The sequence below is a fragment of the Cnephaeus nilssonii genome (genome assembly GCF_951640355.1).
Source record: "Cnephaeus nilssonii genome assembly, chromosome: 9".
NCBI lineage: Eukaryota > Metazoa > Chordata > Mammalia > Chiroptera > Vespertilionidae > Cnephaeus > Cnephaeus nilssonii.
The window spans coordinates 12,263,850-12,408,028 of record NC_137080.1 but is presented as its reverse complement, the minus strand read 5'-3'; the positions used below and the strand labels follow the sequence as shown (position 1 = coordinate 12,408,028).

At 38.3% G+C, this 144,179-nt stretch overlaps 2 protein-coding genes across 2 annotated transcripts; one reads left to right on the top strand and one right to left on the bottom strand.

Annotated features, from left to right (window-relative positions):
• The first annotated feature begins 54,739 nt into the window (after positions 1-54,739).
• On the top strand, positions 54,740-139,437 carry CEP85L (centrosomal protein 85L). The gene is made up of 13 exons (XM_079781490.1): positions 54,740-55,152; positions 66,609-66,770; positions 81,347-82,134; positions 109,083-109,204; positions 110,514-110,631; positions 116,502-116,681; positions 121,315-121,467; positions 123,429-123,583; positions 127,738-127,855; positions 128,350-128,400; positions 129,238-129,345; positions 131,181-131,412; positions 134,764-139,437. Exons 1-13 carry the CDS (start codon positions 55,080-55,082, stop codon positions 134,925-134,927), a joined length of 2,424 nt encoding a protein of 807 aa, XP_079637616.1. The 5' UTR covers positions 54,740-55,079; the 3' UTR covers positions 134,928-139,437.
• Positions 85,677-96,829, bottom strand: PLN (phospholamban). Its single transcript, XM_079781491.1, has 2 exons — positions 96,715-96,829; positions 85,677-88,246 (listed from the first exon to the last, which is right to left on the bottom strand). The coding sequence occupies exon 2, from the start codon at positions 88,155-88,157 to the stop codon at positions 87,999-88,001; it is 159 nt and encodes a 52-aa protein (XP_079637617.1). The 5' UTR covers positions 88,158-88,246; positions 96,715-96,829; the 3' UTR covers positions 85,677-87,998.
• Positions 139,438-144,179: the final 4,742 nt, after the last annotated feature.

Genomic DNA, 144,179 nt, shown 5'->3' with positions numbered 1-144,179 from the left:
GGTGGTGGGATAAACAGGCATCCAACGTAAAGAGCAACAGGCGCTGCTGCTGGAGGGGGCTCCTGAGGTCCTCCGCCCAGATCAGGCTCAGAGCCAGGGCTATTAAAGGAAGCTTCCATCGGGCTTCTGCATGGAGAAGCTGGGTCAACCGCCACCAAGCCCCACTGAGGAGCACGCCAGGTCGCTTCTTCCCTTGGAGTCCAGTCTCAGGGAGGGACGTTCCCTCCTTTCTGCATGCTGGACCTCATTCCCACACCAGGATGACTGACAGTGGGGATAGCCATGTCCTTCAAAAGACTGGGCTTTCTCCAGAGTCCAGGCAAAGCACTCAAGTGGCTGGGTATATGTTTCACAGTCTTAAATGTCACCATGTGTAGGACACCAGTTGTGAAACCTGGAGGGGCCCAGCCTGGCCCGAGCCTGGCCCACTCCTCCTGGTCTGCCTGAGCTCTCAGCGGACTGTGCAGGAACGATCAGGATGCTTCTCCCCCTGCTGTGACTCAGGTTCACAGCCTCCTGGGTACATATTGGACATGAAGACACACAAATAACTGCAAGAAACTATAAGAATCGTCAAGGACAGTCCAATCTCTATCCTAAATTTCCTAACACCCTACTTTAACTTGGTAAAGTAAAGCAACTTAATGTACCCTTCGTTTTTATTACTATGCAGAATATTTAACATCTCGTGTTGCAATTTCTTCATTTTAATGATAATTTAATGTCCTCTTCAAAACATGGGTGGATTTTTTTTTCTCCACGTGATGGTTGGTTTTATGTGTCAACTCTACTAGGCTAAGGGATGCCCAGATAGCTGGTAAAACATTATTTCTGAGTGTGTCTGAGAGAGTGTCTCCAGGAGGGATCAGCATTTGAATCAGTAACTGAAGAAAGAGCATTATCCTCCCCAATGTGGCTGAGGAAGATTGAATTCAGCCTCTCTCTGCTCGAGCTGAGGCAGCCATGTCCTCCTGCCCTCGGACAGGCATTGGACCCTGGGGTTCCTGCTTCTCAGGCCTTTGGACTCAGATCAGGAATGACACCATCAGTCTCTGGATTCACACTGAATTGCATAGCGGTTTTCCTGGTTCTCCAGTTTGCAGATAGCAGATGGTGGGACTTCTTGGCTTCTATAGTCCTATGAGCCAATTGCAATCATAAATCTCATCTAAATTATATTTCTATATATATCCTGTCGGTTCTGTTTCTCTGGAGAATCCTGACTCATACATTCCATATTTGTAATAAATAAATGGCCCATTCTACTAATTCTTTTCCATGGATGGAAAAGCGTTACATAGACAGATAATTGCTAGCAGCTTTAATAGCTTTAATTAGTGTTCCTCCAACTTTCAAGAATAAATTAAAACCTGTCTTTGGGTGATGATCACACAGTACAATATACAGATGATGTATTATAGAATTGCTCACTTGAAACTCATGTAATGTTTTAAACAATGCCACCCCAATAAATTTAATTAGAAAACCTCTGTCTCTACCATAATCCAACAGCTATCCATCCATTCATTCAACAAATATTTTTAAAAACCTACTACGTGCCCAGCACTGCTTTAGGCACTGGGCATGCAGCGATGAACAAAGCAAAATCCCTGCTCTCAGGGTGTTCTGTGTTTCATTCTGATGAGGGGAAGCAGTGAATAAACAAATAACACTAGAATGTATCAACTGATGATATGTGTTTAAAAGGAATAAAGAGTACAGTAAGGGATAAAGAATGGCAGTGGGGGATATTTTCAGAAGGGTAAAAAGGGAAGGCTTTTCTGATAAGGATGCACTCCAGTAGAGTCCCGAATCAAGGGAAGGGGTATGACAGAAACTGCTAATAACACTCCAGTATCCTTTATCCTCTTATTGACCTTAATAACAGAACCTTCAGAGTCTTCGCTAAGCAAATAAATGGTGTTTGTACTGACTACATTTCCCAGCTTTCCTTGCAAACTATGTGTGCCAGCGACTAATTTTTAGCCAATTGGACATGAGCAGAAGGGATGTGTGCAACTTCTGGGTCATGTCCTTAAGGACACTTACCTTTCCCTGCAAACTGTGAGATGGTGACGATGGAGCATCCTCGGAGGCCACATTGTGAGATGCAGAGCTGCCCTGTCATCCCTGCACCTTCACATGAGAAAGAAAATTCTGTTCTGAATTAAGTAACTGTGTTTTGCTGTAGTAGCTTAGCTTGTAGCTCAGCTGATTCAAAGAACAAGCTGTGTGGATATCTAGGGAGGCCCTTCCTAAGTAGAGGGGATCGTGTCTGAAAAGGCTATAATGTAGGAACATACTAGAAATGTTCGAGGAACAACGGAGATGTCAGTCAGGTTGGAGTAGAGTAGTAGGAGATGAGATTAAAAAAAAAAAAAAAAACTATCAGAGGACAGTTCCTGGAACACTTTGGGACCTTCATTTAGGGCTTGGGATTTGACTCTTGTGAACTGTGGATGTCCTGTTGGAGCAAAGGAGTGACATTATGTGACTTCTGTTTTAAAAATATCATTCTCGCATAGAACAAGCAGGCAAGGGTAGAAATGCAGAAAGACTACTTTGGAGGTTATCGCAATAGTCCAGGCAAGATATCATGGGAACTTGTTCTCCAGTGCTAATGGTGAACACGCTTACAGTGTCTTTCTAAAGTAGAGATGCTTGGCCTGGCCAGTGTACCTCACCAGTTGAGTGTCGACTTAGGAACCAAGAGGCCACCAGTTCGATTCCTGGTCAGGGCACATGTCCAGGTGGTGGGCTCAGTCCTCAGTGATGTTTCTCTCTCAATTGATGTTTCAAGCTCCCTTCCTCTCTCTCTAAAAAAAAAAAAAATCAATATTTAAAAAAATAAAATAGAGATGCTTGGATATGCTGATGGATTGTAAATGAGAGAAAGAGAGAAGTAAGGGTGATGAGTATAGAAGGAAAGGGGATTGGCATGGGAATTAGAAAATTATAGGTGAAAATCTGGGGGTAGGGAAGAAAGTGGGACTTACATTTTCTTTGCTCATGAGCTTCATATGACCATCTTCTCTCCACATAATTTTAATTAATTTTATTTAAGTGTCTACCAATCAAACTCTACAGAATAAATACACCCCCTACCTCTCCTCTGCATGATATTCCAGTGTGTCTTCCTGTCCTTATTCTAAGCATTAATACACCCATTCATCCACTTGGGGATATATTCCGTGTCAGCAGAAGATAGTGATCTCTGAGTGACATGCCTTGATGATCTTCTCTCTTGAAAGCACTCAGGGAAAGAGAAAAATGAGAACAGGGATATAGAATCCATATTGAAGATATGCACTGTAATTGGAGAAATGATGGGAGGTTGCAATACTGATGAAGGTCAGGAAGGAGGAGAGATCTCAACCCTGGGACTGTGAGAAACAGTGAAAATAGAGCCGTGGGAGGCAAAGAGCAGGCATCAGTGGTATCAGAGACTGCAGGGAACCAGGGGAGAGGGCAGGATGGTGACGGTTCATGCTGGGGCAGAGCAAGCAGCAGTCGAAGTGGTGCAATCTGTAGGTGTCCGGTAAGTCGCTAGAAGGAAGTAATCTTGAAAAAGTCGCCCCAAGGGAACTGTCATACTTTTAAAGATCAGATAATATATTAGATTTAGACTCCTATAGGAAAACATGGAAAATGTTAGCCTAATCCTCTGTCCAAGGCTGTACAAATAACTTGGTGTAACAAGCCCTTCTTCATTTCCAGAGGGGAAATTATTCAAAATTATTCATGACAATCTCAAGCCATTTAGGGTCACCCAAACTCCAGGGATGGCTTTTATTTTTTATTTTCTCAGAGGATGCTTCCAGGATGGACAGTCATTGAACCTGGAGCAGGATATTCTTGAAGCCACTCCAGAAATTGCAAAATACCCAGCACTGTACTAGGCATTATAAAGCAAACAAGGAGGGAAATATGTTTTAAACCAAGTGAGTGACAGGTTGAAAGCATGTTTACTCAAGAGGTGCCTTCTTAATTACAATTTCCAATTGTATTTATAGCTAACAATCAAATTTGACATAAAAATTTATATGACTAAAATCTCAGCAATGTTTATCTATAAGTTTCTATTTGACCAGGTTTCTAGGAAATATGATCAAATATGATCAAACATAGGAAATATGATCAAAATGTTCATATTTTATAAGTTCCAAAACCATAGCAAAATCGTCTGTTTCTCTGTATTTAACTGTCCATTAACAAAATAAAAAATACAGAAGTCAAAGTGGTTGCTTCAAAATATAAGTGCACCTGCTATTGACTTTATGTCATTGCCATCTTCTTCTCCACCACCACCACCATCATTATCATTACCACTACCCACAATCGGTAAACACTTACAAAGTGTCCACAATGTTTAAGGTAATGAACTGGGAAGAGGAAAATCAAAGGACTGTAAGGCATAGTTACTTCTTTCAAAGAGCTTAGGATTCAGTTGGAGACAGAAGACACAACAGAAAAGTAAAGGACAGCTAGGTTATGCTGCCAAATAACCTCCATGTTTTGGAGGATTATAACCACAGAGGTTACTTCTCACTCCTCCTACGTGATCACCACAGATTGATATGGGAGTTTTGCCCATTATGGTCACTCATGAACCCAGGCTCATGAGGGCTCTCCACTGACATTTACTTTTACAGTCATTGAAGCAGGAGAAAGGGAAGGTGATGGATCACCCAATGGTTATTAGAGATTCCTCCTTAGATGTTACTCTTGTCACTTTTGCTTATATGTCTTTTCTAAAGCAAGTGCATCTCCACACCTAAGTTCAAAGGAATGGGAAAATGTGATTTTACCACATGTTATGAGAGGAACTATAAATATTTGGTGGACAACACAAACGTCGAACACAAAATACAGGGTGGGCAAAAGTAGGAGTACAGCTGTGAGCGTGCAAAACACGGAGCTTATTCTTGTATTATTATTTATTAATGATAGTATTATTTTCTATAGGAACAACTGGAAACCAATTTTACCCCACTCTGTATACATATTAAGAATCATATGGATTGAGTCCACATGGTGTAGAAGTTTAGAGGGGAGAGCGAGCAATACCATCTGGGATATTAATTAACTCACACACTCATTTATTAATCTTTTATTTAATGTACATTTATAGAGCATTTTCTAGCACCAGGTACTCTTCTAAGCCATGGTCACACAGCATTAAACAAAACTGGCAAATCTCTGTCTTCCTAAAGATTATCCTCTAGTATGGGAAGACTTGAGCTAGGGCTTGAAGGATGAGAGGATTTAGAAAATTATATAAGGAGGAACATTTTAAGCATAGGGATTAGAGTTTGTTTCACATGAAACCAGAAAAGCACTAGGAGTAAAAGAGTGGCAAAATTACTTTATGAATATAATTTAACTTCTATGTAATTAAGGGACATTTATAGATACCATAATCCATAGTTAAAAAAAGAAATTGTTTGAATAACATAGAATTACCATGGATGTTTTAAATTAATAATTAAAATTAATTAAATGGAATATTTTTGATCACTATTATTAATAGATTATATGTGAAATACAATGGTTTAGCTATGTTTCATTGGCAATTTGCTTTTTAACATGTTTTCATTTTCTAGAAATGTTTTGTTAGTGGGATAAGCTGAGTAATGATTATTATAATTATGATCCCTCCCACATTTCTAAGGATTTAGTCATCCTTTAAAGACCCTCAGAAACCTTAAACGTTTTTGAATTTTTGCATACCTACAGAATATGTTATCATCTTAGAAAAAAAAAAGTACTGGAATTATGAAGGAGGTTAAAGTAGGTAAAAACAAACTTAGAGCTGCTAAAATCATGAAAACAAGATAAAATACATATTTTGAGACCTTTAGTTCATTTTTTACCTAGTAGCTGTTTTGAGGCCCTCACTAAATTCTAGACTTAGGTAGATGAAGAACTTTGTTGTTAAAAATACCATCAAGCTACAAATGAATGAACACAAAGAGGTAATATCAACTGAAATGAACAATCTTCTTTTGTGGGAGAGGATATCAAGATTTTCACTTGTAAACATTTTTAGAGGATGAAAGCTTCTAAATGATTTATGGGAACAAAGATGCCATCTCACGACTGTTAGCATGACTACTATAAAAAAATACAAATAAAGAAAAACAAGTGTTGAAGAATTGGAATGCTGTATGCTGTTGTTGGGAATGTAGATTGGTGTAGCCGCTATGGAAAATGGTATGGCAATTTCTCAAAACATTTAAAGGAGGATTACCCACGTGACCCAACAATTTCATTTGGGGTATACTCAAGAAAGTGGAGCAGGGACCGAAAAGCTATTTGTACACCCATGTTCATATCAGCACTATTCACAATCGCCAAATGGCAGAAGCATCCTAAGTGTCCATCAAAAAATGGATGGACTAAACAAAGTGTGATATATTCATACAATGGACTATTATTCAACCTTTAAAAAAGAAAAAGGAAATTTTGACACATAAATGAACCTTGAAGACATTATGTTAAGTGAAATAAGCCAGTCACAAAAAGACAAATACTGTATGATTCCACTTACATGAGGCACATAGAATACTTAAATTCATAGATACAGAAAGTAGAAGAGTGGTGTTCAGGGCCTGGAGGGAGCAGGGGAAGAGTTTGTTGTTTAATGGGTACAGAATTTCAGGTTTGCAAGAGGAAAATAGGTCTGGAGATGGATGGTGGTGATGGCTGCACAACAGTGTGAAGGCACTTAATGCCACTAAGCTGTACACTTAAAACGGTAATTGTGAAGATGGTAAATTTTATGTTGTGTGTCTTTCATGGCAATAAAAGATAATTAAAATATCTATAACAAATAAAAACCACAAAAAAGAAACTTTTGAACTTTCAGGCTTTGTAAACAGCAGCCATTAATTTTGTCTTCAGTTTGAGGCATCTCATTCTGTATTTTGCTGAGAGAGTGATTCCCTAATGTGATGCTTACACATTCCCCACCGTCCAACCTTCATGGCTCTGCCTGCTGCTACATTCCCTGAGTTCCTCTCCTAATTAAAATTGCAGTCTGGTAAGATTTTCTGGCTCCTAAAGTGTGATCTATCAATGGTTGACATATCTTGGGATATGGCCAGGCATAACCCCGTTAACTGCAGCAGGACAGGCAGCCTGGGAGGGGCTGGAGAAACAAGCACCCAGAACAGGTGCCAAGAAAAACATGCAGAATAGGTAGTGGGGCAGGAATGAGCATCGGGATGGCCCATCATCACAAGGTTGCGGGGTGTCCCAACATGGAATCCTGGCAGGTGGTGACCTTCTGAGATCGAACAAGAACGTAGCCAGGCAGAAGTGACTGGGAAGGTTGTTAGCTGTTCATTGTTGAGATTATTCCCAGAAGGGAGATTGACAAAACTATGGCAGAGCCTTGAGCCTCAAGAGAGTAGAAAATAAGCAGGATAAAAAGGCAAAATTTGCAGCACTCAGTTATCAGATCTTACCACAGAGGTGGTCCAGAAAGTGTGACTAAGCTTAACTCCTAGGATGTGGGGCAAAGTTTACATTTCTTTCGCATAAAATCAGGATTGGCTAGAGGCTGAGCAGGGCATGGCTTAGGGCCATGAGGAACATCAGCTAGCCAACTAGTCAACGAGGACTAGTAAAAATAACTTAGTGAGTGAGTAAAGAAATAAATAAAATTGAATTATTCATTCTAGAGATACAGAGCTTTGGGAGTTGTTAGTATTCTAAGCAGCTTCTCAAATACAAGGAGACTTTTTTTAAGGATCTAGCATCCTGAAGATCACAAAGCATGTCAGAATTTATAAAGCCACAACACAAAGAATATGTTGAGTTAGAGGCACTCTAAGCTCTGTGTCTGGGCTAGAAGGAAAAGAAATTGGCAAAACATTTACTCCTAATATTCCTCTGGTATAATCAATGACTGCTCTATGCTCCTGTCTGATTTAGAAGGATCCTAAGTAGAGAGTAATTGTTAATTCTAGTGAGCAGACTCACAATCAGAAACGGAATTTTGTATGTTTAATACATTGTAATTTTGTAATCTCTCTCTCTCTCTCTCTCTCTCTCTCTCTCTCTCTCTCTCTCTCTCGTCCAGTTGGGAGTATCACAAAGCCTTGGGCTTCACAGCAGACAGAAAGCAGCTCTAAACAAAGAAATCCGTCCCTCATCCTTTCGTAGCTTTGGTTAAGTGCCTGCTTGGGATGCCGTAGTCAGAGCCTCCAAAGTGGGCAGTGCTGGCTGGTATTTTATTGAGGAGGAAACTGATTTGGAGTCTAAGTGATGTTCCCAAGCCCTCTGGTCCAGGCAGTGGCCAGAGGGTAACCGTGAAAGGATGAAGGAGAATTAGAAAGTCCAGGCCCAGCCCGATGGGAGCTGGCAACAGCAGTCATCGCTGTGTCGCAAGAAGCCCTTCTCTCCGCCATCTGCGCTAGGAAATCTCTGCTCTGGAACTGTAGTTGTGGCGGGGGAGGGGGGTCCCCCAGTTTAGTCAGCGAAGTCTTTGTTCTTAAAAAATTAGGTAAAATCATAATTTGCAGGACGACAGAGTTGCATGAGCTTTTCTGATATGTATGAATAAAACACACACAAAAAAACAGCCCTCTGGGAACCTCACTTTCCTCAGCATCACAGTTACCCACTCTGTCTTCCAGCGTTCAGCCCAGCACCCGGTCTCAGTGGCTCAGCAGGTTGGCAGGCTGCACATAACTGTTCGAGGCCAGACAATGCCGAGAGCCAGGGTCAGCCTTGGAAGAAGAAAGTGGGTAAATAAACCCAGAACTCAGAGAAGCTCTAATTCATAATTGACCAAGAATATATCTGTATTAGTTTCTTCTGCTGCTGTAATATATTAGCTCAAACTCGGTGGCCTAAAACAACACACATCTATTATTCTTAAACCCCTAGAGATCATAAGTCTGAAATGAGCTAAAATCAAGGTGCTGGCAGAATTGCTTTCCTTTCTGGAGCATCTGGAGAAGGATCCATTTTCTTGCTTTTTCCACCTTGCCCGCATTCATTGGCTTGTGGCCCCTCCCTTCTTCTCAGCCAACAATGGCTGGTGGAGTCTTTCTTGCCTGCTGTCCACCTTAACCATTAGAGCTCTTAGCATATTAATCAAAGTTGTTTTAAATTTCTGGTCTCATCATTCCAGCATCCCTGCCATGTCTGGTTTTGATGCTTGCTCAGTCCCTGAAAATAGTGCTTTTTGTCATTTTTCCTTGATGGCCAGACATGATGTTTTGGATAAAAGGAACTTCTGTAGATGGTCCTTTAGTCTCCTATCCCGTCTCGCTTGACTCCAGGAGAATTTACATTTCGTTACGTTTGGAGAGAAATGGATTTCTCATCATAGACAGGTAGTGCGTGTTTCAGAAACTGAAGGAAAAGGCCTCTTCCCCAGGGCCAGTGGACAGTGCTCCTAAGTCTCAATCCGTTAATGACAATAATGAGTCTTGAGGTCAGTTTAGTGAGTGAGGAACAGTGGGGCAGGGGCTGGGGGGAGGGAAGAAGGATAAAGGAAGAAAAGAAGAAAGGAAGGAAGAAAGGAAGAAAAAATGAATAGACTGGAATAGGAAATACCAGGGTGCCTCCCATGTTCTAAGGATAAGGATGGTTTCAGTTGTATCTCTGGCCTGTGGCGTTGGATGTATTTTCACAGGAAGCAGTCTGAGCTCTCTTCTAGGTGCTCCTGGGTAAGCCCGGGGTTATTTGCACGGAGTGGCTTCCCCTGCAGAAGAGTCGCCCCTAATCCTCACCGAGACAAGTGCCTCTGCTTATCTGTGCAGAAGCTTTCCCAGGGACTTTAGGGAGCGAAGGAGGCACCAAGAATGGGAATGTGGAGGAAGGGGATTGGAAGAGGCAGAGATGGGCACTCAAGGGGGAAACGAGAAAGTGGAGGGACACTGAGAATATTAACCCTGTTGGACAAGAACAAAAAGGCTGGACTCACAAGAAATCAGCCAGGAGGATAAGCCCAGGGGCTTCCCTGATGCTTTCCCGGGTGAAAGAACAAAGAGAAAACCCAGAAAGCAAAAGCAAAACCAGGCTGCGCTCAGTGCTTCCTCTTTCTGCAGCCTCTGCGCCAGACCTCCGGCAGCTCCCGCCACGGCGGGCACAGGGCACCTGCACCTCAGCTGGACGCGGGGCCTGCTGGTGTCTATGTGTTGTGACCTTCAGCTGTCCTTGTAGGTTGAAATCTGAGTGGGAGGAAGCGAAAGTGACGGGGGACCTGGTCTGAGTGACGGGCAGGGAGGTGGAATGACAGCCCCCTGGGTGGTTTCTGTTTCATGCTTGCTGAGAACCCAACGTCCTTGACCCAGACTATCAACTCATCACAAATGCAGGGGCTACAGGTACTGAGCGCTACTAAATGTGGACCGGGTACCTTTAATCCGGTTACATAAAGGATAAAGCTGGGGCTCGGAGGGGTGTAAGGAATTGTGCAGGCTTAGTAAGCAGCGGGACTGTCACTCCTGCCACCCTCTGACCGCCACGACAGGGACTCTGCCCTTCAGAACAACCTTTTCCAGGAGGCTGGCCCACGCCTATCGCACAGGAAAAGTGTACCAGCCTATTATGCCCTCGCCTCCCACCAAGTCCCTCCTTGGACAAGTGGCTCTTGGAGGGTCGAGAGGGTAGGTTACTTCTGGAGGGAGAGTGGGAAGCCCAAGAAACAGGTCTTTATTTTTCCCATCAGAATGGGCATGGCGGGCAGGCGAAGGCAGCCCTCTCTTCCCAATATCTCCTTTCTTATCCTAAATACTGAATGCTTCAAAAGAAAAACATTATTGTCAATTCGCTCCTATACCAAAATTTACAAGCACCTGGCAAAGTATTACATTCACATCCATTTTATGGTCCCCTGATGTAAATACAATGTCAGTGTACCAGTCACCACCGATGCTCCTCCTAGTTTTGTTTTCTATTTCTTTTTCTCTTTATGTCCTCAGGTACCCAGTCCTGCCCGGGCGCTGAGCAATAGCCAGAAGATTCTAACTGAGCGTGGCAATGGGCCTACAAGCTCTGGAAAAGACGGCCGCTCTCTGGAGTCCTGCTCACCTGCCTGGTGAAAGGTCCTTAAGAAGAGAATGTCTAGAGAGGTAGGGACAAGGGAGGGGGCGGGGGGCTTGCCGACTTCTGGAGGGGTCTGGTGACACCAGGAGTTTGTGAACTCTTTCAGATGTCTCTCCCCGTGGCACATGCTCGCTGGGTAAGATTGTGTCATCTGCTCCCACTTAGGAGGAAACATTAGCTTAAGCAAAATTAACAGAAGTCTTTCCTTCAGGACTTAGTGACTTTAATAAACAAACAGGCATTCTGAGTCCTGGAGTATAATAAAGTGAGGGGTGGGGTCTGGCTTTGGGGGTGCAGAAGCTCTTGTTGGTGGCCCTTTTAAGAAAAGGAGCAGTAGGGGTGGGCCAGATCCCATGAAGCTCGTTATATGGGTCTCAGAGTGGCCCGGGGAATTGTGGTCCAAGCAACACAAAAGCCACGAATAGACGTTAGGTAGAGAGCATTGGGGAGACCCATACAGACAGAGCTTATGCCTCCTTAGCTCATGGTCCACCCACCTCCGTATCCTGTCTTTTCTGAACATTTTTATCCCTTCTCTTTGTGGTGTGGGGCAGCGTCCAAGGGACCATGCTTCAAAAAAACACTCTTCAGAAACTCTGACCGCGTTTAAATGCGAAGTCTTCAGGGTCTTTGGCAGCTAACCCGGCTCTGCGGGGAGGTGCCTGGGCACGTGCTACTGTCCAAGCTTAGGCCCTTCCTTAGCACTGCTTCCCTTATCCAAACAGAGCGGGGGCCTGGGCCTGAACTTCTCTGACACATAATGATAAAGAAAGGAAAGTCGCCTGGGCCGTGCTGGGGGCTTCAGGGCATTTGCTATTTTTGTTGCTATTTGATTCATCCTGGACCCTGGCACAGGCCCAGGCCTCCCAGAAGGTGGGCAGGAAGTGATACCCTCCCAAGAGACTGAGCCGCCGCCCGGGGGCAGCTTGGCCCCAGAGCAGTAAACTGCAAAGCCACTCCGCGGGCAGTTCCATTTGTTCTGCTGGCTTTACACAAGCTGCGCGTTTCCGATTCATGTGACACAAGCCAGAGTGTGACAACTGCCAAGGATGAAGGTGGGCTGCGCCGGTAAGCAAACACGGCTGGTGTGTTTCTGATGACAATAACAGCGCCACTCTCTCGGGTGTGAACTCATCATGGTTGCTTATCCAGAGCATGTGCTGATTCTGAAAGCTCATGTTAACACCCGTTTTAGCTCTAATTTGATTCAATAGCAGAACAAGTGCCAATAAAATGTGAGATGACTGGCCTGAAAGTGGAGCACGGAGGACTTAGATCAGCTCTGAAGATTTGCTAAGAGGGACAGGTACTAAACACTAAAATAGGTTATTAAGGGAAGTTATGGAATCAGTTTCCCTGGAGATTCTTAAAATAAGACAATGTCTATTCTATGGAAGGAGGTTGCAGGATCCTGACACAAAGAAGTTTGTTTAGTTTGGCTGTAGAGATTTTCTAACTAAAGTCATAGAGACTCTGCTCAAGGTATCTCATACCCATGTGGCATTTGATTCCTTAATGCCTTGCTTGATGATGCTATTTCTGTCGGTGAGTTAGAAATTTCATTTTAGGTCAGCCTAGCCAGGTGTGAACTTATTATCAGCTCCGCAGTACCTGCTCACCACTGTGGTGATTATAAAAATAAGGCAATTATCATTGTTGGCGTTACTACTATTATAATTACTACTGCTACCTGGCATTTTTGAGCACTCACTATGTATTAGGCATGGTGTTAGCTCTTTACACACGTTACCTATTTCCCCTCATAACATTTAAATGAGTGTCATTTGATCACTTTCACAGATGTGTAAGCTGAGCCTTGGAGAGGCTAAGTCGCCTGCTGATCATACAGCAGGACTGAGACCCAGGTCTGTCTGACTCTAATGCCTGTGCTTTAATGTACCTCAAGGCGTGGCTCATGTTTTCAAAACCATATCGGATCACAATGCTGGCTCTTACGTACAGTCTCATTTGGCAGCTACGCTTTTCCGTTGGTGCTGAGAATATGCTGGGTTCGCTTTTGGACTTGCCTTCATTTCCACAGACACTTCAGAGGTTCACAGAGAATGACATGGTTTTTTATCAGTCCCTGAAATTTAACTGAGATGAGAAAGACCTTCATGACTATTGACGATTTAATATGTTGGGGTTCTCATTAGGAAAAGAAAAGTTTTGCTGCTAAAAAATGTTTGAAAATGGAATCCATTCATTTGGGAATACATTCTCAAAGTCCTTTGAAAACCCATTGAGGTCTTGTTTTGAGGGGGGGAAAATACCTGATGATTATTCAAAACCAAACCTGGTAAATTGGGAGAATAATCAATCCAGTTGTGAAGAACAAGGTGTGAGTGATAAAATTAACAAAATCAAATTTTCTTATGTAAGATTGTGAGATAGACAATGATTAGGTACATCCTGTATTTCCATCACAACACACTTTGGCCCCAACCCTGATGTCCATTAGGGAGCCTGCACAGGGACCTAGTAATGGCTCACCTATTCAATGACTTGTGTCCAGGAAAGGGCCAAAATGATGATCTAAGGGAAATGCATTAATTTAGCAGCTGGTGAACTTTGGAGCAAGACAGATGGTGGAGGTAATGATCTTGCAGGAACTCTTTCCCTTCTCAGCAAGATTGCCAAAAATGTGCTCCTCTGCTATTTTATCAACTGAGGAGAAAATAAGATGTAGGTCAGTGATGAGCATGACCTTCATAAATTTTTATGCATGTTTAAATGGGGGAAAATTAATTACATAATGATAAAACAGTAAAATATTCTTTTGTTAAGACTTCTGAATTTATTCTATTTAAAGTTTTGATTCTGTTTCTGGTATAGTTGGTTGTTTGCCACCTACAGCTAAATGTAGCCAAAATCAGACTTATCTTCTGTCCCTGCCCTTCTTACAAACCCTCATCAGATCTGAAGGTTCCTGTTGTTATCAAAGGCTCCATTCTCCTGCCAGCCTTTTATGTTCCTAACTTTGTCAAACCTTTTCCTTCTATTACTTAGTCCAGAAAAACAGCAATCCCATGATTCCTTGCTCTACAGAGCTTCTCATAGCCATACATTCTCTTTATTCTCATTGGTGCAGGCTGGATTGGACCTCAGCATCATATGTAGACAATGGGAATAGCTTTTTCTTCTCCCACCTTGAGTTCCTTCCTTATTCAAACCATCCCGACCAGCAACAAGCATTCTTTTCATGACTGGCCTGACAAAACTCACTGTCTTGTATGCTGTTGCTGTGGCATCAAACTTTTATTGTCCCTTCCTTTGACCACTTTCCACCTCTGAGGCATCCACAGACCATTCGGCCTGGCACCTTCCACCAAGTAATGCCACTTCATCCCTTTCCAACACTGTTCAAGATTGTAGTTTGTCATGAGGTTTTCCAGAGTATATGAGGTTCCCATGTTTCGTTACCACAACTCTCAACATCCTTTTATTCCTTAGGCACTGAATTATCAATACAACTAAAGGTAGAAATTAAAAATTTACATGCAATTGTGTTTGCATTTCTACCCTCTCCATAAATTGCTCAAGCTTCTTTTGTGCAGGAGTCGATCTCAATTTTCTTTTTTTTGTCACTCTCATTTTTCATGCCACACCCAGGCCTTGGGCAGTCCCCCCACACAAGGCAGGTTTCCATTAGTCCCATCCCATACCAGGGTCATCTTTAAAAATTCCACATTGAAAAAACAACAACTTTGAAGTCAGAAAGTCCTTCCCTGTTCTATGTAACCAAACCTCTCTTGCCAGATTTAACCGCCCACTGAACAACTTGATCTCCTTTGCTGAGCATTTTCTTCACAAGGAAATCATTGATTCTAAAGGCCGAGTTTAAAGATAATTCTTTCTTTGTACTAAATCTTATTTATTTAATGTTGTGTGGCAAAGGAGGATTTGAGATTTTTAGAAAGCAGTTTCTGCCTAGATAAACAAGTTGTTAAACAATCAACCTGGAGTTAAGATGCCTACTAAGCTATTCGGCTAGGATATGTTTATTTTTTAAGTACCAGAATTTGATAAGTAGATTAATGTGTATTATTTTATCCTCACAATATTCTTTGAGATAGATTTTGTTATTCTTATTATAGGAACTGAAACTGAAGCTCAGCACAGTTAAACTACACATTCAAGGTAACAAAGCTACAAGTGGTAGTAAAGTAGGACTGTCCTTAACCAATTTAACCCTTTCTTACCATCTACACCCTGCACTCTCCTAATCCAGAGCTGTTCTATGCTAAGGGCCGATGGTTAGCACTGAGCCTCTTAATGAGGAAGAGGCAAAGGACCACATTTGCATGGTTGACGATTGGTGGTGAGGCGAACAGACTCAGGGGAACGTGCCAGGTTGTTCAGATATTACATTTCTGTATACATTTGGAACTATTTCTGGGCAATAATTCAGTTCCATTTTTTTAAATCTGTTTCTTTATGGGTTAGTTCCACACTCTTAGTTATTGAAGCTTTATATTTCAGTATCTGATAGGACTAGTCCTTTCCCTACTACATTCTTCTACATTTTTCTTCTTGTTTTACAATCAGTTTATCTAGTTCAAAACATCATCATGAAAGTGCTGGGATCTTTTTGGTGTCAAATTTACAGATTAAATTAGGGAGAGTTGACATCTTGAATATATTTTGTGTCTTCCCAGCACAGAACATAGTAGGTTTTTTTCATCTGCACCAGTGTTCTCTTGTGTCTCCCAATAGTAGTGTTTTTACTAGATTATACAGGTACATCTCTTTTTTTCTATTTAAAGATAATCTCCCCCCTCAGTTCAGTCTCTGTGTTTCAATGTTGCTTTCTTTTCCTCTCTCTCTCTCTCTCTCTCTCTCTCTCTCTCTCTCTCTCTCTCTTTCTCTCTGACTTTCACACAGCACACATGGGCACATATAGTAACTTCTTCATTCACAGGGTCCTCAGGGCATTTGAAAGAAATTAAACAAAAAAGTCCTGACTTTTGCCTGGCTGGTGTGGCTCGGTGGTTGAGCATCGACCTATCCACCAGGAGGTCACAGTTCGATTCCTGGTCAGAACACATGCCCGGGTTGTGGCCTCAATCCCCACTGGAGGGTGTGCAGGAGGCAGCCAATCATTGATTCTCTGTCATCATTGATGCTTCTATCCCTCTCTCCTTCTCCCTTTCTCTCTGAAATCAATAATATATATAAAGCCCAGGACCTTCTGTAACAGGTAGTACACAATGTGTTCTTTCTGCCTGGAAGAGCATGGTTATCATGGACTTTATGATGGAGGGACTTCGATCTGTTTTGTTCACTGTAGTTTTCCAAGTGCCTAGAATAGTACTCAGCACATAGTGTTGAGTACTATTCTCAATAACTATTTACTGAGTGAATAAGTGAAAAATCTAAAACACGCATCCCCAACTCCTATTGGAACACGTAAGGCCGTTGGTTTGTTTTGCCATCAGGTGAAACTAACTAGGTATTTTGTTGTAGAAAGTCTGTTGAGCAGAGAAGCAATGATAGACTATAATTATCTTCCTGTGCGTGCCATACTGACCTATCTCTCTATTCGAGTATTAACAATAAACTCCCAAAGCTCTATTGAAAATAAATAACCATATTCCTTTTTTTGCTTCTTATTAGCCAAATCCTTGAAATTCACACTTGCACAATGATGGCTCTAACATGCGTCCTGACAGATGGATACTCATGAGCTGTCATAGGCCTATGGAGAAAATCCTGTCAATGTGTGAGTTAGTCGGCAATGAACGATCATCATTTTTGAACCACGTTATAAAGCAAGGCACCAGCTCCCCACCGCTCGAGCGTTTCCCAGCCGCGTGCAGGAAACACAGCCACATTGTGGTTTTACACGGGGAGCTCAGGTTGCCTCTTATGAATATGCATGATGAGGCTGGATCTTGCTGTGGCCACGGGAGTTTTCTTGAGCTTAACGTCACCCCCACAAACCCCATTTCCTGCCTATCATTTGAAGACGTTCTTTGAGGAGGTTTGAAAAAGTGAGTTGCTTCTCCAATTTTACTGTTTTGTTTCTCTTCAAGATGACAAACTGCACCCCCATTTCTTCTCATGCACTGTGAGTCATTTGCTAATCTTATTTTATAGAGAATATTTTCTACATCTTACTCAGAGGGAGACGGGGAAGTTCAAGGAAAACACCTTCTGGAAAGAGGAAAAGTGCTCCGGTCTGGATGGGTGTGTTGGTGCCATTGCTGGGGTCCCCAGAGGCAGTGTTGCCACGGGGGAATAAGCAGATGGCAAATGGTCCTCGCAAAGCAGCCTTTACACTGGGCTTTCTTTGTTGTAGAATCGCCTGTTATTCTGCTCTGTCTGTGAGCTCCACGCACTCCTGAGAATGCAAAACACAAGTTGGAAGCTCCTCCCCAATATTCACAGAGCAGGTCCCTGGATCTGAAGAGCACTTGGCCAGTTGGGAGCTCGCACGCACACTTGCTAATTGTTATTGCGTGTTGCCCCTGCGAGAGGAAGTGGGGGAGGGGAGAGCTCCTCCGAAGCCAAGAGGCAGCCCTCCAGGAGCCCACGTGGTGAACAGCATGTGCTGGGAAATGCCAGCATGTGTTGCTCCTCAACTTGGCACGCAGACTCAACCCCGGTTTGACCAAATTGACAAAGCAGACAGGGAGCAGTGGGGGCGTTTTCCCTGGACAAAGAGTAATGGGCGAGGAAGTGGCCAGGGGAGGTTGCTATGCAGTTGTTTTGCTGTTGATATGGGAGCCATGCCAGGGAGCACTCAGACTCTGGGAACATTTTCGTTATTCCATGGAGGTCCCAGCCTTTCCATAGAGAGCCCGCGCTAATGCCTTTTCCTTGGAGGACAATAGTTGGGGAGAGAGTGTGCCCCCTTTCCGGATGAGCTGCTCTGGTTTCTCCACAGTCTGGCAGTCCCCTCCTGAGATCTGCTACTCACATCCTCTTGGTCGTCAAAGATGATGAGTTTCTAAAGAGCTATCTGTTGTGTTTGCTTGTTTTTAATATTAGGCATCCCTTTCCTATATAGCATTCATGCTTTTAAAATTGCTCAGCACTGTTTTGGCATTTGAAGTTCATGATTTAAGAGCTGATGATTTTGCCTCGTTGTTAAGTGATGAAATAACAGGGTCAAAGTGAGGTTAGCAGGATTTAGAATTGCCATGTGACAGGAGTCTTTCCTTCTCCTAAAAAGTGGTGTGGGAAAAGAATGGAAGGAAGGAAGGAAGGAAGGAAAGAACGAGGGAGGGAGAGAGGAAAGGAGAAAGAGTCTACTCAAGGAAGGGTTGACTAGGTGAGATGAGTGACTAAATCCCAGTATATCTGGGCTAAACTTTCTTACGTGCTCTTCTCGTGTTTTACTTGATTGGTTCAACAGATACCTTTCAAGAGTGTGCTCTGTACCAGGCATAGGAACAAAAGAGCATTTTTGGCTACTGTTTAATAATACAGTCTTTTGATTCTATCCCCAAAATGTAAATCCTTTTTACATTGTGCATCTCATATTCTGTCTCCACTGCCAGTAGAACAATTCGATTACCTGTGACTTGTATCAACATGATTTTGTTTCATGGCAAGTTTATGGGTTGTGTTTTCCCTATGACCAGTTATCTTACTCTCTTAAGCTGTCCTGGACCACAGAACCTTATTCAAAACCTTAGAAACTTGCTGTATGTCCCAAAGTCATGCAAATTTACTTTTCAGTGAAGTTTTGGCCACCCTCCATTCCAGGCCCCAGGCCGGATTGCTTCCGTAGCACCTCTCTCAGGAGCTCCCACTGCTTGTGTCCGTCTCCCTCATTGGCTGTGAATGCCCTGAGGGCGGGGCCTGTGTCTGTTCATTTCTAAAGTGATGGCAACATGATTAGCACTTAACAAATATTTGCAGGAAGAGATGAATGCTGCCCAAAACATCTTTGTTTATATATTCTGAACTTTTGGCTTTTTATTTTTATGGAATTGGATTCTAGGAGTGGGTTTGTTGGTAAAAGTCTACATATGTTTTTAATATTAATAGATGTTACTAGATGGCTTTCCAAAAAATAAGCTAAAGCAACTTTCTCCCATATTTTCACCAGTAATAGGTTTTACTGATCTTTAAAATATTTGCCAGTGTATAGGTATAAAGTGATATGCCATTGTTTCATTTTCATTTTCCTGGCAATTAATCAGTTTGAATATGTTTATGTGTTTGATGGTGATTTAGCTTTGTTGTCATGTTAACATTTTGTTCATTTTGACACATAAAAGTTTGCGTTTATTTCAATATATATGTAAAAACAAAAAGTATAAAGTCCTTTTTTACCTAAAAATTCCAATTCCGGTATGTATACTATGGAAACATTTGGAGGATATGTAGGCAAAACTACATGAATATGCATCCCATTAGACCATTGTTTATGGTAACAATAAAATGAAGTTTATTGGCAAGAAAGTAGTTTAATAAATTATGGTGCTTCCTTATTGTGGAAAAGAATGAGGAGTTAAAAAGAATGAGGTAGAATCTATTTGCATAGTTCTATCCAAAATTACATGTGCGTAATTGTAGAAGAAACTGACTTTCTCTTAGGAACTATCAGAAATGAGTATTTGACTCATACTGCAACAAGCATATAGCAATGATAAAAGCTAGGTCAAATTCCAAAAGATACACTAAGTATTTATAATGTGGGAAATATTTGACTATTTCAAGGTGGGAAAGAAAGATAAAAATATATAAAACCCAATGAGTCAGTTCCCCAGGGGTTCAATTAGTTCTGAAGTGACTAACAAGAGGCACGATTTATTACCTATCAATCATATATTGCCATATGTTATGACTTTCTATCTTATTTTGAACATGTTTCACAAACCCTGATATGATAACTAAGGGTAGTTTACATAAGCTGTGTTTGTAGTAAAAACATCAGAGTCCTTATCTATCTTTACAGATCTTGTCTGTTTCCTTATCCTATATAATAAAACCCTAATATGCAAATAGACCGAATGGTGGAATGACTGACAGAACAACCAGTTGCTATGATGTGCACTGACCCCTGAGAGGGAGGCAACCAGCAGCGGTGGCGGGGCGGGGGGGGGGGGGGCAGGGCTGGCCAGCGGGTGGTGCCAGGCTGCCAGCCAAGGTGGGTGTCAGCAGGGGCCTCCCAATTGCCCACCCACTGGTCGCCCCACAGATCAGTCCTGATCACCAGCCAGGCTTAGGGACCCTACCCCATATATTAGGAACAGTCTCTTAGATTTAAAAATTAAAACCTGGCAAGGCTACTCTAACACTGAAAAAACAGGATGATGCAGCGATGACATGCATGGACTCTGGCTTGCACATTTTGTGGTCAGCCCTGATTCTGACACTACAACTGTGTGACAAAGCCAATTACTTAACTTCTCTCTGCTTCAGTTTTTCCACCCATAGGATGGGGGAAATGGTAATATTGCCTCAGAAGAATCATGTTATGTACCACTTTTTATAATCAGGGCAAAAAAAAATGTAGCTGCCCATACAACAGCAAGATGCCTTTTACTTGTATGAAAAGTATGGTCACTGGTGCATGCAGTGTCCTGGATTGAGACAGATGTCCGACTGCCGGTCCTAAACCGGCAGTCAGATATCCCCCAAGGGGTCCCAGATTGTGAGAGGGCACAGGCTGGGCTGAGGAACCCCCCCCTCCCCCAGTTCACACATTTCGTGCACCAGGACTCTAGTTTAGACATAAGTTGTGACAAAAGCATGTAACAAAATTTAATTTTACTTGAGATTATCATCTCAACCTGATGAGTCAGCAAATAAATTCTTTGTTTTGTTTTCTGGATCATTAATGGTTTCTATCATTTAGCTTTCTTATCAGCTTATAGAAAGTAGCTTAAGTTCAGGTCCAAATGATTTGCTTCATAGAGAATGAAGTTAATTCCTATTTAAGGGAAGACACTTCTTTCTAATGTTTACCTTTCCCCTGCTCAGAACAACATTTGACTAGCAGTTTTCACCGCTTAGAAGTGTATGCATATGCCTGCAAACTACTTCTTGTTGTAAACCCATAGAAAGGGGCACTGTATGAACACACATCAAGCTCTTAACAGGACTTACTTGCAGGGACAGGAAATGGGGTAGGGCAAGGCGTGTTGGGAGAGTTCACTCTTATTCTGAATACTTCTATGATGTGTGAATTTTTAAAAAATGAGAACATTTTCATAGTTTGTACTTATGTAATATTAAAAATGAAAAGAGAAAATAAGTAGTAGTGAGCAAAAATTAATATTTCATGTATCTCTTGGGACAATATATAAGGAGAGTACAACTTTTTGGAGTGAGGATACCCTTTCATTGTTGAATAATTTTCTGGACAGTCATATGATAGGAGTTGCACATTATATAGCATTGGTTTAGAAAACAAACAGCAAAAGGCACTAAGAAACCATTAATTCTTTTATTATCTTGTTCATAGTGTTTCTCTCTAGTATCTCAGCTCCCTTGCCCTTCATGAGCATGGTAAAACCCCAGCCTTGAATGACTTCACATTCATGTTTTCTCTGTCTGCACCCAGGCTATCGAGGTCTCCTAGAGAAACAACACGATTTGACCATGTGTGCTAGTCCAACTCCATGTGTTCCCATCAACCCTCCTGTGTTTCCCAAGCCATTTTGACGCCCACTCACCATAGTAAATATTTCATCCCCTCACTATTCTTCTAAAAAATTAGCCTCCAAATAATTCACTTCTCTTAAGTTTATTTAATTTCAGTTTCTAGGCTAGATTTTTAGCTCTCTGAGGAGTGAGACCTCTTTATCTCCTAGAACCCAATATGCTGCTAGAGTGAGCATCTAACAAATATTTAGGGAATGAGTAAATACATGAATGAATGAATGAATGAATGATGCTTTATAACAGCAAGTAGATTCAGAGGAATATGGCAGCTTTGAGGGACCCATGCTTGATGACATGGAGCTGAAATGGCACTTATGGCAGAATGTGCTATTTCTCCAGAAGGCCTCAGTAGCATGGGTGCAGACAGGGAAAACATGAAGATAAACCCATTCAATGTTGGGGATTTGCCAGGCTACTGAGAAGAAAGGGCTTGAAATACTAGCACTAGAGAGAGTAGTCAAAGTGATGGATCATGGGATCTCAGCTGGTTAGGGAAGGAATGAAGAAAGGAGGAGACTAAAGGGAAAGAATAGGACAGAGCCCATGAAGGGAAAATTCTTATGGGGTGTGTGCAAGGTAGGTAAATGACACCTGGAAGAGGAGGGCATTATGGTTGGAGAGAAGAGTTTTCACCTAAAGGTTTCAGAGGTGAAGCAGTCCCAGGTGATGGGTTGAAGTTGTGACTGAGGAGGTTGTACTGGCTGAATGTAAAGGGGTCATTAGTTTTGAAACTTCAAGGAAGATGAGAGACCTTAGGGCACTGAATATATCACCACATAGAGGTTCCCAGTGGAAAGTAAGTTGGTTTTTGGGAAGACTGCCACAATTTTCAGTGATAGAAGGAACTGTGAGACTAGATCACACTGATAAGGAGGGATGAAAAGGGATAATTGAATTAAACATATAGAGATGTGAAGAAAAGAAGTAATATGACATAGGTGGTGTTGACCGATACCTCAAGTTTGAGAGAAGAGAATTAAAAGAGAAATGAATACAGAAGGTTACTGACTGAAATTTTTGTATAATTCTCTGTTGTTTAAAGTAAGCAGTACCATAAAAAAAGTTCCAGGACCTTCAAATACATATTTCATTAATTGAGATCATGATAAAAACTGCAATATTAAAATTTTATCAACCTCTCAGAAGACCTAACATCTCAAAAGAGCTTGATTCCAGAAGGAAAATTGTACTAGCTTGCCAATTAGTTTCCAGTTCTGGTCAGGCATTCTTAGAATACCTTGGAGTGGGTTTTAGTCTCATAGGAATTCCACTTTCAGAATATCAGCAGGTCCTGACAAGTAAGGCTCTTGAAGTTTTTCTCTACTCAAATGCTCAGTCTGCGAATCAGGAGAGTGACAGAAAGACATAAACTTCATTTCTAGTCATTTGATTGTTGATGAAATTGGACTTTAATACAAAGAAAACTGTGTTCCCCTCTGTAGAAAATGAAACTAAAAACAACTCCCTGGTCAGGGTATCTGAGTTCTGTGATTACATTTAAGGCAATTTATGGAGTAGACACTACATGCAGGATTTGAGTCCTTACTTCACAGTCAGCAGTACCCGAGGAGCAGGGACACACACCTGGTGAAGGGCTATGGTAGTATAAACAAAGCAAGCCCCAATGCCCCCAGTTAGCTCAGTGCTGATTGTGGCACAGAGCTGAGAGCATCCACGTGGGGCAGGGTTACCAGGGAAGGCCTCCTAGGCATTGCATCAATGCACAAGGAGAGGGAAAGAATTCACACCAGGGAGGGAAATTATTTCTGGCATTGCAAGGGTGAAAGGAGATGTCTTCAAGGTCCTGGTATCTCTGCTACTCTGTCCTAGCGTGTGGACATATGGAGTCAGTATCGCCATTAAACTATTAAAATGTGCCGGAAGACTTGGAATCTCTTAAGAGCATGTTGTGAGAAGGGCTGACACAACTCCAGTTGTGCTTTTGGTCCAAGTGCCCTGTCAGATCGATGTCTGGAAAAGGGTTGAGATTTGGAAAATGGCACAATGAGTTCTTGTATTGCTTTTATCCTTTATTTTGTGTGAACCATGCTCAACATGCCATTAGTGGCTTCATCACAACTCAACAAGATAAAGGTTTGTAAGAGGGACTTGCTAGCTCTCTTGATCCCTAATGGAAACCTCTTAAAACTTGGATTTGCTTCAGGGGCTAGGCAGAAAGAAGCCCTTGATGAGCCCATGCCATGCCTTGTAGCTAAACTTTAATCATTCTTCCTTTTGTTGTTCCTTTAGCAGAAAGCATATCCCTTCCTCCTGTCTGTAAATGGTTTCAGCTCAAAGGGATGTTTTGTGCTTTTTTAGTGTTTTCTCACAGCCTAGGGCAAATTATCAGCTAAAACAAGAAGCCAACATCTAATAAGAGGAGGCAGGGTGCGGGAGGGTGTGCACCCCCTTGGAATGAAGAGAACACAGAAGCGCCCTTCATTTCCTTTAGAGACCATTTGACCTATGAGCTTATAAAAGCAGCAGAAGAAATGAGCAGAGAGTGGAAAAGGGTGTATGTGGGTGATGTTGTTACTTAGCAACAGAGAAGCTTCCGGCTGATGTTCTGAATTGAACAAAGGCTAACAGCTAGGGCAGCATGGAATAAATGAATGGGGAAAAATGAAATGGAGGAAAGCAGATAAAAACAAAACAGTAAAGGAAAAGCATGAAAATGAATATGGTAGTACTTTATGCATAAAAGTCATTTGGGAAAAAAAAAAGCAAGGGAAAGAAAGGTGAAACGAGCCAGAAGCATAAGAGCATCTGCAGTGGAAGTTGCCAGGTAACTGGTGGAATAAATGAATGTAGTGAACTCTCAGCTTAAAGTGCAACTTTTTCTGGTGTTTGAGGTCATACCAGGGTGGACTTGAGGCAGGTGCCTGGAATGAACTCCAAGCCACTGGAGTCTGACTGGGCCACTCAGAAGATTAGCCAAAGAACATATATGCATAACCCATAGATACAGGCAATGGTGTGGTGTTGGCCAGAGGAAAGAGGTGTGGGTGGTGGGGGAGGCTAGGTGGGAGCAGGCAAAGTGTGTGGGGGGGTGGCGGTGGTGTGGAAATGGGGACATCTGTAATAGAGTCAATAATAAAAATAAAGTTTAAAAAAGAAAGATGAGCCAGAGGTAAGGATGCGTAAATGTTTTCTATAACATGATAAGTATGAACCCTTAAAATGACCCTAATAGCATAGAGGTTTTAAACCACTGCATCAGGCCTGAGTCCCCTCTTCCCCCAAATGCCTGATAATTGGATGTACTTTAGAGCAGGCAAGAAAATAATAATTCCAATTTTGATTCCTCCAAACAGCTTATTACAGTGTCATGCAGAGAGGGTCATGCATATTTACTATGGACGGATATGCCATGACGTTTTCTCGGGGCCTCTATCAGGGCATGGGTGTGTTTATTTCTATTACATGACAGGTACTTCTAGATCTGTCTCTTGAAAGGGCAACTGTGTTTCCTAGCCCATCCTCCATATGTTTTGGTCATTTACATGTGTAAGTAAAACTATTGTGAGCATTTCCTTCCAATGTATGTACATTTTAATTCATAAACTATATACATATTTTATCTAATGACACATGGGTCATTAGAATAGGATATACATATTAAGAAAGATAAGAGAAACTAAATATATATTTTAAATTTTATTTAATTGTTTCAGAGTTTTATTTTGTTTAATAATGGAATCTTCACCTCCCCTCTTCACCTTCAAGTCCCCACCCATCCCTCAGCTTGCCTGCCTGCCTAACACAGGGCATAACGCAATAGCACGTAGAGGGGCTCATTATATATTTTTAGTAAACAGAAGGGGAATGGCATTTTCCAAGTCCCCACTCAGTGTTATTACATCATATTTTATGGGGATGCGTAGAATTGCTTACTAGTATGTTATCAAACTGTCATTTGCTGAGGTCATCTATCCCCATAGTACACCCAGAAACTGGGTAAATAATCATGCATGGGATCAGGGGCCTAGTCACCATGGGAATGGCAAGTACAGATTAGCTTTCAAGATTGTTTGCTGAACCAATCACCAGGAACCGGGAAGGAATTAACATGATGGCTCAACCTAGTCAGTTTACTCCTGAACATGAGGTTAGGTTGAATACCTGAATAAAATTAAGGCTTCCATTAGGAAAAGGAATGGGGAAAGGTCCGTATAGTGTAACTTCTACTGATATAGCACAACATCTATTGAGAATGAGAAATTTTCTTTCACTCAGTAGTCAGAGAACAGAAAAAACACACATATTATTTAAGGTTAATGTGCAATCTTGGAAATAAATGCATTATTTTTTTCTTTATATTTACTCTCCATAGATAGCTCTGTTTTGGCATAATAGGACTTTCACTTTTTGATATCATTTTTTAGTTACATCTACTTAGATATATGCCAACTAAACGGCAGAATTCCCACACTGACTCCCAACCTGCTGAGTGGAGGCTAACAAAGTTATCATGGTAGGGATGGCTTAGTGAAAGCTCAGGAGCTCAACTTCCCAACCAAAATAGTAAATCATACAGAATCCTGCTGTACTTCAATAAAACATCACTGTAATTTTAAATTTTATTTTATTTACTTTTAGGCAAATCGCAAAGATGAGGCCGCTATGTTTTCTAGCATATCCCCACTTCTAGCCAGTGCAAAAGATGGATGAGTCTTGAGCATCACAGGGAGTACTGTAGGTGAAGTGGTGATTCCAACTGCATAGGGTCTTCTGAATGCAGTGGCTTTATTGCAGCAAATCCACATACACTGTGGCGTTCGGACTGCAGCTTTTAGCTGGACGATCCTTTTTCTCTGTTCCAATAAGCAGACAGTACCAGAAGTAGTTTGATTTCACCTAAAATGGCAGAAACATATTTTTATCTCAAGCTTATTTTAACTCTCTATTCTCTGTGCCATAAATTAGTCTATAAGAACTAGGTTGTCTCTCCAAACCCATGGCTAAATTGGTGATAATATGCTGATGAGCTCCAGAGAGCAGGTAGTGGTGAGTAGTTTAGATAGAATTATGTGTGCCAGAAGGTGGGAAATAAATCCTAGCACAGTAAAGTTTCTTGGGATTCGTATTGTGTGGCATGTGAGTTTATCCTCTCCAAGGTCAAGGACAATTTTTCTCTACCTCTAAAAAATGTCCTATGATGGATGGTGCTCCTTGAATCGTAGAAGCAGCATATATCATATGTTGTGTGCCCTGCAGCTCTTTTCTGAGTGACCTGAAAGGCTGTCAGCTTTGAGTAGGGCTCAGAGGAAGAGCCCCCAGTCGGTCCATATGGCCTTTTCCATATGGCCTTTTAGGACCCAGTGAGATCAATGGTGCTCAAAAATGAAATGAAATCTGTGGTGCAGAAAGACCGAATACACGGTTCACAGCAGAAACATCAAGGTTTTAGAACAAAGCCGTACCTTCTTCAGTGAGCCACCACTCCTCTTTGATGAAAGAGTACTTGGCTTAACTGGGTTCTGGTAGAAACCAGGTGACTCTGAAATATAAGCTACCTATCGTGAACTCAATGTTATCTGACCTACCCAGCTATAAAGGCAAACACATCCAAGTGGAAATAGTATATAAGTGAGTGCATCTGAGCAGGTCCTGAAAGCTCACGTTTCACATGCTGATGTCTTCCTAGTATGCCTACTCATACACTGCCACCTCTTCGCCAATCAATACTTACAACATCATGACCACTTCTCTATTATCAGTTAACTGAATTTTTAAAAAAGCATACTTCACAGATGGCTTTGCATAATCAGCTGACACCAGCCTCAAATAGATTGCTGAGTCCCACTCCATCCCACTGAAGTGAAGGTGGAAAATTCTCCTGCTAGGTAGAACTTTGAGTGGTATAACATCTTTGCTTTTTCCTGGAAAGAGAGGTGAGTTGATGGACAGTAACAAATGGTGTGGTCAGATTGTCATGGACACGAAAAGGGTATGAATACCAGAGGATTAGTGACAAGGGATTTGGGAAGAAGCACGTGGGTGTGTCCACTAAATGGGCCCATAGTGTAAGGACATTTGGGTTCTGTATAAATGTTCATTCACCACATGAGTTGTCACCCCAATAGCTATTCTCCTTCTTGTGAACAAAACCACAATTTTGGACAATCATCCATGCTCTTCTGTGTGACTTTATATTCCAAGGAAGGCTAGTCACATCTTTATCCCAGCAAGCGAATCAATGAATATAGCCAATCATGGCTAGTCTAGTCTCCTTCCGAGTGGTTGGCTTAAAAAGGGCCATGTGACCCAATTTTGGCAATAAGCTATTGAAAGAAGTCGGCTGTGGGGTTAGTTCTGTGAGAGTTTCTTTGTTTATTAAAAAGAAAAATGAGAGGTATTTCCTTCTCCTACCTCACTTGGAATTGGGAGCGGGTCTTACACACAAGGAGAGAGCACGCCTGCTTGCTGTGCTTTCCAAGGGCAGCCTTGCCAGTGGCATCCATGCAGTAGAGAATGCACAGTGCCAACAGTGTCACGCGCAAGCTGTGCTACCTGACACTAAGTGGCAGCAGCCTCCGTGTGCTCACGGACTCGTTCTGTGCATGATTGTGGTTGTATCCCTGGCTGCATGGCTTCTGAGACTGGTTGCTCTCCTGGGGAGTCTGTGAGCTAACCACTGTCCTTTTGGTAATCTCTTTTCTGCCCAAACCAGGCAGAGTCCATTTCTATTGATTGCAATGAGGCTCCTTGGCTAATATAGTTCTTCTGTATCAAGTTATCTGTGAGATATTGGTCTAAAAAATATTTTTGCAGCGCTAACATTTTTCAGAATTGAGGGTTTCTTTGTAAGTTTTATTTTTTGATGTTATTCAAACTTAGGAAAGACACATTCTATAATAGAAAGAGCTCCCTATCTCCCCTAATTCCTAGTGGAATCACAATAGACCCAGGGTCGGCAAACTGCGGCTCGCGAGCCACATGCGGCTCTTTGGCCCCTTGACTGTGGCTCTTCCACAAAATACCATGGCCTGGGCGAGTCTATTTTGAAGAAGTGGCGTTAGAAGAAGTTTAAGTTTAAAAAATTTGGCTCTCAAAATAAATTTCAATCGTTGTACTGTTGATATTTGGCTCTGTTGACTAATGAGTTTGCCGACCACTGCAATAGACCATCTTCCTCACAGAACAGCTGAAATCAACTATTAATAACTGAGAGGTCCTTGGCCGGTGTGCTAAGTGGTTAGAGCATTGGCCCGGTGCACCAAAGGGTCACAGGCTCGATTCCTGGTCAAGGGCATGTACCTGGGCTGCGGATTCACTCCCTACCCCCAATCTAGTTGTGTGCAGGAGGCAACCAGTCAATGTGTCACTCTCACATCAATGTTTCTCTCTCTCTCTCTCTCTCTCTCTCTCTCTCTCTCTCTCTGTCTCTCTATCTCTATCTCTATCTCTCTCTCTCTCGTGCTCCCTCCACTCTCTCTGTAAAGCAATGGAAAAATATCCTCAGGTAAGGATTAAGAAAAAAATAACAAAATAAAACAAACAAAATAACTGAGAGGCTGAGGATTTGAAAACAAGCTAATGTCCCTATGAACTATAATTTTCCTTACTAAAAAAGTTGAAAACCCATTTAACCTGAGATACTTTGAGCTTTCAACTTGGACAAATAATTTACAATGTAAAACCCTCCAAAACGATGTAAGTCATAGACCTAACTTGCTTTCCCTGAAAGCAGAGGCTGAAACGACTTGGCCGCAGGTCATGTATTAAGGAGGTGATTCCAAAAACAGGAGTAAGGAAGCAGGGAGGCTGAGACAAGAGAAGAGGAAAAGTGTACATAATGGTGTGTTATCCAAGTCCCTGCTAAAGCACAGGAGCTCAGGTTGGTTGGGACTTCTGCGAAGTATAATTTTTCCCAGAATTTTCTATCTGAGGGCAGTGAGGATGAAGCCTGGCTCCCACACTGGGTGATGGCTGACATTCACCCTGGGGGACATTTGCATAGCCCACTTCAGGCCATACTTATACACATTCCCAGTGGCTCCCAGGCATGAGAAAGGCTGAAGGCGGAAAGCAGAATCATTCTCTACCTGCTTGATGTGGGACCTAGCCAACAGGAGGTGAGTCCGAACTCCCAGCCGCTGACACAAAGGTGGCCAAAGGAACAGAAATAAGACTCCCAAGTGTCTGCTACATAAAACAAACATGTGAAGGTCAAATATGGGACATGGTTTGCCAGTATCAGACTTTTAGCCCCTTGGTTTAGATGTTCACAAATGAATTCATAGCATGGTTTCACTCATTTCCCAGAGATTCTAGAGATATTGAATGGTAAAAAAAAAAAAAGGGGGCGGGGCAAATTCTGCTTTTTCCCCTCCAAATATATATATATATATATATATATATATTTCAGAGAGGAAGGGAGAGGGAGAGAAAGATAGAAACATCAATGATGAGAGAGAATCATTGATCAGCTGCCTCCTGTGTGGCCCCCCACTGGGGATCAAGCCTGCAACCCGGGCATGTGCCCTGACCAGGAATTGAACCGTGACCTCCTGGTTTATAGGTCGATGCTCAACCACTGAGCCATGCCGGTCGGGCTCTGCCTTTTATTTATGCATTCATTCAATAAATTTACTTGTAATGAACATTTACCACATGCTAGGTGCTGGAGATATATATCAATGAACAAGATAAAAAAGTACCTGCCTCATTGAGCTGGGATTCTGGTTGGTGGCCAGTCAGTAAACGACAAGAAAGGGAATTGTAGGTTATTCATTTATAGGTGTGAGTGGGAAATGAAACAGCGTAAGCAAGTAGAAAGCGTGGCTGCTGGTTTAGGTAGGGCGGCCAGGGAAGGCTTCTGTACCTGCATGATATCTGAGATGAGAACTGAATGAGAAGCAGGGAGCCAAACGAAGATCAGGGAAGAGCAGACGAGGCAACCTGAATAGCTTATGCAGGAGCCCTGAGGGCTAAGTAAACATAACAAAATCAACACTGTTGAAGTTGAGAGGGAGAAGCGGAAAGAGATGAAAGGAAACACGCCTGCAAAGGTCCGGCTAGACAGGGCCCTGCAGGCGACGGCAGCAGTGGGGCTTCATTCATTCCTAGTGAGATGGGAGCACACCGGGAGAATTTTAATCAGCGGAGGGATGTGATCTGATTCTCTGTTTTAAAAACTTCACTCTAGCCCTAGCTGGTTTGGCCTGCGGACTGAAGGGTCCCGGGTTCGATTCTGGTCAAGATCATGTACCTTGGTTGCAGGCTCCTCCCCAGCCTGAGGCCTGGTCGGGGCATGTGCAGGAGGCAACCAACAGATGTGTTTCTCTCACATTGATATTTCTCTCTGTCTTTCCTCCTCCCTTCCACTCTTTCTAAAAATCAATGGAAAAATATCCTCAGGTGAGGATTAACAACAACAAAAGTTCACTCTAGTTGCTGTGTGGAAAGTATTCATAGGCAGTTGTGGCTCCCAGAGCTGTGGTACACGACAAACCTGAGTATGGGTATTTATTTTTAATTTATCTTTATCGTTGAAAGTATTACAGATGTTCCCTTTTTTCTCCCCATTGATCCCCACTTCTCCCCCTCCCATGCCTTCACTGCACTATTGTCTGTGCTGAGTATGTGTATTTTCCATGAACAAGTGAATCTCTCTGTTGTGTTTTGCCTAAAACACATATAGGTGTTCACACAAAGACGTGCCTGCAATAATTCTTAGCAGTATTATTTATAATAGCCCAAAAGTGGAAATAGCTCAAATGACCAGTAACTTGTGAATGGAGAAACAAAATATGCTCATCCTCAAGCATCTATCCATACAATGGAAAGCTATCTATATATATAAAAGCCTAAGCGACTGTTACAACCGGATGACTGGATGACCTGACGACCGGCCAGTAACTATGATGCACACTGACCACCGGGGGCAGATATTTAACGCAGGAGCTGCCCTCTGGTGGTCAGTGTGCTCCCACAGCCAATCTCCCACGGTTGGCCAACCTCTTGCAGTCCCTTGTCCCAGCCAGCCAACCTCCTGTGGTTGGCCAGCCCCAATTGGCCCCAATTGGCCAGGCGGGGCCCCACCCATGCACAAATTCATGCACCCGGCCTCTAGTTCAACAATAAAAAGAAATACTGATAAATGCTACAACATGAACATCAAAATCATCATGCTAAATGAAAGAATCCAGACACAGAAGACCATATATTGCAGGATTCTATTTATATGAAATGTCCAGAAAAAGCAGATCTATATATAGAGAAAGCAGATTAGTGATTGTCTGGGGCTGGAAGTTGGAACAGATTAACTGCAAAGGAACAGAAAGGGTCTTACTGGAGTGATGAAAATATTCCAAAAAGTGTATGATGGTAAATGTACCAGTGCACAACATGGTGATAAACCTACTGAAAATCATTGAATTGCATACTTAGGTGGATTTTAAGGCATGTAAATAGTAACTCAATAATATTTTTTCTAAAAATGTATAGATATTTCTAAATTTAGAACATATATCTTCATATCCTTTAGACTCTTGGTCTCCATAGACTGTGCTTGGCCTGACCTGAGATTCCCCTCATCCCCTGAAGCTGCCCAGCTTCCCACAGTCACTCTGTGGCCGGCTTTGAGAACCAGCTGAGTTAATGCTTCTTCCTCTCCCAACTGTTTCCTCTCGAGATAGCATACAAATTCCAAGATTTCCCCATTTCTCCTGTTTTCACAACTCTCAGGTTGGTTGGTTCATCAGTAAGAAATGTCTATCATCTAAATTAGTTCATTCACTTTTTCTTTCTTACTTTTCTAATTCTTGTCAACTGTTTTAAGAAAATGTCTTTACTACTTTCTTTTCTCTTTTTTCTCTTCTCTTCCTCCCTTTTCTGCCTCTATTGCCTTCACTATCCCTCATCTTTCTTTCTCTATATTTGTTCCATTTGTGACCCCTCAAAACAAATATAAAAATCATGGCCTGTATGTGGGAGAACAGTATTGGGAACACATTACTACCAAGAGACAGGAAAGACTAAGCAATACATTGCCGTATCAACTTCTAAACGTGAAAGTACCCAAAAGTCCTTCTCAGGAATATTCTATAAATTTATTTCTATCTCACTGTTGTGTATTTAACTTGCTCTCTCCCTAGAACATTCACAGAAAATAAAAATGTTGTTATTAAATCATATTTTAAAGTTTTGCATATTAGCTATCTCTGTATTTTAAAATTATTTTTTATTATGAACAACAATATTTCATTACAAAACATATTTTATTGATATCACTGTACTTTAGTGGACTGACCCAGTAAAAGGAACATTATCACATTATTTCTCTAGCAAAAAAGATGTCTTAAGTCCAATCCATAACTTAGAGTTTATTTTTGGTTTATTAATTGGAGATTGCCATTACTTCACTGATTTTAGGGACCTTTAGGTCTTCTTAAGTACTATGTTTTCATTGTTCTATTGGCCAACACATATTTTGTTTCATTGCAATTTTCTTCTTTTATATTCTTAAAAGCAAAAGGACAATAATAGATATAACTAAGAAAACGACATTTCCCTGTCAGTAGAATATATGACAGGTTCTTAATTTTCTGGTTTTCCTTTCACATAAAACATATCACTCTAGGAATTATTAGCATGCTAATAGTCTCTGTTGTCAGAGTTCATTTCTTGGTAACAAGAATGTAAAAAAAAAAAGAGAGATTCTAATTTCTTTAAATTCAGTTTTAAAAACAACAATCAGGACTGCAGGTCATCATGCCCTGTTATGTGAAATCAGGGTTATTATTATGTCTTGCCTTAAGGGAGATGGATATATTCAGACATGCTGTGGCAGACTTCATTGGGGTATAAAGAAACTGTTTAGCCGTGTTGGGAGAAGTGTAGAGAGAAATGCTAAGCTTTCATTTCCTGTAGGTTGCTCATAATTTATGAAATGTCTTTACAGCTTCAAATATCTTTAAGCTTTACATATACTTGTTAAGCCACAATAATGAAACTCAGATCATAAACAGCAAAAACTCCATTTAACTGCAGGGTAGATTTTTTTTAATGTAACCTAGGGGGAGCGTATCTCAGCAGAATTTTATGTTTTGGTTTTTAACTGTTAATTATAAAAGAGGCTGCCATAGAAAAGGGTGTGAGTTTGTTTTAGCCTTGGTTCCCATTTCCTGCATCAGTCGTTTGGGATGGATGCTAGGCACAGATAGGAGACCATTGGGAAAAAACAAACAAAGAGAAAAATATTATTATGAAAAATGGAACATTAATTTTCCACTTAGTTCTTTGACAGGAAAGTCAACTTGGCAAGGCAAAAAGGACTTTGGCAAAACATTGGCCCTGGGCCCTCTACCTAGGCGCCCCGCAAAGAGGACCCAGTCTTTTGAAAGATCCTCTCCAGACAGGAGCAGGCCAAGAGCCAGCAAATGCTTCTTCACCCCACAGGTTGACGTCTGCAGGAGACAGATGATTAAGTCTGGGGCTTTTACAGGAGTTGGCCATGCTTTTGAATTCCGCCCTTTAATTAACTATAAGCTTCACAGCATGAGGTAGCTGTAGTAGACATAGTTACACCCAGGTGCTGATCACTTATTTCAGTAAGAAAAACATTGGAATTTACAAACGGACATTGGTCTGTCACTATACGATCTTTGTCAAACCACACTGCAAATGCACCCAAACCTGCATTAATGTTCCCGCTTTACTCCTGGAGTTGGGAAGGAGACTTGAGACTGGCCAGTGTCTACTTTGAGGAATATCACTCTCCTTGCCCTTTGGGCCAATGACTTCTGGAAATGCAGCCTATAAGAGATTTAAAAAGTTAAGTTTTCATATAAAAATGTTTATGGTTTGTCTTTCCATATAAACATTTAAAGGGGGGAACACTCCCGCCAGCTTGAGATGGAAAAGTTTAGATTCTCCTCCAAACATTGGTTTGGAAGTCTTCCCAAAAGGAAGCTCTCTGATCGAATTGCTACAATCTCAAGTAGTGAAAACACAATGCAATATGTTTAAATGTAGCTATCAGATTTCTCTAATTATAGTCGAAGAACCCTCAAAATCATCTTGCCGGGAATCTTCAGAAAAATACACACCTTTGTGATTTAGGATGGAACCCTCTGCGGAGGCCTCCACAAACTTCACAACTTCTCTTAGTAGCAACCACTGGATTCCACCTGCCTCATCTTCATGTCTGTACACACTCGTGCTTTTTCAAATTCAGGCCATCTCTCCCGTTTGGCATTGCTCTGGTTTCCTTGTCCTCACTGGGGATATTGTTATCACCCTGGAAATTCATGAAAAACTCAAACTGATGGATCTAAGCTCTAGAAACATTTCTATACTGGATCTGTGAACTGTAAAAATAACGTTTCATTACTATGTACTTGATATTCAAGAGCAAACATTTAGAGCAACCTGAAAGTGTGTGGGTGTGCCTGGGTATTTCAAAAGTGGGAGGATTTAATTTTAGGGTATAATACAGGGGTGGGCAAAACCAGGTTTATAGTTGTAATACAAATAAATAATACAATTAATAAATAATAATTCAAGAATAAACTCTGGCCCTGCTGGCATGGCTCAGTGGTTGAGTGTGGACCTATGAACCAGTAGGTCATGGATCAATTCCTGGTCAGGGCATATGCCTGGTTGCAGGCTCTACTCCCAGTATGGGGCGCGCAGGAGGCAGCCCATCAGTGATTCTCTCCCATTATTGATGTTTCTATCTCTCTCTCCCTCTCCCTTCCTCTCTGAAATCAATAAAAAAAAATTTTAAGAATTAAAAAAAGAATAAATTCTGTGTTTTGTGTACTCACAACTGTACCTTCGTTTTACCATCCCTGAATTCAAAGTTTCACCTACCTCTACCTGAAGCACACAAACCAAAGAAATGTAAACAAATAAGGAGTGAAGGGGACACTTAGGTTCCTTGTGCCGGACCAAATCACTTGTTTACTACACATACACGGCAAAGGCACGTCTTTAATGCTTCTTTATGGCATTATACTGTGGGCTCTTGCAGGTGAGGACCATATTTCACACCCAGAGAACCCGTGGTTCTGAATCCCAGCATCTAGTATAATCCCATTACATAAAGTACCAAATTGATGAATAAAAGAAATCAATGAAATAGTAACCATGTATTTACAAACTGCTGTAACTATGAAGTGTGAGGCCTTACTTAATAAAATCAGTTTATGAAATTCAGCTTGAATGAACAGGTGCTCGGATTTTGAAAGCTACCGCAATTTATTTTTCCTTGATTGTTTTTGTTTCTCTGAGATTATTTTGAAATGAGTATTAAAGTAGGTGAAAATATCATTAGAACTGCATGATGGTATTTATACCACAGGTTTAATTATAGTAAAGTAATAAAATAGATTTGGATTTTAAAGGTACCTCTAATAGACTAAAGTTTTCTAATCCCTCATCCAAGATAGTTTTAAAACCCTATCCCTTAATATCCTAATGGCATTACAGAAAAATTTCACAGGGGTACCAATACTATTAAATAGAAAATTGCACAAATTTAAAAATACAGTGGGGAAAAAAAGAACTACAGATCTTTTAAAAATCTTCTAAATTTTCTTGAAAATACTGTTAACATTAGGTCTGCTTATGATTAGTAATGTACATATTGTTTTTTCTACTCCAAATCCTTGATAATGAGTATTCAGACTAGTCCAATTCCTTCCTCCCAACCATTCTCCCTCTTATGAGTCTATAGATGAACCCGAGAATACCTGAACATAATACACTCTAAACAAAAACAGTTTCTTGTAAAAAAAAGAAAGTGGTTTTGTGTTTTGTAATTGTCTTCTCTCATTTGACTTGCATAAATCTACATTTAACATTTTTCAGGACTGCACTCAGTGCTTTAAGATAAAAAACTACTTTTTTATGTTGAGTTACTGGTAAGTTTTCTATGTTGAATAACTTGGCAACCAAGTGAAGATTGTTTACGGACTGGACTCAAAAGCTCTTGTTTACTGTCCATCCAGAATTCACTTCTCAAGGCAAATGTCATACACACAATAGTCCTGTTGTGGATTCAGAACCAAGTTCCATTTCAACAATACTAAACTCCTCCTCTCCTGGCCTGTCCCACAGACATCTGGTTTCAGGCTCTTCACGGTCACCTCAGGATGTCTTCATTAGTTCACTTGGGTGATAAGTGCTTATAGATACCCAGCTGTTTAGAACAAATTTTGTCCCCTGCTTACCAGCTACCTAGCTTTGAGTATGCATATCAATGCCACAATCCTGCAAAGCACCTCATGCATAAACTAAAATGCCAAATAGAGGCTGCTCACTGGTAGTGAAATTTTGAGAAATTCTTTTCTAATTTTTTCCTATATTTTCCAAAGAGCTTATGTTAATTTTGTAACAGAAGACCATTTTTTTTTTGTTTGTTTGTTTAGAGAAAAACAAAAGCAGTGCCAAGGGTAGATATCAAGGTATTTGTATAGAAGGAAAAGATTCTTTCTCCCCGCCCCCCCCCCCTTTTTTTTTTTGGCCACCAGTGAAATGTCTAATCTAACATTCTAGGAGATTGTGAAACCACTTCAGAAAGTATTTGTTTCTTACTAGAAATATAGAAACATCCTCTTTTTTTTTTACATGGTAAATAGGTTGCCCACATCTCTTCTCACTCAGTTTCATTATAGTTGAGAAAATACTTGATTTTCAAATATATAAAAGTGGAGGTAAACCAGCATCTTGCAGACCACATCAAGCCCAAAACCTGTGTTGTTTGGTGACCACATGACTTAAAACTTGAAATTGAATGCCCTTCACATGAACATTTGGTTCCCCACAGTCCCACCACACCTTTAGGTAATCTATTTGGCATCAGAAGGCATTTGACATTCTTGGACTAGCATCTAGTAAAAAAAAAAAATGAGCTGAGAGATGAAGGGACTAAGCTATGTTAGGCAAAGCAACAATTGTGCTAATGTCATCATCTACTGTTCATTTTGTATGTGGGAAAAACTAATTCTGGAAATAACGAATTATAGCTAATTCACTTTCCATGTACATGTCTCTTATATAATCTTATAATTTTCTCCTCTATATCTTCCTCCCTGTTTAGTTCATTCTATACACGCTTCCTGGCTGATATTCTTAGAACTTAATTTTATTCGTGTATTTATTGTTTATTCATTCATTCTTTACCATGTGCCAGGCCCTGTAGGTGCTAAGGAAGTAAAAATGAATAAAAAGATCACAGTCTCATATCCCCTGAAGGGGATCAGATGTGCAAATTAAAGTAACAGGATTGTGGGAGTTGACACGAACTGCCTCTGTAGAAACACAAAGAATGAATATTGTGAATATGACTGGGGAAGTTTTCCAAGGGTGACAACTGAGCTGACTCCTGAAGGAGAAGTGGGCATTCAGCTGATGATCAGCTCAGATGAAGGCATCCCAAGCCAAAGTAAGAGCATGGGTTCAATGGAAGGTGTGGGAGATCCAGGGACCTGCAATGGGTTTTGTTTGACTGGAGCACTACAGAGTAAGGAATGGGGAGGAAAGAAATCTGTAGTATTCATTTATTTATTTTCATTTGAAAAATTATTTAGTGACTTCCTGTGTGTCAAACATTGAGGATGCAACAGTGACTTATATAGTCAAACATGTGTTGCAGAGAGATCACAGTCTAATGAGAAATACAGAAGACTAAAGAGGCAATACGATCGAGTGTAGGAGGTGTTATAATAAATGGTGGGGGTCAAGGAAGCACAGAAGGATGTGCACAAGTAGACAGAGCATGGTAGACTTTCTGATGTGCTGCCCAGATCCCCCTTAAGGAATGAGGAACTTGGTCTCCCAGCTTCTGGGAGCGCTTCCAGCAGCCAACCTCAGATTATAGTGTCCCAAGTCATTGCTTCCTTCCAGGGACATCCTGCATTTAATGCCTGATCAAGGTGTTAAGTAAAGCTCTGGTTCCCTCACTCCAACTTGGAACTCTTCTGAAGGGCCATGTAGCTACAGAGCTGTCTGTGGGAGGGGCTGAGAGGCCTTTGTTGAAACTGCAGCACAGCTCAACTTCTCCCTCTGCCCAGTCCTGCTTCCTTCTTCACCCTTCCATGAGCAGTGACCTTCAAGGAACTCGCTAATAAATGTCCTGAACATTAGTCTATTTTTCAGAGTTTTCTTTCCTGGGCAGATTATAAAGTATCCTTGAATGATATTCTAGGTAACTTTGGTTTTGTATTGCAATCAATTAGAGCCAGAGAGGACTTTTCACAGAGGAACAACTTGATCATATGTGTAACTTGAAAGGGTGCAAAACTGAAGTTAGGTTAGTTAGAAGGGTGTTAAAATAGTCCAACCAAGAAATGTTTAGAATCTAAATAAAGACAGTGACAGTGGAATGGAGAGAAAGAGATGGATGTAAGAGGTATTTATGGGAAATATTGGCAGAATTTGGTGATTGGTTATAGGTGGCAGACAAGCAAAAATCATGCAGGTGCTCTCCTAGAATTTTGAGTTGGGAGAAAGAATAAAGTTTTATGCCATTAATCAAAATGGACAATACAGTGGAAGAAGCAGGATCATTAATGAATATGAAAAGTTCAGTTTTTGAAGTAAGCTCAATGCAGTAAAATGCAGATGATGCTTGGCAGATAGTGGAAAATATGAATTGAGAGATGAGAAGAGGTTAGTGCTAGACATAGAGGTTTGGGTACCATTAGTATATTGTGGAATTTAAAATAGATGTAGATGATCTCAGACTATCACCGTTCTTTTCTAAAGTGGTCAGATCTCTATATTGCTTAACAAAGTAATTCCTAACTCCTTCCAATAGCATTCAGACAAAACAATGATTGTTCAGCACTATGGACAGGGGCAGGATTGCTTGCCTTCTTTTCCCCACCCCCACCCCGCCCCCATTTTTTAGTTCTGTTAGATCAGGACTTCAACATCTCCCCCTGTCTAGCTTTCTTCCATTACCTCTTACCACTCCCTGGCGCATATCACATATTAAAGTCCCTTGTGTTAAAAGTAATGTAGTTCAAGCTTTTCTTTGTTTTTATCAGTTGACAACCCGAGGCCCAAAGAGGCTAAATAATTTTCTTAAAGCCATGTTCCTGGTTACTGGGAGCTGGGACTCATACCTCCAGGATCGTGGATGGCTTAATGTTCTACTGCAGTACAACATGGGATAGTGACTCCACAATTTTCCAAGCAAGAAGATTCAAGCCGACTAATGAAGGTAGAAAAAGAAATAAAATAAACAAATAATAATAGCAATAAAAATTAAAAAATAACTTCCACCTGAGTCTCTGGATCTTAACTTCTGCTCAGGAAAATTTTAAAAAATTATTTCTTTGATAAATTATGTGATCTTCTTAAAAAATATATTAGATATCCTAGATCTTCCCAATGCATCTCTGACTTTTCCAAGAAATTTCAAGAAGGCTCACAAGCAGTTATACAACCAATTTTCAAATTGCGTGGGATGAGCACAATTTCTCCCAACTTACAGAAACCAGAGAGAAATTTATCCAAAGGCTAAGTGTAGTCTGACACCATCCTACAGCCAACACAGCAGTTTCATAGAAGTCATTTTCCAATATAGGCTAAGGACACACAGGTCTTTACACAGAAAGTTCAGTAAACTGCTTTTATGTTGGGCAGTGTTTTCAGCTGACAATCCTGCTGGTGGCCCTAATGAACATGTCCATGGTCAAATGCAAAGGCCTCGACACCTCTAATGCAGCTCAATAGCCTTAAAGAAATTTTCAGATCAGAGGAGATATTGTTGGATAAAATTCACCAAAAAAACTGAAAGTGCAAGAGATCTATGGTATCAGTCAGTCTGCTACAACAGTGCTGCATAACAACCAACCACAGCTTTTAAAGACTTAAAACAAGAAATGCTTGCTTTTCTAGCTGAAGGTTATGGTCAGCTCCACATCTTTTCGTTCTTGAGTCAGTGGCTCTGCCAGTAGATTACAGAGGCAAAGGCAGTAAAGCCAAAGACAAACAGGTTTAAAGCCTCCGCTTGCATCACATCTGCTAACCGCAGTTGACCAAAGCAATTTACGTGGCCAAGCCCAGTATACAGTAGGTGGGGACTCTGCCTACTCAGGTGGAAGGTACTGCGAAACCAAAGCTACATGGAACCCTATGAGTTTAGTTCATGAGATAAATATATGATTAATGTTCTAACCTTCAATTACCAGAGGGAAAAGCCTAGATTGGCTGTGGATGTAAGGAGTTTGGGTAGTACACTGAAGGGAGACCTTAAAATCTAGCGTCTGACTTGGAGACATTGGTTTTTTTCATAGAGTTTTTTTTTCTAAAGGAACTATTAATAGAGTCTGAGTTGTTATTTAAAAATAGGTAATGTTTCCAGAAGGAAATGTTTAGCTTGTTTCCCAGTTGCTTACTATTGTCTTCCTATTTCATCTGACAAAGAATCAGGCGTAAGAAGGGGCAAGGCGGTGGGTAGGTGGACTGAGGATGGAAGTTTGCCAGAGATGGAGGAAAGATATTAAACAGGCCTTTTCAAGTTGACTTCTGTTTTTTAAGTTTCCCTAATGTCCTCCCTAAGGTAAATCACTCGTGGCTATGTGTTTGGCTTACTCCTCAAAAGCAGATCTGAGCTGGTAAGCGAGCAGAAATGCACTGAAGTGGGGTTTGCTTTGAGAGACGGGAACAGCTGTTCTGCCCTGAGTCCCCAGCAGACAGGGAGCCTATCCATTGCCTCGGGGTTCCTAGATGGTATTGCTTACAGCCCTTTTCGTATTCTGTTTACTGTTCCACTTCTGTAGGTCAGTTTGACCGAATATTATCATTTATTATTTTTTAGAGATATTTAATAGCTAAGATAGTATTTGTTATTAATGTCCTTGCCCAAGTTTGACAGTTTCTTTAACATTTCATGGTTTTACATCCAGTTAGTTTACTTCTGCGAATCAGCTCTCCTGGCAAGAAACTTGACCCCTGTCGATGATATTATCTTGGAGGAATGTAGGGCTAGGCAAGAGGGTAGTTTTTCTGAGAATCAGTGATCTGACCACACATAATAAAGCCAGACAAGAAGCAGTCATTCAGCATGAAAAACAAGAGTAATAATTTAGCTATACTACTTTCAAATAGAAACATAGGAAAAGATATAAAATATGTATTAAAATAATTATTTCCTGTATTAATGTTGCTCTGTTCCCTTTATTTTAGCCTGGAACAGATGATCCCAAAATTTTCAAGAATGATCCCATTTTTAACAACAACAACAAAGGAATGTCATAGAACCCCACATAATAGTAATGGTGATATTTTAGAATTTGAGAAAATATAGGACAAAACATTGTTATAAGTTTAGTAATGTTTATAATGAAGTCATACTTTATTAACAAAAGAGCATTTACCTTTATTTGAGAATAGGCGTACATATCAATGTAAGCCACCTTATTTAAGATTCAGATAAGTGTACTTTATGGACCTGTGGAGTCCTCTTATAATAATTTTAAAGCCAGTAGATGTGAATGGCTCATAAGTTGGGATCTAAAGATCTGACCTTTTGCCTGGCTGGTGTGACTCAATGGTTGAGAGTTGACCTATGAACCAGGATGTCAGAGTTCGATTCCTGGCCTGGGTTACTGGCTCCATCCCCAGTAGGGAGCATGCAGGAGGCATCTCATCAATGATTCCCTCTCATCATTGATGTTTTTCTTTCTCCCTCTCACTTCCCCTCTCTGAAATCAACAAAATCAATCTATCAATTAAAAGACCTACACTTTTGTCCTTTATCTCTTATGCCTGTCAATTTTGGGAGCCATCCAATTCAGCGATATCATTGGTTTATCATCTACACATGTACTGCATATTCTTGCTACTTGGATCAAACAGGACAATATAATGAACTGAGTCCTGTCTTTTTAAAAGTCCGAAGGCTGGAATTGGGATCTTTTAAAAAAAATTTACTAGTACGTTCCTCTGAGGAAATCAATATCTTTGAGACTGTTTTACCTTTTTCAAAATTAAGGATGAGAGCTGGAGAGATACATGTTCTGTTCAACTCAACAGATTATTGTGAGGATCAAATAAGATTATGTAGTACCTAATTATAGGAACAATAATTGGTAGCTGGCCAGTCGGTATTGTAGTACAATGTTCCCATTAAGAGCCCAATTCTTTGCTGTTACAGTACTAGCACTGTATAGTTCACTCAGAGTTACATTGGCCTGCGTGAATGTCATGCTCTCCAGACTCAGTGGCTTGAGGGACACGGTTTGGAGATTTGCAGAAGATGGGCCTATTATAAGATTTACCTCTGCCATTTCAGTGACTCATTTAACCTCTCTGGTTTCAGTTCTTTGTTGATAGAGAAATGGACCAAAATCTCAGAGGTGTTCACTTTTTGCAACGAGGCTCTTTTTTTCCCTCTTAAAGAAAATATTGGGAAATTCCAAAATATAAACCTGATACAAAACAATGAACAATATTCACATGCAGTTTAAAACTTGCATTGTTTGCAGATGAGGCCCTAGACGTACAGCTTGAAAACCACTGTTTTATTTATTAATTAATTATTATTATTATTTTTAATTTTATTGTTTTTTTTTTACAGAGAGTAAGGGAGAGGGAGAGAGAGTTAGAAACATCGATGAGAGAGAAACATCAATCAGCTGCCTCCTGCACACCCCCTACTGGGGATGTGCCTGCAACCAAGGTACATGCCTTTGACTGGAATCGAACCCGGGACCCTTCAGTCCGCAGGCCGACGCTCTATCCACTGAGCCAAACCGGTCAGGGCGAAAACCACTGTGTTAGATCATATTTAAAATCCAGCTCTGAAGGAAGATGTCCATTTATTAATGTAAGGGGAGAGGTGTTCCTGCCCAAAGAATTGCTAGTGGTCATCTTTGTGGGACATCTCGCCCTGGGGGTCATGTCTACTCAGGAAATAAAACCTTAGATCAGAACTTTGAGCATAAAATAAATCAAAGCAAGTTCTATATTCTTGAGAACTAGTTCCATCAAACAATGTGAACCAATTTAATGCCCTTCATTATGCTAATAACATTTTCCTCTACTGAACTGGACAGGGAAATCGAGACTCTCAGCACCATCCCCATAGACCAGCATTGGAAGAAACACTCACCATAATCTTACCCTATGTCTTTTTATGCCTCCATATAGATCTCCATACGCCTATCGACATGACTCTCTTCCTAACATTCAGAATATGGATCGTGACCTCCAGGGTGAGAACTTTTCAGGTCATCATGTTTGAATGCTCTTCATAGAATCCTGGCCAGGTGGTCATCCAGGCACTGCTTGCCCATCTTCTATGCTGGAGGGTTTGCTACCACTGGCCGTACAGCCATTTCTCTTTCCTCCAAAGAGTAATTCTTAGACATTTCCTTCATACATTTACCTAAGATATGACTCTCCATAACTTCAAGTATTGTCAACTGTGTAGCTGTCTGATGAATACGTCATATCACAACTTGCTCTAGATTGCACAAGATTCTGAGCTACTCCAGGACTGAGCCTGGACCTGAAGGATTCATCTCTGTTTGCTAAGTGCCTAACAGTCCCTGCCTTACAGAGGATACTTGAATGACTAAATTGAATTTGTAAAAACTCATTAAGCACGAAAAGACTGGATTACATTATTATTTTCGAAAGTAGCAATTATTAAGTTTATAATTCAGTTTGTCACTGAGCAAAGCTAGGTGAGACCCTCAGTCCCCAACAATGCCCCTGCATTCTCATGGCTTCAGAAAACTTGAGTTTCCAAATCACACGGACCATTTTGAGAGTGCAGATTGAACTGTCGCCCAGTATCTGCCTTCATTTTTAGTCACTGAAAGCATGAGGCTGGTAGAGCATGGCAGCTAACGATGGGAACCAGAGACCGATGACCCAGCTTCTCATCTTGACCTTTCCCTTTGTGAGCTATGTAACTTTGGGTAAGTCACTTCTTATCTCTGTATCTATCTAATAGATGTTAGCTAATATGAGAATTTAATGAATTAAAGCCCCTAAAGCTCTTAGGACAGACCCAGGCATGTTGTAAACATTCAATAAGTATCGACTCTCATGAATTCACCCTGGTTTAGTGGAAGGAGCATAAGCTTTGAATTAGGCAAGCCAGGCTTTTAATTCACAAATTCACACCCTGGCCCTTTTTCTTGGGTAATCATTGATTTCACTAAACTTGTTTCGTCTTGTGTAAAATGTGGATAATAACATAGTAGTCCGGGGAGAATGCCACTTAATACTACAGCAGACTACAGGCCTCTGATTCCTCGACTCTTAAGTTTAGAAAAACAACCTGATGGGCTTGTTTTGGCTATGAAGGAAGAAGACCTAGGCAGAGAACGGAGTCGCTTGCATGATAAAGTAAGAATTTTGAGCATCCCTGAGCTTGACATGAAAACACCAACCCCAGGAAGGAGAGATGTTGGGCAAAATAGCCAGAAGCCTGGGCCTCTATTTGGTGCAACAGTCTACATATACAATGCTCATTTGTTTGTTAATTGGCACCGCAGTGGACCATCCCTTACTTTCTGACCAGAACATAAATAGATGTTTATTACACCAACAGTCATACATAGGTGATATTTTGGGGAGTGAAAAAATGGGGGGGATGTGTTTATGGTATTGGAAGGTGATACAGCAGAAGAGAAAGCAAACATCGGGAGGTGTAGAGAGGTGGAGAATTTGGCCGAGGCAGAAAAACAGAATGCGTAGTGAGGAAGAGAAACCCAAAGATGTAAGGAGGAATAGCAGATTTCTAACCAGTGTGTGAATGGCAGTCAGGCATGTTACTTTACACTGATCTTAAAGGATAAAAAACAAATAAACACACTAGTTGGCATGGCTCAGTGGTTGAGCGTTGACCAATGAACCAGGAGATCATAGTTTGATTCCTGGTCAGGGCATAAGCCTGGGTTTCAGGCTTGATCCACTGTGTAGGGCATGCAGGAGGCAGCCGATCGATGATTCTTTCTCATCATTGATGTTTCTATCTCTCTCTTCCTTTCCCTTCCTCTCTGAAATAAATAAAAATATATTTCAAACAAACAAACAAAACAAAACAAAACAAAACAAAACTAGGGCCAATTGAAGAACCTAACTACCCTTAGGCATTTGAGTTATACACTCAGCAGGATTCTTAAAATTAGAGTTAATGGATGTAAACTTCTAGTACAAGGTAATCATCCTATAAATGATAACTATCATCATTCATCCTGCTAATTCATGTATTATTCAGTGAATATATATCTAAGCCAAGGAAGCTGGGCAAAGAGCAGCTGTTGTATGCGGGGGGCAGTGGAGCATACAGGTTCATTCATCTTCCCTGTGGGGGACACTTACCTCCCACCCCTCCCCCTCCTCCCCACATCTCCACCTCTGGCCTCTGTCTCCTTTCTGCACAAGAACATACACTTCCTGAAGGAACAACATCGGCTTTCGGGTGTGCCAGGGCTGTGGCTCTTGGGGAGCACACTTGTGTGATTATACAAGAGTGTTCCTAAGCCCTGTTCATGCTTCAATGCCTGTAGACTGGAAGGTTTCAAATGATTTCATTAATCAACGCAGTTAAGGTAGGAGCGACAAGCAGTGTTCTAAAAACATGCAGTTATTTTTCCCATGATCCATTTTCCAGGAAGAGACTACCAAGATAGCCGGTGCACAAGAATAGGTAATGGCTTTGTTTTCCCAAGATGTAGTCATTGCGATTATTTTTAGATAAAAGATGTGGAGCCAGAAGCACAGCTCACAGTTATGTTGCTATGATTTGACAACCAGTTGTTTTGAGGAATTAACTCAACCGTGACAACTTTAAAGTCACCACATTTTCTGGAAGAAAAAAAAAAAATCAGCAGATAAAACCCGGAAATAAGTTTCCATGACGTGCAGTGCTTCCTCCTGCAGTCACCTCACATCTTTCTACGTTTACAGCTTGCATGTCCCCTTCCCTTAGGCCCTCCCCTAGTCCTCAGCTCCTACCTGCTCTACCGATTATTGACAGCATTTCTAAAGACCCCAGACTAATGGGTCTCCTCTTCCTCTGAACTCCTACAGTGATTGTGCATTCTCTACAACCTTCCTTGGAACTTTTCATCCCCGCCCTTGAATTCTAGTTTGTTTTCATATATATCTCATCATTTCTTGGTTCATGGGTCAACGCTCAACCACTGAGCCACACCAGCTCTCATCATTTCTATAGCCAGGTTTGTACTATGTAATAATTTTACATTACAAAAACATTTAGTCAGAAAGCAATATTATGAAAAATTTGAAAGAGAGAGGGAAGAAAAATATTCAAATCTCATCACCTGAACACTAATTCTGTGTGCATCATTTTAGGGTGTTTTTTTTTCTAAACTTCTTTCTATGCTTATTTTTTCGCTGATTTAATTCTAGTGGAAATGCAATTTCATGTTCTACCTTTTTTTCAGAGGAGACCATTACCCATGGCCCTGATTTATCAATCTTAACGCATTTCCATATTTCCCAGTTTTACATAAATAAAATACTACATATATGGTTGAAGTCTTTGTGTGCCCTTTCCCAATTCCACTCCTTCCCTCCCGCTCCTTAGACAACTAGAACTAAATGTTTATCATTCCTTTGCATTTCCATTTCCATATCGTTTAATTGTTAAATCTTTGATTACTAACGAAACGATGTTAAGCCTTTCTCCATAGCATAGCTCATATTAAAGTACTCAGGTTCTAGAGCAGGTTAAACTGGTTTTGAATTCCTGCTCTGCCACTTGCTAACCTTCTCTTCTTGGAGACCTTTCTGTGCCTCAGTCTCCTCGTATATAAAATGGACATAATAGTCATTCCTACTGTTCTTTATTGTGTTGTCATGAAGATTAAATGAGACAGTGCAAGTAATATTCTCGGCACTCAATACCTTTCTTTATTACTCTAGATTCTCTCTTTTATTACCCCCATCTTCTTAAAAAGATTTGGTGACCTAAAACTTAGAAATACTTTATCAAACACGATCGTGTTTAATTGAACCAGCGATTTGGTTAATGGGTCGATGCTCAACAGCTGAGCCATACCATCTGGCCATTAATGTATTAATAATAAACATTTCCATTTAAATAACCCAATAATGATGCTGATTATTTATTAATAGTTAGCTGGAATAGGATTACAATTTTATGATTTATAAAAATTAAATTTAAAAGAAAAATAATAAGCTTTATTAAGTATATTTCTAAACCATATTTCTCATACCCCATTTTTTATATTTTTCAAGGCACAAGAAAAAAGTATACTGGATATAGGTTATCATATACTCCTGCATGCATTAATAGGTCACTTTTATCAATATCCATTTTGTTTACAGAAACCTTAAACTACAAGAAAGTTTTAAAGTTGTCATTTGATGGTAATCATATTTTTCTCAGTTTATCAACACTCACTTTTTTCTTTGAATAGTCTGACATCTCTCCCGTTAAGTGACATTCTCCTTATCATTCGTAAGAAAACCAGACTCAGAGCACCCGGGAGGGCTGGCGTTAATGAGGCAGTTACAGACAACATTGCAAAGCCTGGGGCCTGGTGAGAGGAGGCACCCTTAGTGGCAATTGGGGGAGCAGAGCGCATCTCAAGATTCAGGGAAAATGTGAGTTAGCGGACACACAGGACTGCTTTTCGTGAAATAAATGCTGAAGTATTTAGAAAAGACCAATATAGATCCAGCCAGCCTAAATCCAGTGTTTGTTTTGGTTTTATTTCAATAGGAGAATAATCGGGTCCTTTTTTCTCCCAGAAACCACAGAGTTCAGGTGAGTGGCAGTCAGGTTACTGCCAGCCTATAAAAACCGTTACTTTATAAATGACAGTCTGCCCCTCACCTGGCAATCTGCCAGTTCACCCAGCTACTCCCTGTAGCAGCACCCTGGGTCTGGCCCTTGGCCAGGATCTGAAAAGGGATCAAGGCATCTGAGCCTCACTGTAGCTCTCCTTGGAGGGCTCCTTCAGCGGACACCTTCTCCAGGAGGCCGGCAGTCATCTGACCGCCTGGATGACAAGGCCGCGGAAACACGACAGTGCCTGGGGCCGGCTCCCTGGGTAGCAGGTGGGTATTTAGAGGGTGGTAACTACGTTGGCCCTGAGAGATGGGCACATCTCATCGGCTAACTCTGAGTCATTTCCTCTAAGAAATTTTAAGCAATCTGTTATAGAAGATGGCATGTGGGAAGATGAAAATTCTTTGAAAAATTAGGGAGTGAAACCCAAACTCAAAACCGGGGCGAAAGTGGCATTGCTCTTCTATGCTTCGATTAGGCAGCGGGCTCAGGAGTTGGACGAGTTCAGGGGCCATGTTAGGGCAAGCCGGGTGGGATTAGATGTTCCAGTCTGCCCTGTTCTCCTAAGCCTGCCATGATCTGAACTTGAGCCTTTGAGCCTGGGCCAGAACCAGATTGATGTCCCAGGGCGAGCGAAGAAGGCAGCAGCCTTCAGGCATCTGCTGCGCAGAATTCTCTAGATAATTTTCTCTCTTCTCTCCCAAACACTGGTCAAATGTCCCAAACTTCTTTCCCCGCTTAGTGTCACTATTGGTCCCCACTGCTGAAATCATGTACCTTTTAAAGATTATGTAAATAAGTGCTAGTTGTTACCTCTACCTTTTGAACTCTATTGAAAAACAGTTATCGTTCAGCAATCTTTCACAGTTTAAGTAACTTGGTCAGTTTTACTAAGGCTAAAGTTTGCTCCATAACTTCATTAGGAAATTATCTGTAATGGAAAACAAAATTATTTAGTATCAAGAACAATTAATATAAATATTTGCATTATATCCCAATTAGGAAAATGTCATAAATGTATATCATATATATATATATATATATATATATATATATTTGTAATTTATTTTGTCATCATTCACAGCCCATGTGGGAAGAGTAAAAATTTAATTGTAGATGCTTTATTCATTGTTAATTCATTTCATATTCTCTGTGAGAACTTATGATGATGAATGCATTTGATATTCAGGTGGCTTTCCGGTGCTTTCCTTTGCAGTTCAATAACTGGTGATTCAGGGTACATAAAACATTAAAAAGCAAAAGGCTATAATGAAAGTATAAATTAGTTATTCTACTGGGTTTTAAAAAACTTTTAAGCCTTACCAGGATTATAAGAAAAGTCTATGAGATGTTATTCTTTCTGAATTCAGTTTTAGGTGGCATGTTAAAAATAGACTCCCCTAACATAACATTACAAAATATGAGAAATATTTTTAAAATGCCTTGTCTGTGGCTCCAAGTAGAGGGAAAAAAACAATTTTAATTAATTTAGTCTAGATACGTCCAAATATAAGGTGATCCCATTTGTTTTCAGGTGTATTTAAAAATATGTTTGGGGCCCCTTAATATGTTAAAATGTTGGGATATAAGTAAAATAGTGAAATGTCCACACAATATTAGTTTACTTACATATATTAAATATACAAATTTAGGTTTGTATTTATAAATGTTGCTTTTTCCCACAGTCACATTTAATATATATTTATAGTCACTGCAATATAATAATTATTGCACTACATTGTAAAGTTTTCTTTTAAAAGCTCAGATTTTACAAATTGAATTTACGTTAGACTAAGTGACTTCTCCCATCAGTATGTTGTTCAAAATAAAGTAATTAAAAGAGTGACCCCTTAATATGAGAGGCCATAAGAAATGGAGTACAAAGTGACTTCATCTTTTCTGGGAGGTAATTTGGGTTAAAAAAAAAAGTTAAAACAACTCTCACCTTATCTATAATATTTAAAGCATAATATGCTAATTAGACCAGACAGCCGAACCACCTTCCGGACGGACCTTCTGGACGAAGCCCGGGCTGTGAGGGCCGAGCCCCTTGCACAAGTTTCGTGCATCGGGCCTCTAGTAAATATATATGTATGTTTGCACAATAGAAATTAAAAAAATTATAAAGGGTTTCAGTGAAGTAAGCCAGACTAAAGTTCTCAACAAATATTTACTAAATAAAGAATGAATATTTTTATACTATCTTCTTTCTGTTTGTTAATAGGTATTCTTTTTTACAAGCAGAAAAAAAGACACAGAAAGAAATTTATTCCCCCATACACCTGAAAATTGTAGCTAGACGTGTGTTTCATTTTCTGAATACTTGTTAAAGTTTCTGACCTCCATTGAAATTTTGGCACGAAGATCCAATCCTTAAATTAGCCCAGATCACATTAGGGATTGTTTTATTGCTGGTAACTCTATCTGTAGTTCCAAAGATCCCCATGTTCCTGCATTGTGAAAGCAACAAGGGGAAAACTCTTCGGAATGAAAACCTACCCAAGTTAACAGTTATTGAAAAGAATTCTCTTCAACTACCTATAAGTAAGGAAGCCGCTGTGAAACAAGTCTTAAGGTTTTCAAATTTATTTAGGTAGTGAAGTTGTAACCGATTGAACTCTTATTTAACTCTTAGTTAAAATCCCGTTGACCTCAGTGAAGCCAGCACCTTTCACAGGGTGTAAGTACGTTGGAAACTGGCAAACTTTTCTGGCGAGGGCAGCAGCTGCCAGGGCCTGCCCGGTCCCATGTGTGCCCACGTGGTATTCTGAATCCACTTACACCTGCGACTCCTCTCAATCCTGCCTTCCTCTGCTGCACAAAATGTAAGGCGTGATCACTGTACTATTGAATCGTTTCAGTCCGTGTTGCTATGTGCTGCCTTCCTGGTAACCCGTTCTGGGTTTGAGGTCCTCAGAGATCTTTTCATCATGCTCTATAGAACCTCCATTTCACTGTTTAAAACAAACAAATAGAGGAAAACCCAACTCCTTTAGATTCTTCACAGATTGCTTCAGTTGGCTTCTCTGGGAAGCAGAAGCTAAAATGGAGTTAAGAGTACAGGTTTGTGGGAGGGTAACACCTATGGAAGATAAAAGGGGCAAGGAATCAGATTGGAAAGGTCTCTGCCAACTCAGTGGTGAGCCAGAGAAGAGCCTGCTGATTAGGAAGTTCTGCATGGGAAAGAATCTGCAGTCCTTATTCACTGGCTGGGGCTATACAGGAAAAGTGTGGCCTCCACTCAAAAGCCGAGGCAGAGCCCGCAGGTGCTAACAGCTGGAGGCTGTCAGCCAACTGCACTCCTTGAGGCTGAACATCAAGGTCTTTCTGGGAGGGAGATCAGAGAGATGCAACTCCAACTGCCTTAGAGATGAATTCCTCCACCGTGCCACCTCTGAAATCTTAAACTCCAACATCCTAGCACTCACCCGAATGCCCTATCTCTTTATCCTTCACTCCTTTACTCTCATATCTGTTCTTTGATTTCATATGAAACTTCTACTCTCTTATTCCCTCAACATTCTTTCAACATTTCAACTCTCTCTTGATTTCACTCTTTTCTCCAGATAGGCTAGCCTCAGTTCTCTATCATTTCATCAGTGCTACAACCAATTTTCTTAAATTCTTTACCACTCTGTCCCAAGTGCCCACATTGCAAGACTCTGTTTATCTATCTGCCTTCTTTCTTCCTATACGCAAATTGCTGGCTGCAGCTAAAGAAAATCATACAACACTGCAGCTTAATGTCACATGGTTTCCAATCTTAGCTGAACCCTAAACATTGTACAGAAATCCTATAATTAGGTACTTCCTTCTCACATGGCATCTGCAGAAACATCTTATAATTTTCGTTTTGCAACATGTTCGAGAGCATGATGGGAAGAGCATGGACTTTGGGGTCATATGGATTAGATTTGAATTCTAGCTCTTTACTGCCTGTAAGGCCTCACTTGACTTCTCTGGGTCTTCTTTCTCAGTCTTTAAAATGGAGCTGATATTAACTGTCGATGACAAATTGTTTTGAGGATTACAAAAAATATGGTTTAGGGAGATGTGTTAAATCATCGAACATACTGGTATGTACGCTATGGTTTTTCCCAGTGACTGCTACCAACTGTACAAAAACCCCTCTCACCCTAGCTGGTTGTTCAGTGGTTAGAGCATCAGCCTGCGGACTGAAGGGTCTCAGGTTTGATTCCGACCTCGGTTGCAGTCTAGATCCCTGGTCCCAGTTGGGGTGCATGTTTCTCTCTCTCTGTCTCTCCCCCTCCCATCCATTCTCTCTAAAAAATCAATGGAAGAAATATCCTCGGGTGAGGATTAACAACAATAAAACAACAACAACAAAAACCCTTTCCACTGAGTACATCTAAATCCAATTCCATAATGTTTCTATCAAATATCAATTGTTCTTTAGGAACTATTTTAATCATTATTGGTTTGTTTGATTTTTCTATGTTCTTTTTGTTCTGTTTTTTTTTTAAACATTAACTTCTCTTGAGATTTCCCAAGATTTTCTTCTAATTTTAAAATATTACTTTAATCAATTGTTATATCACTCTTCAGTTCTCTGGCTGTTGTTTGCTAAATATGACAAATTTATACAAGAAAAATACATGTAAGTTCAACTTAATCAGTTCAGAGATTCATATCCAAAGAATTAAATATTTATGAGTGGAATGGTTATTTTTCATTTTAAAATAATCTCCTTTGAATGTAACATTTAAAATAAAGAGTTTAATATGGTTTTATATTAAATATGGTGTTTTTAGTACCTATTTTCCTTTGTGATCTATTTCATATTTTTAAAAAGTTCCCTCATAAAACATTAAGTATCTGACTTTCACATAAACAAATAAATTTATGTACATGAACACATACATACAAGTCACTATTTTCATTACTTGCATTATATTTTTGTTTATAAGACTAATTACCAAAATACTGAAGTTCAATAATAAATGTTTTTGCTTGAGATTCTCCTTGTAGTCTTTACAGTCTGTCACAACAAAACAAAAATATGCCACTTTGCAACATTAGGCTTAGTACTGGCAGTCCCTAGGCCAGTGATGGGCAACCTTTGGAGCTTGGTGTGTCAAACTTCGCCAAAAAACTGAGCATAACTCGGGTAGTGTGTCACTTTGAGGAAAAAACTAACTCCAAGACTCTAGTTGCAAATGTTTCATCCTCAGGAGCAGCAAATGTTTCATCCTCGGCATGCGGCCGCCTGTCATCAGAAAAGGCTATGCGTGTCAGTGCTGACACGCGTATCACAGGTTCGCCATCACTGCCCTAGGCTCTGGATCTTGTGCTTTGATAAATTTTAATAATTTTGAGAACCAGGGATACTGGTTATATCATGATTGTGGGGGAAAATATAAGCTCAGTATATTCTCAGAATCCATGTTTTAAAAAATGGATGGTTACAATCTAGTTCATATACATAGTATTTTCACTTAGTATTTCAATTACTTTAATTGCATTAGATCTCTATCATCCCCAGTTTAATTAGTAGGAAGACAAAAAATATTTCTCTTTGGTGCCAACTGCCAACATAGCAACTTGTTTTTACTATTTGCCTTTACTCTTGTAATGGGCATTGAAATATTTTACATAGTCTCAACTTCGTATGTACTTTTTTATGTGTGTGTGTAGTAACATGCCCTTCACATTGATAAAAACGTGGAAAACTGGAATAAACGATTTTTAAAAAATACTGCTTAGGATTGAGTGGCAGTTGGCGGAGTTTGGGAATAACAAGTATTTATTACATTCTCAAAGGACCAAGGTCTATGTCTAATAGTTAAGACCTTTTCCCACCCCCCACAGTGATCTATAAACGATGTTTGTGTAATGAACGAGGATGATTTCAATCCCAATCCCTAATGAGACCTGGAATCCCTTTCCCTTCGAGATTAGTCTGGATCTCAGCAGTTGTGTTGCGAAGGCAGGTCTTGCAGGTCTCTTTCGAGAGGCGCCCTGCGGGGCCTCCGGGATTATCCAAGGGAGGGGGTTACCGAAGATGGGGTCCCGGGCCCCGTTATCGTCTTTTTCTTCTATCGCCGGGCACCGAGATGGGGAAGGAGGGATGCAGCTAGCGGGTTGGGCCGACCTGTTCCACCCAGACCAAGGGAACACCCATCGCGACCCGCCCGCAGTCCCGCCCCCCGCGCCGCGCACGCCTTATGTAAGCGCCGAGGCCCCGCCCCTCCGGGCCCCGCCCCCTCCAGGCCCCGCCCCCGGCCAGCCCCGCCCCCGGCCAGCTCCGGCCCCGGCCCCGCGGGCGGAGGGGGCGGAGAGAAGCAGCCGCTGCAACTTCGCGTGGAGCCGCGGAGCGTGGGCTCAGCCGGACACCGAGCCGCCGCCGTCGCCGCGGAGCCGCCGCGTCCCCGGCCCGGGCCTCAGCCCAGCCGGCTCGGCATGGCCCCCGCCGCCGCCGCCGCCGCGGCGCATCCGGCCCCAGCGCCCTCCGCTCGCCGCTGAGCAGCCGTTATCCGCCCGCCCTCCCGCCCGGCCGCCGCGGCCCAGGCTCCGCGCAAGTTTCCGCCGCGGGAGGAGCGGGAGGCGAAGGCGGGGGAGAACGGACGTGGGGAATCGGGCGCCCCTCAGCCCACCGGCCCTCCCGCCCGCGATGTGGGGGCGCTTCCTGGCCCCGGAGGCCGGCGGCCGAGACAGCCCGGGCGGAGCCCGCAGCTTCCCGGCGGGTGAGTAACGGGACAGTCCCCGGGCTGGGGTGGGGGGTCGCGGCCGAGCGCCGCGCTGCGCTTTGGGACCCGCCGCCCCCTCCTCGCCCGGGCCTGGCCTCCCGCCGCCGCCCAGCGACCGCCCGCCCGCGGCGTGGCCTCCCCGCCGCCGGTACCCCGACCCCCGGGCTGACATCTGGCGGGCGGCGTCCCCGGCCCTGTCCGCTCGCCTCGCGGCCCCAGCGTGAAGCTCCCCGGGACCTCTTCGGGTTGGGCTTTGTTGTCCGCCCCCCTCCCTTTCCCTCGTGGGGTGTGTGTTGCAGACGTGGATAACGGGGCGCACGGGGACCCGAGCGGGAAGGTCGCTGCGACCGCGCTGCGGCGGCGGCGGCGTCTGGGGGCGCGCTCGCGGGGCCGGGGTCCGCGAAGCCCTCGCCTGCGGCCGCCGCGTTCGGGCGCGTTTAGGGGCGGGAGGAGGCTGCCGGGGTTGCCCTCGCAGCAAGGGACCCCGCGGGGAGTCAGCCCCGCACTGAAACCTGGTCGCCGCCCGCATCCCTCTCGGAGTAAGGGGCATGCCGCACACACGTTCCGCAGGAGCCAGTGGGTCTTGGCGCACTGAGGGGGTCAATCCGTTTGCAGTCCTTTCGCGTCTCCCTTTCAGTTTTGGGGTTTGCTGGCTTGGGTGTACGAAGGGGGGGCTGTCTGTGTCGGACAGCCATTTCACGCCAGCATCGCCCAGAAGTTGCTCAGGAGCCACCAAATCAGGATAAATCTTACCCCAATTTGGGATTAAAAAAAGAAATAAGGCGAGGGTAGTCTGTGACAAGTTGTCTGAAGTTGACAGTTCCTCCAAGCCCTTTAATGTTAATTGCATTTTTAACCCCTTTGAGAAGCTGAAAGTTATATGGACCCCTTATTCAGAAAGAAACTTCATATGTATATACACACCCCCCCCCCACACTATTTTAGGTGGTTCTAGGACTCCTACTAAGTAACCTTGTTCCATAAAATGTTTGCGCTCAACTTGTGTAACTGACATTTTTGTGTACCTTTTTCAAAGCTTTTTGCAAAACAAAAAAGCAGAAGCAGTATTTGGAAGTGGCTTTTTTTTTTTTTCTGGTAGTAGTTTCTGCTGTTTAAAAAGTATTGAATACAAACTCAGAAGATTGCTAATTAAAATGTCAAATAATGCAATTCTATGACAAATGGAAATTGTGTGTATATTCAAGGTGTCCTACTTGATGTTTTCATATGTATACATTGTGAAATGACTTCCACAATCAAACTAGTTAACATATTCATCACCTCAGTTTGTTTTGTTTTGTTTTGTATTGTGGTGTATGCTGAGGACACTTAAGAGCTACCCTCTTAGCAAATTTCCATCATTCTATACAGTATTGTTAACTCTAGTCAACATACTATATATTATACCTAAATACACATAAATTTTATAACCCAGGGTTAGATTTGAAATTTCTTGTTAAATTTGATCATGCAACACTTTTAGATATAGTAGTAAAAAACATAAATAGGGAATTATTGTCTCTAAAATGTATAATATTTGTATACATAATAGAGGAAACAGATGTTGAGAAGTTTCTGATGCTTACCGGATATTTACAGTTCTGAAATCAAAGTAATTTAAGTGAGAAGACATTTCTCTATCTCTAATAGGCTGGAGGGAGTCTTTCAATTATTAGTACATGTCAAAAGCCATCTGTAATGTTTTTGTGACTTAACCTCTTAAAGTTTATTTATAATAACATGTTTAGTGGTGTAATGTCATCCAAGCGTTGTATCATTTTTTCCGTTGTTATATCTATGATAGAAAATTATCATAGTGCTGAGAAGTTAAGTGACTGAAGCTTTGAGATTATACTGCAGTCTCTAAACGTTTGCTGTGGTAAAGAATATAGAAGAAGATACCTTATAAATCTACCCAAGTTTAAGGAAATTGGACAGTATTGCTTTACAAAGCATATATTTTATCTCAGCTTTGATATTGTTGGTAAGTCAGGACTTGCCTTTCCAATAAAAGTTTTTCAGCTGTATGCTGATAATTGATTATTTATAGTAATAGTGACGACAGTATTTATGTTTCTTTATTCTGTTCTCGAGCAAACAGATATTAAAATTATTTTTTATTTAGTTGAAAATTATATGTTAGATGAAACACTGTGTGGTTTCTTTAGCAAATGAGCAGATGGTTAAGGTCAAGATAATGACCTCTTAATTGATTCATGTAGGGATTTTTTTCTGTTTCTGAGAATTTGAAGAAAATTCATAGTTTTTGAAATATTGTCCAATACATCTTTTGACTAACTTGAGTGATTTTAGAGTTTTTCTGAAAACAAAGAGAACGAGTCTTCTGATTCAGTGTATCAGCAATCATTTGGTCCTGAGTGCCAGTGTAAAGGCATGGATAAATAATTTCTGCTATTTAAATAAATTTATCTCAATATGTGGGTCAATTCTAAAACTAGTTTGTTTATACAAATATGTAACTAAAGGGAAACGTAAAGGCATTATGAAACTAGTGTTCTAAAAAACTGGAGGAAACTTTCTTTTTAAAGTAATGGCAGTAAAAACAAATAGAAATAATGCGTGGTTTGGAAAATACTGAACTTTTGACCTTTGCTTTAGGATTTAACTTTGTTTTGGCTTTACCAACAGTATTTCAGCTTTATATAGTAACTGTGTTATAAATTAAAATAAAATAAACATTTTCTATATTTCTGTACAATGAAACACCTTCCCCCTTTTTTTCTATTGGCTTGACAAGTGTGATTAACAAAAAGCTAATTTTAAGTAGAACATGTGGTTTGTCTTTATGCATTTGGTTGATTTTTCAAGAACAACCTATTCAAAATGTAGATGCCAAAGTTGGATGAAGGATGGATGTATTTCCTTTATGTGTTAAAAATCTAGTATGATATAGAGCTATTTTGAGTACTTATACTTAATTATATTGAATTTGTTTCTTTTTATAAGTCATACTTTAAAGATATTAATATATTCATGTGGAGGCAGGATATGCCAGCTTAAAAGTGTACCAAAAGTAAAATGTTATAGAAACACTTACATGATCTGAAGAAGTGTCACTTGTTCAGTGCCTCCAGCTTTTAAATCTACCTCTTGCTAGTTGATGCATTGCCATAGGTGTTTAGTGATGTCATAATGAGCGTGGTAGTAATTGGTATGATCGCAGCAAATACTGAAGGTTTCTGCTGTGGTTCTGAATTAGATGGACCTATAAGTACTATGGTAACAATGAAACATAACTCTTTTGCCTAAACGCAGTTGGACATGTTCTTTTATAATAGGCAGTGGGGGGTGAGGGGTTCATCTCCACTTTAGTGATGACTTTGTGAAATGAACTTGATTAGTAATTGGAGCTCTGTTACTTCTTGGCTTGAATGAAGTTAATTTGAGGCCAGGCAATAAATGGTGAGTTGACAACATCTTTTGTTATACCGTGAATATTTCTGTATGTTGAGAACAGAAAGGCCTTACAGAGTCATGATTTTTCTGACTGGATGAAATGTGTTGTATGTGTACTCTGAGAAAAAGAAGAAGATGTTAAGGCTCCTAGATAGTATTTTATTGAGTGATAGCTTAATTAGTTCCCTCAAATTGTACGTTGAAAAATGGAGAATGTGGTTGTCTAGATGATTCCTAAAGCTACAGTGAGATACTAATTATTTTGACTACTTTAAGGATATTCATCTTTTACACTGGCAGAATAATATTCTAAAAAGTGGAATTTATTGTATAAAGCTATTCATTTTAAGAACAGGATTGATCAACATAAAAAGAGCATGAAATTGCTCTTTATACTAATATTTTATTTCTAGTTTCTATTTTTCTATAATTAAAAAACTCCATTGTTGTTACTTAGCATAGTGCTTGGCACATGAGCACGTAGTAAATGTTGGTGAGTGGTAGGCATTGTGCTGGACTCTAAGGATACATCATTGAAGAAGAACCATAAGGTCCCAGGTCCCTAAGGGAGCTTACATTGTAGTGGAGATAAACAGTCTGTAAGTAAACTAACAAGACAATTCTGCTAGTGTTAAGTACTACAAAGAAAAGGAACAGGGTGAGATGGCAGGGGATGGGTAGAGAAAGTGCTTTGGGTAGGCTGGTCAGGGAAGGCCTCTCTGAGGAGGTAACACTGTATTGAGACCTGAAGGATGAGAAGGAGCCAGACCTGAGGGGAGGAGCGTTCTGTACCCGAGGGTCCAGAAACAGTTCCGTGATGCCAGTGAGTTTGGGGCGTTTGAGGAGTTTGAGGAATGTCAAAACCAGAGAGTCTGGAGCAGAGTGAGCAGGATGTGAGGTGAGGGAGGCCTGGTAATGGAAGGCATTGTATGAAGTTTGGATTCTATTCTCCATGAGGGGAAGCTACCCCCGAAAGGGTAGGGGAGATGACCATTCATTCTTTCACTCAGTGCACATTGAGTGCCTGAGACATTGTTTTATGGACCGGGGAACGAAGCAGGCATTCCTTATCCTTGGTATTTACAGATCTCTGGCCTTTTTTTTTTTTTTTTTTTTTTTTTGCGGTGAGGGGTGAGGGGGAGAAATTGTGGAGGGGTGAGGGAAAGAATAGCAGTAGAGAAGTAGGTTAATAGGTCATTGTAGTAATTATGTGGGTGATGATGGCTCAGATTGGAGTGGTTAGATTGGATTAGGAGAGAAGATAATGTGTTTGGAATATATACTTGAGAAACAAAGCTAACTGAATTTACTGATAGTTTAGAGGTGGTAAATGAGGGAAAGGAGAGTCAAGGATGGTATCTTAATTTTGGCTTCAGTAATTATAATGGATGGTGGTGTCATTTCCTGAGGTGGGGGAAGAGTGTGAGAATAAGTGGACTAAAGAGTTCTATTTTGGCCATGTGAAGTTTGAGATGCTTTTTTAGAGGTTCATGTGATAGTTGAGTTGGAAGTTGGGCATACAAGTCTGGAGCTCAGTAAGGACATGGGAGAGGTGGAGGTAGGAATTTTGAGTGTTACCTGTGTATATATGGTGTTTAAAGGTGATCACATGGAGAGAGTATAGAGCAGATAGCAGAGACTATAGATAAGACAGCAGAGGATCAAGCTCTGGGACACTTGATGTTCTGGTCAGGTAGAGGAAGAGGGACCATCCAAAGAGACTGAGAAGGAGCAGCTAGTGATGTGAGAGGGTGGTGTTCCCGAAGAGAGGAGACTGATGAAGAAAGGAGTAATCACCGACGTCTGTGCTTCCAGGAGGCCATGTAAGATGTCAGAAGAGAAATGGATCAACTTAAAACTGGCGGAGATTAGAGATTCTCTAACCTAACCAGCTCACTTTATTATGGAGAAATGGATGTATAAGGTGGTTTCATTCCGCTTTAGAGGCAAAGATTGTGTGTTGACTGACCATTAGAAATACATATTGCCTTGCCATGACATTACTGAAGCTTTTCTGAAGCCATTAAATTAATACTGAGCATTCCATATCATTTTAGGAATAATGTACTGTAAAGTTTGACTAGAAAGTAAGTTCCTTATTATTGGGGAGATATTTATAAATTTCCTCAACTTATTTTGGGGTATTAGTTTTAATACACTCCAAAATAAGTTGAAATTTAACTAGACTACTATTTGTCTCCATGTACAAAAATTAACTCAAAAAAATATATATATACACTAAATATAAGGCCTGACACAATAAATTACATAGAAGAAAACATAGGTACAAAACTTACGGACCTTGGTCGTAAGGAGGATTTTCTGAATTTGACCCTAAGGCCAAGGAAGTAAAAGCAGAATTAAATGAATTGGTCTATATCAAACTAAAAAGCTTCTGCACAGCAAAAGAAACTACCAACAAAACCAAAAGGCAACCAATGGAATGATAGAAGATATTTGCAAACAACAGCTCTGACAAGGTATACAAAAATATAAAGAACTCATACAACTCAACACCAAAAAAAGAGAGAAAAGAATCCAATTAAAATATGGGCAGAGGACCTGAATAGGCACTTCTCCCAAGAAGACATACAAATGGCCAACAGATATATGAAAAGATGCTCAACTTCACTATTAGGGAAATGCAAATCAAAACTATAAGGAGCTACCACCTCTCATTTGTTAGAATGGCTGTTATCAACAAGACAATAAGTGTTGGAGAGGTTGTGGAGAAAAAGGAACCCTTTCATTCACTGCAGGTGAAAATGTAAACTGGTACAGCCAACTATGGAAAACAGTGTGGAGCTTCCTCCAAAAATTAAGAGTAGTTACCATATGATCCAGCAAACCTCTCTTCTGGGTATCTATCCAAGAAATTTGCAAAGATTTATTTGTACCCCAATGTACATTGCAGTATTATTCACGGTGACCAAGACATGAAAACAACCCAAGTGTCCTTTGAGAGGCAATTGGATAAAGAAGATGTGGTACATAGCTACAATGGAACACAACTCAGCCATAAGAAAAGATGAAATACTGCCATTTGCGACAACATGGGTGGATTTTGAGAATATCACGCTAAGTGAAATAAGTCAGAAAGTCAAGAACTATATGGTTTTACTCATATGTGGGATATAAAACTGGAAGCAACAAATGAACAAACAAGACAACTAACAGTATGGAGGTTACCAGAGGGAAAGGTTGAGGGGTAGTAAAAGGTAAAGGGGATAAATATATGGTGATGGAAGAAGATTTGACTTTGGGTGCTGTGAACACAATGAAACGTACAGATGATGTATTATACAGCTATACACTTGAAACATAAAATTTTATTAACCAATGTCACCCCAGTAAATTTAATAACCAGAATTTTTGTTTTAGTTTTTGCCTTTAAATGTATTGTGTAAAGTACTTTGGTTCCCAAGTGTCAGAAACTAAATGTCTAATTGAGAGATAATTAATGTACTCTGCTTCCTTTGGAAGCCGATGCTACATAAATAGAAGTAGCATGTACAGAACTAGGTCTAACGACTTTTTTATTTAGGAAAGCTTCTTTTAATTTTTTCCTGGGTACTGATAATACTTCCTTCTTAGTTTTCCCATAATTTGCTACCTTGTAGAATATTTTTCTACTAGTTGATATTATTAAATAATTATATTTAAAAACAAAGGTGTAAACCCTTTTGGAATACCACTTGGTATACTCCCTCATGCTTGTAGTGGTTAAAAACTTCTTATTAGTTTTTTACCATACCTTGTTTTTCCAGTTTATAAACAGAAACAAAGGCTATGAGAGACTAAATTAAATATGTGGCCCTCATTCCTCATATCTACCAAAAAACTTTTGAATGCAGCATTTCATGTGTAACCAGAAGATAGGGCTCTTGGGCCCGTCACACACTGAAATCAACAGGCATGTAATTTTTTCATAGAAAGAGATAGTCTTATCTGTGTTGGTTGCTACCCCACCTCTCTTAAATTCCTTGTTTACATAATGAGTATTTGGGGTGAATATTTATTGGTTTGAATTAATACTTTTACTGTGAAAGGTGAACCACTTATTTATCCATCTGACTATTGTTCTTAATTGAGGTAATTTAAACCTCAACCTGAACCAACCTAGTTTGAAGCTCTTCCTTGTTACACTAGAATTGAAAATAGGAAATTCTATTTAATGTTTTTAAAGTTAGTTACAGTAGTTAATGAATGAACTTCCAGATTATTTTTAATTTAGAAAGCAAAGAATACTAGCTGTCAACTACTTAGAATTCAGTTTAAATCCTTAACTGCAAGAAAGCCAATTCCAGTTTGATTGAGATATAATTGATATATAATATTGTATTAGTTTAAGGTATACAGTATAATGGTTTGATATATGTGTATGTTGCAAAGTGATTACCATAATAAGTTTAGTTGACATGCACCACCAGACATAGTTACACTTTTTTTCTTTATGATGAGAACTTTTAGGGTTTACTCTTTTATCGGCTTTCAGTATGCAACATAGCATTGTTAACTATAGTTACCATGCTGTAAATGAATCCCTAGAATTTACTTATCTTTTCACTGTAAGTTTGTGCTTTTTGGCTACTTTTGCCCATTCCCCCATCCCCTGTCATTGGCAACCACCAGTCTGTTCTGTTTTCATGAGTTGGCTTTTTTTAGATTTCACATTTAAGTGTGCTCATATAGTATTTGTCTCTGTCTGGCATAGTTAAGGTAGCATAATACCCTCACAATCCATCCATATTGTCAAAAATGGATGCAGGATTTTCTTCTTTTTTCAATGGCTGAATAATAATATTCCTTGTATATAAACATCATTTTTCTGTATCCATTCATCTGTTGATGACACTTATGTTGCTTCCCTGTCTTGGCTGCTGTAAATAATGCAGTAAAACATGGGGGGTTGTGATATCTCTTTGAGATTTTGTTATATATATATATCCTGAAGTGAGGATTGCTGGATCATAAGGTAGTTTTATTTTTAGTTACTTGAGGAACTGGAATAAAGAAAATAAAGTTTCTTCCATTTTAGCTAGTAATTCTCCTGTGTAGAGCAGGCTTTTCTGTTTTTTTTTTTTTCTTTTTTTGTGGTTATTATTAATATGAATATCTTAAAATGTGTTTTAATGTTACATTTAAAATTTTATTACTTTTTTTGGTGCTTTGATCCTATTGGAGATTGTTTCCCCATGTTTATTTGGAATTTTGGCTATAAACTCCTCAAACCATTTATAATTATTAGTGTATTTTTAGCTGTGTTGGAAAATATTTACTGATCTTTAAATAGATACTTAAATGTACACTAGCTCCAGGGATAGTTTAAAATCTCCTGTATTTAAAAATAAACAACAACAACCAAAAAAGAAAAAAAGAAAGAAAAGAAAACCTTCTTCTTCTAAATGGAAGAATATTTTTTTAGATCTAATTATAAATCTTTGAGAGTTTTAATTTTATACCACGGACATTTATTGAGTACTCAGTGGTAATAATGACAGCATTTATGGAGACCCTGCCTAACTGTGAAGCTCTGTGCTAGAGACTAAAAAAAGGAAAAAAAAAGTTGTTTTTCAGTGTTCCCAGTTTGGTTATGGTGAAGAAAGTCATATACATATGGGTTAATTTAGATTAGTAAATGCTGTTATAGAATTTTGAATGATATATTGGGAGAGCACAAAGTAGTAGTTAATACCACCTGGAGGAACCAGAAAACACTTAGAGCAAGCTAATTCTGTACTGGGACTTTTAAAGAAGGTACAGTAGGGAGACAGCTTGGAGTCACCAAAGAACCTAATCTGTTTGGAGGCAGTGATTAGGTATGTGTGGCTGGAGAGTGTTTGTCGGGGAGCCGGAATTGGGGAGGTAGGGTTTGGGAAGTTTTAGAAAATGAAGCTTCTAATTGATGAAGAAGTTTGCCAAACTTAATGAGTTTGAGTTTTATTCAATATGCAGTAAAGAACCAACAGATCTCTGTAAGCAGAAGAATGACATAAATATGTTGACTTTAAGAAGATAATTCTGATAGTAGCGTAGAGGCTAGCTCTGATAGAGTTACTCTAGCAGGAGATCTTTGCAGTAGTCAAGCCAAAAGGTATGATCTGTGACAGTGGGAATGGAGAGGAGGGCTCTCATTCAATTGGCACTTCTGAAATGGACTGAACAGTTTCAGAAATAGATTAGATGTATGGGTTAAGGAAAGGAGATTTTTTTTGTTTTATTCCCTGCATTTATTCTTTTTAAGTTAGTTGTACATTAATTTCTATTGATGGTAGAATTGGGCAATTGAAGGCCACTGCTCTGAACTTTGTGCAGAAGTACTGTGTACTTGTTGACATTTCAGAGATATGTGCATCTTATAAAATGTGAGATATGTGCATCTTATGATGTCATATAAGGGTTAATACGCTTTGATATTTTCTGTCCTATTCTCTTTTGTTTAAAAAGGTTGGTCTTTATCTACTGAATGGGTGATAACCTTCACTTTGAAAAAAACCCTGCAATTTGTATCTATGATTTATAATATGTATTCAGCTTTTTATGCAAAAGTGTAAATCTGCTTTGTCAGTGTGGTCTTTTTTAAATTTTCTTTTGGCTCAGAGTTGTCATTAAAAAATAAGATTAGTTGTTTTTCTAAATGTAGTTACAGGCATATTAACATATTATAGAAGACTTGGTATTGTATGCATTTTTGCTTCCAATTAAATAAAATCTTCAGAAACAAAATATAATAGGTTACTTCTTTTTTTAAATGTAATCTTCCTATATTTTCAGTGTGAATTTTGTTACTCCTGGGCAGTCAGTAGTCTGTGTAAAAGAATTGAAATTTATATTAAAAAATGTAACATACTGCCTTCCAAAGAGAAGTTCAAATGTATGCTGTCTTGGGATCTTTGCTATTCTTACAGAAATGCTCTGTCTTTGTTCTAGAGAGAACTGATTTTACACAATTATTCAGTTGCTTTAATATGAAAGGACCTAGGTAAGACTTGATTGTCAGAGTTCACTGAACCTTAAGTTTTTGTTAAGTGCATAGCACATATCTAGAAATTAAGTAGTTCCTCTTTCAGTAGCAAAGTCATAACTATTATGTGAGAAAATTATTCTTATTGTATCACCTGGTGAGTATATTTCACAGCTAGTTCTTACTGCTTTGTGATTCTGGATTGGCTTGAATAGAGACAAGACATATTATTCTTTGATGCAGTCAATCTAAAATAAAGATTAGAATGTTATTCATGACATTTGTTAATTATAATCAGTATTCTAGTTACATAAAATATATTGAATCTTTTTAAAACGAAGCATATTTAAATGTTAAGACAAATCTGAGTTCAGGCTGGAGGAGATCAACATATAGATAATTCTATCATTTTATTATGTTGTTGTCATTTTGGGAAACCTGAATGAATTGCGTTGCTTTTGTTAAAGGAAAAGTTTGACAAAAATAAGATCATTGTGATACCCTCATAAACAAAGTAATCTAACTCGAAAGGGAAATGTGGTGTTAAACATTTATCGAAAGATAACTGAAGAAATAAAATCAATTAAAATAATGCAAAATAATTTTAAATTTTAAGTGATTAGGATATTGTAGAAAAAATAGATTTTTTTTTTTTTACCTTTCGTGAGCATAATCTACTTATATTGCCATGCCATATGATTCAGTAAGACTTTATCTGAGCCCCAGTTCTCAGCTAATGCCTGTATGTGGAATCACAGATGCCTACCTATCAAATATTCCAGAGCAGAGTATTTCCAGATAGATAGATGATGTGTTTGACATTTTAAGTAAGAGAACAGTATGTGTTTGAAAGTTCAGATATCCATATGCAGATATCAGAGCCCTTCAGCCAGAGGAAGCTGCTAAGTCAGCATTGAATTCATGTTGAATCTTACCTACCATTGACCTATCTTAACTGTTTTGGGCAGAATATAACCGGATGTGCATTTTTTTATACAAGGTTGAAAAAGATATCTTCTCTCTACTCACAGAGATTATAAATGTGTTAATTTTTGCACATTTTTCTTTGTAGGCTCAGATTATTCTTCATCAGCATGGTTACCTGGTAGTGAATCATTGTGGCAGGCCACAACTGTTCCATCCAACCATCGAAATAATCACATCAGGAGACATAGTATAGCTTCTGACAGTGGTGACACTGGCATCGGAACTTCCTGTTCTGACAGCGTGGAAGGTGAGTTAAAATTCTTAGGGTTTTGATACAACTATTTGGAGAATGGTTGGGTTGAGAGCATTTAAGAGATATGTTTTATTGTTTTAGACCAAGAAATTTAAAAGTAGTGTTTGGATATTTAATGATGTTCAGTGTTGCTATTTTGAATAAATTATAGATTCACATGCAATTTTAAGAAATAATACAGAGATTCTCTGCACCTCTCTCCCCCATGGTTATATCTTACAAAACTACAGTATAACATCACAACCAGGGAATTGATTTGTTACAGTCAAAATACAAAACATTTCTATCACCAGAGAATACCTAATGTTGCTCACACCCACTTTCCCCTCTTCAACTCCTGGAGACCATGAATCTCCATTTCTATAATTTTGTCATTTCAAGAATGCTGGATAAACACAATCATTCAATATGTAGCCCCTTGGAATTGTTTTTTCCCCCACTGGAGATTCATGCAGGTAGTTGTGTATATTAATCATTTCTTCCTTTTATAGTTGAGTAGTATGTATATAGCAATGGTGGTATTGAATAGACCACTTTTTTCTTAACCTTTCACCCGCTGAATGACATCTGGATTGTTTCTAGTTTTTTGCTAGTAGGGATAAAGCTGCTACCAGCATTCATGTATAGGTTTTCGTGTGAGTTTACGTCTTTATTTCTCTGTGGTAAATGTCTATGCAATGGCTGGTCATATGGCAGTTGCATGTTTACTTTTTAAAGAAACTGTCACACTATTTTCCAGAGTGACTTTTCCATTTACATCAGTAATGGAAATGGATTAGAATGAGTAACCCAATGTTCTCTTTATCCTTGCTAGCATTTGGTAGTTTTCAAATTTTAGCCCATCTGATAGGAATTAAGTGATATCTTATTGGTTTTAATTTTCAGCTCTTTAAAGATTAACAGTGTTGAACATTTTTCACATGGTTATTTGCCCCCTGTGTATTTTCTTTGGTGAAATGTCTCTTCATGTCTTGCTCATGTACTAATTGGATTATTTCCTTTTTTTAGTGTTGAGCTTTGAGAGTTCCTTATATACAGGGTGTCCCCAAAATGTATACATGCTTTAACAGCTGATAGCTCAATTTTGAAAATGAAATGTATTTTAACAAACACTGCCTTTATAATTATTTATATACAGGGTGTCCCCAAAATGTATGTTTTCTTGGGACACCCTATATTTTAGATACTAATCCTTTGTTGGTTTGCAAATATTTTCTCCCACTCTGTAGCTTGTCTTTCATTCTCTAACAAAGTCTTTTGCAGAGCGAAAGTTTTAAATTTGATGTAGTTTGTGTGTTTAGGTGTTCCCAAGGCCACGTTTAGTCTTAGTGATTTGCTAGAAGGAATCACAGAACTCAGAAAAGCTGTTATACTAATGGTTGTGGTTTGTTACAGCAAAAGGATACAGAATTCGGTCAGCAATAAAAATAGAAGGACAGGGTCCAGCAGACAACAGGCCTACACATTCAGTTTGATCTCTCCCAGTGAAGATGCATGGGCAGTGTTCTACTCTCCCAGCAATGATGAATTACGCCCATATGGAATATTGCTACCTAGGCAAGGTCACCTCGTTATATTGCTGGATGATGGTGAATATCCAGATGATGAGGCCTCCTCTGACATAACCTGAGAGTGTGTGCGTGGTGAGGGTGGGGGACTTTATACTACCAAAGAGAGAGGAAAGCCTTGTTTCCCCGCTTGACCTTCTTTGTCACAGATCGGTAAGGTTGGAAGTCCAAGCTCCCTATTTGGCTTTTGTTGGCCTGGGTGGCGGAAGGGCTACAGTTTTTTCTTTGGCTGTTGTCGGGAGAAGAGTAGCCACTGTCTGAAAATTTTCAGTCTTGTTAGGCTTCCTCTTTGGTCCACTACCTAGGGAGAGCAGGTTTTTGTTGGGACTTTTCTGGGCTGTGCCTTTGGTTCCTTTGTGTTGCTGATTTTTTCAGCTTCAGTTCTGGAAGATATGAGGTAAAAAGAAAACCCAGGGAATTTGCCAATGTCTTGTTCCTTGGGTCCTGAGGTTCCTAGCCAATTTGCTGCCTTCTTTCCAACTTTTAAAGTCTATATTTGTTTTATATTATAATGTCCAGGGCTTTTAGTTGTTCTTAGTGGGAAATTTAGGGAAGGGTATCTTTTCCATCTTTCTAACAATAATTTTTTATGACTATTAACAAAATCTTGTTTAACTACTATTGTCATAACTTTGTTAGCAACGACATAGAATATTAGCTTTATTATGGTCTTGTACCTAATATTAGTTCACTAAAACAGGGCTGGGGAACCTTTTTTCTGCCAAGGGTCATTTGGATATTTATAACATCATTCGCTTAATGTAATTCACGTAATAAAAATTTATGTTGCTATGAAAGAAGTTCCTGGATTTATTGAATTTCAAAGTTCTGCCTGTGGTTGCTTTGGCAGGGCCAGACCAAATGATTTCATGGGCCTTATACAACGGCCCGCAGGCCCGACGTTCCCCACCCATGAACTAAAACATACAACCCAAGCCCAGCTGGCATGGCTCGGTGGTTGAGTATTGACCATGAACCAGGAGGTCACGGTTTGATTTTCGGTCAGGGCACATGCTCGGGGTTATGGGCTCGATCTCTAGTGTGGGGCCTGTAGGAGGCAGCCAGTCAATGAATCTCTCATCATTGATGTTTCTATCTCTCTCTCCCTCTCCCTTCCTCTCTGAAAAAATGCATTAATAAAAATATATACTAAAAAATAAAAATGTAAATTTAATTTTGGGCGTATAGGTCAAAGTATATGGAATAATTTTTATTTAAATTCCGTGGTGTATTGCTTTAAGTAAAGAGGACATCTGTGAAGTAAGTCTTCCTCAAACAAACAGCATGTTACTGTGTAGTTAGACCCCCTCACTGCCCCCTCCCAAAACCCCTTTCTGCTCTTTAGTATTGTTGGCTGATTTTCCGAGTGATGCTCTTTGGACACTGCTAAATCCTATAAGCATCCTGTGAATCATCTGAAAAGTAACTTGCATTCTTTTTTATTTTAATGTTGTATTTTATTTTAATTCTTTAAAAACTTAAAATTCATACATAAGTGTAAAGTAACTGAACACAGAATATAAATGCACTATGAATTACAAATATACAGTTTTATAAGTGGCCATTATATAAATAGAGATACCTTTCCTTTCTTCCCTAACCTACAGCTTTTAGAGGGCCATTCGTTTTTTCACTTAATAAATACTTACTCAGTTATTACTGTGTTTCAAGAACTGCAGAATTGGAAAGAGCAAAATGGAGGAGAGGATTACATCAGAATCTCAGCAGGGATGGGACTTAGGACAGAACAGTTTTCTGAAATTGCCATTGGGTGATTTGCTTTTAGCTGTGGTATTTGGAGATTTAAAAGACTGCTAAATAAGGGTGTGAGATTTTTACATTTAACAAGAAGTTGAAACACTAATTTAACATTAGCAGCATCACTCTTTTAGCTGTGGTAATATGTTCATGAGGTGTCAAGTTCCAGGTCGGCAGGAAATAGATCTGTGACATGAGGCTGGATGCATCTGCAAGCCTACCAAATTGTAACATAAGCCACATCAGCAGATCACCAGTTTCTTCTTAGGTTTTTCTTTGCCAAGACCTGAAGGCCATGTTAATAGCTGTTGTTGCCACAGAAATGCGTTTGAGAGGGAGTTGTTTTTGAAGTATGCAGCATATGTTGTTAGGGCATAACCTATAGATGTAGTGCCAGAGTTGAGTGATTAAGGGAGAAGCAGAGGAAACCAGGAGTGGAGCATAGGACCCTGAGACCAAAAAAAAAAAAGAACTTAGTTTTGCCTTAGGCTTGGCTCTGAAGCCTTCTACCAGACAGGCTTTCTCTCCCGTATCACATGGCAGAGAGGCAGGCTCTCAGGCAGTTCTTTTATCTCACAACATCTGAGTTCTTAAATGTAGCTCCTAACCGTCTGTTTGGGCTAATTTTCAAGCATATTTACATATGTTTCTTAAAAAAAGGTACAGATAGAGTTAAATATTTTTTTGTTAATTTCCAGCTGCTAATTTGTATTGGAGATAATTTTCTTATCTAATTAACCTCATTTATTTCAAATAGGAGGGACTGATAAAAATGGACTTCAATTTAATCATATCTTCATTAGTTGTTTCTACTAAGAAATAATAGGGCCATTGAATAATATAAATTTTGAGGTCATCCTGTGAATATAGATCATAAAGGAAGAAAAGGCAGAAAAGTCACCATATAGTGCATTGTTTTTATCTTATGGAGAAACTAAGGTCTTTTAAGATAAGGACTTGTTCAATCATTTATTTATTCACGTAGCCAGTATTTATTGAGTGTGTTAGGTGTCAGATACTGTACTAGGGGTTAGAATTAAACAGACATTTTCCTTGTTCATTGGATATATAAAGTGGAGAAGACAGACAGGAAATCATCAAATATGATGAGCAGTATGACAGGTGAAGTGCCAGGGTAGGTGACATACCTAAACCCAGTAGATGAGGGGAAGGACCCTTGGTAGAAGTGATATTTAAGCCGAGGCCCCAAAAAGTAAGTTAGGACTGGCAGGGCAAAGCGGGACGGGGGGGGTGGGGGCAGGGAGAGTAGTCTACTTCTCTTAGCCATCATCCACCAATACCACCTTTCCCTAAGTTCCAGGCAACCACGAATTCTGGGTGACTTCATAAAAGTTCCCCAGGGCTCTCTCTCTCCTTTGCTTGTATATTACAGTGATTAGGTTTTATTAGTTTATTTTGCCAGATAGTTTTTCTAAAACACCTCATCTTAATGTAAAATATCCTCTTGTTTTTATTCTTTGTTTTTCTTTCTCCCCCCCCCTTTTTTAACAGAAAATTTCAAACATGAAATAGTAGAAATAAGATAAAATGATGAACCCAAATGTATACAACATCAAATTTATACAATTACAATTATAGCACAAATCTTATTTCAGTTATTCTCTGCTTACCCTCAGGTCCTCTTAACCTTTTAATTATAATAGTAACATTGAGAACTTACCAGGTAAAAGGCATTATGATAAGAAGTTTACATGATTGTTACAGTTAGATGTTAGGAACAATTATATACCGTATTATAGGTAAACTAAATGATACTTAGACCATTCTCTAACCTGTTATCCTTATTTTATTAGTGGTCAGTTCATTGGTGAGTAAAATTGTTTTTGAAAGTTTATAGTTGTGAAACTTCTAGGACTCTGATAATGGATACTTAAATAACATGACTTCCAGATATTACAGTGGATTAGTTGGTTATTTGGCTTTCACTTAACAAAAAAAACCATAAATTTTTACAATATTATGCTTTTTATTTTATACATGATTTAAACTATTTTTCTTTATAGAAATCCTTCTGAGGTAAAATATAATTATTTTCATTTTACTTACTGATGAAAAATTAATATTCAGCATGACGATAACCTGTCTGGGAATACACTGCTGTTCAAGTGGTAGAGCTAAGATTCTTCAAATCAATCCAAAGCTCTGCCCTTAGCCCTACTATGTTAGATATCTGTATCAGAAGGGAGATGCAGGAGGGGAGCAGCTCCAAGGAGTATAGTGTAGGAGCATTTGGGTAATATTAGATTGAGAAACAGGAGACCAGGATTCTATTTTGAGATTTGTACTTTGTCAAGTAATTTAACCTTTATGGACTTTAGTTCTTCATTTGCATATGGAATAGGTCAAAGGTTATGCACAGAATACTTTTTTGCTTATGAAATCAAATAATTTCAAGGCAGTATTAAAAATAATTATGATTTACATTTTATTTCAAACCAAATAACCCTTTTCACTTGCCCTCTATTTCTACTTAATTTTTTGGTAGTCTACATTATTGCTTAAAATGAAATGAGCATTATAGCTCTCTTAAGTTTGCAGAAATTAAAATTGTTTGTTGGAGGTATATTTTGTCTATTCATGTTACCTACAATGTTATACATATATCCATTTATTTATTCATTCACTCATTTTTTTATCTATCATTTTGCTTCTTGGCTGATAGAATATGAAAGCCTGTACCTGACCAGCTGAGCTGAATTTAGTCCATTTTAGAGATCTGTGATGAGCCATGCGTTTAGGGAAGAGATAGTGACTCTACTTCCCTTCAGACTTGTAAATAGAGGACCAAATAATTTCTTGTTTGTTCAGTCATTAAGTAATAATTTTGTTCTGAGAAAATTTGCATTTTCAAAAATCATATCTCATAATTTAAGAGATAGAGTTATATTTGATTTGTAAAAATTGTTATAGAAGAGAGAAAATACTTATGATTCTCTGCAAGTAAAATGCTTGATGATACTTAATCTTAAATTGAAATTAGTGGGAGATATCTTAGAAAATGGGTACAACTTTATGAAATTTTAAGTTATTGAAGAAAAAATATTTAAGTTTTTGTGTAAATAAAAAGTGATCTGTTTTTACTGACCAGCTTTTCAAATGAGTTTAGCTTTGAATTGTTGACCTCTTTAAGTTATATCTCTCAGATTTTCCTTTAAATAAATTGCCAATAATCTAGGTGCAGATTAGAAATACTGCATCTAATTTGTGAATGGTAGACTTCTGTAATTATTTTTAACAAGTACTTTTAACTTTTCACTCATTTTTTTTGGTTTTGATAGAATTTGAAGTGGCTTAACAAAATGCAATTGAAAAAATATAAAATAGACAAGAAAACATAATAATGATTAGGCAGTAACACAATGAGAACTAAGATTTACACAAAATTGCACACTGTTACTAATCATGCACAGTGGATAATAGGCCATACATTTGGCTTTTGGGAAACAGAAGTTTCTATCTTTAAATGTAAAGAATAAAAGTAAGCGGTTCAAGAAAGCATGCTTTTTATAATATTGATACCTGGCATATAGTTTTCCTAATGTTCTTAACCATTATTTTTGTATGATTTATTTTTTTCCAATCATTCTCAGACTCTACAGATACAATAATGCCAAAATAGGACCTAATATTTTAGGTGTATCTTTTGTAAACATTTAGCTGGATTAAAAAAATTATTTGGACAATTTTGTTTTTTGAGTGAATTTTCACTTACTGTAATGATTATGTTTAAAAAATCATGTTATATACTCTTTCTGCTTTTTCTCATTTTTTTCATCTTTCTTGCCTTCTTTTGATTGACTTTTCTTCATGTCATTTTTTCTAGTCTATTAGAAATTATAAACTCTATCTTTAAAAAATATAGCTTTATTGATATATAATTCACATACCACACAGTTCACCCTTTAAAGTATACAATTTAATGCTTTTTAATATGTTCTCAGAATTGTGAAACTATTACCGCAATCCTATTTTAGAACATTTTTAGCCTCCCTAAAAGAAATCCATTAGTTGTCACTCTCCATCTTTCCTTCTAGCCCTAAGTAACCACTACTTTTTCTATCTCTATATATTTCTTTGTTCTGGACATCCTATATAATAAAAGCCTAATATGCAAATCAACTGAACAGCGGAACAAATGGCGGAACGACCAGTTGCTATGACATGCACTGACCACCAGGGGGCAGACGCTCCAATTCAGGAGCTGCCCCAGCTGCAGGCCCCAGGCCAGCCAGGCGGGTGCCAGTGGGGGTCCCCACAGATTGGCCCTGATCGCCGGTCAGGCCTAGGGACCCTTACCTATGCACAAATTTTGTGCGCCGGGCCTCTAGTCTATAATAATAAAAGCATAATATGCTAATTAGACCGGACGACCTTCCGGATGAAGCCAGGGTGCAAGGGAAGCCTGGGTCCCGGGTGCCAGAGGGAAGCCTGGATCCCAGGTGCCAGAGGGAAGCCGGTGTCGGCAGCCAGGGGAAGGAAGGCCTACTCTTGCACAAATTTCATGCATCCGGCCTCTAGTTTCATATAAATGGGATTATTTAATTTCCTTAGTGAAGGACTGATTTTCTCTTACCATGTTTTCAAGATTCATTAATATTGTCATATGTATTAGTGCTTCACATCTTTTTTTTTTTTGCCATATACTATATTCTGTTGTTTATCTGTTCATCAGTTGATGGACATTGGATTGTTTTGACTTTTGGCTATTAGGAATAAGGCCCCTCTAAATATGGTTTTATTTCTCTTGGGTTTATACCCAGGAGTGGAATTGCTGGGTCATACGGTATAACTCCATGTTTAACCTTTTTGAGGAACTGCCAACCTGTTTCCTAAGCAGGGACACCATTTTACACATTCTCTCCAGCATTGTATGAACAGTTCAGTTTCTCCATATCCTTACCAACACATCTTTCATTTTGATGATAGCCATCTTAGTGGGTGTGTTGTGGTGTCTCATTGTGGTTTTAATTTGCATTTCCCTGATGACCTAATGATACCGAGCATCTTTTCATATGCTTTAATAAGGCCATTTGTGTATCTTTGGAGAAATGTCTATTCAGATTCTGCACCCATTTTTACATTGGGTCATTTATATTTTTATTATTGAGTTGCAAAAGTTATTTATATAATTTAGATACAAGTCCCTATTAGATACATGATTTACAAACATTTTCTTCCATTCTATGAGTTGTCTTTTTACTTTCTTGCTGGTCTCATTTGCAGCAAAAATTTTTAAGATTTTGATGATGTCTTGAACTTTTTCTTTTGTTGCTTGGGATTTTGGTGCTGTAGCAAAGAAACCACTGCCTGCCATGAAGATTTGCACCTATGGTTCCTTCTGAAAGGTTTATATTTAGGCTGTGATTCATTTTGAGTTAATACATGTGGATGGCAAAAAGTAGGGGTCCAACTTTATTATTTTTTCTGGTGTTAGTACAGCTATACTAGCTCTACCTATTTTTTTAGTTGTTACTGTAGAAGTTATAATATGCATCCCTAATTTGTCTATCTATAATGGTGGTTAGAATCTCTTTCCTTCTCTCACAAATACAAAGACTTTTAAACACTGGAATGCTGATCCACCTTTGTTTTGAGTTGTATATCGTAGTTGTCAAATATTTTGTTTTTATCTTTTTTTAAACCTACAAATTTGGTATTGTTTTTATTGACTTATGCAATCATTGTCCTTAGTTTTAAAAATTTAATTGTAATTTTACTTTAAAAAAATTCATTCCTTTTTACAATTCAGGGCTTCTTCTTGAAAGAAACTAGGGAGATTTTAGTAGTTCTTTTAGTGAGTCTGTGGTGAAAAGCTCCATTTTTGCTTAGCTGAAAATATATTTTGCCCTCAATCTTGAATGATAGCACACATTTCCAAACAATTCTTGGGTGCCAGTTATTCACTCTAACCCTTTGAAGGTATTATTTCACTGTGTTCTGGATTCCATTATTGCAGTTGAGCATTTGGCTGTCATTCTGAGAGTTCTTTTATGAATAGCCTGCCTTTTCTCTGGCTCACTTCTCGTGGTCTGGTGTTTTGTAGTTTCCTTATGATAAACTAGCCCTGCTCTGCAGCTGCGTGTGTAACAGTGAAATCGTAAACCCTTAGGGGTAGAACTGTATTCACATTATTATTGTGAATATGTTTGCATCATCTTTTCTACCTAGCACAGTGCCTTGCACATAATACAGTCCTCAGAGAGTCTTTGGTTGATTATCATTAAGATTCTGTAGATAGCCCTTTTCCTACTAGAGTGTAGTTTAGAATATGTTAAAATATATACCTAAAAATATAGTGAATGCTTAGAAATGTGCATTTGGTTTGTTTGTTTTTAAAGAAGAATGAGGTTACATGTAGCATTAAAAAACTGTCTTTCCCTCATATGATTGTGGCAGTAGTAGGGGAGGAAAAAAGTATCATGGTGTTGTATAAAATTGAATTACTGACTTTGGGTTAGAGTTATTAACATTTTTGTTTAAAAATATGAAATATAATATTTACTATTGACTGATAAATACATTAAGCTGTTACATTTAAAATCAGAATATTTTAATACAGGGTTGTATAGTTTCCTGATTACTTTTTCTTTTAACTGTAAAGACTCATGATTTATTGTTATACTCTAGGTTTGGAGGGTGTGGTCTTATTCCTTTTTACTTTAAGAAGGAGAGAGCAGAGAGATGGCCTCTCCCTAAAAAGAGAGAAGACACAGTCAATGTATTTATCTATTGCCAGGTATGACTAACATGCGAGTAAAACAGGAGGCTGGGATTTTCTTCAGAGTTCAGAATATGTTATCCTCCTATATAATAAAGAGGTAATATGCAAATTGACCCTCACACCCTCACACAAGATGGCTGCCCCCATGTGGTCAAAGATGGCCGCCCCATGTGGTCAAAGATGGCTGCCACAAGATGGCTGGCAGGGGAGGGCAGTTGTGGGCAACCAGGCCAGCAAGGGTGGGCAGTTGAGGGCAATTGGGCCAGCAAGGGAGGGCAGTTAGGGGTGACCAGGCTGGCAAGGGAGGGAAGTTAGGGGTGACAGGCCCAGCAGGGGAGGGCAGTTGGGGGCAACCAGGCCTTCAGGGGAGGGCAGTTAGGGGGCAATCAGGCAAGCAGGCAGGCAAGCAGTTGGGAGCCAGCAGTCCTGGATTGTGAGAGGGATGTCCAACTGCCTGTTCCTAAATGGGCAGTTGGACATCCCTTGAGGGGTCCCAGATTGGAGAGGGTGTAGGCTGAGCTGAGGGACACACACCCCCGTGCACGAATTTCGTGCACTGGGCCTCTAGTCTTAAATATAATTCACTTGCATTATCAGATTGCAGCAATGTCCTCTTAGAGTTTCCCTCACAAACTGACATCTGTCTGAAACCATTAGCTCTTCTCTGCTCTCTATGAATGTTATAAACCTTGCCTCTGGCTTTTAAAAGAACTGCCCTCTGCTGGTTTCAGATTTCATTGTTGTAACTTACATGTGGGCTAGATGCCATTGTAATAATTTGCATTTGGGATTTGTGGCTACAATTAGATTGTATAATAAAAGCACATTAGGAATTGCATTGCATCTGCCTACCTCCAATTGACTGTGTTTTATTGGGCCAAGATAACATTTTTAAAGTGTTAAAATTAATATTTTCTGGACTCATCTCTAAGATATAATGGTCCTTTTTCAGATACTCATCTTGTCAAATTTTTAATTCCTTAATTCATGTTGTGTGTGTACATGTGTATTCATGTGCGTATGTATGTGAATGGCCTAAGCTTTAATCCTTTGTTTTGACAGTAATGAATTCTGAATGTCACAGGAAATCAGATTTTACATTAGAACTTAGATGTTGGTGATGGTTGAACTTAGGATATTCCACTTGAAGGCTTTAGAACTGGAATTAGACCCAGGTGCAGTAATGTTGTAGTGAATAGAACAGCAGAGTCCCTTCTTAAAAAGTGTTATTTCCTGGACCCCCTCTCTACTTTACCTGAATCACAATCTCTTGGAGTAGGCTCTACATGCCAGGTACCTTGTTTTGTATGCTCAAGTTTGAATTATTAGGGGTTGGGGGAGAAGAGGGTCCTAATAAATGGTGACAGAAGACTTGACTCTGGATGGTGGGCACACACGGTGAAATATACAAATCTTATAACATAGAAACCCAGACCTGAAACCTATATGTTCATGGTAACCAGTGTCATCATCCCAATAAATTTAATAAATAAATAAAAATTTTTCAAAAGTTTGAATTGTTTTCAGATTTGTAGAAGTAAATGTTAGCCTGATGTGGAATTGTGTTGTTGTTTTTTTTATCACCAATTGTTGATTTTCTCTGCAGGTGGGAAATAATGAGCCACCAAAGAGAGACAAATAGATATAAGTAGCTGCAAAGACTGCTGATCTCTGCTCTCAGAGGTTTCAGCTGTGACATGGAAAGTGAGCCAGTCAGTCACCTGATATATTATTCATACTTTAGAACAGTGTTCTTTGAGATATTTCACACTCTTTGAGGACACAAAACAGAACCTTGTTGCAGAAGTTTGACTAAATGGTAATGCTCTTGAAAAGAAATTATAACAAGACTTTGTATAAAGTAAAATTGGAAAGCATTGATCTGTTACACTATGCAGGGGTTACCTTTGTTAAGTTTTGGGTATATTCCTTCAGACAATTTCTCTGCTCATGAATATATAAAATTGTGTTTATATATATTCACTTATATGTTTGCATGTTTTAAATTATATATCTATATAGATTGCCCCTCTTCTTCCAAAAGCTATAACAATTTATGTTCCTATCATTGAAGGAACATTTCTTGTTTGGTGATTTGCTTACTGATTTCCTTCGCCTATTTTAAAATTTGGTTGTTAGGTTGTTTTTGTTTATTTGTTTAGTTCTTTGTGTAGTCTACACATTTAGCCTTTTGTCTGTTACATTGAAAATAACATTTACTTCTAGCTTTTCAAAGGTGTCATACATCTTGCTTTGTGCCAGTTCTTTTTTTGAGTCTTTCATGTGTATTGAGTCCTCATTGATGAGGTGACTGTTATGCGTGGAGGTTAAGGCCAGGCTCTTTCCTTTGAGAGCCTTTGAAGACCTGTACAACTCTGCTCCACCTTTACCTTTCAAGAATTGTCTAGAGCAACTTTTCTTGACACTACTCCATACTGCTTATAAATGGGATCATTTGTTTTCCTTCTTTTCGAACCACGTTTTCTGGCTTTTTACTTGGATCAATTAGTATTCTAATCAGCAGAAAAGCTGACTGTCTGATTGAACAGCAGATGAGGAGTTTATGTCATGGTATTTGTTACCTCACAGAATTTTGGGGAGAGCTGGAGAACCAGGGTTAAGGTTAAGCTTGCAGGTAATATGCCCCAAATCACCTCTGAGAACTGTCCCTCTCCTGTGCCACCAAGTGCTGGAGGAAACCGCCACTGCTGCCCACCTGCTGCCACCTCTGGGCTGGAACGTGGCCTGCCACCTCTGCTGCCGCCACTGTGGACGGCTGTGCCTCTGCCCTTGCCTGTGCCAGCCCCAAACGGTAGCTCCACAGGGAGTCAGCCCTTTTTCTCATGTGACTCCCTTCCAAACTGAAACCTTGTGCACATGCTTCCGAAGATATGCATCATAGTTGCAGGGTATATGTTGGTAATTTGAGGTCTAAAATTTATTTTGGGAGTTTAGGCTTACAAGGTATAAATTTTCCTGAGTGTAAAAGATTCTGCAGAAGCTGATGAGAGAAGCTTGAGTATGATAAATGTCCACTATAATATTTCTGCTTATATTCCTCCATCATAATATTTTCCCTCTTCATCTCCAGGTTAATAAATTCCATGCAAAGACCTACTGGCATTCCATTTTTGAATTAGTCTGCTTGGTTCTTTTATCTGAATTTTCTTACGAATTTTTCAACATTTCTTTCCCCATTACTTTATTTCTTTAAAACAATGTAAGAGCTCAGAAGTAATATTTAAATATATTCTAGTATGAGTCAAACAGTTATGGAAAAATATAGACTAAATTGTGAAAGTTGCTTTTTACCAATCACCTCCTCTACCCCCACACTTCACATTGCTATCCCCTTTATAGATATCCTCTGGTAAAAGTTATAATCTTTGCTTTTAATTTGGCAAGTATGATGATTATTTGGCACTTGATGGTAAGTTCATTGAGTATAGAGGCACTTATTCGTTCTTTGGGCTTACATAGAGTCTACTAAAACTGTTCCTGTGTGTAGGATAATACTATGTGAAGGCCCATCTAAGGCAGTAGCTGTGTAATCATTTTGGAAGTGAATGTGCAGAGAAAGATAGGAACCAAACAAGAGTTCTAGTTTGGGAAATAAATCATTGATGATGCCATTAGGGAAGACTGGGACCATAAGAACTATTCTGTATCTGCAGATACGTTGCTGGAACACTTTCTGATTATTTTCTAAGTAGAGGCCGGGTGCACGGATTTGTGCACCAGTGGGTCCCTTGGCCTGGCCTGCAGGGATCAGGCCAAAACTGGCTCTCTGACACCCCTCGAGGGGTCCCAGATTGCAAGAGGGCAGTTCTTGGGTGACGCACCCTGGAATCAGGCTCCCTCCTTTTTGGTTCTGGGTGCATCACCCAAGAATCACAGCTGCCAAGTCACTGCAGCTCAGCAGCTCCTGTGTTGAGCGTCTGCCCCCTGGTGGTCAGTACACTTCGTAGCTATTGGTCGGACTGTCAGACGGAAACTTAGGCTTTTATATATATAGATATTGCAGGAATTCCTTTACCCATATTTCTGATTTGAATTAGAGTTTGGGGAAAGCACTAAAATGCTCAGATTTGGCACAGATTTTCACAGTTTAGGAAAAATGATGAAAAATACAATTTTCTGATAGAGTTGTGTCTGAGTTGTCAGTGCTGGCTTATGAGTAAGACCTGTCAGTGGGGAGCTGCATTTTTCTTTTAAAGGCACAACACTTAGATTAAATGGGATGAATATAACATATCTCAGTAGATGGTAAATGGGCATACATTTTGTTATGAATTAACTTTTAGAAAAGAACGTTTGAAAGCTTGAACTGTTTCAGATAAACTTAAAGGAATAATAACAGTAATACTAATTACTTCCTTGTTTTGATAAAGTGCCTCTCAAAAAGTGCTGGGAAGCTTGTGCAGAGTTTTGTTTTGGCCTTTAGCATTTTGCCTCTTTTTTCCTGTTAATTACACTAATTTGAAATTCTTTTCTCTTTCCAGATCACTCAACTTCAAGTGGCACATTAACTTTTAAGTCTAGCCGATCATTGGTTACTCTTCCTACTGCCCATGTCATGCCGTCTCACTCCAGCGCTTCCGTTTCCAAACACAGGGAGTCATTGACATCAGATGGCTCAAAATGGACTACAAGCCTCCTGCAAACATTGGGAAGCCACAGTAAGGGGGAGCAGGACTCTTCACTAGACATGAAGGACTTCCGGCCCCTCCGGAAATGGTCATCTTTATCCAAACTCACTGCCCCGGATAACTGCAGTCAGGGTGCTGCTGCACACACAGAAGAGTCAAGGAGTGGTCTGGAAAAGCCAGGGAGAGGCAAGGCTTTAACATCACAACTAAGGACGATTGGGCCCAGCTGCTTACATGATAGCATGGAGATGCTTAAACTAGAGGACAAGGAAATAAATAAAAAACGATCATCAACTCTGGACTGTAAATATAAATTTGAGAGCTGTAGCAAAGAGGATTTTAGAGCTTCTTCTTCCGCTCTTAGGAGACAGGCCTTGGACATGACATATAGTGCCTTACCTGAAAGCAAGCCCAATATGACAAGTTCAGAGGCTTTTGAACCTCCAAAATATTTAATGCTTGGCCAACAGGCAGTAGGTGGAGTTCCCATTCAGCCTTCTGTGAGGACACAGATGTGGCTGACAGAGCAGTTGCGGACAAACCCTTTGGAAGGCAGAAGTACGGAAGACTCTTACAGTTTAGCTCCGTGGCAACAGCAGCAACTTGAAGAGTTTCCACAAGAAAGTGAAACACCAATGCAGGTAAGGCTCAAAATCTAGCATTTGCTTCCCTCCAGTGGAGGCTGTGAGTACAGTAATAGCACACGCGCAGTGAGCAGATGGCAATGTGTCCATAGGCTCAGCCTGTTTTGCTTCTGCTTTTGCCTAAAAGCAAAGTAAGCCTAGATGCTGTAAATGCCCAAACTATTGCATTGATAGACTAAACTTCAAAAACATTTGAGGCTGACTAATATGAAAAACTTGGTGTTTACTTCTCGTTTGTGCAATGGACATAAAAATAAAATACCAACTCTAGAAAAACTTGAAACAGAAACATAGGATCTGGCTTGTTATCATAGAACATTAATTTTGGGAATATGAGGTCTTGGATTTGTTTCTGTTCTGTCAAATTCAGAACCTAGATGATTCAATATCCCTGGGCCTCAGTTTTTTTGTTTTGTTTTGTTTTTTCGTTCTTTTAATTGAGATATAATTGACATGTCAGTTTCAGGTGTATAACATAAGGATTTTATATATTTATATATTGCAAAATGATCACCACAGTAAGTGTAGTTTAATTTACATCTGATGTTTTTCTGTGATGAGAACTTTTAAGATTTACACTCTTAGCAGCTTTCAAACTTATAATACGGGCCTCTAGCCCCTCGCCTCTGGGAACCACCTCCAATCTATTCTCTGTATCCATGAGTTTTTTGTTTTTAAAGATTCTACATATAAGTGAGATCATATGGTATTTGTCTTTGTCTGACTTATTTCATTGAGCATAATGCCCTCTAAGATTCAACCATGTTGTCACAATGGCAAGGTTTTATTCTTTGTTATGCCTGGAAAATATTACATTGTATATAGGGTGGGGCAAAAGTAGGTTTATAGTTGTTTGTATGAAAAATAATATAAAAATTAATAAATAATAATACAAGAATAAACTGTGTTTCGCATACTCACAGCTGTAACCTACTTTTGTCCCACCCTGTATGTACCACATTTTCTTTAGCTATTCATCCATTGATGAACATTTAGGTTGCTTCCATCTCTTAGCTATTGTAAATAATGCTTCATTAAAAAGGGGCACGTACATATCTTTTCAGATTAGTGGTCCCCGCCTCTTTGGATAAGTCCCCACAAGGGAAATTGCTGGATCATATGGTAGTTCTATTTTTAATTTTTTGAGGAACCTCCGTACTGTTTTCCATTGTGAGTGCACCAATTTACATTCTCACCAGCAGTGCACAGGGTTTTTCTGTCTCTACATTCTTGTTAACACTTAGTCTCTTGTCTTTTTGATAATAGCCATCCTAAAGGTGTGAGGTGATACCTCATTGTGGTTTTGATTTGCATTTCCATGATGATTAGTGATATTGAGCACCTTTTCATATAAACAAATTAATTCTAACAAAAACTGCAAAATTTTCCTAGAGCAAATTTTTTAAATTATTATTTATTCCTGGTACTAATAAAAGTGTTAAAGATTAAATATATTCTATGAAAGAAAAAGGAGATCACTTACCTAGGAACCTCACAAATCTGAATACAACCCCAAACATACATAACTTAACGTGAGAACCCTTAACACATCCTGCATGCCGCCTTTGCTCTTGTGTTGAACTCTAGTTCTTAAAATGTTGATTATATTTAAAGCACATAATTAGACAGAAGCATCATTATGATACCTGAATTACAAGTCAGAAAAGGGCAATTTAACCAGATGTATTTGTGATTTATCAATTCAAGTGACTGAAAGATAGAATCACCTAATTTTAAAAATACTGTATTTTAGTTCTCAAATGCTTGTTATGGGAGAACTGAGATCAGGCAGTCATTTCTCCAGTTGGTCTTTGCACAGAATTGTAGTTGTCCAGAGAGGCTGAGTATTCCACTCCAACCTGAAGTGGGGGCGATAGAAAGGTAACTGAGAAAATGGGTTGAATTTAAAGGTTAAGTATTAATTCACTCCTTCTTTCATTCTGCTTAGATGAATGAATCTCTGCCATAAACAAAGTTTTCCCTAACCTAACAGTGCAGTGAGGGTAGGCATCTTGAAGGTGTATTGTGGAGCAAAACTTATTTTTAAATCTTCCCAGCACATGGTAGAGGAAGAAAGCTACTGAGGGACAAAATTTGCACGCACCCTGGAAAGTTCCACTTTTTTATTAACCCTATTTGGGATGATCTCTATAGTGCTTTAAAGTTTTGGAGTAGAAAGATAAAACTAGGTAAAGAAAACTCAGACACTTAAATTGCAATGTTTAAATGATCACTTCTCATCTAATTCCCTTCTTGGACTATTACAGAAAAAAAATATTTAAAAAAATGTATTTTTATTGATTTCAGAGAGGAAGGGAGAAGGAGAGATAGAAACATCAGTGATGAGTGAGGATCACTGATTGGCTGCCTCCTGCACGCCCCCTATTTCGGATCAAGTCCGCAATGCGGGCATGAGCCCTTGACTGGAATTGAACCTGGGACCCTTCAGTCCGCAAGCTGATGCTCTATCCACTGAGCCACACTGGCTAGATTCAGAAAAAAAAATCTTAAATAACTTCTCCTTGGAGTGTCCAGTGCTATCTTTATTATTTTAAAAGCTCTTATCTTAGTTGATTTAAAAAGATTCTTTAAAACATTGACTTCTCTTGAGTCTAATTTTTACATGGAGGGGAGAGCTACAATAAGGATCAGCCTATTCTTTCATGTGAGCATGCGTATGATTTTTAAGCACAACTACAAAACTCTCACAGTGAAAAAAAATGTTTTTAAACCAAGAAAAGGAATCTGGCGAGTCATGATCTAACACCATGATAGGTTTATATAGAACTTTGTAGCTCTTGGAGTGTTTTATCTCATTTGATCCTCACAGCCTCCTTCCCCTCTTATTTTCCTCAGATGATTAATATTGTAACATGGAAGTTTTGTCTTCTGAGGACTCAGTCCAGGATAATTAGTGAGTCAGCTTTACAGTCTTCTGTGCATAGTGTTCCTTGATTCCCACGTTTTCCACCAAATCAGCGACAGTGCAGGTAGTGTAGTGTTCTGAGGCATTTTCCTTTGTGAATGAAGAGAAGCCATCTGTGCCCTCGGTTGGTTGGGGTCTAGGCTTCCATGTGAAATGCCCACCAATGTCTTAGATTCTTTCCTCTGTTGTACATCACCCCTCTCCTTCCACCCTCCCCAGAAGCTGTCTGACCCACAAGAAGAGAAAACAAAGTCTTTTTTTTCCTTTGGAAAAATGTATGTCTTTCCATGTTCCTGTTGCATTTCTTCTTGCGGGGAGGGGCTGGATATGAGGAGTGTGTACTTCTACACACACCATTATCCATTGGACACATTCATTAGTTAGTGAAAAAGCATATAAATGAATTTTGTATACATGCTTTAATAAATAAAATTAGTAATACTTGATTTTTTTTATCTGTCAACTTTCCTATATAGTATTAGAATATAATTTTTAGACATTTTAAAGTGTGCTGTTACTTAGAAGAGCACAATTTTTTTGAAAATTTATCATTTTTCCACTTTGCCATAAGACTGAAAACTAAAGTATAACTCATTTCTAGGTAGAAGGAAATTCATTATTTTATGTAGGTCTGCCCTCTTGTGTCTGTACTAGAAAATCTTGATCATAATGGGGATAGTCACCAAAAACAACCCACAAAATCGAAACTGCTTATATTAGATTTTTTATGATAATACATCATATCAATCATGAGTGTATTAAAGAATGATTTCACTGAGTTCAAGGTCATTTTAATATAAGTGATTTGCATTAAATAAACATTGTAAACTAAAATATAAAGGCAACATTTTAAAAGTAATTAGTTTTTAGAACTGTGAAGTTTGGAATTTATTATACAGTAGAAAGTATTTGAGCATTTGGCATTTACATTTTTAAAAATACATTGCTTTATTATACATCATGATAAACAGAATAAATAACATTTAAAGAATGGGTTTTTGTTCTGCATTATACCTGAGTTACAGTGTTCTGTAATCATCAAGTATAAGGTCTTAATTTCTATTAAAGGCAGAATGAAAAACAATCTTTACTTGTAATTTATTAAGGAAAGCCCGATATCTGCACAGTTTATAGTTTGAAGTTGATGTTGTGATGAAAAATATATTAAAAGGAATAGAGCTTGTTATTTCAAATTTTCCACTTACTTATAAGATCATGCAGCTAATTATAGAACTTGGTTACTTTTTGCATGGGTAATTGCACCAGTGAGGTGAATGTGTGTCTTCTTTATAAGCTTCTAGTTGATATTAGGGGTCTCTAACCCATAGATAAGGCTTTGCTCAAGAAATGCCCTTGTAAATATGATATCCTTTTCCCCTCTGTTCCTCAGATGTGAGCGAACCCCCTCCCATCTCCAGTACTGCTCAGGAATTCAGAAAAATTTTAAAAATAATGTCTCTATCACTATTCCGCTGCCAGCACTGGTGTTACAAATCAAGGTCAATGTTGACTTTTCAAATACTTTTAGTAACTTAGTAACCATATTTTAACAAATCATACAGTAAATTAAATGTTCTCTACTCCTTTAATAATTGCTATATTAGTAATATGTCTTGAACTGAACTTAAAATTATTGGATAATACAGTATGTGTAAACCATTTTAGACTTCATTTCCAACTGAGTCTACTTAAATTACCAAATTTTGATTGAATATATTTTTCATCACTAATTTTTACTTCTGTTGTTTTATGAGTAGTTGCAAGAGGGGAAATAGGAAATGTATTCAGCAAGAAAATAATTATAGATTACTATTGTGGGGCACATGATTTAGTGTAGTAGAGTGGCCTACCATATAAGTGTTTACCATCTGGTTGGTAGATTAAGGAAAGTAGCTATATTCTGTCATAAACAATAATAAGAAAAAGTTAATTTCAAAATGTAATCAAAGAATTAGTTTTATTTTTCAATACTTGAGTTGTTATATTTTTCTTTTCTTTTGTTTGCCTACATTGAGTTTGAGGATAGAAGACAACCTATAAAATATGAAGTCTTAAGATTTCATGATTCCAAAGATAGAGTATGGCAAGTTATATACTGTAACACAGATAATCAATTACAGTGCCATAAATTAAGGTGCGACTCTATTCTATTAGTGTAGTAATTATGGCTAATCACACTGTCATCAGTTAAATTAACCAGCACTTCTCCTTTATTTATCATAATGTCCTAGGGAAAATAGATTTATGGTTATCTACATGTACTAGCATTCTATAATTCTTTAAAAAATAGTTAAGAGAAATTTTATTTATGTAATAGTATGGTCTTTTTTTTCTACTTGATTCTCATGAACTTCAAACAATGTTAAGGTAAGGATAGTAAAATATTTTAGAATGGAGATTATGATAGTTACTAAAGAGATGTCTGTATAATAATAAAGAAAAGGTGAGGAATCAGTGGGCTATTTGAAATAATGACATGTCATTTGAGTGATTATTTTGGTACTTGGTGAAGACCTGAAAAATACATAATAAACATAAAAGAGGCTTTTACAGTACAATATAAATTATATTTACCCCAAACAGTGAAGCTAATGCATTATATATGAAGTGACTTGTTAGCAGTACAGGTTCAAAACTAAACTCCTAGTTCATCCTCAGAAAAGATTTGGGATTGAAATTTATAAGCTCTGTTGCAGAAATCAACAGTTACATTATGCACACTTATAGTCATTTTAAAGTTAATTTTGAAAATGGAGCCTTTTTTCATGTTTACAAGATCCAGCAGATGAATACATTTGCTAATAATTTCTTCTGAACCTTGATCTTTTCATGAAGAATTTCCTCTTCCTGGGAAGTGGTCTCTTCTCCCCTCTCCGTGGGTGACAGACTTAAGCTGATGGTGACAGGTTGCAGCACTGGACATGGCAGCAGCACTTCAGAGAAGCATCACGATGATGCAGATCAGCAAGAGGCATATTAAGATGAGACAGAAGTTGATGAATAGGTTCTGGAGATTTTGACGTGCTTGTTGAGGCATTTCAATGGTTGAAGCTCTTCTTAGAGCAGAGCGAGTGAGGTATTGGACTTTCTCCATGACTCGGAAGGCAAGGAAGTCTGAAGTTTTAAAGGATCAAGAGAAAGGAAAAAAGTGGGCAGCCAAATGTGAGATCACTGTGAGGTAGCCTGGAATGTAGAAAGAGTAAATGGATTAGGATCATATGTGCACCTGGTTTCTGAACAGGTAAAACCAATTTTGTATTAATTCATCTTCCTCAACGTTATTGTATTTATCACATCTTATATCTCTGTAGTCTGTACATGTGTGCGCACACACACAGGTGTTTCCTCGTCTGTCCTGTCTCTCTGGGTTTTTTTGGTGAAGGTCACCATGATGTCGTATTTGTCTTGTGTTTGGAATGTAATAACTTTAGTCCTTGCCTCCTCCTCTCAAAATGATTAGAAATGTAGTTGTTTTAGGGTGCACCTTGTTTTGGGCTATTGTCTTGGGCAAAAAGTTCTTACATATAGTTTAATTAATACTATATTTCTCTATGAGCATAATTGTTGTAAGCATTAGTGTCTTAACAGCTCTAGAGCAAATCTCATAAGAAATGCATGCAATAAAGTGTTCTTCGGATGTTAATCTAGTCCAAAATAAAATAGTTAAATGAGAATTGTTTCACCAGTACTACAGATTCAAATATTTGTCATTCCTTTTTATGATTTCACTAGAGGCCCGATGCACGAAATTCGTGCAAGGGGCTCGGCCCCCACCGCCGTGGTGGCTGCAGGCCTCTTGCCTTGGCCGCCCCCCCCAAGGACATCCGGTCTAATTAGCATATTATGCTTTTATTATTATAGATAGTTCTGTAGAATATACTATTTTAGGTAACATTTTAACAAATTTTGATACTAAGTACTGCAGACTATCAGGCTCAGAAGTCATAGCAATAAAATCATCATCTCATTCTCTACCACCGATGGTAACTATTTATGAATGACCTGTACTTACAGGCAGTGGGTGACATTTGCTTTTCTTTCAGAGCTCCCACAAGCTATTCTGCATGATTAATTAATTAGTTGCTGCCTTATTATTTGTGATAATTAATAAAACAAAATAAAACCTAAAGCAATACATCACTGTAGAAAGATAATAGCTACTAAGATTTGAGAATATCTTGTTGTCAATCAGGATACTTCTAAATAAATTTTGAAATAAGAAAAATTATGGAATAAAAAACCATCATTAGTGCTTAGAGATTATATCTGTTGACATTTGTTGAAATAGCATTGTTAGTCAAGATGTTACTGCCTTACTCCAGCTACCAGATTTAATTTTCTCCCATCTCTCTCTATCCGATGAAAACTCATCTTAACCTGTTAGCTCCATTTTTTGTAGAGACTAGTGATGAAGAGAGCAGAAGGGAGAATGAGAGAGGGGGAAAGAGGAAGAGATGTATCAGTGAGACCTTAGCATTCATTTTTACAAGGAAACCCTGTGGTAAATAGTAGTTAGATTCTGTAGTTTCAGTACTTCAACTTGGCTGTATTATAATTGGAATTATATACTAGACCCACTTTCATTGCTGGAGACTCTGGCCTCCTTCATAGTGTTGGTCTGTAGTGAGGAGATCCCATTAGCTAACATATCACAAACTTCATTCTCTTAAAGAGTTGGTAACAACCTGTGTTAATCTAGTATACATTCTCTAACAATTCTTAATTGTCCAATACCAGTGGCTGTTACTTAATTTATCTATAACACTCTCTACTTAGAAAATGGCAGCTTAAACTTGTTATATATTTAATTATTTTGGTTTCAGTTCCTTAGATAAAATACTATAGAAATAAAGGGGTTTTCTCTTATTCTTTAAGAAAATGCATTTTTAAGTTGTTTCTGCTTATATTCGCTTATAGTAGATATAGTGATTTTATACTATTGGGTAGTTGTGGGGAGGATTTTCTTTATTGCTTTATATATTTGGATGTATAAGGATATATTAACAGTACAGTTAAGAAAGGAGTAAGAATTAGATTGGCAATTTCTATTTGAGCTTGTATTTTTGTGCAGTTTTAGGACTTAAATTGTTTAAAAGATCTGAATTTAAAAATTGTTTTGAGACAAAACATGGAAAAGGAGGAAGCTAGCCAGTTGTTCATCATGAAGCATTGTATGTACAAGAGTCATTCCCTGTTATGACACTGGTGAGTGGTGTGTCAGTCACATGAACATGTCACCTTTCCATAAATACTTCATTCCCTTTTATGATTCTGTCGTTTGCACATGTTGTTCTAGCTCTGCCTGGAATGTTCCCCCCACTCCCCCACCTTGGATTGTTTGCCAGGCACATTTCAGTTGATACTTAAGGCCCAGTTTAAATATCACTTCCTAATAAAACCTTCCATTAAGTTAGAATGATTAGCAGCTCTGCTAGTTTTAACACTAGTGCCCTACTAGTGCTAGTAGGGCACTAGTGTTACCAGTATCAGGATAGCTATCAGGCTGTGTTTCAATTTTAATTTACATGTTTGTTTCCTCAACTAGACTTCTAGTTCATGAATAAAAGGAGCCACGTGTTTATTTTGTATTCTTTCACTTGGGGCATAATTGGTACTATTTGAATAACTCAATGAAGTTGAATAAGGGATTTTTATTATTTCCTTTAGTATTTTTGGAAAATTGATAATGATCAAAGATAGTGCTGTGATTAACAAATTAGCCAATTAGAGTAACAGAATTTGATAGTTGAACATATAATTCCCAAACACTTCTCAAGTCTCTTCCTATTACAGATGAGGAAAGTGAGGCTTGGAGAATTTACATCAGACGATTGCAATTTAGAAAAGTTGTTGTCAATGATTAACAACATTAACCTGAACTAGGCTTTGTACAAATGGGTATTTGGTGTTTGTGAAATACAAAGTGGTGTGCCCTAAAGAGATGAGCTCTCTACTGATAAAAGTGTAAGGAATATACTTTAAAGATGATCTCATCTTTCAACAGCCAGCTATTATTGAAAAAGGATAGTTTGTTCTCAGAAGCAAATTGAGTATAAAGATAGTGGTTGTTTCTTGTCAAACTTAGAAATGTTATAATTCTGAAGTGATTTGTAGTCAATTTATAATCTTATATATTTATAATCTTATGCTAAAACTAAAAAACAACTCTGCTTCACATGCTGAAGTGTTTGTTGTATGCATTCAATTTATTGGACCCAATTCATTTTACAGTGGTACAGTCTGAAATATGCTGAGTCCTATTCTGCTGAACTTCCAAAATTTGTATGATGATAATTAGCCAGAATTCATTCATACCAGATGAGGCTTCCTATTTCATGTTGACAACTGAAAAGCTGTGTGTGGGAACAGCACAGTCCTGTGTTTGGAGGTGTCTGTGACCTTTACTACATCATAACAACATGATTGTCAGGGGCTTATCATTCTTTCTCTGCAGTCATAACCATTCTGAGTTTAGAACTCCCCCTTCTTAGAGCCAAGAACCTAGAAAAATAGTTTCACTTTATTTTCATTTTATCGGAATTTTTTAGAACATTCTTTTAGGATAACCAGAAATAGATTGTTTTGGGATGTTCTGAAATTGCTTCTGGCTTAAACAGCCATGAAGACAGAAATTAGCCCTTACCCTCTCCCCCATTTACAGGATGATATTTGTAAGTTAGGTATTTGGAACAAGAGGAGTGAGGATGTCTTAAAAATTAATTAACTACAGAAGCCCTAGAATTAGAATATTGAAAATATGAAAGATGCTTTGATAGGAGTTCAGTTGTAGAAATGCCAGATCCCTGTCTCTTGAGTAACATGTAAGAGGCAGAAAAGTGCCCACAGAGTTATCTTGCGAGTCTGTGGCATCTATAATTATTGTAATTTTTGGAGGGATGGGAGAAATAACTCTTTACTATTTTTTTGTAGGATTTAAAAGCCTTTGCTTGTTTACTTTTCCTTTTTTTTTTTGCTCAAAAAGGTGAACTTGGGAAGTAAATGCAATGAAGTTCAGGATAGTATCCTGTTTTCTTGAGGTGGAAGAAAAAGACAAACCACAGGCAGCTCTAATCCTTCCAACAAATGTGTGCCACGTTAGGCAAATTTTGGGTGGAAGGTACTGCATCAGTTTCTGCAGGAGTCCTCACCGAGTCATTTTCTTATGTATTAGCAGATGCATCTTGTGCAAAAGGAACCTCAGTACACCTTTGAAAACATTCCGTGGTCTGTTTTATGAATTGCTAGCAATTAATGTGTATGCTGAGTATTCATCCCCACCTACAGTTTAAGTACTTTTAGTCCTTTGCAGAACTTTCTGAACCAGTTTTTGGGGGCGCTCCCTGTGCTGAATTATAAATTTCTGAGATTTAAAAATCTATATTTGTGGAATTCAGATTTTTGCTTTCTTCTTATTTTTGCTTATTTATTCTTTTAGTAAATGTGGGCATATTATGCTAGTAAATTCAAATCTGACATTTTTTAAAATTCCCCCCCATTTAATTGGTTCACAAGATTAGAATTCTGTATAGATTTGAGCTTACAGGATTTGTCTGTATTGGCATTATTTTGGGATTTTATTTTTTTTCTACTATTTGCTGTCATTTTTTAAGATAATCTAGACGTGATTGTATATGCAGCTTTTTTTAATTTATTGAATTAAATCAGGAGAGTTCGTCATTAGATTTTTCATCATTCTGTTAGCATCCAAAAGTTATTTTGATAGAATTATTTTCCTTTTGAGGTTGCCTAATGCTAAACTTGGAAGTTCTAATTGAAGTTAAATGTGACAGCAACATTTCAGAGCTTTGTTAGTTCACACTGGCTATTTGAAAGAATCTTCAACTGCTTCTGCCTGGTTATGAAAAGAATTGTATAAGCATAAAAATCAGTTTATTTTCAGACCTTAAAATGACTCCATAGCCCTAGCTGGTTTGGCTCAGTGGATAGAGCATTGGCCTTCGGACTGAAGGGTCCTGGGTTTGATTCCAGTGAAGGGCATGTAACCTAGGTTGCAGGCTTCCGGCCGTGGTCGGGGGCATGCGGGATGCAACCAATCGATGGGTCTCTCTCTCACATCAGTGTTTCTCTCTGTCTCTCCGTCACTCTCTAAGAATCAATGGAAAAAATATCCTTGGGTAAGGATTAAAAAAAAAAAAAAAAGACTCCATAATGAAATGTTTCCATTGCTTTAAGCTGTGCCTTGAGGAAACTTGATTAACAACAGTGCAGAGAGATTTTCTCTTTGAAATTGGCATATTGCTGTTGCTGTTTTGTCTGTAGGCTTGTCTTCATTATGTTTATTTTGTTAATATTAATTTATTTTCAATTAAAATATTATTTTTAACCCTGCAGTAGTTGAGACTAGATTCTTCTGTTGAGAAAAGATTATGTGGGGAGGTAGTGTAGGTGAACTTTTAAGGAAAAATGAATGCCAAGTTAAATATATGCCCACTAATGTGAGAGGATTTTTTTTTTAAAGACCGGAAGGTGGAGTACATTATACAAAGCACTAGAGGGCCTCAGTTGACTACAAGTATACTGGGGTGGCGATGTATACTCAGGTCTCATTTTCATGTATATTTGGTAATAAATGCATCAGAATTATGTAGGATAAGATCACTGAGCACTATTTCTAGAACATTCAAGGAGACTACATATTATCTGGCTTAGGTCACTGTTATTTAGAAGGATTATTTCCTGGATTTCTAACCTTCAAGGTTCACTCCTTTGCTGGTATGGTCAGCACTGTGTTAATTCACAGCATTGATGAAGGCTAGTGATTCCCATAGCATAAATGACAAAATTCCTCTATTCAAGCACCCCAAAATATATGGGGTTGGATATTTTAAATGGTAGAATGTGAGGAGGTCAGAAATGAAATTAAGAAAAATTAAAGATTTAATATATAACTGGGACAAAGTATGAAAAGTTTTGAAAAGTTAACCTGGATTTTAGGTTATCAAAACTAAATAGATTAAAGGCATGAGTATTTTAGCAATGAAACAAGTTAAAGGAAACTTAAGTTTGATTATGTTATTGTTTTTTAAAGTCTGTGTAACTATTTTGAGTTTTGCCTTCCAGGGTGTATTACTTAACTAAGGTCATCTATAATTTTCTTATATCCCTGGCTTTGAAAATGATCAGGATAATATTATATAGGCTATTAAGGATATAATGCCTTATGCACAAATAAACTTTAAATGAAATGGAGTGATTTAAATTACAAGTTTGTATCCTCTAACTTTGCTTTTTAGAGTACCATTGATAGCATTTGAGGACTTTTATTTTGTTTTTCCAATGTCCTGATTTATTTTTAAGCCACGTTAATCTGTGGATGGGATGTGCATGTGGTTTAGAGTTAGAAAATCTTGGCTCTTGGCCAAGGCTCCACCATTTCCTAGCTCTGTGACCTTGAGAATTCACCTTTTCACATCTGTTTCCTAAATTGTACACTAGAGATGCAGTGTGAAACATATAGGGAACTAAGAGGATCAAATGAAATGTTTGTATACACCAGTGCATTTAGAAAATTGTTCAAGAATAAAGAAGGAAGTTTTAATTGAATCTTTATTTCTAGGATTGGTAATAAATATACAGTCTTAGAAAGGTAATCTAATCTTTACATCTAATGTTTACTTAAAATTTTAATATATCTTATTATATAATTAAAATATTACATAATGTAATAAGTTAAAAATATTCTTTATTTTTAACTATTTTATCTATACAAATATTCTATCTCTAATTAGTGAGATTAAGAAACAATATGTACAAATAAGAACCAAATGCATTTTTTTCTGGAATATTTTTTTCCTTAATGTTCACTGAAATACTATTAAAATAATTTTTGAAAGTTGAGTTTTAGGAAATGACAGTGATGTGACTGATGTCTCTTAATAAAGCAAAGTACTCTAGCTCTTTCAAGTATTTTTTGTAATTTAAACATCTTCCGCATTTCTTCCATTTTATTCCATCTGACACTTTTTTAGCACTTAATTTTAAACCACATAGCTTTATAAACAAAGACCATACTTAAATTTTACCTTATGATAGAGATGAACTAGTTGGGATAAATGTCTGGCACTGATGCATAATATTTGAAATTTGAACAGTAGTCACTGTTAATCTGGACACACTATCTGCGGAAAACTTTCATAGCAGAATTTATGCTCTTTCTAGAAATTGTCAATTTTTTGGAGCAATATGTGATGTGGTGACATTCTGATACTATAAAGACTCACAAACATCTCATTTGAAATGTGAGGATGTAATTTGGTATTTGAGTAAAAATGAATAAATATGCATATAAAAACACCTGCACTGAGTGACTTCTGTGTAATATCAAAGGAAAAACATGCTATGGATAAAGTGATATTCAGAGGCAGGTTGGGTGCCTCAGTAGACAAAAATTAAAAATGATTTTGCATGCTTTAAGGAAAGCTGCTTATGGATATACAGTGTTCTTGTCTGTATAAAGCGGTAGAGTTAACATTTGTCATAGGAACTTAGAACTCTAGAGGTAAATTTTATTTTGACATACATAAAAAATAATGAAATAAAATTGAAGTACTATTCTTTATGCCATAACTGAGATTTAAGAATGAAGACACATTTCATATATTATATTGAGGATTGTAACATCTTGAGTAGAGTAGAATTCAAACAGAAGTTATATAATTTATTGTGGCATCTTTAATCCTGAGCGTTTCTTGCACTTTTTTCCATTTTTCTTTACCCCCTTCCTAAATGCAGGAGGGGAGACTGAAGAACACTCGGAGATAGTAACTTGATAAAGGCATATTCATTAAGAGGCAGAATAAACACTCATTTTATCATATTCACTCAAATGAGATATTTAGGAATGTTTTGCTTTCAAACTAATGTCTGTTTTTAAAGTGCTGCAGTACTATTCTGTAATTTTAGAAAGAATTTTGCATGTGGTTTTGACAAGTGTTTTAAAATTCCCAAACTCGTTATTGATGCTGTAATACTGAATTTAATATAAGTAACTCAATTTATTAAAAGCTTGGATTTTTTTAGCAGTGTTTGTTAAAGTTGACTGGACTTTATAGCAAAAAAGAAGTCTTCAAAAGCATTTTTAAATAGTTTATATTATATATTTTAACACCAGTTTATTAATATTCCCTATAGGGAATCATAATGATGATATTGGAATAGTCATGCCAGTAATGTGCATGTTGTACAATCACACAACTATTCATAGTATTCCAGATGTAAATAGCCCACTCCCATCCTGTTTCTTATCAGAGTAACAAACAACAAAATGAAGCCATTGTCTTTGCATGTAGAAATCAACTCATCACTATCACCTAATATAGTAACATCATTGAAAGGTATTTTAATTGGCAAAAAAGCACTTTTAAAAAGCAAAATTAAAGTGAAAGTTAAACCAAAATGACAAACCAATAATCAGGATCAAAGATGAATAACCCTTATCATTTCAAAGTTGTCTTATTCTTTCTGTCACTTGACTGGATAAGCATTTATTTAGAAATTAAGCTTTTTGTCATAGCAGACATTTTATTGTCTAACTTTGAACTGAAATTTACAACATGCCATTCTTTTTTTAAAAGTTCAGTAAGTTTGAATTGCAGAAAGTATTACCCAAATCAATGAAATCTATTTCTTACCTTGACTGTTGTGATGATCCCAATATATAGAGTATTGTGAGTAGTATGAAGTCTTATCGGCGTTTAGCTGGAAAGTTTTCTCTGTTACCAGATTTATGGGAACAATTGAAGTAGGTGGAGGAGAAAAAGTGTTTTAGGGAGGTCTTATGATGTCACACAGGAATTCTGAAGTTATGATTGGTTAGCCATAGTCTTATCACAGCCAAACTTTTTAGAATGCCATTTGTCTTACTTTAGGTGTGGAAAGGTCATTAACATTTTATGCCTCATTTTCTTATTTTTGATTTTAAAAAGTATGAGATAGATGAATGAAATAAATAAGTTTGGGATGTAGAAAGCTCTTTTTGAAGACTCGTGCAGCTTTGGGCTTAGAAATGATTGTATACTGAGAATGCTAATATTGAAGAACGAAAATAGTTACATTAGTAAGAATTTTAATAGAGTGAAAATAACAATACTGACTTAAGCCAAACAACTTTTGTTGAATTGCTGTTGTTTTAATTCTGCAGCTTCATAATGTTAACTTCTAACAAGACAATAATTAAACATTTTCACAGAAAACAAATTTTCTACCTTTTCCTGTTTTATTTTTACATTGTTTCCCTATACTTACCTGGTATGTATGTCAGAAAGCCAGGCTAACAACTAATTTTTGGTTTTAAAAAATTAGCTTTTTCTGATGGCTAAAGTAAGAAGTAATAAATGTACTTAATACATTTGTGTTTCCTTCAATTAGGGTTTTAACAATATCTAAACAGTGATTCTCATATTTAACTGATGCATATCACCACAAGAAAAGTTGTACTTTAAAATGGAAGTATTTAGGATTTTATAATAGCTGCATTAAATTACCATAAAATATCAATAAGTTGACACAGAATCAAGCATAACATTCTAGCAAAAGAGAAATAATCACAAATTCTTAATTGCTGGCATCCTAGTTAATGATACTTTGTTGACAATAGGTGTGTATGTGTTGGAAATTTTTGTGTAGTATTTCTAAAAGGAAGTGCCTCATTTAATACAGCAGTTTTCCTGAAAATTACTGTATAAATGAAATTTTAGTAAATGGGATGACATTTTGAACTTCCTGGAACGGTTTGTCTTAAGGTAGAAGTAGGAAAAGAATTCTTTTGAAAAGCCAGGCATTGTTCCTGTTTTATTCTGATTTTTGTTTATATATTAGATTTACTTAAATCACCAGACCTGCAAAGTCTGATTTTTAAGTCTCTTCTGTAATTTTGGGATAACTATTTGTTAATATTTAATTTTTTAATACTTAAGCAGAGTGAACTCAGCCTGCTTTCTCATGGGGAACTAAAATGTGTTGCAGCGGCTGCTGTGTGTCCTTAAATGGAGATGATTTGGCTTCCTCAAAGAGATAAAATCATTCTCTAGTGCAAAATCTTTCATTATTTAAAGAATCAACTAAAACTAATAGAAAAATAATATTTCTGCAAATATCTCCTGTGAACATTGCTAAGGGGAAATTTACAACTTAAAAGTAAAACCCAATATTAAAAATACTGCGTGAATAATGTTTGACATTTGCTCAGTGCTCTATAAGCATTTTTTTCTTTCAACCTTTTCATAATAAGAATCTCTTATTATCAATTGCCAGTGATGACTGCAATACAAAACCTAGGCTCAAAATACAAGCATAGAGTGGTTTACAGTTATTTGTCAAATACGACATGTCTTCTGAGAGACTGAGGATTCCAATCCAGATGTTGAGTTGTAATTCACGGACGGATTGGCATGTTTGGGTCTGCTGTAAGTTTGCCTGCCAGATGTACATGCATTTGAAAATGACGCGTAGGGGATAGCTCACTGTAGTATAAGCACCTTGAGTTCTGAGAAAGAGAATTAGTAATACTAGTAATATCTACTTGGATAAACGAAAGAACTGCCATGGACTGAGTAAAATATGCCATGAATATCTCACATGTTGCTGTATTTGCTTTAGAAGCATACATAGGGGTGACTCACATGCATACACACCCACCTTAGAAGGATATTAACTGTGTGTGTGAGAGTTAGTGAATAGACGCAGAAATTCACTTTTCAGATTTGTACAAAAGTGGGAGGTTTCTGTTTACCCATTTCCTTTTGGTTAGCCGCTGCTCCTAATTATTATTAGTCCAAAGGGAGCTCTAGGAAATGTTACATTTTAGTTTTAGCCTGATGCAGCCTAAACAGAAAGTTGTTTAATAAATAGGAGCGTTGGTGAGCTACAGTATAATCAATAGAGTATGCTTCAGAAATTCCACAACTAGGGGCTGGGAACTGTTTTTGGAGGTGCTCTGTCAGAGTATTAATTTGGAGTCACACTATATAATTCGAATCTCCTTGTGGTCACATGACCATATGCAGCTTCCCTAGCTGCCTTGTCTGTGGAATGGGTTTGTGGTGAGGGTTTAATGAGTCCATTTAGTGTTAGTACTTACTTTCTCTTTTTCTTTAGAAGAGGATCCTTAACCTGCAGTCCATGGATAGAGTCCAATGGTCTTGAACTTGGATAGGAAAGATTACATCTTTATTTTTACTAAACTCTACATGAGATGTAGCACTTCTTAAGTTTTGACTATAGACCACAAACTGCAGAAATGTTAATACACTTGATGTCACTATAGCAATCTCAGAAAATTTCAGAGCTTGAAATACTGATGATATTCCTCACTACTTTGAAATTACCATAATTAGACCTGCCTGTAAATACTGTAGTTTAATGTATTAAAGAAGCACAAGTATTACATCACAGATTTGTTTTTAAAAAATAATTATTTTAGGATAATTCATTTTCTTTCTAGTGCTGTGCTTTTTTTTTTTTTTAAGCTGGTATAGTGAACTGTATTGATGGTGCATGACAAGATAGGGCTCCCTAACCTCCTTCCCTTCTTCAGGGGGCATTTAATTTTTTAGGACAATTCTAAATTTACAGAATTAATACAAATATAGTACAGAGGGTTTCTGTATACCCCACTCACCATTTCCCCTATTGTTAATATTCTGTATTAGTATGGTATCTTTGTCATAAGAGTTGCACCAAGACAGATTATTTTAGCGAATACCCACACTTGATTCAGATTTCCTCAGTTTTCTGTGGTGTCCTTTTTCTTTTCCAGCATCCTATCCCGGATACCAGATTACATTTAGTGGTCCTGTCTCCTTTGGTCCTGTTTGTTGTGACAGTTTCTCAGACTTTCCTTTTTTGATGACCCCAAACATTTTGAAGAGTGCTGGTCAGATATTTTGTAGAATGTTCCCCAGTTGGAATTTGTCTGATGTTTTTCTCATGGTTAGACTGGTTAATGTGTTTTTGAGAGGAAGCCCATAGAGGTTAAATGCCATTTTCATCACATATCAAGTGTACATGTTATCAACATGATTTACCACTGTTATTGTTAAACCTGATCACCTGGCTGAGCTGTAATGTCCACCCGGTTTCTCCATGTAAGGTTACTCCCTGCCCCTCCTCACTGCACTCCACAGAAGAAAGTCATATGCATAGCCCACACTTAGCTTCCCTGCCTTTACAGTGGAATGTCTATAAGCATTATTGGGAATCCTATGTATTTTATGTATATAAAACATCTTAAGAACAAATCAGTAGGCTTTAGCAGTCTTCCAGAAAAGTCCATGGCATGAAAAGTTGAGAATTCCTGTGTGAGAGGATATTTCTGTAGCTGTATGGGGCAGCCCTTATTTGAAAGAGGAGGGCTGAGTTCTCACGCAGCTCAAATCCGGACCTCTTAGTTTGCTTTTTTAGGCCCTGTCTTTCTAGCTTCATCCCTTATCACATTCCTCTGTATTGTGTGCTCTGGCCCTGTGCAGCTGCCAGCCGCTCTCGGAACAGGCTATTGTTCTATTTTAAACCTCCCTACTTTTTTTGTAGGAATGTCCTTCTTACCAGCCTTTCTGCCCATCAAGTGATGTTTCAGTTTATATCTGCTGTGCAGCCCTTCCTGCCTTCTGGCAAACAATTTTGCATGTACCTCTGTTATCATGTCTCTCTTTATTGCATTTATAAGTATATGTGCCTAGACTGCAGGCTCCTTGAGAGCTGATCCAGTAACTCATATTTATACTGCTATTTATTCTGTATAGTACTATTCCCTAGTACAGAACCTGGCTCATAGTAATTCTTAAATCCCGACTAAATGGATGATTGGATGAATGAATAAAGGGAGAATCAGGAAAGATTGCAAAGTTGGTAGTGTGAATGAGTGGTCCTGCAGAAGTAAGTGTTAGGGTCAATTATAAAATCCTTCTCCAGTTTTAAACTTATTGTAGTGGAGGAGGAAGAGGATGGGAGATTAGGGATTAGAGTAGAATAACTGGGAAAGTAACTTTTTTTCTTGTCATTTAAGAAGGTTTAAATATATTTGGAGGTTAAGAGTGAAGGAAGGCCAAAAAAAAAAAAAAAAAAAAAAAAGGAGTGAAGAGCAAAGGAAGGCCAAACCATAAGCACACATTCTCTAAACATATTTATATTTTGGGCATTTTTATGTGATTATATATTAAATGAGTGTTGTTTTTACAGCATATAAATGTGCCATAATATATTGAATTAGTCTCTTATTGGATATTTGGTGATTTATAACTTTCGCCATTGTAAACCATATAGAAATAACCCTTGATGAACATCTGTGTAAATAAATTTGACCTCCCTTTGTCTTTTTTAGTCTTGGCTCTGTAAGCTTGTTATAACTAAATGTCAGTTTATTCAAGGATAATCAAACTTTTAAATGAATTTGATTTGTATTTGAATTCCAGTTTAGTAATTTTTGCAAGTTTTGGTAGTTAAGTGACAGCATTTCCTTTTATATCAATAAACTTCTTTGATAAAATTATCTATGAATAGAATTTTTTTTGGTGAGGATTAGACTGAAACTGGTTAACATGCAGAGTAATATGACTGAATCACCTTACCCACTAAAGGAGTCACACTATGGCTTTAGGTCAGGTGACCTTTTTAACTGTGCTCCTGTGCTGAGGATGGGGGAGATACCCTTACCTTAATTTAGGTCTGAGCTTTTATATAAAGACTTTGATTTTAACATTTAAGTCCTTGATTGCCTCAGGTGGGACCCTCTAAAACATAATAGCCAGATGCATTGTTGAGAAGGTTATATAAAATGGATTTTGATATGTGGAACTCACGTTTACCTTATCAAGCAAGAGATGTAAAGTGTCTTAGTGAAAAAAGATGAATAAGTTTACTTTCTTGATGTGGAGACATTGTAATTTTTTATCAGAACTTTAATATACTGAGAGTTGTACATTGTTTTAATATATCTCAGGACATCTGTGCTTTATCATCAACCATCTCCGAATTAAAAGTTTATAAACACAGCAAAAGGATCTGAACACATCATCTGCTGTTTTCATTTGCCCTTGAGTCGGTCAAAGGTGGGTGGTAAGTGGGTTCCAGGACCAGCCCTGCGTCAGTTTCCAGAGATGCTTTCGGCGGAGTTGTTTATTAGGCTTCCCTGTTAATGCATTCATTTTTATAGGTTTATTGTTTAGTCGGGGCCATGATATCCGAAGAGTTTATTTTTGATTCCAGCATTAATATATTGACATTTAAAAACATAACTTGAGAAAATAAAATATCAAAAAATTCAAAATTTGGATAATTAAAAATCTGTGTAATGTATGTGAGAGAATCAGAAAGTGCTGGAGACTTCACACCTCCAAAATAGAACCCACTATGGCCACCAATGACTATATTTCACATTTATGTCTAAAATGCAAGCTAAAATTAAATTGGTTATGTAGATTACTCAGAGAGTTGCTAGGTCTGAGAGAAATGAAGCTAAATCAAGGCTGGAAAACATGATTTTTATTCAGATGTTAAGTTTGTGGACTGTTCTTTAAACTGTATCTTTAAAGTGTATATATTTATGTTACATACATCATTGCTCTGAAAATGATAATAGAGATTTTAAGTAATGATAATTTGGAAGATGGCAGCCTTTTGTAGATAATTTTTAGATTGCTCAATATTTAGCAAAGATTGTCAGGTTCTGTGCTGAGTCCCAGGGGTTATAAAAGATTACAGCCTGGCTTACCATGATACAGACTAAACTGGAAAAGGAAACACTGTCCTGATTACTATCATAATACTCTAATTACAGTACCTTCCTGTGCTGTTGGAAATATTTTTAGATTTTTTTTTGAAGGCTGAGAAATATACTTGAGGGATTGCAGTTAATCGTCTTGTTTTTGTTGTGTGCTATGAGCCAAGTAATAAACTAGGCTCAAATCACTTAACATCTCTGGTTCTTAAACATTTTAGAAAAATATATGAAGGGATGTTAAACTGAACAGCAATCAACTTGTTCTGATTTTATAATCTTGTATTTGCCTTGCTCCTCAGTCTTGGATATACCATTTCCCCCCTTCACTTTTGCATTGTGACTGTAATAAGATCGTGTGTTGTGCATGGATCTTTCCTTTGTTGGCATTAAAAAAACACACACCATGGTAATATAAACACATATTGGACATAAAACAAATTGATTTTTGCGAGGGGACATGCTCATTCCTGGAAATAAAGGGCTTAATAGTAATTAGTTGTTTAGCACAGTGGAAATTAGTAATACCTCTAGGTTCTCTATTTTTATGCACATGTATTTTTATGACATAGAAAAAGAGATATATGCTCCTCTCATTAGTTTTTTTTTAATCATTTGTTTCTAAGGTCTTTTACCATTGAAGATAGCATAGAGTTAGTAATAAAGACAAAACAAAGAAATAATATCATTAACAGCTCAGTTCCTTCTATAATTTAAATTTCAAGTGTCAAGATGTAGACTTGGGTCTTTAATAGGTCACTCTAAGGAAGAAGTTACAGATTGAATATTTTTTTATATGTTTTTTGTGTTTTATTTTGTTAGAGAAAATGTGTAGTCATATACTTCATAAATAATTGCATGGACTTAGTTAATATATAGATTTTTATTAAATGTACCGTTCTCTTAGTAATATAGTAAGATACAGATTTTATTTTAATGCACAGTTCTTTTAGTAATCATATAATCTATGTTTTTCCTTCTCTTGTTGAATAAAAGTTCTTTAAATTCTATGTAATTTGTAGTTCATTTTTATTTTTGAACTTTATGAATTTATTTTGGGGGTGAAGCATTATGATTATTTTACCAAAAAGCTCTGATAGGGTATCTCTTCAGATAGACTATTCCAGGAAACAGAGGAAGATTTGCTGTGCTATTTGACATGTTGTGAGTGGTGAATGAGCTAAGGAACAAAAGCAAATGAAGGTGAGATAACAAACTTGAAGAATCACAGAGGTTGTATTCCAGTTAAGTGTGGTAGCGCTAGATTATCTAAATTTAACAGTATGTCCAGGACGAGGCCAAGGAATTTGGAGCTATTTTCAGCTGCAAATAGTAAGCTTATTTTAGAAGCATGTTTGACCATTAAGTGACATATTTTGGCAACTTTTCATATCATTGGGTCTCATCTAAGTAGCATGTATTTGGGTTGTTGTAGATGCCCATTATCCCTATTCAGGTATGAGCGTGGAAATTGCTATTTACAATAACAGGTAGATTGTGTATGTATTATAGGCCTGTGAATCTGGATGATTGGGTCTAGATGCAGAGAGTTATAATTCTTCCTTGGCTGATAAACTGCTGTTTTCTTCTCTAAATCATCATTGCAACACTGTATCTTATGCATTTTTAGGTAAAACAGCTAAATGAGGCCTTTTCTTCTGTCCCTGAGTTTGGTAACTACCAAATATGTATGAAAAATGTTTACTTGTAAAAAGTGCCATAGTTCCACCTGTACAGATTTTGATATGTTTGTTACTTTGATGACATCCTTTCCATTCCATACTTTAAATTAGCTCAGACAGTTTTCATATATTGAAGAAGGATTGTCCTCTATCTTTTTTTTTTTTTTAAATATATATTTTATTTCAGAGAGGTAGAGAGAAGAAGAGATAGAAATATCAATGATGAGAGAGTTATATTCCTTTGTAATTATCTTTTAGATCTCATGTTCATGTCAGTTGAAATTATGTTATTCAGAAGCTATAAATATAAATTGTGTATTCATAAGTTTAAGCAATTATGTTCTCCTTGATTACTTATATTGGCAACAGTCAAGTAGAAATATGACTAACTGCTTGAAATTCTAAGAACAGCATAATAGTAATTTTCTACTTTATTGATATGTGAATTTTGAAACATTTTTTTCTAGAAATATTCAATATCTCTTCAGTGTCTTATTCAGCTTCCATCAAAGCAATATCTATGCTTTCTGGAATATTTTACTACCAATATATAACTGCCACAAAATGGTATGCCTCTCCTGAAAGTTACAATTTTATTGAATAGGAATTCTTAGTTGTTTTCTTACTACTCGGGATAAAAATATGTTACTAATGGGTCACAAGAGGAAAGGGTATTTGAATATAAACTACTTTTCTATTTTTTCATATTTTGAAGCATGATTGTTCCTATCTTTTTTTTAAAAAAAAAGTATATTTTATTGATTTTTAGAGAGGGAGAGCCCATAACCCGGCATGTGCCCTGACTGGGAATCGCACTGTGACTCCTGGTTCGTAGGTCACACTCAACCACTGAGCCACACTGGCAGGACTGTCCTTTATCTTAACAGAAAGCCTCTTTACTCTCCTAGAGTAGGGGTGGGGAACCTTCTTTCTGCCAAGGGCCATTTGAATATTTATCACATCATTGGTGGGCCATACAAAATTATCAACTTAAAAATTAGCCTGCTATATTTGGTCAAACATTTAACTTACCCCTAATGCCTTGTCAGGGCCAGACCAAATAATTTTGGTGGGCCTTATATATGGCCTGTGGGCCGGACATTCACCACCCCTGTCTTAGAGTATTGACAATCTTTAAAATCAGCTGTACATTGTTATAGCGGAGAAAAATAATTTTATTTCTACCCTTCTGAGTTAGTTCTTAGCTGAGACGCCTGTAATAAAAGATGGTTAACAAGAGAAAAACAAATAATTTTATTAATATGTATATATCTCTCATGTACACATGGAAGATACCCAGGGGAAAAGGAGGGACTCAAAAAGACAATTGGCTTCCTTTTGGAGGATCTTCAGGCAGATGAATGGATTCAGAAAAGTCTCTCCCTGCATGATTTTTCCAGTGCTTACAGCTCAAAATAATGTCAAAGCAGCACATTTTGGAGTGGCATGTCCTGAAGTCCCACAGTCATATTTTGGCATACCCAGATGTGGCACACACAGTATTCACTTCATGTGGTCGTTTATCTCAGTTATTTGCATGTGTAGAATAGCACTCAAGCGATGAAAAGATGAAACTAACGTTGTGTCATATATAGTGTACCTTTGAGTACTTAAGTATTCTCCCCTAGCAGACAAGGTCTTCATTTCCCCCTCAGTTCTACTTTAGAGAGAAAAATAAAGTATAGGTATTCTGTGTGGTAATTATATATTTTGTTTTTGTTGAGGTCTACTGTCTACACGCGAAATGCTTAACTGTATCAGCCTTAAATGTAAGAAGAGCTCCATTCTATTTAGTATTGTATTTGGCAAGTCCTTTATGTGGTGCCAGTGGTTCAAACCAAGTAGTATTAAACCACGTAGTATTGTCATTTGCTTTTCTCTTGCAGATCTGTTTTTTCCTTCTGTTTACTCCCTCTCTTTCTTGATGCTAAATCAAGAAAAGGCTTTTCCTTAGGAAGTTGTTAGCCTGGGAAATTTTTTTAGAAGATTACTTATAAAGAATAGAATAATGTCTTCTTGAGAAGTTCATCATCTATTGCCTAGGCACTTGTCTTATTCAAATAGGCACAAGATTATAACGCAACATAGCTTCAAATATTATGGTATAGGTCTTTCCTGAGGTGTGATGATCAGAAATGGAGGAGCCATTTTTAGATCTTTGGAAGAAGAGACCATAGGTCTTTAAGTTACCGTATATGTTTTTTGTTAAGTGTGATAACAATGTATAAAACCAATATTTAATATTTCAACTGGTAAAAGTATATTAATTAATATCTAACTCAGTATATAAATAAAATATAGTTACCTTTAGTCACCAAATAAATGATATATTTAGTATGATAAACTACAGCACAGATGTTTCATCAAATCATTCTGGTCATTTCCAGATTTTATGCTGAGTTTTGGAATTAATGATATAGTCTTTTGTTTTGCTTAGCTTTTATTGTTTTAATTTTTGTTTGAGCTACATTTGACAAAATAAATTTTATGAAATGATTTGCCTAATAAATTGATAGTCATTAAGTAACATGGAGTTGAAATAAGTAGAGACTTTCTCTTAATGTGAACAATATTTGTGTATGGTGCTGAATCTTCTCTTAGTTTCTAAGAGCAGTTAGTTTCAGGGTTTTTTTTCTAGCCCTTGTGATAAAATTTGCAATACCTTCTTAATTAGACCATAGTAGAAGCAGAGTAACAATTTGGTGCCCTTTTGTTGGGCTGCCTGGGTATGAATCCTAGCTCTTCCAACTAAATATATGTTGGTAGTAGTGTTGAGCTGGGAGCTGGGGGGGCTGACTAGTGCAGGAATAAATCAAACAGAAAGGATGCCATTTATGAATGAACAGGATCTTGAGAGGGCCCTTTTTTATGTGCCAAGAAGTAACTATCTTTTATATGATGGAATGTACTGGGCAGTGGCTTGGGTAGTGGAGAGGACAGTCAGGGGGTTTGGGCAGTAGCTAGTTACCAACCACAGTGAAAGTAATTTAGTATTCTAACAGCTAACATATCTGTATTGGTGTATACTAGCTGAATATAAGCCTGAGGTGTATGTTAGGCAAGGGAAAGAATGAAATGCAGAGATAGGGTATCTGATTAATCTGCCCCTGTAACACTATGTGTCACACTCCAAATATCTGCCCATCTGACAGTTATGTACTCTGTTGTCACCTAGTTTCTTCTCTTCTTAGTCTGTTCATCTTGTCCTGTCTTTCTGCCCGAAACATCCCGTCCTAGTATACTTGGCAATCATCTTAACTTAAAGGGTTACTCTATGGCTAGTTGATGTCACACAATTAATGGTTTATTCAGAACTAGGTCTTGTCAGTAGCATCTTTGGAAAAACAAAGGATAAAAATATCGTTGCACATTTGAACTCTTTTAAAGTTGCTTTGTGGTGTTTATATAGTATCATTTAGCTTGTCAAGGAATTTATGTTCCTCCTTGATTTACCAATGTATTAGTTTCCTGGAGTTGCCATAACAAAGAACCCAAACCAGGTAACGTAAACCATAGAAATGGACTGTCTCCCAGTTCTAGAGGTGTGAAGTCCAAAGTCACGGTGTCAGCAGAGTTGGTTCCTTCTGAGGGCTGTGAAGGAAGAATCCGTTCCAGGCCAAGTTTCTAGTACTTTTCTGGCAATCCTTTGTTTTCCTTGGCTTGTAGATGCATCACTTCAATCTCTGCTTTCATCTTCGCATGATGAAAATGTCTCTCCCCTCTGCATGTGCATGTCTGTGTTCAGATTTCCCTTTCTCATGGAACATTAGTCATACTAGTTAGGGCCCACCCTGATGACTTCATGTTAACTTGACCATATCTGCAAAAACCCTGTTTCTGAGATGTTTGGGGGTTAGCACTTCAACATAACCTTTTGACAGTACACAGTTCAACTTAATACACCAGTATTAAATTTTTGTTTCAGCAATAGAAGTTTGAGGATATCTGTCATATTGGTTTTTATTGTCGTTGTTATGTTTTAAATATCTCAAATTTTTCTTAAATTCTAAGAATATTTTTTTCTAAATGATATTTATATACTAGAGGCCAGTAGTCACCTAGATTATCTGCTTAATATATTGTCTATGGATTTATTTTCTATGGATATATTTACTACTTTGTGCAAACATTTTAGCTTTTGAAATTTTAATGTAATTAAATGATGATGTGATGAATGACAATTTGGAATCTGAATGCTACAGGCACTGTTTTTACTTCCTTTTGGAAACCCTTTTGGTAATGTTTGTCTAGTCTAGACATTGTATATTCTTTTACTACACTCCTTCTTTAGAAAATGATGAATCTCTTTTCCAGAAAGCTTCCCCAAGATGAGAACAAGATTTTACATATAGTAATACAATAAGCCAGATTTAATGTTCTATTGACACTAGTTCTTCCTTAGACTTGTACATTTACTTTGGAACTTCCTTGATGGTTTTCAAGTTATGTTGTGTTCACAAGTGTGATTTCAGATAGTCTTAAAAATTTTTTTCAAAGGTGCGGTTCTCCCTTTTTTAATGAAAATCATTGGGAAAATACTAGATGCTATATAAATAGGTCCTTTAGACACTTTTAGAATACTAACAGTATAAACATGTTTGTGCAGGTTTTGGCTGGATCATCTCGTCAAAGTTATTCACCTTCTGGCTATCAGGATTTCACAAAGTGGGAATCAGTGTTGAAAATAAAGGAAGGATTACTAAGGCAGAAAGAAATTGTAATTGATCGGTGAGTCTATTTTATTTTAATTACTAAATATTTCAGGCACACAGAAATATAGACTTAAAAAATACCTTTGTATCCACTATGTAGAGTTTAAAAAAATAGAATTTTACCAAGTATATTGTCTGTCTTTCCCCAGTCACAGTCCTTTTAAGAACCACACACAGAACTACAGGTTGGTTGGTGGGTCGGTCTGTCTGTCTTTCTTCTACCATCCTCCCAGTTACATTAGAGGAATGCATTATTTGGAAACTCATCTTCTTTGTACATGTTGCAAGTTAGCTGCAATGTTAATGAGCTATCAAAGCTGCAAGTAAACATTTGTATTTTACACTTAGGAAATATCAAATTGGAAAGCTACTTTAATATCATTTCCTTTAATGTATGTTAGATATGAAGGCACAGAAACTATGAAAATCATGAATATTTAAAGTAAATGACTTACAGATAAGAATTTTGGATATGGGGTATATACCAAAAATTTTGTATGTTTGAGTACCAAAGCTCTGAAAAAAAAAATCTTATATACTTAACAGTTTTCTGATTACTTTGAGCAATAAACTAATATTACTTAATTATATTATCTGCAATATGTATTGGTTCTTTGTCATTTATGCATACTTTTGAGATAATTAAACATGCTCAGTATCATGGTGGTTGGGAAATAGCTTGAGGAGGTGTTTAATCAATGCTAGTTACACTTATTTTCATGTGCTTATATGGGATAAAGTAGTAAACATTTTAGCTTTAAAATTAAACACTAATTCAAACTTTTAAATATATGTAAGAGTTGAAATTTCAAAAGATTTTCCTTAGAAAGTAAAGACCTACTGGAGTATGAACTAGAGCATAGACATCTGGACTTCCTTATTTTCTATTTTCTCTTGAACAGAGCCTGACATAATATGCTTAATGCTTGATAATGAAGATTCTAAAAGATAGTTTTAATTGATTTTATGAAAAAGCTTTAAAAATACTTGATATTTCTAATACAAGTGAATTTTGTACCTATGAGTAGTCACAGACCCACAGCTGGTATATATTTTGAACACTTATAGTTTAGTGCATTGTATAATCCTGAAATTAATACTTTATTTTTTAAATTTATTTTACAATTACAGTTGATGGACAATATCATATTAGTTTCAGGTGTATAACATAGTGATTAGACATTTATATTCTTTACAAAGTGATAACCCCGATAAGTCTAGTACCCATCTGGCACCATACATATTGCAATATAATTGACTATATTTCCTATGCTGCACTTTTAAAAAACATTTTTTATACTGTGACTTCAATTTATGTTTTGCAGGCAGAAGCAACAAATTACTCACCTACACGAGCGGATAAGGGATAATGAATTACGGGCACAACATGCCATGTTAGGACACTATGTAAACTGTGGGGATTCTTATTTGTCTAGTTTGCAGGTAAGATTACAGAGGATTTTATAGTTGTTTTATTAATAAGGCATTTTAATTTTATACCTAGACTTGTTCAATGCAGGGTTGCCACAAACTTTCATTTGCAAAAAATGCAGTAACTGCTAAGTGTAATAATGACAAGCACGATAAAATGAGGTATGTCTGTTCAAGACCTCTGTCCAATTTTGAATTTAGTTGTTTGTTTTTTTGATGTTCAGTTTTGGACGTTCTCTATGTACTCTGGACATTAATCCTTTATCAAATATACAATTTGCAAACATTGTTTACATTCTGAGTTGCCTTTTTACTCTGTTGATAGTATCTTTTCATGTACAAAATATTTTAATTTTTATGAAGTTCAATTTACCTACTTTTTTTTTTACTTCTGTATTTGGTGTCATATTCAATAAATCACTTGCCAAATCCAATGACATGAAGCTTTTCTGCAATTTTAGGTCTGACATTTAGATCTTTGATATATTTTGAGTTAATTTTTACATATGATGTTAGATAAGGTTCCAATTTCATTTTGTTGGATGTGGACAATCCAGTTTTCCCAGAACCATTTGTTGAAAAGACTGTCTCTTCCCCATCGACTGGTCTTGGCATCTTGTCAAAAATCATTTCACCGTATATGTGAGGGATTATTTCTGATAACAATATTTTAATAGAACTGTGCAGTTTATCCTTGTAATTTTATTATTTTGAATAAAGGCTTTACTTCAATAATAGAATTATTATATTACCAATGGTATGTAAAATATAATGTGTACCCAAAAGCTGAATAAAATCCTTTCTGACACAGTATCAGGCCAGTAGAGGGCTCTCCAAGCCAGTCAGCCAGGACAGATGGAAATATGGAAAAGGGGCTAGACTACTAAAACTATTACAAGGATTTTAAATTATGTGGATAATCAAAATATTGTTGAGAAATTTGATTTTAAATGATTAGGGTAGTTAATAAAAGAGAGATACCTGAAGTATTAACTGGATAGGTACAGAGAGCTGATTAAATGGAAGGGATTAGAAGAAACAACAAATATGATGATAAAACATTTCTTTAGCAAAGGGGTTTTTACCTTGAATCTATGAACAACTTTAATTTAATGCACAGCATTTTGTATGTGTACATTTGGGGCTCATAGCTTGTTCATCCTAATTCCATAACACATTAACCAAAATAATACCTTTAATATTCTGTATATTCTAGGTTAAATGAAATGTTTTTGAAATAAAATAACATTCTTTATTATGAATTTATAGGTGAAAAACATGTTCTTGAGAAGTAATTTCTATTTGCCCATTGAAAACTTTTAATAACCTTATAGTTCTGATGACCTGAGACGTAGGTATTACCAACTCTCAGAGGCAGGAAATGAGAACTAGGTCTTTATCCTGAAATTCAAACTTCCTAGATTGTTTGAATGGCAGAATTGGTATAACCAAAGTGATTTGTACTACAATGCTTTATACTAAAATTTCAACCTGTGGTTAACAGGAAGGACTTCATGGAAAAACAAAACAAAATGTGGACTCTTTTATTAAAGAAAAAAGGAAGACAGGCCAAATACCAGGGAATTCATAAAATGCCAGGAAGTTACCAAAAAAGCCAGGGAATTTATAAAACATAGTTCACACTCTTCTGAAATCATGTTACTTTCTTATTCTAAAAACATCACTGGCTTTCCATTTTCTATGAATTTAGGTTAAATTCTGAACCTTACTATTCTACAATATGATCCACTTAGATTTTTAATGTTTCTTTATACTCCCTGTTCTTATAAACTATACCTTAAACAGACATGATTATTCTCTGCATATATTCCATCCTTTGCCTTTTTGAAATGTTCTTTTTTTTTCTTTTTTCTATTCCTGCTAGAATCTTTTCTATTTTCAAAATCTATCTCGAAAGGCACTTTCCCAGGAAACCCTTTTTTCTCATTCTCCCAGTGCCGTCATCATTTATCCTCACACCTCCTGAGACTTTGCACTTAACATGACTTTTCTTTGTCTGCCATATTATATTGTGTCCATTATATAATTATATAAGGTTTCTTTTACGCCTCTCATTATAATCCTATCTAATAAAAGAGTAATATGCAAATTAACCATCACTCCTCTATACCCACAAGCCATGCCCACAAGCCAATCAAGAGCGAGTATGCAAATTAACCCAACCAAGATGGCTGCAGCAACAGAGAGAGCAGGAGGGAGGCTTGGGTTTCCCCAGCGATGGAGGAAGCCAAGCTTTCCGCACACCCTGGCTGGCCCAGGCCTCCGCTTAAGGCTACTAAGTTTCAATTATAGAAAATACATAAATCCCAACAGAAATGGCTGCGGCCACGGAGCTGGAGAGAGCAGGAGCCTAGGGTTTCCCCCGGCAATGGAGGAAGCCAAGCTTCTGCAGCTCTGGCCGGCCCAGGCCTTCGCTCCAGGCTACAAAGTTTCAATTATAGAAGATACATAAATTCCAGATACCAGGGCCTCCACTTGGGTCGCCAGCGGGCGTGGCCAGCCTGCAAACCGCTACAGGCCCCTCAACCAGGCCGCCCCATGCCCCAAGGGAACCCTGATCCGGGACATCCTTCAGGGCAAACCAGCTGGCCCCCACCCATGCACCAGGCCTCTATCCTATCTAATAAAAGAGTAATATGCCAATTGACTTATCACTCCAACACACAAAATGGCTGCCCCCATGTGGTCAAAGATCCTGCCCCCATGTGGACACAAGATGGCCACCACAAGATGGCCAGCAGGGGAGGGCATTTGGGAGGGACCAGGCCTGCAATGGAGGGCAGTTGGGGGTGATCAAGCCTGCAGGGGAGGGCAGTTAGGGGTGACCAGGCCAGCAGAGGAGGGAAGTTGGGGGCAAACAGGCTGGCAGGGGAGCAGTTAGACATCAATCAGGCTGGCATGGGAGTGCTTAGGGGGTGATCAGGCTGGCAGGCAGAAGTGGTTAGGGGCAATCAGGAAGGTAGGCAGGCGAGTGGTTGGGAGCCAGCAGTCCTGGATTGTGAGAGGGATGTCCGACTACCTGTTTAGGCCCGATCCCACCCTCGAGGGGTCCCAGATTGGAGAGGGTGCAGGCTGGGTTGAGGGACACCCCCCATGCACAAATTTCATGCACCAGGCCTCTAGTCTATAATAATAAAAGCATAATATGCTAATTAGACTGGACAGCCAAATGACCTGCTAGACGTCATTCTAGACATCTTTCCCGACAAAGCTGTGGCAGCAGGGGCAGAGGCAATTAGGGGTGATCAGGCAGGCAGGTGAGCAGTTAGGGGGATCAGGCAGGCAGGCAGGCAGAGTGATTAGGAGTGATCAGGCAAGCAGGCAAGTGGTTAGGGGCAATCAGGCAGGCAGGTAGGCAGGCGAGCGGTTAGGAGCCAGCGGTCCCAGATTATGAGAGGGCTGTCTGACTGCCGATCCCTGTGGGATAGAGCCTAAATCAGCAGTTGGACATCCCCTGAGGGGTCCCGGATTGCAAAAGGGAGCAAGCTGGGCTGAGGGACCCTCACCATCCCCTCCCCACCCCTGGGCCTCTAGTTTCAGTTAATAAAAGGCAGTGCCCGACACTGTCATCTTTGACATACACTGAACATGATAAATCTATTTATATGCTTTTTTAATTGCATCTTCACCTTTGGGGCAGGATTTTTTTTTTTTATTCTATAGAATTTATTCAGATTTCACTTTTTTTGGTGTGTGTGTGTGTGTGTGTGTGTGCGCGCGCGCGCGCGCCTGAGTGTCTGATTTCAATTCCAGGATCTTACTCAGGGTTTCACACAGCTGGCTTGCTTCTTCTTTTTTTTTTTTTTTTTTGAAGAGGTGATATAATTTCTTTTCAGATGTAAAATATGACTTTTATTAGCTACCATTAGGTGTTTTTTTTTAATTTAAAAACTATTTTAAATATAATAATACATGTAATAAACCTTAATATTTCAAGAAAAATGATCTTAAATATAATAATGTTACATGCATAAACATTAATATCTCAAGAAAAACTATTTTAAATATGATAATGTTACGTGCAATAAACACCAATTATTCAAGAAATATGATCTTATATATAATAATATTATATGCAATAAACATTAATATTTCAAGAATAAAAGGATTTTAAGTATAATAATATTACCAAAACTGTACTAACATAGTATGATATCACAAAAGTTGTAGGAAATATGAAAAATTTTCAAATAACAGGATTATTTCTATTATATTCTAGAATATTTTTTCCCTCTGGCTCTATTTTTGTTTATCAGTTTATGTTGTTCGTTATATTCCACAATTGAGTGAGATCGTATGATATTTATCTTTCTCCGACTTGCTTATTTCACTTAGCATGATGTTTTTAAAGTCTATTTTGTCGGATATGAGTATTGCTACTCCAGCTTTTCCTTTTCCATTTGCATGGAAAATTTTTTTCCATCCCTTCACTTTCATCCTGTGTGTGTCTTTTGTTTTGAGGTGGTCTCTTGTAGACAGCATATAATTGGGTCATGTTTTTGTATCCATTCACTACCTTACACCTTTTGATTGGAGCATTTAATCCATTTACATTTAGGGTTATTATTGAGAGGTACTTATTTAAAGCCATTTTAATTCTGTATGGCTAGGTTTCTCTCTCTGTTTCTTCTTCTCAGCAATCCCTTACAGCAATCCCTTTAGCATTTCTTGTAATGCTGGCTTGGTGGCGATGAACTCCTTTAGCCTTTTTTTTTTGTCTGGGAAGCTCTTTATTTGACCGTCTATTTTGAATGATAGCCTTGCTGGATATAGTAATGTTGGTCTCAGATCCTTGCTTTCCATTTCCTTGAGTACTTCATGCTATTCCCTTCTGGCCTGTAGAGTTTCTGATGAGAAATCTGGTGTCAGCCTTATGGAAACTCCTTTGTAGGTAACAGTTTTCTTTTCTCTTGCTGCCTTTAAGATTCTCTTTTTGTCTTTAATTTGGGGCAATTTAATTATGATGGGTCTGTTTGGGTTCTTCTTGTTTGGAGTTCTCTGTGCCTCCTGAACTTGTGTGACTTTTTCCTTTACCAGGTTAGGGAAGTTTTCTACCATTATTTCTTAAAACACCTTCTCCATTCCTTTTTTCCTTTCTGCCTCTTTTGGCACACCTACTATTCTAATATTGTTACGTTTCACATTGCCCCACATCTCCCTTAAGCTGTCCTCCTGTTTTTTAATTGTTTTTTCTTTTTGGTTCACTAATTGAGTGATATTTTTCACTCTGTTTTCTAATTCACTGATTCCATCCTCAGATTCCCCTAATCTGTGTATTCCTTCCAGTGTGTTCTTTGTGTTATGTCATCTTTATCTCAGACTGTTCTTTTTCATAGTTACTATATCTTTTTTCATACTGTTGAGCATTTTTAACATCATTATTCTGAACTCTGTTTCAGATAAATTTCTTCTCTCTGCTTCATTTATCTCCTCTTCTGGAGAATTAGCTAGTTCTTTCATTTGGGGGTTGTTTCTTTGTTTCCTCATTTTGGTTGTCTGTTTGGGTTTGTGACTATGTTTTAGGTAGATCCTCTATACCTCTCAATCTCTAATGCAGGACAGTGTTAAAACCTTTGGGACAGTTTGAGTTCTTCAACACCTCATTTGAGTTTTTATATGTGTGCCTATCTAGAAAGCCTTTCCGTAGCTATTACACATACAGCTATCTTATCAGTTTGACAGTTTCGTTGTGTTTCAGTGTGTGACACTTTATTAAATGAGGGGCAAACTGAAATTTATGCCAAGATCTGTTTATTGCTAGAGCTTATTATGTACTCTCCCTCATTTCCAATTTCTTTTCATTTATTCAAGACAAGTAAGCTTTTAAAGTCTTCTTACCTGTGTTTTTTTTTCCCTAATAGCCACAATATGAGAGCACTTCACTCCAGAGTCCATTTTCAGATCCATCAGTGTCCAATTCCCAGCAAGAGGAACTTGAGCAAAAGCTTGCATCTACTGAGAAAGAGGTTTTACAGCTTAATCAGTTTCTCAAACAAAGAATAAGCCAATTTAGTGAGGAGAAGAAGAAATTAGAGGAAAAGGTAAGTATTTTTAATGAAGTTAAGTTAGGCCAACAACCTTTCTTCAACATGCATGAGCGGACCCCATCAGAAGTGAGCAAAATCTTTAAAAAGTTCTTTATTGTGGGGAGAAGAGGGAGATAGGCGCATGTGTCAGGGGGAGGTACTTACTTGCCTGTTCGTCTAGCCTGGAGAACAAAGGACTAAAGAAAGAATAATTAGAAATATCGAAGATGTCAGAGTGGGTGCATGATGAAACGAGTTCCTAAGAGAAATAGGGAAAGGTTGGTAACAGACAACAAGGTGGAAAATGCACTCTTGGAAAGGAAGAGGAATTGCCTTCTGTGGAGTGAAGCAATGAAGAATGGAAATGTCTATGCCAGGGAAACTTGAGGAAGGGGTGAATGTAGAGGCTAAAGTTTGTATCAGAGAGCATGGAGATGAGTTCCTGAAGGGAGTGTAGAAGCTGGAAAATACACTCATTGATAATGCATCAACTACACAGCACTTTGGGCCCACATGAAATTGGATTGCATTGTTTTCTTCCTCATGTATTTTCTCTAATGCTGATCAAGACTAATTTTTTTTTTAACTGAAAAACATTTACTGTGTTAATAATAAGCATCCACCTAATAAAAGAGTAACATGCTAATTGACCGTACCTTTGTGACACCCACCAGCCAATCAGGAGTGAGTATGCAAATTAACCCGACAAAGATGGCGGGTTAATTTACATATGCAGCCACTCTGGGCCTCTGAGCAGCATAGGAAGGTGGAAAGGCAGCTCAAAGGCAACTCTGGCCAGAGCAAAGGCAGTGCCGGCAGCCAGGGAGAGGAAGGCCCATTCTGGCATGAATCTTCGTACATCGGGCTTCTAGTAATAATAATAAAAGATGTTACTTTTTAGTGAGCTCTTTCTTCTATGTGCCAGACAGCATGTTAATGTGCATTCAGGGCATTTTCTTATTTAATTCTAACCTTCAGAAAACCCTATGAGATATATTCTATACCCCCATTTTAAAAAATGAGGTAACTCAAGCTTTGAGAAAAGTAGTTTGAGAAATTTGTCTAGTTGCATGTGAATAGAAATTGTTAAAAAGATAGGAGTAAAATTCAAGACAATTTAACTCCACAGCTGATGCTTTGTTTGTAACAATGATTTGTAAAACATTTACAGAAAAACATTTCCTCACTAATCTGTTTTCTAATTATTATATTTAAAGAAAAATAAATTTGTTTGTTAACCTCTTCTAAAACAGGGCTGGCCCTCCTGTTGCCTTCTAAGAATGATCTTAGTGTTGCATAATACTTCCTGGAAGGAAAAACACTTAACTTTTATAAATAGAATAGGAAAGATTTATTAGTGATGCCTCATTTACCTGGGATAATTACTGGAATTCAGACTTCAGTAATCTCTGCTAATCTGAAACAACACAAAACTGAAGTTAAAAGAACAAAATAAAACAAAAACAAAGAGCTTCTCATTAGTGAGCAAGGCTGGAAAAAAAACAAGACCTAGTGGTTATGGGTTATCAACTTGTAGTCAACAAATAACAGAGGTTATCCAGTAGGAGAATGTTGACAGAGATTTGTGATCAAGGGCAGCAAGGTTGGCATCATAGCAAAGAAGGCAGTTGACCGACCAAAGAAAAAGAAGAAAACAAGGCCTTCTTTGCATAGTAGAAGACCACATGACTGATCTGTTCCAGTGGCTGCCTTTTGGAGGACATCACTGTGTCATGTTTAAGACACTAAAACAATTAAGTGTAAATTCTGGAACACTTAGTAAAATAGACTGGTAGTTATGTTTACTTCTGTCACTTACAGAGTTACTTGCTAAGGAAGAGCAGGCTTTGTTGTGCAATCCAGCACAGCTGGTTGTAAGAGAATTTATGGGAATCTGGTTCGTAGTATAACACTGAAGGGACATTGGCTTTAGTGGGATGCTTAAATCCCAACTCTGTCTCTGAGACTTGTGGTTAAGTCACAAAAAATCTCTAGGCCTCATATTCTGAAAGCAAATTGTACTATGTGGTCTTGCAGGTCACCATCAGTGCCAGCAGTCTGTGAGTTGTAATATATCACAGGTTAAGTTGTCATACCAGCATACTTGCCTTTAGTCCTGAGAAAGCCCCACTAAATAATGGGATTTGTCTATTTTCCCAGTTTTACTTCTTACCCAAGGTAATAAATGGATTCTGATGTTACTTATGGAATGAATGAGATATGATTCATTTTTCCAATTGAAGTTGTTTTAATAAAATTTGTTATACATTGGACCTGAAGAAATTAGATAAGGCATGAAAGAAACTAAATTTTGGACAAGTGTTAGCTTTAGTAAAATAAGAAGGACTATTTCATTATACCACTAATTACTAGCATTTATTTCCCTGGTGAAAATGGGAAAAGGCTGTAAAAATATTTTAAAACCCTGTAAACTTCTAAAAGGATGTTAAATGTTTGGAAGACCGGTAATTTAAGGTAAATATGAGTTTAGAGTTCACTTTTTAGGTAACTGTTTATAAATGCATATTGTTTTTAATCGATCTTAAGTATGAAAGAGCTTTGCATATAAGATGGAATTTAAAGAGTTTATTTTACATGCAAAGGTGAAAAAAATTACTACTTAGAAATCTGAGGTCTGTCCTACACAGATTGGGATTTTCTAATGTCATGTACTCTATGTGTTCTATAGTAGGTGCTCACCTAACATATTTTATCAATACTAAAATGACATTAATGGCAAGGTCTACCTTTATTTTATGTAAATTTTAGAACACAGGCTGCAAGTTTAATTATGCTACAATGCCTTAACAATGGTCTTGCTTGAGGTATGGATTGGTATGGCTAGTCCCCTTACCAGTTCCTAAGTATTTAATAACTAGAGGCCCGGTGCACGAAATTTGTGCATGGGGGTGTGTGTCCCTCAGCCCAGCCTGCACCCTCTCCAATCTGGGACTCCTCGAGGGATGTCCGACTGCCCATTTAGGCCCGATCCCAGTCGGACATCCCTTTCACAATCCAGGACTGCTGGCTCCCAACTGCTTGCCTGCCTGCCTTCCTGATTACCCCTAACCGCTTCTGCCTGCCAGCCTGATCACCCCCTAACCACTCCCCTGCCATCCTGATTGATGCCTAACTGCTCCCCTGCCAGCCTGATTGCCCCTAACTGCCCTCCCCTGCAGGTCTGGTCACCCCTAACTGCCCTCCCCTGCAGGCCTGGTCCCTCCTAACTTCCCTCCCCTGCTGGCCATCTTGTGGTGGCCATCTTGTGTCCACATGGGGGCAGCCATCTTTGACCACATGGGGGCAGCCATCTTGTGTGTTGGAGTGATGGCCAATTTGCATATTACTCTTTTATTAGATAGGATAGAGGCCTGGTGCACGGGTTGGGGCCGGCTGGTTTGCCCTGAAAGGTGTCCGGGATCAGGATGGGGGTTCCCTTGGGGCATGGGGTGGCCTGAGCGAAGGGCCTGTGGTGGTTTGTAAGCAGGCCACGCCCGCTGGCGACCCAAGTGGAGGCTCTGGTATCTGGGATTTATTTATCTTCTACAATTGAAACTTTGTAGCCTTGAGTGGAGGCCAGGGCTGGCCAGGGCAGGCAGGAAGCTTGGCTTCCTCCATCGCCAGGGGAAACCTAAGCCTCCTGCTCTCTCCAGCTCTATGGCCCCCACCATCTTTGTTGGGATTTATTTATCTTCTATAATTGAAACTTTATAGCCTTGAGTGGAGGCAGGGTGGGCAGGAAGCTTGGCTTCCTCCATCACCGGGGGCAACTCAAGCCTTCTGCTTGCTCCAGCTCCATGGCTACCACCATATTTGTTGGGTTAATTTGCATATTCGCTCCTGATTAGCTGATGGGCATGGCTTGTGGGCGTAGCAAAGGTATGGTCAATTTGCATCTTTTTCTTTTATTAGATAGGATTTTAGTAAGTCCTCCTAGATTTTTTTCAGTTATTTTTTTTAAAAAATCTTTATTTTTGAAAGTCCTTCTAGCTTTGATTGCATTGCTTTAGTTCATGATAAGCAGTTCCTTTGCAAGTTTGTTAGTAACAGAACAGCTTTAATTATTTGCAGGCATCTTCCTTTCTTAATTCACATAAAACATTTGAATATAGCTTTGCAAGAAATAAGAATTGGACTCATTCCTCCAGAGAATGACTTGCTTCACTGATTTTGAAATTATACCTCATGACTCTGTTTCTGTGTCATGCTGAAAACCCAATAACTTTTGTCAGAGCTAAATTGTAATGTAAAATTTTCAACACATAGTTTTAACATGTACATAACACTTTTGAAATGCCAAAAATAAGAATAGCCTTGACCAAATTTTCACATATGCAGGCATTAAAAACTATAGTAAATAATACAATAAAAACTTTATTACTGCTACCTCTCTGACTGCAGTTCATAAGTTGTCATCAGCTGTAAATGAAAACAAAAAATTTCAAAAACTTGATTTCAGTGCTATGAAATTTGAAAAAATGTGAATATTAGAATTGATGAAATAAAGTAAATCTTACTTGAATTGGTGGTGGTATCAACTATAACCTAGAACTGTTGGAGAATTCAGTGATGCCTAAGATTAGAATGTTTGTTTTGTTATTATTTTTTCATGGCACAAAACCACTGAAGATTTATAATCTTTTTATAGCTTAAAACTAGAGATAGATACATCAATAGCCTGAAAAAGAAATGCCAGAAGGAATCTGAACAAAACAAAGAAAAGCAGAGAAGAATTGAGACCTTGGAAAAGTATCTGGCTGATCTCCCAACTCTAGATGATGTCCAGAGCCAGAGTCTACAGGTAACAGGAAACCCAGTGCTCGTCTTTAAATGACATGAAGAATATACTTTAAGTTAATGCTTTAGAAATTTCATCACTTTTATAATTTTAAATTTTAGTTATATAATTGTCTAATTATAAGTTAAATCTGTTTAATTGCTGTTTTTAAGGATTAACTTTAATTAGAAACTGTTCATCTAAGCATGAGTAGATCTTTCTTGTTAATGTTACCTTCCCAATGAAACTGTATGTTAATTCTCTCAATGTTCTACTCTCAAAGGTAGTTTCCAAACCAGTATGACATACCTACCATACACACATTTACACAATCTGACTTTTCCCAGCATTCTGTGGGGATCTCTCCAACAAGATTCAACAAGACCTTTTTTTTACTATCTTTCCTATTTGATTTTCCCTCATCCTTCTTAATTTTTTCACAAGTTGTTTTTTATACTTTATGGTCTCCATTTACTCCTTCGCCTTCTTTTCTGACCATTTTCCTTTCTTAAGGATACCCCCTCCAGAGTCTTTCGACCAATTCTGGGGCCTGTCCTCCTGAAACCCTATTTATAAACCACCTATTTTTCAGTCTTTTTTCAAAGTCTTTCTAATCATGGCATTTTCAGCCTCAGCACTATTGACATTTGGGGCAGATAATTTTTTGTTGTAGGATTCTGACCTGTGCGTTGAAGGATGCTTAACAGTATTTCTGGCCTCTACCTACTAGATGTCAATAGCACTGCTTTTTTCTTCCCCCCACCCCAAACCGAAACTGTTTGCAGACATTTTCAAATGTCCCCTGGGAGGGAAAATTGCTCCAGTTGAAATCATTGGTCTAATCCACAGAGTGCCACTATTCTGCTGACTCTAGACCTACAACACATTCTCTGTTTAAGTTAATTTATAATTTGTATAACTAAGAGAGGGTGACAGAAGGAGGACAGGAGTTTGCATGACCAGGAACAGCAAGGAATATAGATTTTAAGACATGGGTTTATACTACCTGGGTTTATACCCCATTAAGATGGCTAATATAAAAAAAAAAAAAAGAAGAAGAAGAAAGCAACTGTTGGTGACAATGATGCGGAGAGTTGGATTCCTTATGCACTATTGGTCAGAATGTAAAATCGTGTAGCCACTATGGAAAATGATAATTTTGTCATCAAAAAATTTAAAAATATAATTACCATACAATCCACCAATTCCACTCCTGTGTATATACCCAAAAGAATTGAAAGCAGGGTCTCAAACAGATGTTTGTACATGATGTTTGTTCATAACAACATTATTTGCAATAGCCAAAAGTTGGAGGCAACTAGTGCCCACCAATGGATGAATGCATAAGCAAGATGTGGCATATGCACACCAGTTAGCCTTAAAAAGGAAGGGAGTTCTGACACATGCTACAAGATGGATGAACCTGAGGGTAATTTCTTATGTAAAATAAGCCAGTCACAAAGAGATAAATATTGTATGAGGTCCCTGGAGTAGACAGATTCATAGAGACGGAAAGTCAAAGTGTGGTTGCCAGGGGTTAGGGGAGAAGTGGATAGGGAGTTGACAATGGGTATAAAGTTTGTTTTGCAAGATAAAAAGAGTTCTGATTATTAGTTGTACAAGTATGTGAATGTACTTAACACTACTGAAATGTACAGTTAAAAAGGTTAAGATGGTAGTTTTTTGGTTATGTATATTTTGCCACAATTAAAAATATAATTTTTTTAAAATTCCCCAAATTGAGATCATTCACCTTCTCTCGCTGTCTTCTAGAACTTTTTGATTCCATTCTCTTCTTCTCCATAATTTCATTCTCCCAGCTCTTTTTACACAAAGTAGGAGATAAAGTGTTAGTAAGTGGATGAAATGAAAACACGTAGTGTGATTTTAACCAGTGTATTAATCTTTGAGAACACAGTAACAATTTCTAGTAGAAAGACATTTAATATTTCATGTTTTATGAACTTTAAAACATTTCTTCTTAGCTGCAGATTCTAGAAGAAAAAAACAAGAATTTGCAAGAGACTTTGATAGATGTGGAAAAAAAGCTTGAAGAGATGAAAAAACAGTGTCAAGACAAAGAGGCACAGTTAATATGCCAGAAAAAGAAAGAAAAGGAGTTGGTAACTACGGTTCAGAAGTAAGAAAACTTTCAGTAATTCTTTTGTTATTTTTAAATTATTTATACTTTTCATAAAGCATTTCACTTAAAATACATTAATTTATAATTATTACTCTTTATTCTTTTTATCTTAACGATGTCTTATTAAGAACCAGAAGTACTGTGTCCTTAAAACAGGTTGTCTCAGTTGTTGTTTAACATTTTAATGCAACATCCTGTCATCTTGCCGAAGGGAGAGAAGTGAAAACGCTAAGTAACAGGAAGAGGGGCAGCCAGGCACTCAGACCGCACTCCTCCGTGGGATGTCCAGTGAAGTCACTGGCTCCTCTTCCCCGAGCCGCAGAGGGACAGACAGGGCCGTTTGCCACGTACTTTTCAGTTTGGCTGACACATCTTGCCTCATGGGATCTTTGCTTTTAAATCACTGCAGTTAGAATTAAAGGGAATATTTTTTGTTAGTATATTTAGCTACTGTATTCAAGCTGGGAAATTAATATTGGATTCCTGAAAAAAATCTGGGCAACTGTGTTATATATGCGTGTACACACATACTCTCTTATCTTGTAAAACTTAAATTTAATAGATTATTGATCATAAATAGATAAAATATCCTGAAGAATGAGACAACAAAGGAACAGAAAGCTAAATTTAAGAAATATACTCTTCATGCTTATATCAATTATATATAACTCAGTGTATTCTCAGCTGTTTAATCAAAATCTGATGATTCTATGTTAATATTGCTTTACTACTTTCAGAGTCTTAAGTATGCCTGGTCTCCTTTTCATTCTTGGATTTCAGTGCAGAAAATTCCAATTTCTGGGACAATTCAGTATTATTCAGTGTTTCTGAGCTAAGCTCCAGAAAAATTCATACACTTTGATTCTACCTTTACTTTTCTCCTATTTTCTGCTTTCTTGCTCTTTAAGGGAACTTTTTGTAACTCCACATCTTATATCCTATCTCTCGTCTCAAAATAGCTTTATGACTTCCACTAATTCTACCATATATCTTTTTCTGTCATCTTACTGATAAAATGAAAAGAGGTAATGTATCTGTTCTCTTTTAATAGGGCATTATGACTATAAACTCAAGCTGTGTTGTTTTATGAATATGGAATTAAGAACACTTGAAAATAATTTGAATGTTTGTTTTGTTCCAGTGTGTGCTTTTACATATTTAATATGATTTTATACCTTCTCTTTAGGTTTTTTGCTGTTATTAGGTTTTTGGAGAACATTGAGACTGGTATTTTTTTATTTGGAAAGACTTAGTACAGTGCATTTCAGAATACATTTTCCATTTCCTAATTGTATCTTGATACTCTCTGAGATGATATTATCCCAGAAAATTTCGCTCGATTTCAAAAGGGTGCAGAGAACCAGAGAAGGTCTTCTATAATTCTCAGTACTTGTGTGGCTGTGGCGTCACTGGACTTTGGGGGCAGGAGTGTTATTTCCATTTCCTCAGCTAAATGACACAGTGTTCCCTAAGTGCCAGAACTGCAGATGTGTATGTGACTTCCAATTCTATCGTGACAGCTTTCGGTTTTGTATAATATCTCTTAAGTTCCCTGCTTTATGAATACATAAGAACTTTTGAGATTTCAAAAGAAATGAGAAAAGTTTGCATATTACAAAACTAAGTAAATATGTGGGTATGACCCCTAATAATGCAATAGTTGATACCTTTGCTGGTCAAGAGATTTATTACTTTTCTAATTGAGCATCTTCTCTAATAAAATGGTAATATGCAAATTAACCATCACTCTGCTACATAAGCCACGCCCACCAGCCAATCAGGGCGAGTATGCAAATTAACCCAAACCAAGATGGCTACAGCCACAGAGAGCAAGGTTTCCCAGGTAACAGAGGAAGCCAAGCTTTCCATAGCCATTGCAGGCCTAAGCCTCCACTCAAGCTACAAAGTTTCAATTATAGAAGGTAAACAAATTCAAACAAATGGCGGCAGAATGGAGCTTGAGAGAGCAGGCCAGGGTTGCCGGCGGCAACAGGGGAAGCAAAGCTTTAAAGCACACCCTGGCCGGGCCCACCCGCTTAAGGCAACAAAGTTTCAACTGTAGAAGGTGAATTAACTGCCACAGAGATGGCTGCCGCCCCAGAGGGAACAGCAGGCTTGGCTCTGCTCCAGGATACAAAGTTTCAATTGTAGAAGGAAAATAAATCCCAGATACCAGGGCCTCCGCTTAGGTTGCCAGGGGGCGTGGCCCGCCTGCAAACCACCACAGGCCCCTCGCTCAGGCCACCCCACACCCCAAGGGAACCCCACCCTGATCCGGGACACCCTTCAGGGCAAACCAGCTGGCCCCCACCCGTGCACCAGGCCTCTGTCTTATCTAATAAGAGAGTAATATACAGATTGATCATCACTGCAACACACAATATAGCTGCCCCCATGTGGTCAAAGATCCTGCCCCCATGTGGACACAAGATGGCCACCACAAGATGGCCAGCAGGGGAGGGCAGTTGGGAGGCACCCGGCCTGCAAGGGAGGGCAGTTGAGAGGGACCAGGCTTGCAAGGGAGGGCAATTGGAGGTGATCAACCCTGCAGGAGAGGGCAGTTAGGGGTGACCAGGCTGGCAGAGGAGGGAAGTTGGGGGCAAACAGGCTGGCAGGGGAGCAGTTAAGCATCAACCAGGCTGGCAGCAGAGTGGTTAGGGGGTGATCAGGCTGGCAGGCAGAAGCGGTTAGGGGCAATCAGGAAGGCAGGCAGGCAAGCAGTTGGGAGCCAGCAGCCCTGCATTGTGAGAGGGATGTCCCAGATTGGAGAGGGTACAGGCTGGGTTGAGGGACAACCCCCCGCCGTGCACGAATTTCGTGCACCGGGCTTCTAGTGCTTTATAACAAAGAAAATGAGAATGGATGCATGAAAGAAGACTTACTCAGTATTTTTCCATGACAGTACATTTCCCCCTCCTCATTGTTGGCTCATTTTTCAAAAGTTTTATGTATTTATAATACATAGTTGTGTCTTGACTGCATTGGGGAAAAAAAACTTATTCTGAAATTGAAATAATGTGTTTTTCACTTTTAGACTGAGAAAGCAAATTTTTTCATGGCAGGTAATATATTACGAAGCAGTACACTAAATTTGTAATACATATAACTTCTCTAGTGCCATTACTTACCAACACATCTGAAGCCCATATTGTATATTAGGACTGTCAATTCTTTGTCCACAATCTGAATATGGTATTTCTCTTTTGAAATTCTGTAAGCACGTATTGAGCCAAACTGAGGACATTGTCAGGAAGCAAGATCACAAATGCTCCTTTGTGTTTTTTTGTTTGTTTGTTTTGGTTTTGGTTTTTTGTTGTGTCTTTTTTTGAAAGACAGAAAACACAGGATAGCCTTAATACTTGAAAGGAGAAAAATAATGAAAATAGCAAAACGCAAATAAAATGAAGCCTATTTCTTTTAGTATTCTGTAATTCTTGAGTATGACCACAAACAAGCTAAAGCGGAGCTGTTCCTAAGTGTCTTTCTGTTATATTTTGGTTTTGGTCATTATTGTAAATGCTATAATTCTTTTTAACCCAAACACTATTCTACCTTCCTCAGGGCCAATACCATCCCCCATTTACCCTTTTATTCTTAGTGTGCCAGAGGGTCATTTGTCTTTTGTTCTTCTAAAATGCAACTCTGTTTCATGGCTAGCATGAGAAACTGTTAGGTGAAGTAATACATATATTAGATTGCTGCTCTTATTAATAAAGGAGAAATGTAATTCTGCTGGTTTAGGCAACAACTATCTTTACAAACTTTTCCTGAGCTCAGAATAAAGAGCAAAATATGTGTATTCATATTCTTAGGCTCCCTACCACAGTCATCTTAGCCAAGTAACTCTGATTTTGTGGGGAGAGGAAAGAAAGAGGGCTTAGATTTCAGAGCTCGGGTTAGGGTAACGAGGGCCTAAGGATGTCACATACTAAGCAACTTGACTCTGGTCTCATTCCTGAAAAGATGATCAGCCTCCAGTATGTTTTTTACTTTCATGAAATATAGGTCCTCAAACTTATTTATATACTGTCTGTAAGTCTTGATTAAAAAATATTATAGACCCTCAGAAGGGGATGCATTTATGTTGACATTTTCTACCAAAGTTAGCATATAGAGCCCATTTTCTTTATATAATTGTTTTTCTAAAACAGTTTGCAGCAAAAGGTAGAGAGATGCCTTGAAGATGGAATTCGCCTTCCTATGTTAGATGCAAAACAGCTTCAGGATGAAAACGATAACCTGAGAGAACAAAATGAGAATGCTAGTAAGGTCAGTGCATATCTTTCATAATAACATGAAATCTATACTATGTGATCATGTGTGTAGATATATAACTTAGAGTTATTTGATTTACATTTTTATAATATTTAATAGCTGATGGAATTTTTAGTTTGTATGTTTTTATTTGGAAAGAAAGTACCCATTTAAGTAAATTTAAATAAAAGCCAAACTCGGGAAATTATATTCTTAGAAAAACAAAAGGATATCTTTTTCCTTCCTACATTATTCAAAGTCTGTTTCAAAGTTATTTTTGTAAATTGCATTAGAGAAAATCTTTATCAAGAAATAGGAAGACTTTTGCAATTTTACATATGTGGTTATTTAAAGGATACTTGGTATGAATACTTTTATTAAAAAATTACACCCTAATTTTTTAAAAAACTTATAATTTCCTGTGATTTTATTTGTTTTCTTGAAATACCAAACTTTTAAAAAGCAATGGGAAAAAATTGATTCAGACTGATACGTTTTCTGGGTTTTAGATAATAGACCGCCAACAAGATGAGATTGACAGAATGATGTTAGAAATTCAGGTAAGAAATGTTTTGTGCTCATTTTAATTTAGCTATTTGCCAATTTACTCTTAATGGTTACACAACCTAAAAATATTAAAGCATATAAATATTTGTATGAAAAGATTAATAGCACTTGAGATGAAGTTGCAAATTCTTTAATATTTATCTTTCAGTTTTTTAGAACAGAAATATTACTCAGTAAATCAGTTCTTCAAAAAATTGTGAAGATTGTGTATTCCTTACTTGTCTTTGTTTTAATTGGATGTAGTCTATCTTTACTACTAAACACACATTTAGTTAAGGTCATCATGATCTAACTAAAGACAATGGGACTTTTTATTTTTATTTTTTTTATTACTATAATAATATTTACTAGATAGGAATATATTTCAAAAACCTCTGAGGATTTTTCATTTTCTTTCCAAAACGATCTGCATGAATTAGTTTATGAGGTGTTGTCCTCATTCCTGTTTGTTCACCTGCCAGTGGGAGGTCTGATAATGGTCTATTTTTAGTTCACTGTGATGGCAAGAGCCTTCTCCTTCGTAATAATTCTATATGTATTCTTCCTGTATTATCAAAACATTGACTTTGTTTAAGTATCTGTTTATGTGTTATGTAGATTTAACATATTTTACCCAGATTAAAAACGTTCTTGGAAAAGATGGTGTTTTTTTCCCCGTTGTAGACAACTGCTCTAGAGGTAATATGGTTTCATTTAAACGTGAGCGCTTCATCTTCCAAGGGGCTGGGGAGGATGATAGATCTAAACTATTCAGAATCAATATTCCTTGTTATTTACCAAATTGCATTTTGCTTTCAGTTTTAACATGCTTTGTTTACAATTCTCTTTAGTCTATGCAAGGGAAACTTTCTGAAGAAAAGCTGACCACTCACAAGATGATGGAAGAGCTGGAAAAGAAAGAAAGAAACCTACAGAGATTAACAAAAACATTGCTTGATGTGAGTAGAAGAAATTCAAATTACTTTCAAAGGATGATTCACTGTCTATTTAAGTTAAAGCAAATGTTTATTTTATACATATTCAAAAACCATTTTTAAATTGAAGACTTGATTTTGATGTGCCAATTAATTAAATCCATTATGTTTCTTACTAAAATTATAATAAAAAGACAGACTTATATTTTTGTCTTAGAATACAATTTCACAGACATTACTCTAAGTCAAATGTTAGATAGAGATTAGGCCCCAAAACCATCGAATAAGACATAAATTGAATGTACAAAATTACCCTAGGAAATCTTTAAGGAAGATGCAGTGTTGACACTGTCATTGGAACAGATTACACTTTCTTCACTTAATTATGAGATGAACTACTTGGCTTGCATTTAAGCCAAATTATACAGATAATACTTAATTTTAGTTTTTAACTGTCATTGTGACATTTGCCACTTAAATACTTCAGAATGCATTTCCAAAAATTAGGGACATTTTCTTGTATAACCATATCACAATTGTCATACCCAGTAAGAATAATATGTCTTAATATTTGATAATACTCAGTCTATATTCCACTTCTTTACAAATGCTTTTTATAGTGACTTGAAACTAGCATTCAGTAAAGACAGTGAGTTGCATTTCATTTTGTCTTATAATCCTAAGGCCCCCTTCTCCCACGTTAGTGACTTGTTGATAAAACTGTGCCTGTTTGTCTTGTAGACTTTTGTCAGACTTCTAGGTTTGTCTGATTGCTTCCTCGTGGTGTCATTTGTCTTGTTCTCTACCCCCTCTATTTTCTTGTGAGCTAGAAGTTAGAGCTAAAGACATCATTAGATTCAGGTCAAACATTTTTTGTAGGTGTTGTTCACATCATCAAATTATATATGTTTGGTTATTTCACTGTAAGTGACACCAGTACTCATCTCATTGGGTCAAGGGGCGACAGACAGATTTTTTCCTTTGTCATGTTAGAGCCTTGCAAACAGCAGGCATTCTGTGGGTGATGCTTAAGGCAACTGGGTGAATATGTAGTTTGCCAGCACTCTTTACTTTGTTGGTTTTAGTATCCACCAATGATCATTATCTGAATCATTAGATGATTAAAAGAATGGTATTTTTTTCTAATTTCATCATTCCTTTTACATTTACTAGCTGGCCCTCATCTATTTTTTTAAAAATCTTTTCCTCATCAGCACGGGCTATTTGGTTATTCTGAAATACAGTCCCAGTTGGAATGCTAATTAAACTTACCTTCATGAGCACTTTCCAGGATGAGGAGTAGATGATGGCAATTTGGGGGATGAGGCGAGGGTAACTTTCTCGAAGTGTAGTAAATCGGGAGTCATACTGACACTTCCAATTCAAATTTAACAATTTACAGCCGTTCAGGGTCTTTTTTCCTTCTTTGATTTTTTAGTTGTATTTTTCTCTTACACTGAAAATTTTGGTTCTGTTTACTATAACAACATACATACTTATAACTGAATCACTATTGCTACTAATAATAAAACCACAGGATGAGGTGTAAGTTCCTTGTGGTTCTTTTTGTTCTTGGGATAAGTCTTGTTTTAGAAAAACACATACACAACCAAGATGCTCATTATGTGAGAGACTCCTGGAAACTAAGACTGTTTGGAGTTGTATTTCCTCTGTAGGGCAGAGGAACCATTCCCATTATGTAAATTATTTTTCTCTTTTTCCCCCTCACTAAATTTGGTTAATGTGCAGATAATATTCCACTGTTTTGTTGATAGACTTAGGGGGGAAATGTTAACCTGTATGGCTTTTGAGTGAGTACCTTTCCTCTGTTTTAACCATGTTTTCTTCTTCTGTTGCAGAACCAAAGACACACAGAAGAGACATGCTCTGTGTTGGATCAGGGCCAGGAAGCAGACCAGCCCAGGCAGCAGTCGGTTCTTCCCAAACGACCCCTCTTTGATCTGAGTGTGATTGACCAGCTGTTCAAGGAAATGTCCTATTGTTTGTTCGACTTGAAGGCATTGTGCAGCATTCTTAACCAGCGTGCTCAGGGCAAGGAGCCGAACCTTTCATTATTACTGGGAATCAGATGTAAGTGGCCCATGACTTGTCCTTACAGTATTGCTTAACTGTTAGAAACCGGCCTTCATGAATTAGGAACTTCTGGCTGCATTGTCCGTATTTGTCTTTAATCTCCTTTCCTACGTAGATTTCTAAATCTCTGAATCAATCTGTGCGTCGTGAATACATGTTTTTACTTCATTACTAGGACTTACCTCATGCTTACAGAAGTGAGCGTGGCCATAGTTGATATGGAATGGCACCTGCCAGATGCCTGCGTGCTGAGCTGTGCGGATCCCTGAGGGAGTGATGATAGGTGTGGTTTCCTGACCACGCTTCTAAACATAGTAATTCTGTAGGCTTTCAATAGACCCAGCCATCTGTCCACTGGGAAATATTGGAGAAAAGACACTCGCTCTCCTCTGTAGCCTTTGTTCTGTGGAGGTTTTCATGGCCTACAGGTCTCTTGCTCTTGTCATGCATACCTGCTGGCTTAGTCCCTTTCGGTGTGACACCACCCATTCTGCCTCACTCTACCTTCCTCCACACAGAGTTGTGACAGCTGCCACAAGATGTCCCAGTGTCACGTCCCTTCTGTGCTGCTGTTGCAGGAACACTCATTTCTGCATGTGCTTCTCAATTTTAATATTGATGTGTTAATCTCCTTTTAATACCGAAGAAATGGACTTCAGTTAGGAGGTAGGAATGGGGTCAGGTCATTTATGCAGCAACATGTTGTATTGAGTAATTACCTAATAATATAGTAAATATGTACCTAGAGAGGGGACTAGGGTTTTTTTTTCCAGTTTTATAAAGATTCCACCATCTTGGATCATAATAGTTATTTTGTCGAACCAAATACATAATACTCTTGATCAAAGTGTATCACTTGTTAAATGAAACATGTAACTGTGCTCAGAGATGTTAGCAGGATTTCCCTCATATTCATCAAATGCCTTCTACAGTCCAGGCATGATAATGCAGATAATTAGAACACAGCCCTGGCTCACACATTAACCAAATGCTTAGGGCATTGTGATAAGTATAACTGAGATGTGCACAGGGACAGTGGGAGCGCAAGGGAAAGCAACTAAATCTACCTGGTAAGGGCTATGAAGACTCCATGGAGTGACTGGTGTTGGCTTGCATCTTAAAGGAGGAGTTTGCTAGGTGAATATGGGGTGGCTCAGTTAGCAATGATCTCTCGGAACAAGAAGCAAAAGTTCAGTCTCAGAACTCATTTTCTCCACCATTTCAGAGATGGTCACTCTTTCACTTATTCTGTGACCTACATCTGCACACTCCTAGATAATATTTGTTAACTTCTTCAGTAATAGGACAAGAGAGCTATCTTATCTGAATAAAGGGAGGCTTACGAACCTTGCCACAGTCACCTCTCCACGAACACTCTTTCCAGTCTTTCCAGTTTAACCCAGAGTCTTACCTCGTAGTTCAGCATTGTACAGCTAATTCTTTGGAATCCCCATCTCGTCACTCCGTGGATTATCTGTTGGCACTGTTCACCCATGCTTCTTCACCGCTCTGCCACCATGGTGTTCATGACATCACTCTCTAGGGTCTGCTGCTACCTTTATGACTGCTCAGCCTCAGACTTCTATGGAATTCTCTGCCCCTGAAATACTGGTTATCACTGTACCTCTGACCCATACAGACACTTATCTCTTATTCTGCCTAGAATGTGCCTTCTGGGCTCCTGATTATATTGACTTGTACATTAGAACCAGCCGTTTTATAGGCATCACAGACTCAATATGTCCAAAGCAGAGCCTACTTCTCTTCCCTCTGTAACCCTGCTCTTCCTCTCAGTGAGTAGCACCACCATCCACCCATCACCCCAGCTGGACTTTATCCTCTTTCCTCCATCATGTGTCCCATACACAATCCCTGGCCCCTATGCATGTTGAGGATAGTTGGGCTGTGTCATTTTTATCAGTCTCTTCCTGCTCCTGTCATTATTTCTGCCATGATAACTTCATTGCACTGTTGCCTTAATTCAAGCTTTCCTCTGGACCGGTCTCTCTGTCAACCATCTTGCCCCTCCCGCAGTCCATTTTTCACAGTGCTGCCAGAATGATCTGTGGACTTCCTAACACTTACACTCCCCTAAAGCTTAGATAGGTAGCTCACACCTGTCTCTTCAGCCTTATTTCTTGGCACTCTCCTCTCTCATAATTTGTGCTCTATCATATTAGAGCTGGTTACTGATTTTCTTGAACTTTTTCACATTCTGTCAGACTCTTTGGTTTTCTGCTTCTATACCTTTGCTTACTCTGCCTCCTTGGCCCATCCAGTGAACCTGTCCCCTCTCTAGTCGGGGCACATATGGGAGGCACCCAGTAGATGTTTCCTCACATCCATGTTTCCTCCCCTCCCCTCCCCACCCCTCCTCTCCCCTCTCCTCCCTTCATCTCTGGAAACATGTCCTCAGATGAGGATTAAAAAAATAATAAAGTGGAAGAATAAGCCACTATATCTACAGGGTGTTCCCCCCCCCCAAATGTATATACACTTTAACAGCTGATAGCTCAGTTTTGAAAATGAAATGTAGTTTAATAAACACTGCCTTTATAATTATTCAAAGTGTGTGTGTACATTTTGGGGGGTTACCCTACATTATTTTTGCTGACCTCAACATCTTGGATCATGGCAGGTATTCAATTAATGTTTGTTAAAATAAGTTATCTGATTCTTATGGCTCTAATAAGCTTCCAAGGTCAATGAAGATATAAAGAAAGGTTTATTTTACAGTCACTGGCTCCACCTGCTTTTATGTTGAGATATGCTGACAAAGAGAGGAACTGGAGTAAATGATTAAAAGCTATCTGGCTTAGGGCCTCACCCTCAGTTATTCAGCCATTGGGTACCTAGCAATCAGCCTAATTCAATTGCTTGGGATTTTGGGATCCCAGTTCAATACACACACACACACACACACTTGCCATATATTTTGAACATTTGTTTTCATCCCAACAAACCCACTTTGCAGTCTATAAAAATGTGAGGTATCACCCCTCACTACACAAGTGATTTTCAGATTTTTGTCAAATGGGAAGAACTGAGTGGTCTAGGTAAGCTGTAATAGAGTTGCTAGAGGATGGTTTTTTTCTACTTTTGGAATATTGTCATCCATTAAACATGAATTTGTATGCATTACTGTATGAATTTAATACATTTTAATTAACAGAATTTTGAAAGGACCAAGTAGATAAGATCTATTTAATAATGAATGGTGCATAAATTAAATCTGACCTCGAATGGTGTTCCGTGAACAACACTGTATTGGCAATGATAAGTTGAAAATCCTAAAATGACTTTGTTCAAAAAAATGTGAGACATTCTCCCCATATTTTATTTCCACAGCACTGAACTGTTCAGCTGAAGAGACTGAGCATGACCACAGCCCAGAAACACTCACTAAAAAGCTGTCCGATGTATGCCAGTTACGGAGGGACATTGATGAACTAAGGACTACCATATCAGACCGCTATGCTCAGGACATGGGGGACAACTGCATTACTCAGTGATCAAGTGTTGGTCCCACAGCAATAATGACCCGTTCTTAAATGCTGCTGTGTTAGTCTTCACATTTCTTTTTAGGAGCCATGTTGGTCTACACCACCCTGAACGCACCTAGTCTCGTCTGATCTCTGGAGGTGCCATGTTGGAAAGTTGCAAGTAACATATGACTTGCACATAGGATCTTTTTTCTGTGGATTTCTTTTGTTGCGGGGAAAGGGCATGTAAGGCAGTCTCAAAGGGCTTATCTAATCAGGACAAGCAATCAGATTACCATTTGAAAATGTGATTAAGCATATAAGGGGAAAAAATTCTGTATTCTCAAACTACTGAGGGTAGGACCAAGCTGTGAAGAGTGCCCTTTAGATAAAGGGGGGAGGATTTCTTTTTATCCTATGTTTTTATGTGTATACGTGTTTGTGTGTGTGTGTGTATGTGTGTGTTTATTCATAAAATAGTAAGGATTTCTAGGGTCAGAGCAAAGCTTCTGAGAAAGGCACGCACTTGTATTTTTTTTCTTTCATGAAGCTTGTGTTAGACTTTGGGGATTTCAAAGGCTGGCTGAGCAAGAGTTCCCACAGCAGGCGAGTGTTCTAATAGTAGCACAGGAGGCAGACCCATTGTGTTTGAACAGCCGCTGTGCCGAGATGATGCGGTGTGGGGTTGAGTTGGTTGTAGTACTGTAGCTAGGTCAACTATTTTTCCAGAAGGATTGTGGATTGCCTTAAAGGTGTGAAATTTTGATGTGATCTTTTTCACTAGCATAGTAAAATTACATAGTATATATCACAAGGCAGTTTAACATAATTTGAACTAATTTTGACATGTCCCTTACTATTTATGGTTTCTACTTATATGTTATATATAAGTGTATTAATGTAAGCAAAGCCATATATAATTAATGCAGACCTTTTAAGGCCTCCCTTAATTCTTGTAAAAGATTAACAAAGTGACTCTAGAACAATAGCCTATTTATCCAAATCTCAAATGTTTACATTTTAACAGTTTTATATCTGTTTTAAAGTTGAAACTACTTTAAGAAAAAGCCAGCCTGTCCTCTTTATATTTGAATTATCACTAGCATAAAACAAAATTTAAATTAGGTGATATTTCAATTCCTTTTATTAGGTAAGGTACATTAAAAACAGGCGTTCTCATAGAATACAGACTTGGTCAGGTTAGTTCCATTGGAGTACATGCTGTCACTAAGAAAGGGAACTGTTAGTTAAGCAGACATGCAGTCAGTTAAACTTCCAAACGAGTATCTCCTTGTTTTAGTTGGTATTGTGGAAGGACTATACATTCTCTTTCCTTCAGAGCACTCATTACATAGTTTTGAATATACTTCCTTATGACAGTCATTGTCCTTTATAAGTTGGTTTGTTTTCTTGATGCAGCTGAGTCTCATTAAGTCAAAACGTAAGAGGTAGATGGAATAAGGGGTGTGAGTCAAGCAAGATAAAAGCAGATCACAGGTCTGTTTTCTTGCGAGGCTTCGATCCTGGTATAAAGGCTGCTCCCAGAAGAGGTTCTTCTGAAACATTTTCAGCAGTGAAAGCACGTGGTGTAAGGCCTTGAAGAAGACTGCCCAGTTCAGCATTTGGTTTACAAACAGCTCTCAATAAGTTACTTTTAGTTATATTGCAGCAGTCAATTATAAAACATTGTGAGGGCATCAGACTTCCCTCTGTTCAGTGCCTGAGTCCTCCCTGCTCTTCTTACTTCTTAGGATCTGGGCACTAAGAAATCAGTGCACGGTAGTGATTCTGTATCCCTAGGCCTAGTAAGGAGGGACTGATTCACTGGTAAGAACTTGGCTTTCTCATGTGTTCATTTGCTTTCTTATGTTGGTGGATTGAGGACATTCAGGGAGTAGTAAATTTGTGCCCACAATCTGAGGCAAAGAATTCTGCCTTGTAAAAATTAATATCTATAAAAATGACCCTTTGTAGTAAAGTAGGAAGGAGCATTTAAATGCAGCATGTATTTTGATACTCTCTTTTAATAGAATCCCCACCCCCCACCCCAACCTTCACAATTTTGGAAATTAAGGCACCCCAAAATATAGTACTAATGGGCAAATAATCACTGATTTATTTGGGTCACTAGGTTCTTACTTAAATATCTCCTAGTTTTTTAGTATATGTTTGGGGATTTTATGGTTATTATTATTGTTTTAAACAAACTTTTGGTCATTTGTTTTAATCTATTATAGATACATTTTTGTGGCTTAGTTGGGGTAAAATATTTTATTTTTTAAAATAAGTTTTCTAAAACTTTTATAGAATTTCACCTAATTCATATATCTTAAGGTAAAAAAATTTATTTAACTTAGTAGGAAATTAACAAACTACTGCTTATGTATTTCATTTTCCAAAATATATACACTCCATTAAAAAAGGAAATTAAGATGTGATAGTTTAAGTATAACCTTGAATTACAAAATGTAATCTCTTGGAGCCTGGCGTTTGTGAAAGGACGTAGGTAAGTGGATGGCCTTGGAGCATATTTTGGGAGAAAATCAAACTAGTAGTATATTAATTCATCAGTATTTAATTTTGGTTTTCATTTTTCAGAAAATTCCCCTTCCCAAGACAATCTCTTGTGTCAGTTTGAATGAGGGTACTCTTGGAAGTTATTACAGTGATATAGGTCTGAGGTGAAAAGTAACCTAATTTTAAAGTAAATCTATTTGAAAATTTCCTTAGATATGAAAACTTTTAAATTATGCTTTTGTGATTAAATGCTTGTCTTCAAAGGAAGTATCTCGTGCAGTATCAAAATTTACTATTAGTCTTCTGGGTTTTGAAGTTGAACTTATTCGGCCTCAGTCACATTAAAGCAGAGATAAAGTAACAGTGGTCTCAATGAAATACCCAAATTACCTGTGCAGATCAAAGGCACAATGGTTGTCTTTTCTCTAGTTAATTGTTAGTAAATTTGCAGTGGTCTTTCATTTTAAAAAGCCTCAGTGTATTGACTAGATAATTTCATGCCTGAACTTTTAAGAAGTGTGGCTCTGTTTTATATTTGAGATAGGATTCAATATTTAATGTTAACAATATTATATTTTAGTGAAATTTATTTTGGTTATGACAGTGATTAAACTGAATTAGATTTCTTTTAGTAGTTTATTAGGGACAATCTCAAGGGCTAGGAAGTGTTGCTAAAATGGATATTATACATTTATGACTTATGAATAAGCTTATAAATTAATGTGATAGTTCAAGACTTATAAATATGAATCTCTTAGAGGGTATTTTTAAAGGAACTACTTTATTGGGAAAACATTTTTTCAGTATCAGTCATAGTTCATTGAATAGCAGCTGAGAACTTGGACTGTGGCTTTACATAGCGCAGTTCAGCTCAGCCATACCTGTAGTGTGGATTATTGGCATCCTCTTACACAGATTTCTATCACTGTAGATAAGTAATTACAGTAATAAGCAGTTCTCATAACCATGCTCACTTAGACTGTATCACTTGAAACTGCCAGTAGCTATAGCTCTCTGAGCCAAAGCTAATTCATTTCATTTCCATTCTTAACAATTCTTTTCAGTACTCACAAAGCAAGAAAAACTATTTATTTGGTATATAGAGTATAATTTCCAAATTCACCCCAAAATGCCATGGTGGTATATTGCATTTAATAATATTTAATCATGAAGGGGAAAGATTTTGTGTTGTTTTTTTTTCTTATTTAGAGGAAGTATTGAGTATATTAGGAATGTATTTTCAAATCAATAAGTCATTAACAATCTTGGCAGCTGCATACAGAGAGAACCTTTCGTGCCTTTTTGCCTGCAGTAAGCATTCATTTCTATTTTACAAGAGCTATAAGAATGTTGATGACTATTGCACCTTGTTAGACTCATTAACGATTTTTTTAAAAAATAAGGAGCAGTTTTTCATTACTAGGTAGATAACTTAGTAAACATGACAGGAGGTGTTGGATATATGTCTTTGGAACCCAGCCTTTTCCCCATATTGTGAGCAGGAAACTCATTTGGAATGTCATGTGTGAATGTGTGTGTACATATATGTATAAATATTATTTAAATATATAAACATAAAATTCAGCATCACGCTGGTGTGATGGCAAGAGTGGTAAGGTGCTAGGTAGTCACATGAAAAGCACAGCAGAGTGTATAATCAGTCACTATGGCTGGTGGTTTTTGTAAACTAGGTTCAGTTTTGAACCACCCAGAATACCTCATGTGTAAATACAGTGGTCATGACTTAATTGAAATACAGTCCTTGTAAAAAGAATGTGAAGCCACTGGTTGGCTTATGCCTTCTGATCTGTCATTCTTGCCTCTTTTTTGTAAAGGGGCTGTTTTTCTGTTTGTTTTGTTTTTTTTTAATAGGGTTTACAGCTAGAATTTTGAATGCCAAAGTTCTATTTATTAAATTTTTAAAAAAGTTTTCAATGTTAATGGCTAAGTATTTTTCCACTGGATTATTGTTTGTTGATGTTGGAATTTGTATTTACAGAGAAATAAAATTTTTATTAAAAGATTTATCTCTTCCAAATGTCTAATTTTAATATAACAATGTGTTTGAAATTTCAGACTTGAACTTTCAGTGACAAGAAGATACTGACTTGTCCTTTAGGTAAAAGCTTTCTATAAATAAGAGAACCTATGACTAGAAAGTGGAGACTTCTGTTCAGTTACTAAAAAGCTTTTTCTCATGGCCTTCCCATGAAGGGCACTGAGATTTTTTTTAATGACAGGTGCTGTAAATACATATCTATATCCATTTCAGCTAATAGTGTGTGTCCCCCTTTTGGATTTCAAAAATCCCTATTTATATCAAGAGAGTTTTCTTCTCCAACAGAGAAAATTTGATTTTAGTTTCCCATATTGCTAAAAGCTTGGACTAGCAAATCAAATATTTATTTCCCCTTCTAATCAAAGTTGAAACCTGACTGAAACATATGCTACGAATGTGACCTTGTGAAAAGGTCATACTATGCAGGGACCTTGACATCTCACCTTTGATGGTTTGCCAGCTTAGACCAGAGATGCCCTGTGGATGGCACCCTGGGTCCTTGTTCTAACATGTGTGGGCTGTGGCCTCAGTGTCTCTAGGAAGTTGGTTACTATTTGGCTTAGCAGTATTTGTTTCCAGCCCAGGTAACTTGACATGGCTCTGTCAGAGTCTTTAATGAGGCAACTGATTCAGTTAACAGAAGGAGCACTGAGAAATCATGCATCATAGACTTTTTTAGGTTGCAAGCAAATGTCTTAGAAATAAAAGTAGAGTGGACAAAATCCTAGAGTATTTCTTTGGCAATTGGTGTAGAGGTTTCTCCCTCAGGATGGAAGATATAATTATTTTTGATCTGGTTTAAAAAATGTTTTGATGGGGGAGTCAGCAGCTTTTGGCAGGGTACATCTCAGTGATTTTGAGCTTTTTATGCCAAATCCCCAAACAACCATTTTATGTAGAAATTCAGAGGACAGTTAAAAAAGAGGTGTGAAGGGTGTTAGTAACGGGCAGAGTGGGTCAGCAGAGCAGACACCTTCTCACAAAGAGCACTCTCACCTCACGGCAGTCGAGACACTCCCTGATTTAGGGGAGAGTCCACTTTGAAGGCTGAAACTATGATGAAAAATTTCTAGAATGTTTAAGTAAAATTGCTGCTGATGAAAAAAATTTAGTGTATACACAAAAAGAAGGAAAATCTTGGCATTTTAGCCAACGTGATTTTACTTAAACACCAGTCTCACTTCATGATCGCTATTGCCTTGCTCATAATAGAAGTTTTAAACTGAATTTAACCCAGAAATTTCACCCTAGATATTTGATATAAATATAAACATATGCCTAAAAAGAAACTTGAAGATGAAGGTTTATAGCAGTTTTATTTATAATAACCAAATACTGGAAATAGTCTTTCAGTACGAGTTCTCCACCCAGAGTTGGAAAAGCATTTTTCTACAATCTTGGGTTCTAAGTGGGACTCTGTATACTTTTTTTTTTTGAAAATGGAGTAACATTTAATACACAAGGCAGTGGAGAATCAGAGTTGGAAAACAGCCTTTCTGTTAACTAGAGGCATTTGTGTTTATACTTCCTTCTGTCCTTTGTCTTGTTGCCACCTGTGTTCTCCGAGTCTCCGCGATTCACGTGAAGTGCTTGTGAAACAAACTTTCTATGCCATTGTTTGTTATTGGGGTGCTGGTGATTACCTTGTCTTATTAAATTTTGTGTTTACTGAGCAACTAGAATATACCATCCTCCAGCGATGTGCACATATCTGCCCTTAGCTCCAGGAAGTAAGAATCCTAGTAGCAAGGAGAAAGTGTGGTTTAAAGCATAGCTCACCCTAGGACAGTGATGGTGAACCTATGACATGCGTGTCAGCACTGACACGCGTAGCCATTTCTGATGACACGTGGCCGCTGAGGCGGCCGCATGCCGAGGATGAAACATTTGCTGCTCCTGAGGATGAAAAATTTGCGAAATAATGTTTTTTCCTCAAAGTGACACACTACCCGAGTTATGCTCAGTTTTTTGGTGAAGTTTGACACACCAAGCTCAAAAGGTTGCCCATCACTGCCCTAGGAGGTTGTGGAGTTTGTTTGTTTGTTTATTTGGAGCTTTTGATGGAAGAGAGATACAGTGATAATAAATCCTATTTGGGCAAGTCCCATTTTCTTCCATCCCTTGGCTCTCCTGTTCATCTTTCATGTGACTGCACTGCCCCTCTGTGGGTCTAGGCCACAGGACTGGACACGGTTACTTTCCAACCCCAGAGCCCCAAGAGCATAGCATCATCAGGCTTTAGGCCAGCTGTGCAGGTTTTGTAAGGGTAAATCCAAGGTCTGGCTTAAAAGAGGAACACAATACCAACTTAAAAAGTGAATGCATATACATACATACATATATATATATATATGTATGTATGTTTGGAAAATAATTGAAAGCAAGGTAAATTACATTTTTTATTCCTACACTGATAATTTAGTCATAAAACTAGTGGTTAACATTATTTGATGGCCCATGATTACTAAAAACTGCACTGGAAGTGTCTTCTATATCATAATTATCCAGCATTTGAGCACGTGGCAACCAAGTACAAGGACCTTGCATTAAGTATCCCATTTATTTCTTTACTAGAGGCCTGGTGCATGAAATTTGTGCATGGGGGGTGTCCCTCAGCCTGGCCTGCACCCTCTCCAATCTGGGACCCCACAGGGGATGTCCGATTGCCGGTTTAGGCCGGCAGTCAGACATCCCTCTCATAATCCAGAACTGCTGGCTCCTAACCGCTCGCCTGCCTGCCTGCCTGATTGCCCCCTAACCGCTCCCCTGCCGGCCTGATTGATGCCTAACTGCTCCCCTGCCAGCCAGATCACCCCCAACTATCCTCCCCTGCTGGCCCAATGGGCCCCAACTGCCTTCCCCTGCCTGCCCGATTGCCCCCAACTGCCCTCCCCTGTCAGCCTGTTGCCCCTAACTGCCCTCCCCTGCTGGCCTGGTTGCACCCAACTGCCCTCCCCTGCTGGCCTGTTCACCACACAACTGCCCTCCCCTGCCAGGCCCACAACTGCCCTCCCCTGCTGGCCTGTTCACCACACAACTGCCCTCCCCTGCCAGGCCCACAACTGCCCTCCCCTGCTGGCCATCTTATGGTGGCCATCTTGTGGCAGCCATCTTGTGGTGGCATCGCGGTGACCATCTTGTGACGATGTCACGCGACGCCACCTAGGCTTTTATTATCTAGGATGTGATGCTCTATGAAGTAGAGCATTATTCTCCCCACTTCAGACAAAGAGGAGGCACAGAGAGGTTTGACCAAGTTGCAGCAGCTTGTTAGAGGCAGAGCTATCATAAGAACAAGCCTGACTCTGAACCACTCACTAGACAGTGATTCTCAACCATCTTCATCTCATGGCACACGTAAACCAGTTCCTAAAATTCTACAGCACACCAAAAAATATATATATTTTTGGCTGATCAGACAAGAAAAATAACTAAACCCCTCCGCCTTCCCTAACCTGCTTCCTCCTTAAGCGTCTCTATGCCTGTAAGTTACACACCTTCATTCTAAGAATCTTTTCTGGTGATTTTCTCCCCATGTCCCCATCCTATTGCCTCCCTAACAAATTACCACAAATTAATTAGTTTATAACACAATTTATTACCTTAGAATTCTGGAGGTCAGAAGTTCAAAATGGTGTCACTGGGCCCAAACTGAGCTGTTGGCGGGCAGCTTTCCTTTCTGGGTTCTGTGGGAGAATATGTTTCCTTGCTCTTTTTAGCTCCTGGAGGCTATTGCATTCCTCGACTCAAGATCCCATTCGTCTCTCTTCAAAGCCAGCAATGCAAGGCCCAGTCCGTCTACTACCACCATCTCTTTGCCTCCCTCTTCCCTTTAAAAGCCCCTGGGAATACATTGGGCCCACCCCAATAGTCCAGGATAATCTCCCTCTTTTAAGGCCATCTGATTACCTTTTATGTGTAAACAGCAAAGGGTGCAGAAATATGGAATGATGTAAGACTCGGTGCTAGTGTTTGCCCATCAATGAGTCTGGGGCAGGAGTGGACAAGAAGAATGGGTCTGGAGAAGAAAAAATAAAGCAAAATCTCTCCGTAGTACCCTGGAAGGCCACGTGACTGACCAAGGAATGCTGGCTTCTCTGTGATGTGAGTGAAGAGATGTTGGGGAAATTGCTTATTCCAAAACTGCTACCAATAGTTCACAACTAGCGAGTCACACTTTTGTGTTAAACAGTTTACTCACTGTGCAATTCTTTTCGAATGGATTTTGTTTTTAGAACACTTGTAGTTTTACAGAAAAAGGGCACAGAAAATAGACCTACTCTCCCTCTGCCTCAATATGCAGTTTCCCTGTTGACATCTTGCATTAGTATGGTACACCTCTTATAACTGATGAACTATTATTGATGCATGATTATTAACTAAAGTCCATAATTTACATTAGGGGTCATCTTCATTTGGACACTACTATGGGTTTTGTTGTACCTACCATTGGAGTATTAATATACAGAAGTTTGGTCACCCCGAAGATTCTCTGTGCTCTACCTACACTTCTGTCCTCCCAAACCCCTGGCAACCACTGATCTTTTTACTATAGTATTGCCTTTTCCAAAATGTCATATAGTACGTAACCACTTCAGATTAGTGTCTGTCAGCAGTATGCATCTAAGAGTCCTTGATATCTTCCCATGCAGTTTATCCATTCCCTTATTGAAGGACATTTGGTTGTTTCCAGGTTTTGGCAATTA

Excerpts from the sequence above, each read along its gene's own strand:
- PLN (XM_079781491.1), bottom strand. The coding sequence starts at position 88,157 with ATGGAGAAAGTCCAATACCTCACTCGCTCTGCTCTAAGAAGAGCTTCA.
- CEP85L (XM_079781490.1), top strand. The coding sequence starts at position 55,080 with ATGTGGGGGCGCTTCCTGGCCCCGGAGGCCGGCGGCCGAGACAGCCCG. Across the intron at positions 66,771-81,346 it reads CTGTTCTGACAGCGTGGAAG|ATCACTCAACTTCAAGTGGC; the intron begins GTGAGTTAAAAT and ends TTCTCTTTCCAG. Across the intron at positions 121,468-123,428 it reads TCCAGAGCCAGAGTCTACAG|CTGCAGATTCTAGAAGAAAA; the intron begins GTAACAGGAAAC and ends ATTTCTTCTTAG.